The sequence below is a fragment of the Delphinapterus leucas genome, chromosome 11 (genome assembly GCF_059928025.1).
Source record: "Delphinapterus leucas isolate spDelLeu-1000000601 "Yukka" chromosome 11, BTC_Dleu_Yukka2, whole genome shotgun sequence".
NCBI lineage: Eukaryota > Metazoa > Chordata > Mammalia > Artiodactyla > Monodontidae > Delphinapterus > Delphinapterus leucas.
Genome location: NC_143139.1, coordinates 27,053,273 through 27,197,451, shown reverse-complemented (window position 1 = coordinate 27,197,451; position 144,179 = coordinate 27,053,273). Strand labels below are relative to the sequence as shown.

The following is a 144,179-nucleotide window of genomic DNA, read 5'->3' as shown; positions in this document are numbered from 1 at the left end:
AATCACACACAGAAGCATACACATACACACTGACAAAAAGAGAAAAAGGGGGAAATATATATATATATATATATATATATCATTGCTCCCAAAGTCCACCGCCTCAATTTGGGATGATTTGTTGTCTGTTCAGGTATTCCACAGATGCAGTGTACATCTAGTTGATTGTGGAGATTTAATCCGTTGCTCCTGGGGCTGCTGGGAGAGATTTCCCTTTCTCTTCTTTGTTCACACAGCTCCTGCGGTTCAGCTATGGTTTTGGCCCCGCCCCTGCGTTTAGGTCACCTGAGGGCGTCTGTTCCCGCTCAGAAAGGATGGTGTTAAAGTAGCAGCTGATTCAGGGGCTCTGGCTCACTCAGGCCGCCGGTAGGGAGGGGGGTACAGATGCGGAGCGAGCCTGCGGCAGCAGAGGCAAGCAGGATGTTGCAGCAGCCTGAGGCACGCCGTGCGTTCTCCTGGGGAAGTTGTCCCTGGATCATGGGACCCTGGCAGTGGCGGACTGCACAGGCTCCCAGGAGGGGAGGTGTGGAGAGTGACATGTGCTTGCACACAGGCTTCTTGGTGGCGGCAGCAGCAGCCTTAGCATCTCATGCCCTTCCCTGGGGTCCGCGCTGATAGCCGCGGCTCGCGCCCGTCTCTGGAGCTAGTTTAGGCGGTGTTCTGAATCTCCTCTCCCTGCGCACCATGAAACAAAGAGGCAAGAAAAAGTCTCTTGCCTCTTTGGCAGCTCCAGGCCTTTTCCCAGACACACTCCCAGCTAGCCGTGGTGCACTAAACCCCTTCAGGCTGTGTTCACGCCACCAACACCAGTCCTCCTCCTGGGATCCGACCGAAGCCCAAGCCTCAGCTCCGAGCCCCCGCCCGCCCCGGCGCATGAGCAGACAAGCCTCTCAGGCTGGTGAGTGCCGGTCGGCACCAATCCTCTGTGCGGGAATCTGTCCGCTTTTCCCTCCGCACCCCTGTTGCTGCGCTCTCCTACGTGGCTCTGAAGCTTCCCCCTTCCGCCACCCGCAGTCTCTGCCCGCGAAGGGGCTTCCTAGTGTGAGGAAACCTTTCCTCCTTCACAGCTTCCTCCCACTGGTGCAGGTCCCATCCCTATTCTTTTGTCTCTGTTTTCCTTTTTCTTTTTTTTTCTTTCTCCCTTCCCAGGTACGTGGGGAGTTTCTTGCCTTTGGGAGGTCTGAGGTCTTCTGCCTGCGTTCAGTAGGTGTTCTGTAGGAGTTGTTCCACATGTAGATGTCAAGACACCTCTTAAATTTCCATTTTCCACATGAAGTAGTTGAGGCTTCCTGAGGTAAGATGTCCGCAGCAATAAAGCCAGTAAATGACAGAGCCAGAATTCAAAACCCCAGGTTCTCAGACTCCAAATGCCATATTCTTTTCCCTAGACATGTTCTTTAAAAGAAAATCCAAGAGGATGGCTAGAGATTTGCTCCCTGGTGTCTTCAGAGGCTCTCAAGACAGCTCCGCAGGAGACGCTAGGAATCTTCAGTTCTCATCACCTTTGACCGAGGTCTCCCTTCATTGTGAACTAATTAGCTCTTTGGTTCCATTACCTTGCCTATCTCAGTCCCCATAGAGGAAAATGGCATTTTAAAAATGTGATGAAAAGCCATTTCCGCCAGCTGTGGTCACAGGGCTAATTATTATCTCTGTGCTGGATGAGGCAAGTCTTTTGGAATATTTGGTGTATCAGTGATGACAAAAAGTCCAGCAAACACTTGAGGGAGGGTCAGTGTCTTCACTCAAGCAAGGAAAGTGTCTTTTCAATAATACCCCCTAATCATTGTCACCTGTCTCCGCTGAGACCTGGTGCGGCAGGGATGGGTGGAAGAGGCACAGATTCAGAGTTACCCCAATTTTTTGTGTTTGAGAGTCATGCCCAGGAATGAGAAGCCAGAAAAGGAGAAGGCTGTACATCTTCCTTTTTTCTCTTTTTACCCGTATGACATATGGTAAATTACCTATCTTTACAGAGTCTCAGGATCTTGGTAAACTAGAAATTCATAGCATGCAGTAAGCACTGAAACATGCATTTTTTAAAATCGAGGTGAAATTCTGACAACATACAATTAACCTTTTTAAAGTGCACGATTCAGTGGCATCAAATGTATTCACAATGCTGTGTAATCATCACCTCTCTCTAGCTTCAAAACATTTTCATCACCTCAGAAGAACATGGGTACCCATTAGCTCCCCAGTCACCCCTCCTCTACCCCCTGACCAACACTAATCTACTTTCTGTCCCTATGGATTTGCTTATTGTGGGTATTTCATATAAAAAGAATCATACAGGGACTTCCCTGGTGGGCCAGTGGTTAAGACTCTGCACTTGCACTGCAGGGGGGCACGGGTTCAATCCGTGTTTAGGGAACTAAGATCCCACAAGTCACGTAGTGTGGCCCAAAAATAAATAAATAAATGATAAATAAAAAATAAAAAGAATCATGCAATATGTGACATTTCCATATGGTTTCTTTTACCTACAGTAATGATTTTGAGGTTCATCCATCTTGTAGCATGTAACAGTTTTTCAACCCTTTTTACAATTCAATAAAATTCCACTGTATGGATTTACCACACTTTGTTTATCCACTCATCAGTTGATGGACATTTGGGTTGTTTCCACCCTTTGGCTACTGTGAATAGTGCTGCTGTGAGCATTCATGATCAAATATTTACATTTTAATGATGATTATGATGAATACTATTATTAATCATGTATATTAATTATATAATTAAGTAAATACTATTTATTTAATCCTATTAAGTTATATTTTTAAATATAGTTGACCCTTGAACAACACGGGCAAACTGTGAAGGCCCACTTGTACACGGATTATTTTCAATAGTAATACTACAGTGCTACACGATACACATTTGGTTGAAACTGAGAATTCAGATCCTCAGATTAGGAGGAACAACTGATATGGAAGGCAGACTCTAGGTTATATCTGGATTTTCAACTGTGTGGGGGTCAGTGCCCCAACCTCTGCATTGTTCAAGGGTGAACTGTACTGTTATTAACTCTTTATATTAACACTAATTATCATAATATAAATATATGTTAATAGAATAATATTATTTATACTAATAAACATGTGATTTGCCCACAGAGCCAGTCAGACCCAGGCACAAGAAGACTGCTCACTCCTTGATTTCTCTTTATTAAAAAAAGAAAAGAAAAAAGAAAAAAAGATGGGAATTCCCTGGTGGTCTAGTGGTTAGGATTTGGCCTTTCACTTCTGTGGCCCAGGTTCAATCCCTGGTGGGAGAACTGAGATCCTGCGAGCCACGTGGTATGGCCAAAGAAAAGAAAAAAGAAAATTCAAGAGTAGTGCACAAATTTTTCTGTTTATTCATTCTGTTTATTCTATGATATTTTGCATCTGGTTTCTCCAAGTTTCATCTGGTCTTCAAGAAATGACTTACCACTGCTATCTCAGAGTTAAATAATCCATTTAGCTATCTCTTTGTTGAAGAGACTTCCTTAAACTCTGGAAATAATAAGCTTGGTTATACTGTCAGTCATTCTGATATGAAACTTCTCTTAATTTATCTTAATAACCTCTATCATATACAGAAATTTTCTCTCTCACTCTGTTAGACCCAGACTTTCTCAACCTACATTCCAGTCTGGTATTAGCATAAATGGAACTAACTTGTTATTATAACTGTTAACAATTTCATTATGACTAGCTAATACAATAGTAGCCACTACCTTCAGTCCTATAACTACAGCCACATTAACTTCTCCAAACCTTCCATGCATGTCCTTTCATAATTTTGTTTCTTTGCTCATGCAGTGCCACTCACCTGAAATACCTTTTCCTCCATTTCTTCACCTGACAAACTTCCTTTCATCCTTTAGGATGCAACTGAAAGAAATTTTTGTGATGCTATCCCAGATACCTCAAGCTGAGTTGCTTGCTTAAATTGTTGTATTAAGGTTCTATTGTCCTACTGGGGAAGAGATCAAGATGATGGAGTAGGAGGTGGTGGAAATCACCTTACCCCATGAACACATCAAAAGTACATCTAGGGCTTCCCTGGTGGTGCAGTGGTTGAGAGTCCGCCTGCTGTTGCAGGGGACATGGGTTTGTGCCCCGGTCCAGGAGAATCCCACATGCCGCGGAGCGGCTGGGCCCATAAGCCATGGCCATTGAGCCTGCGCGTCTGGAGCCTGTGCTCCGCAACAGGAGAGGCCACAACAGTGAGAGGCCGGCATACCGCAAAAAAAAAAAAAAAAAGTACATCTACATGTGGAACAATTCTCACTGAAAACTAGCTGGAGACTGGCAGAAAGACTCCTGTACAACCAAGGCTGTAAGAAAGTTCCACACAGAATCAGGTAGTAAGGGAAGAGAAATAATCAGGTTTGGACCTGTGCCCCTGGAAGGAGACTCAGAAGAGGAGGGGGATTGCACAGGAAGAGATCCTCCCTGGGCAGTGAGTGGTTCAAGCCACATACTGGGCACCCCAGACCTGGGATCTGACACGAGGAACACAAGTCTCCTTGGCTGGTTGACGGGCCATTGAGACTAACAGGAAGGCTGTGGGAAGCCTGGACTCTGCTCTTGAGGAACACGCACATGCTTGCGTAATCCCAAAACAGGGCATAGAGGGCAGATTGAAAGTGCACAGGGTGCTAACCAGTTTCCTGCAACCATGCCAGCACGTGCCACAGCCCAAGGCAAGTGCCTGCTCCAGCCCCACTTGCTTCATGACACAGCTGCACACTGGGGTAAGGGCTGCTGAGACTGAGAGGAGAGCTCAGCTGTGAGGGACAAAGGTGGCTCAGACCCAGAGCAGCATCTGACCAAGGCAGGGGCAGCCATTACTGGTGATTATGCAGACAGTACCCCAGAAGAAGTCCAGGTTTCTGACTGTTGCTGGGACTGCCACAGCCCACTCCAAGACCTACCTGAGCACATGAACCAGCCACTCTTGCTCCAGCTCTGCTCCCCTCTGGGGCAAGGGTGCTACAGTGGGATGGGGAAAGGAGCACACATTTAAATGGAATAGAGCCAGCTGGGAAATGAGCCTCAGGGCTTCTTCTTCAGAAACTTGGGACATGACCCCACCCCCAATAGAGTAGTGCTGGCCACTGAGAAGAGGAAAAGCCCCAGGTCACACGTGGCTCTGGCCCTGCCCCTCCATCTCCAGCCCCACATCCTACCAAGGTGATAGCTGCCAACACATCCTGAGGAAAGATGTGGCCTGTGCTCATTTCAGATCTAATTCTCCCACCAAAGCCACTGGGAGTGTGCAGACAGCATAGGGGCACTCCCATATAAAGACAGCCCTTCAAAACAGCAACAGGTAACTGTTTCACCTACTTTCATAGAGACAGAGAAAGTTAAGCAAAATGAGCAGACAGAGGAATTTGTTTCAATAAAAATAACAAAAGAAACCCCCCCCAAAAAACAATTAATGAAACAGAAATAAATAATTTACCAGAAAAAGAGTTCAGAACATTAGTAATAAGAATGCTAACTAAATTATGGAGAGGAATAGATGAACACGTGGAGAAATTTAACAAAGAACTAGAAAATATAAAAAAGACCAGTCAGAATGGAAGAATACAATAACTGAAATGAAAAATACACTAGAAGGAAGTAACAGCACACTAGGAGATACAAAAGAACACATAAGTAATCTGAAAGATAGAATAATGGAAATTACCCAATCAGGACAGAAAAAAAAAAAAAAAGAAAATATTTTAAGGGACCTCTGAGACAACATCAAGTGTACCAGCATTCACATTATCAGGGTACCAGAAGAAGAAGAGAGAGAGAAGGGGGTCAAAATGTATTTGATGAAATTATGGCTGGAAACATCCCAAACATGAAGAAGAAAACAGATATTCAAGTACAGAAAACACAGACAGTCCCAAATAAGATGAATCCAAACAGACCCACACCAAGACATATCACACTTAAAACGACAAAAGTTAGTTAAAGAGAGCATTCTAAAGGCAGTAAGAGAAAAACAAAGAGTCATAAATAAGAGAATGCCCATAAGGTTGTAAGCTGATTTTTATGCAGAAAATTTGCAGACCAGAAGAGAGTGACATGATATATTCAAAGTGCTTAAAGCAAAAAACCTACAGCCTAGGAACTCTAAACAGCAAGATTATCATTTAGAATTGAAGGAGAGGTAAAGAACTTCTCAGACAAGCAAAAATTAAAGGGTTCATCAATACTAAACCTACTCTAAAAGAAATGGTAAAGGGTCTTCTCTAAGTAGAAATGAAAATGTTATAATAAGAAGTAAGTATCTATAGGAAAGGAAAAATCTACTGGTAAAAGCGAAAATATATAAAAAGGCTAAGAATCAACCTCTTAAGCTAGTACAAAGATTAAAAGAAAAAAAACTAAAATCAACTATAACTACAATAATTAGTATAGGAATAAACATGAAGATGTAAAATATGACATCAAAAACATAAAATGTGGGGGAGGGAGCTTAAAAGTGGAAATCTTTTAGAATGTGTTTAAACTTAAATTACTATCAGTTTAAAACAAGTAGATATCGTTATTGGTCAAAATATATGAACCCCATGATAACCACACATCAAAAACCTATAATAAGGGCTTCCCTGGTGGTGCAGTGGTTAAGAATCTGCCTCCCAATGCAGGGGACACTGGTTTGAGCCCTGGTCCAGGAAGATCTCACATGCCACAGAGCAACTAAGTCTATATGCTACAACTACTGAGCCTGCGCTCTAGAGCCCACAAGCCACAACTACTGAGCCCATGTGCCACAACTACTGAAGCCCATGTGCCTACAGCCTGTGCTCTGCAACAAGAGAAGCCACCACAATAAGAAGCCTGTGCACCACAATGAAGAGTAGCCCCTACTCACCACAACTAGAGAAAGCCTGCTCACAGCAATGAAGACCCAATGCAGCCAAAAAATAAATAAATAAAATAAATTTATTTTTAAAAAAACTATAATAAATACACAAAAACTAGAGAGAAACAAACACAAGTACACCACTAAAGAAAAACATCAAACCATAAGGGAAGAAACTAAAACAAGAATAGAACAGAGAAGAACTACAAAAACAACCAGAAAACAAGTAACAAAATTGCAATAAGTACACATCTATCAATAATCACTTAGATGTCAATGGACTAACTACTCCAATTGAAACACAGAGTGGCTGATTTGATTTTAAAAAAAAAGAAAACCAAGACTCACCTATATGCTGCTTACAAGAGACACTTCAGAGCTAAAAAGACACAGAGAGTGAAAGTGAAGGTATGGAAAAAGATATTTCATGCAAATGGAAATGACAAGAAAGCAGAGGTAGCAATACTCAGACCACAGACTTTAAAACAAAGTCTATAGCAAAAATAAAAAGAAGGGTATTATATAATGATAATGGGATCAATACAAGAAGAGAATATAACACTCATTAACATCTATGCACCTAATACAGGATCATCTAAATATAGAAAGCAAATATTAACAGACATAAAGGGAAAATTTGACAATAATACAATAATAGTAAGGGACTTGAACATCCCAATTACATCAGTGGACAGAAAATCCAGACAGAAAATCAATAAGGAAAAAGTGGTCTTAAATGACACATTAAACCAGTTGGACTTAATAGATTTTCCATCCAAAAACAGCAAAATACACATTCTTTTCAAGTACACAGGATAAATCTCATGCTAGGCCACAAAACAAATCTCAACAAATTTAAGAGGATAGAAATTATATCAAGCATTTTTTTTTGAACCACAATGGTATAAAACTAGAAATCGATTACAGGAAGAAAAGTGGGAAAAGCACAAACATGAACACTGAAAAATATGCTACTAAGAAACCAACAGGTCAATGAAGAAATCAAAAAGGAAATCAGAAAATACATCCAGACAAACAAACAAAACCCCACAAATTTCCAAAATCTTTGGGATGCAGCAAAAGCATCTGATAAACTTCTAATAAGGAAGTTTATAGCGATACAGGCCTAACTCAAGAAACAAGAAAAATCTCAAATAAACAACCTAACCTACCATCTACAGGAATTAGAAAAAGAAGAGCAAACAAGCTCAAAGTCAACAGAAGGCAGGAAATAATAAAGATTAGAGAGGAAATAAACAGTGATTCAAAATGAATAGGAAAAATACAGTGAAAATAAGAGCTGTTTTTTTTAAGATAAACAAAATTGATAAACATTTAGCCAGGTTCATCAAGAAAAGGAGAGAGGACCCAAATAAACAAAATGAGAAATGAAAGAGGAGAAATAACAACCAGTATCACAGAGATTTTTAAAAATCATAAGAGAATATTATAGTTACGTGCCAACAAATTAGACAACCTAGGAGACATGGACAAATTTCTATAAATGTACAACCTTCCAAGACTGAATCAGGACGGTGAAAATGAACTTCTAATTTAAAAAAACTCCCAGCAAACAAAAGTCCAGGACTGAATGGCTTCACAGAGGAATTCTACAAAACATATAAATAAGAGCTTTCCTTCTCAAACTATTCAAAAAAATTGAAGAAGATGGAAAATTCCCAAATTCATTCTATGAGGCCACCATTACCCAGATAACAAAAAGAAATAAAGATACTACAAAAAAAAGAAAATTACAGGCCAATATCTCTGATGAATACAGATGAAAATTTTTTCTCAATAAAATATTAGCAATCTGAATTGAACAATATATAAAAAGGATAATACAGCATGAACAAGCAGGATTTATCCCAGGGATGTAAAGATGGCTCAATATCCACAAATCCATCGATGTGATATGCCACATTAATAAACTGAAGCGTAAAACCATATGATCCTCTCAATGGATATGGAAAACGCATTTGACAAAATTCAACATCTATTCATGATAAAAACTCTCACCAAAGTTGTTATAGAGGGAACACATATCTCAATATAATAAAGGCCATGTATGAGAAACCCACAGCTAACATCATACTCAATGGTGAAAAGCTGAAAGCCCTTCCTCTAAAATCAGAAACAAGACAAGGATGCCCAATCTTGAAGTTTCTATTTAACACAGTATTGGAAGTCCTAGCCACAGCAATCAGACAAGAAAAAAAAAAAAGTCATCCAAATTGGAATGGAAGAAGTAAAACTGCCACTATTTGTAGATGACATGATAATATATATAGAAAACTCAAAAGTTTCCACCAAAACATTATTAGAACTAATAAATGGATTCAGTTAAGTTGCAGGATTAAAGATTAATATACATAAATCTATTGCTTTTCTATACACTAATAATGAACTATCAGAAAGAGAAAGCAAGAACACTACCCTGTTTAAAATCACATCAAGAAAGGTAAAATATCTAGAAATAAACTTAACCAAGGAAGTGAAAAACCTATACTCTGACGACTATAAAACATTGATAAAGGAAATTGAAGAGGATACAAAGAAATGAAAAGATATCCCATACCCTTGAATTGGAAGAATTAATATTGTTAAAATAGCCATATTACCCAAAGCAACCTACAGATTTAATGCAACCCTTCCCTATCAAAATACTCATGACATTTTTTACAGAACTAGAACAAATAATCCTAAAATTTTTATGGAACCACAAAAGACCCCAAATAGCCAAAGTAATCTTGAGAAAAAAGAATAAAGCTGAGGTATCATGCTCCCTGACTTCAGGCTATACTACAAATCTGCTGTAATCCAAACAACATGGTATTGGCACAAAAACAGACACAAAGATCAATGGAACAGAATAGAGAGAACAGAAATAAATCTCCACACTTTTGGCCAATTAATCTACAACAAAGGAGGTAAGCATATACAATGGAGAAAAGACAGTCTCTTCAATTATTGGTGCTGGGAAAACTGGACAGCAACATGTAAAAGAATGAGAATAGAACATTTTCTCACACCATACACAAAAAAACTCAAAATGGATTAAAGACCTAAATGTGAGCCCTGAAAACATAAAACCCCTAGAAGAGAACACAGGCAGAACACTCTTTGAAAAAATTGTAGCAATATTTTTTGTGTCTGTCCCCTAAGGCAAAAGAAACAAAAGCAAAAATAAACAAATAGCACCTAATTAAACTTAAAAGCTTTTGCACAACAAAAGGAACAATCAACAAGATGAAAGACAACCTACTGAATGGGAGAAAATATTTGCAAATTATATAACTGATAAGGGGTTAATATCCAAAATATATAAATAGCTCATACAACTCAACATCAAAAAAAAACTCAATTAAAAAATGGGGAGAAGACCTGATATTTTTCCAAAGAAAATATACAGATGGTCAATAGGCACATGAAAAAATGCTCAACATCGCTAATCACCAGAGAAATGCAAATCAAAACCAATGAGAGATCACCTCATAACTCTCAGAATGGCTATCATCTAAAATATGAGAAAAAACACGTAGGCCAGGATGTGGAGAAAAGGGAACCCTCATACACTGTTGGTTGGAATGTAAATTTGTGTAGCCACTATGGAAATCAGTATGGAGGTTCCTAAAAATATCAAAACTAGACCTACCATGTGATCCAGTAATTTCACTCCTATGTATTTATCCAAAGAAAATGAAAACAGTAATCCAAAAAGATATATGCTCCTCATGTTCACTGCAACATCATTTACAATAGCCAAGATTTGGAAGCAACTTAAGTGCACATCAGTAGAAGAATGGATAAAGAAGTTGTATATATATAATGAAATATTAGTCATAAAAAATAATAAAATCTTGGATGGATCTGAGGGTATTATGCTTAGTGAAATAAGTCAGACAGAGAAAGAAAAATAGTCTGTCATAACTTATATGTAGAATATTAAAAAATAAAACAAATGTATATAAAAAAAACAGAAACAGACTCAGAGATATAGAGAAAAAAGGCTGGGTGCCAGTGGGGACAGGGAAGGGGTGGAAAGGCAAGACAGGGGTTGATGATTAAGAGGTACAAACTACTATGTATAAAATAAATAAGCAACAGGAAATATAGTACAGCACAGGGAATATAGTGATTATTTTGTAATACCTTTAAAAGGAGTATAATCTATTAAAATATTGAATCAGTATGTTGTATACCTGAAAATAATATACCATGTAAATAAATTTACTTCCATAATTAATTAATTAATTAGTTAGTTAAATATCTGGGAAGTGAGGAAAGGTTTTTAAAATTCTATTGTCCTATTATTTACAAATTATATTGCAAATGTCGGCTTAATTGTCTGTTTCCACTACTGGGCAGTAAGTTGAGGTTAGGATTGATGTATTTGTCATCTATTGATATGTAATATCTTATGCAAGGCTTGGCACAGAATAGGTATTCAGTAAAATTTAAGTTCTGAATAGGTGAAATGGTGTAGATATAATATATATGTATTTTGAAATAAATATATCCTCTGCAATGTGCTTTATGTAGGATCTCCCACTTTCTTTTCTCTTCCTGCCTATTCATTATATAAAGATATATGAAATGTTCAAAATGTCAAGCCAGGCCTTGGCAAAATCAATGAGTCCTTTTTTATTTCATAGTAGGATCATTTTTACTCAGCCACTCATCTGACTTACCTACTTTACCAACATTATTTTCCAATTTTAAAGTATGATTAGCATTATTTTCAGGATATTACTTTGTTAGAAGTATCCTTTGGTCATTTTTCCCCACATCTTTTTCCCAGTTTTTGTGGGACCCTCAGCTTGGCCCTTCTATATCCTTCCCTGACTCCCAGGCCCTTTTTTTCTTTGCCTGTTCTGTCTCCCAGGATGCACTGAATGTTGTAAAATTCTCTAGAGGGGAAAAGCACAAGTTTAATCCTAGTCTTTCAAACTCAAAGGAGTGTCTCTTCCTTACACTAAAACCACCTAACTCTTTTAGAGAATATAAGCAAAACACAGTGGAACAAATGCAGTCATTCATTATGAACAAAAAAACTGAACCAATATAAGAAAGGACCTCATAGGTAGATGTGTATGAGATAGCACAGAGACTAAAACACAGACCCTGAATCCAACCAAATCTAGGTTGAAATTCTAGATCTACCACTTTCCGTCTGAATTACTTCAATTTCATCATTCATAAATTTGATATAAATATTATACCTATATAGGGACTTCCCTGGTGGCCCAGTGGTTAATAATCTGCCTGCCAATGCAGGGGACATGAGTTCAACCCCTGGTCCAGGAAGATCCCACATGCTGTGAAGCAACTAAGCCCAAAAGCCACACTGAGGCTGTGCTCAAGAGTCCATGAGCCACAACTATTGAGCCCACGCTCTGCAACTACTGAAGCCCACTTGCTTAGAGCCCATGTTCCACAACAAGAGAAGCCATCACAATAAGAAGCCCATGCACTGCAATGAAGAGTAACCCCTGCTCATCACAACTAGAGAAAACCAACATGCAGGAACAAAGATCCAATGCAGCCAAAAATAAATTTAAAATTAAAAAAAAATTATAGCTATATCATAAAGTTGTTGTACCTGCCAATTTTCTAGTACCATGGCCTTGGATACCTGTCAAGTAAAACATTTCAGGAAGTTTTTTCCAATTCTAAAATATCCTGTGGTTTTTTTGCCTCACATGTTTCTCTATTTCTTCTCTTGGTTGCTTCCTTAGATTTATAAGAGAGAAGGAGCTAAGTATTGCTGTTTATGACCAGCATTTTAGGTTTGCCATTGATTGACCTTTCTTGCCTCCTAAGTTCCACATCCTCACAGGCACATACACAAAAACTAACTATAGCCCTCCAAAAACTCTCAAAGCAACTAAACTGCTTTCTTTTGGATAGAGATATTCCTAGACAGAAGATTAGATTGAATATTGTCTTCACTATATCAGAAACAGTTGTTTCTTGTCTTCCAGGTGATAAAGCATCAGAGAAGGTAACTGAAATTTTACTCAGCAATGTTTTAAAGCTCACTAGAAAATTGTGATTACTTATATGTTATTCCACTTAAAATATGGAGATTTTTAAAGGAGAATTCAAAGGGAAATCAAACAATATAAACCTAATATCTAAAACCTTTTTAAAAATTAGAATGAATGAAAAACTATACACCAAGAAACTGGACAACCTAGATGAAATGGAAAAATTCTGAGTCACATACAACTTACTGACTGAAGAAATTCAGAAATTTCTTACTGAATCAGGAAGAAATAAAAAATCTGAAGAGACTAATTACTAATAAGGAGATTGAATCAGTAATCAAAAATCTACCAGCAAAGAAAATCCCAGGACCAGGTGGCTTCACTGGTAATTTTATCAAACATTTAAAGAAGAAATAACACGAATTCTTCTCAAACTGTTAAAAAAAATCAAAGAGGAGGAAACACCCCCAACTTCATTTTATGAAGCCAGCGTTTTTCTGATACCATAACCAGAAAAGGATATTACTAGTAAAGGAAACTACTAGCCATTACCCCTGATGAATATAAATGTAAAAAATTCTCAGTAAAATACTAGCAAAACAAATTCAGCAGCACAGTAAAAGGACCATACACCATGATCAACTGTGATTTATCCCTGAGATGTAAGGCTGGTCCAACATACACAAATGAATCAATGTGATACATCACATTAGTGGAATGAAAGAAAAGAACCATATTATCGTCTAAATAGAAGTAGAAAAAGCATCTGACAACATCCATTCATGATAAAAACTGTTAACAAATTAGGCATAGAAATAGCATTCCTCAATATAATAAAGGCCATATATGATAAGCCCATAGCTAACATCATACCCAATGATGAAAGGTTGAAAGCTTTTCCTCTAAGATCAGAAAAAAGACAAATGTGCCCACTCTCACCACTCCTATTGAACATAGTAGTAGAAGTCCTAGGTAGGGCAATCAGGCAATGAAAAGAAATTTAAAGAATCAGAATTGGAAAAGAAGAAGTAAAATTGTCTCTATTTGCTGATAAAGATTTTATATAGAGAAAATACTAAAAACTCAAGCAAAGAACTGTTAGATTTAATCAATGAATTCATTAAAGTTGCAGGATGCAAAATTAACATACAGAAAAACAGTAGCATTTTTATACATAAACAAAGAATTTTCAGAAAAAGACTAAAAGAAATTGATCCCGTATACAATTGCATAAAAAATAATAAAATACTTAGTAATAAATTTAACTAAGGAGTTGAAAGAGGTCTACTCTGAAAACTAAAAAACATTGATGAAAGAAATTGAATAAGACATAAATAAATGGAAAGGATCCTGTGTTCATGAATCAGAAGAATTAATATTGTTAAAACAGTAATACTACCAAAGGCCAACACTAGCCTGGGAACCTGTCCTCATGCACCAGTGGGTGGACAGCAGGCTATGGACCACCTGAGCCCTAAGCTGGCCCACCAGCAGGTGGACAACAGGCTAGAGACACCTTGATACCCACAGCCAGCAGCCCAAAGATCTAACACCAACCACCAGTGGTTCAGCACTAGCCTTTGAAACAGGCCTTGGCAACCAACAGGCAAACACCAGTTCTAGGATTCTAGGACTTCAGCCAGTTCCCCTGGCATGCTGACCCACCTACAAGCAGCCAGCAGCCCCTGAATAAAGCAGGACCTGGCAACCAAATGGGCCAGGAGCCAGTCACACTCATCAGTGTGCCCACAATAATAGTTGGACCCACCAATACAGAGAGCCCATTCAGCCCACATAGGAGACACCACTAGAGCATATAGCTCTGGTGAACAGAGGGGAGTGTGCTGCTGGAACCTACAGAATGTCTCCTACATAAGGTCACTTCTCCAAGATCAGGAAATGTAACTGACCTACCTAATATATAAAATAAAAATAGATAATCAGGCCAAATGGAGTGACAGAGAAAAAATTTTTAATGAAGGAAGAAGATAAAGCACCAGAAGAACTAAGCCAAATGGAGATAAGCAATTTGTCCAAAAATAGTTAAAGCTAATGATCAAAAAGATGCTGAATAAACTCAGGAGAAGATTGAACAAACAGGGTGAGAACATTAACGGAGAGTTAGAAAATATTAAGAAGAATAAAACAGAGATGAAGAAGACAATAACTCAAAAAATACACTAGAAGGAATCAACAATTGATTAGATAATACAAAGAAATGGATAAGTGAACTGGAAGACAGAGTAGTAGAAATCACTCAAGTTGATCAGAAGAAAGAAAAAATTTTAAAAACATGAGGACAGTTTCAAGGACCTCTAGGACAAAATTAAATGTACTAACATTCCCATTATAGGGGTCTCCGAATGAGAAAAGAGAGAAAGGGGTTGATAACATATTTGTAGACTTAATAGTTGAAAATCTCTTTAACCTGAGAAAGGAAGCAGTTATCTAGGTGAAGGGAGCACAGAGAGCCACAAAGAATATCAACCCAAAGAAGACAAATCAAGACGCATTGAATTAAAATGGCAAAAGTTAAGGACAAAGAGAGAATATTAAAAGCAGCAAGGGAAAAAGCAACAAGTTACATACAAGGGAACTCCTGTAAGACAATCAGCTGAATATTCAGCAGAAACTGCAGGCCAAAAGGGAACGGTACAATAATTTTAAAGTAATGAAAGAGAAAAACCTACAACAAATAATATGCTACCTGACAAGGATATCATTCAGATTTGAAGGAAATATAAACAGTTTTACAGACAAGCAAAATCTAAAAGAGTTCACTACCATCTAACCATCTCTACAGGAAATCTTAAAGGTACTCTTTTAAGTGGAAAATATCCCAACTAGAAATATGAAAACTTAAAAAGGAAATATCTCATTGGTGAAGGTAAAGATAGTAGATGAACCACTTACAAAATTAGAAGGAAGATTAAATAACAAAAATAGTAAAATAACCTATATCCACAAAAAGTAGTTAGAAGAAACAAAAAAAACAAATAGATGAAAAACATGATGTCAAAAACATTAAAAGAGGGAAGGGGAGTAAAAAATGCAGTGTTGTTAAAATGTGCTTGAACTTAACAGCATCAATGTAAAATACTCATGGATTTACAAATATTGCTTTACATAAATATCATGATAACCATAAACCAAAAATCTGAAATAGATACACACAAAAAAAGAGAAAGGAATCCAAATGTAAAATCAAACATGGTTATCAAATAACAAGGGAAGAGAGAAGAACAAAGAAGAAGAAAGGAACAAAAAATAATTTTTAAAAACTGAAAAACAATTAACAAAATACCAATAAGTACATACCTATCAATAATTCCTTTAAATGGAAATGGACTAAATGCTCCAATAAAATGATATAGAGTGGCTGAGTGGATAATAAAACCAAGACCCATACATATGCTGCCTACAAGATGCTCACTTCAGATCTAAAGACACACTCAGACTGGAAGTGAGAGGATGGAAAAGGTATTTCATATAAATGGAAACAAATGAAAGCCAGGTTATGTATACTTAGGCAAAATAGACTTTAAAACAAAGACTATAATAATGCACCAAACATAGGAACGCTTATTGTATATATGTATTACAGAAAATTTTATTGACGTAAAGGGAGAAATTGACAGTAACATAATAATAGTAGAGGACTTTAACTTCCAACTTACATCAATGGACAAATCATCCAGAGAGAAAATCAATAAAGAATTACTGGCCTTAAATGACACATTAAACCAGATGTAATTAATTGATATATAGAGAGCATCCATAAGCAACAGAGTACACTTTATTTTCAAGTGCATATGGAACATTCTCCAGGATAGATCACATGCTAGGCAACAAAACAAGCCTTGGTAAATTTAATAAAAGTGAAATCATATCAAGCATCTTTTCCAACCACAACACGATGACAGTAGAAATTAACAATAAGAAAAAAAAACTGAAAAAAAGCTGACAAACATCTGGAGACTAAACAATATGCTACTAAATAACCAATGCATCACTGAAGAAATCAAAGAGGAAACTAAAAATTACCTAGAGTCAAATGAAAATGAAAACATAACAATCCAAAACCTATGGGAAGCAGTAAAAAGCAGTGCTAAGAGGGGAGTTTGTAGAGATATAAGCATACCTCAGGAAACAAGAAAAATCTCAAATAACAACCTAACCTTACACCTAAAGCAACTAGAGAAAGAAGAACAAACAAAACCCAAATTTAGTAGAAGTAAAGAAATCATAAAGATCAGAGCACAAATAAATAAAATAAAGACTAAAAACTCAGTAGAAAAGATCAATGAAACTAAAAGTTAATTCTTTGAAAAGATTTTTTTAATGATACCTTTAGCCAGACTCATCAAGAAAAAGGGAGAGGGCCCAAATCAATAAAATCAGAAGTGACAAAGGGGAAGGTACAACTGACACCACAGAAATAGAAAGGATCATAAGAGACTACTATGAACTACTATACACCAATAATATGGACAACCTAGAAGAAATGGACAAATTCTTAGAAATGTACACTCTCCCAAGACTGAGCCAGGAAGAAATAGAAAATTTGAACTGACCAATTACCAGTAATGAAACTGAATCAGTAATTTTAAAAGTCTGAACAAATAAAAGTCCAGGACCTGATGGCTTCACAGGTGAATTCTATCAAATATTTAGAGAAGAGTTTGCACCTTTCCTGAAATTATTCCAAAAATTGCAGAGGAAGGAATATTTCTGAACTCATTCTATGAGGCCACCATCACCCTGATACCAAAACCAGACAAAGATATCACAGAAAAAGAATATTACAGTCCAATATCACTGATGAATCTAGATGTAAAAATCCTCAACAAAATATTAGCAACCTGAATTCAACAATACAGTAAAAGGATTATACACCACAATCAAGTGGGATTTGTCTCAGAGATGCAAGAATTTTTCAATATCCACAAATTAATGTGATATACCACATTAACAAATTGAAAAAATAAAAACCATATGATCATCTCAATAAATGCAGAAAAAGCTTTTGACAAAATTCAATACAATTTATGATAAAAAATCTCCAGAAAGTGGGCATAAAGGGAACCCATCTCAATATAATAAAGGCCATATACAAAAAACCCACAGCAAACGTCATTCTCAATGGTGAAAAACTGAAAGCATTTCCTCTAAGATCAGGAACAAGACAAGGATGCTCACTCTTGCCAGTTTTATTCAAAATAATATTGGAAGAGCTAGCCACAGCAGTCAGCCAAGAAAAAGAAATTTAAAAAATCCAAGTTGGGAAGGAAGAAGTAAAACTTTCACTGTTTGCAGATGACATGATACCTCACATAGAAAATCCTAAAGACACCATCAGAAAACTACTAGAGCTCAGCAACAAAATCTGTGAAGTTGCAGGATACAAACTTAATATACAAATATCTATTGCATTTCTATACACTAACAATGAACTATCAGAAACAGAAATTAAGGAAACAATCTCATCTGCCATCACATCGAAAGGATAATATACCTAGGAATAAACCTACTTAAGGATGCAAAAACCTATACTCAGAAAACTATAAGACACTGATGAAAGAAATTAAAGACAACACAGATGGAAAGATATATTGTGTTCTTAGATTGGAAGAATTAATATTGCTGAAATGAACGTACTACCCAAGGCAACCTACACATTCAATGTAATCCCTATGAAAATACCAAGAGCATTTTTCACAGAACTAGAACAAATAATTCTAAAATTTGTATGGAAATACAAAGACACCAAGTAGCAAAAACAATCTGGAAAAAGAAGAGCAGAGCAAAAGAAATCATGCTCCCTGACTTCAGGCTACACCCCAAAGCTATGGTTATCAAAGCAGTATGGTACTGGCACAAAAACAGACACATAGATCAATGGAACAGAATAGATTCCAGAAATAAACCCATGCATTTATGGTCAATTAATCTCTGACAAAGGAGGCAAGAATATACAATGGAGAAAAGACAGTCTCTTCAATAAGTGGTGCTGGGAAAACTAGAAAGCTACTTGTAAAAGAATGATATGAGAACATTTTCTCAAAACATACTCAAAAACATTCAAAATGGGTTAAAGACCTAGATGTAAGACTGGAAGCCATAAAACTCCTAGAAGAAAACATAGGCAGAACATTTTTTGATATAAATCATAGCAATATTTTTTGGATATGTCTCCTAAAGCAAAGGAAATAAAAGCAAAAATAAACCAATGGGGGCTTCCCTGGTGGTGCAGTGGTTGAGAGTCCACCTGCCAATGCAGGGGACACAGGTTCATGCCCCAGTCCAGGAAGATCACACATGCCGTGGAGTGGCTGGGCCCGTGAGCCATGGCCGCTGAACCTGTGCGTCTGGAGCCTGTGCTCCGCAACGGGAGAGGCCACAGCAGTGAGAGGCCTGCGTATCACAAAACAAATAAATAAATAAACCAATGGGACCTAATTAAACTTAAAAGCTTTTGCACAACAAAGGAAACCACTGACAAAACAAAAAGACAATCTACTGAATGGGAGAAAATATTTGCAAATGAAAGACCGATAAGGGGTTAATATCCAAAATGTACAAGGAACTCATACAACTCATCACCAAAAAAAAAAAAACCTATTAAAAAATATGCAGGGTGTTGACCTTGTTCTCCGCTTTTCTGTTTTTCTTTTTGCAGATGCTGCCCTGCTCTCATCAGCCTCTGGCCCGCCATCTCCTTGAGTCCTAACACCACGCCTTCAATTAAGTTGCAGAGTTCTGGTGAAGAGATATTTGAAGTTGATGTTGAAATTGCAAAACAATCTGTGACTATTAAGACCATTTTGGAAGACTTGGGAATGGATGATGAAGGAGATGATGATCGAGTCGCTTGACAAATGTTAATGCAGCAATATTAAAAAAAGGTCATTCAGTGGTGCACCAACCACAAGGATGATCCTCCTCCTGAAAGTTGACCAAGGAATATTTTTGAGCTTATACTGGTAGCAAACTACTTAGACATCAAAGGTTTGCTTGATGTTACCTGCAAGACTGTTGCCAATATGATCAAGGGGAAAACTCCTGAGGAGATTCGAAAGACATTCAACATCAAAAATGATTTTACTGAAGAAGAGGAAGCCCAGGTACGCAAAGAGAACTAGTGGTGGGAGGAGAAGTGAAATTTTGTGTTTGATGCTGTAACACTGTAAGGATTGTTCCAAATACTAGTTGAACTGCTTTGTTTATAATTGTTAATATTAGAAAAACAGTCCACAAATGCAGCAGCAAATCAGTTGTATTAGCCGAATGTTGCCCTCATTACATGTGTAGTTTCAGTACAGATTCCAAACTTATGTCTCAGTTTCTTCTAGTATGGCCAAAAGTTCTTTTTTCTTTGCTCTGAATAAAATTGAACTGTAGGTTTTCTATAGAAAGTGGCATTTTGGGCTTTCCATCTTTTTGTAAAGCAATTTCTGCCTAGTTTATTGTCCAGTTACATTTAGTTTAGTGACTTGGCATTGTAAATAAAACAACTTGCAAAAAATTTTTGAAATAGAATTAACATATTATCTTTATTTATGAGTTGGAAACTGGAAAAAGGCTACTTGAGGTAAATGCTATTAGAGTGGGGTTATCAGAATGTCTTCCAGCTTCCTGGAGTCAGAGTATGGCTGGTATTGATTAGCCTGTATGTAGCAGCGCTCCCTTAACTGGATCTGAGGACTTGTTTTTGCATTTTTAATCCTATCAACTTTGAATATGTTGGCTAGAGGCTCAGTTTCTACTCAGTTTATAGTTTGGGAGGAAATAGAATTAGACAGTTTGCTGGCTTTTCAATTAAAGAAGACACTTAACCCAAGCAGTTTGTCATCTTTTTATAATCAGTAATCCTATGTGGGGAAAACCATAAACACTAATTGCATGTAAAAAATAATTTAACCTTTAATGTTAAAATGTGTGGCATAACCCAGAAAGCATCAGTCACAAATGCAAGATACTTTCAATAAAAAGTTACATACTAGGTAAAAAAAAAAAAAAAGGCAGAAGAACTGAATAGACATTTCTCCAATAAGGACATGCAGATAGCCAAGGTGCACATGAAAAGTTCAATCCCTGGTCAGGAAATTCCCACATGCCATGCGGTGCAGCCAAAAAAAACAATCTGATTACAAAATGGGATAAGGACATGAATAGACATTTTTCCAAAGAAGACATACAGATGGCCAGTAAACACATGGAAAGATGCTCAATGTCACTAATCATCAGGGAAATGCAAATCAAAACCACAATGAGATATCACCTCACACCTGTCAGAATGGCTATCATCCTAAAGACAAGAAATAACAAGTGTTGTTGAGGATGTGGAGAAAAGGAGACGCTTATAAACTCTTGGTGGGAACATAAAGGGGCACAGCCACTACAGAGAAGAGTATGGAGGTTCCTCAAAAAATTAAAAATACAGTAAATCCCCTACTTATGAGCAAGTTCCATTCCAAGAGCGTGTTCATAAGTTCAGTTTGTTCCTAAGTCCAAGAAAGTTAGCCTAGGTACCCAAATAACACAATCAGCTAGTTATGTAGTACTGTACTGTGATAGGTTTATAATACTTTTCACACAATTAATACATAAAAACAAACAAACACAAAAAATAAAGACAACATTTTTAATCTTACAGTACAATACCTTGAAAAGTACAGTAGTACAGTGTAACAGCTAGCATACAGGAGCTGGAATCGAGTGAACAGGCAAGAAGAGTTACTGACTGGAGGAGGGAGAGAAGGTGGGAGATGGTAGAGCTAAAGGATGATCAGCAATAGGAGACGGAGGGCAAGCTGCAATTTCACTCACTCTGAAAGCATGTTTGCATCTTTGAAAGTTCACAACTTGAAGGTTCATATGTAGGGGACTTACTGTAGAACTACCATATGATCCAGGAATTCTAATTCTGGGTATTTTTCCAAAGAAAATGAAAACACTAGTTCAAAAAGATATATGCACCCCTATGTTCATTTCAGCATTATTTACAATAGCCAAGCTATGGAAGCAACCTAAGTTCACATCAATAGATAAACGAATAAAGATGTGACACACACACACACACACACACACACACAATGGAATATTACTCAGCCTTAAAAAGGAATGAAATCTTGCCATTTACGACAACATGAATAGAACTAGAAGGTCTTACGCTAAGTGAAATAAGTCAGACACAGAAATGAAAATACTGTATGGGAATTCCCTGACAATCCAGTGAGTAAGGCTCCATGCTTCCACTGCAGGGGGCACAGCTTCAACCCTTGGTTGGGGAACTAGTATCCCACATGCTCTGCAGTGTGGCCCAAAAATAAAAAATAAAAATAAATTTAAAAATAAAAATAAAATATTGTATGATTTCATGTATGTGGAAACTAAAGAGAAAATAACAAATGAATAAACATGACAAAACAGAAACAGAGTTATAGATACAGAGACCAAAGGGGTGGTTGGCAGAGGGGAGGGGGTGGGGGGGAATGAGTGAAATAGCTGAAGGAGATTATGAGGTACAAACTTCCAGTTACAAAATAAATGAGGTATGGTTATGAAATGTACAGTATGGGGAATATAGCCAATAGCAATGTAATATCTTTGTATGGTGACATATGGTAACAAGACAATTGTGATCATTTTGAAATGTATAGAAAGATCAAATCACTATGTTGTGCAACAGAAACTAACATAGTGTTACAGGTCAATTATACTTCAAAAACAAACAAACGAACTCATAGATAAAGAGATCAGGTTTGTTGTTACAGATATGGGGTGTGGAGGTAGGGGTAATTTGATGTAGGTAGCCAAAAGGTACAAACTTCCAGTTGCAACATAAATAAGTACTACGGATGTATGTACAACATGATAAGTAACACTGTTGTATGTTATATATGAAAGTTGTTACGAGAGTAAAGCCTAAGAGTTCTCATCACAAGATAAAAAGCAACTAGCCAGGTGGGGGCACAGCCCAAACCACTAGCAGGCTGTTTCCTTAAGGCTCCCTGAGCCACTGCTGCTCAGGACAATGCCCTGTCTACCAGAGGGCCCAGGACTTGGCCACACACACCCGTGCACCAACACTAGCCCTGGAACACCAGAAACCCTGCACTGAGAGACACTGGGACCCAGCTCTGCTCACCAGTAAGCCAGCACTAGACTGAGACCACCCTGGGGCTATGCAGGCAGCCATTTTGTTACCTGGCCCCACCCACTAGTGGCTGGGAGCCTCCACACAAGGCATAGCTGGCAACCAACCAGACTGGGAGCTAGCCACATCTACCAGGCCACCCACAGTTGTCAGCTCGCCACAACAGAAGTACCAATGCAGCCCATATGGAGGCACCCCTAGAGAATATTGCTCTGGTGACAAGAGTGGGGTGCATTGCTGGGACACAGAGGATATTTTTTAAAAAGGCCATTTATCCAAGTTTGGGAAATGTAGCCAACCTCAAAATACATAGAAATAAAAATAGCAAATCAGGCAAAATGAGGTGACAGAAGAACATGTTCAAACTGAAGGAACAATATAAAACCCCAGAAGAAGAACTAAGTGAAATGGAGTTATCAATCTGCACAATAAACAGTTCAGGGTAATGATTGTAAAGATGATCAAAGAACTTGGGATAAGAGTGGATGAACAGGGTAAGAAGTTAGAAGATTTTAACAAAGTTAGAAAATAAAAAGAAGAACCAAAGAGATGAAGAAAATAATAACTGAAATGTAAAATACACTAGAATGGATCAAGAGGAGGTTAGATGATACAAAGGAATGGATCAGTGAGCTGGAAGACAGAGGAGTGGAAATCACTGCACCTGAACAGAAAAAAAAAAAAAGAATAAAAAGACATGTATGATTTCTTTAAGAGTTTAAGAGACATCTGAGACAACATCAAGAGTAACTAACATTCCCATTATAGGGGTTCCCGAGAAGAATAGAGAGAGAAAGTGTAAGAGAACATATTTGAAGACATAGCTGAAAACTTCCCTAACCTGGGAAAGGATACAGACGTGCAAGTGCACCAAGGAAAGCAAGTCCCAACTAAGTTCAATCCAAAGAGGACCACACCAAGATACATTGTAATTAAAATAAAAATTAAAGGTAAAGAGAAAATATTAAAAGCAGCAAGGGAAAAGCAACACGTTACTTACAAGGGAACTCCACAAAGCTATCAGCTGATGTTTTGGCAGACACTTTGCAGTCCAGAAGAGTGTGGCACAATATATTTAAAGGGATAAAAGGGAAAAACCTACAACAAAGAATACTCTACCTGGCAAGGATTTCATTCAGATTTATGGAAGAGAGAAAGAGTTTTACAGCAAACAAAAGCTAAAAGAGCTCACTACCACCAAACTAGCTTTTAAAAAGTATTAAGGGATTTCTCTAAGTGAAAAAGAAAAGGCCACAACTAGAAACATGAAAATTACAAAAGAAAACATCTTATTGGTAAAGGCAAATACACAGTAAACATATTAAATAAACCACATATAAATCTAATAGGAAGGTTAAAAGACAAATACAGTGGGCTTCCCTGGTGGCACAGTGGTTGAGTGTCTGCCTGCTGATGCAGGGGACATGGGTTCATGCCCCAGTCCAGGAAGATCCCACATGCTGTGGAGTGGCTAGGCCCATGAACCATGGCCACTGAGCCTGCATGTCTGGAGCCTGTGCTCCGCAACGGGAGAGGCCACAACAGTAAGAGGCCTGCGTACCGCAAAAAAAAAAAAAAAAAAAAAAGACAGAGTAAAATCACCTATATCTGCAATAAGTAGTTAAGGGATGCAAAAAACAACTAGATGTAAAATATTATGTTAAGAACAGTAAATGTTGGGAGAGGGGAGTAATACTGTTGTTAAAATGAATTTGAACTTAAGAGATCAGCAGCTTAAAATAATCACATCTGTATAGATTGCTATACATAAACCTCATGATAACTACAAATCAAAAATCTATAATAGGTAGCCATGTAAAAAAGTAAAAGGTATTCAAACATAACACTAAAGATAGTCATTAAATAACAAGAGACGAGAACAAAAGAAGAACGAACAAAAATGAATTAAAAAACAATCCCAAACCAATTAACAAAATAGCAATAAGCACATACCTATCAATAATACTTTAAATGTAAATGGACTAATGCTCCAATCAAAAGATAAAGGGTGGCTGAATGGATACAAAAACAAGATCCATCTTTATGCTGCCTACAAGAGACTCACTTCAGATCTAAAGACACACACAGACTGAAAGTGAGAGGATGGAAAAGGTATTTCATGCTAATGGAAATGGAAAGAGAGCCAGGTTAGCAATACTTATATCAGACAAAATAGACTTTAAAACAAAGACTGTACCAGGGACAGAGACAAAAGTTACACTACGTAATGATTAAAAGATCAATCCAACAAGAAGATACAACAATCATAAATATATATGCACCCAACATAAAGACACCTAAATACATAAAGCAAATATTAACATACATATAGGGAGAAATTGACAACAATACAATAATAGTAAGGGACTTTAACACCCCATAAAATCTATGGAATGCAGCAAAACCAGTTTATAGGAATTTTCTACCTCAGGAAAAGGAGAAAATGCTAAAAACAAAACAAACGAACAAACAAAAAACTTACCTTATACCTAAAGGAAATAGAAGAAGAACAAACAAACCCAAAAATAGTAGAAGGAAAGAAATCATAAATACTAAAGCAGAAATTAATGAAATGGAAATTTAAAAAACAGTAGGAAAGATCAATAAAACTAAAGCTGGATTTTTGAAAAGTTGATAAAATAAAAATGATAAACCTTTAACCAGACTCACTGAGAAAAAAAGAGTCCAAATAAATAAAATCAGGAATGAAAAAGAAGTTACAACTGACACCACAGAAATAAAAAGGCTCATAAGAGTTTACTACAAACAATTATATGCCTATAAAAGTGACATCCTAGAAGAAATGAACAAATTCCTAGAAATGTACAATCTTCCAAGAGTGAGTCAAGAAGAAATAGAACATATGAACGGACAAATTACCAGTAATATAATTGAATCAGCAACTTAAAAAATTCCCAACATACAGAAGTCCAAGACCAGATGGTTTCACAGGTCATTTCTACCAAACAGTTAAACAAGAGTTAACACCTATCCATTTCAAACTATCCCAAAAATTTTCAGAGGAAGGAACACGTCCAAACTCATTCTAAAAGGCCAGCATCACACTGACACCAAAACCAGGCAAAGGTACCAAGAAAAAAAATTACAAGCCAGTGTCACTGAGGAACACAGATGCAAAGATCCTCAATAAAACATTAGAAAACCAAATTCAACAATTCATTGAAAGTATTATACATAATGATCAAGTGGGATTTATCACAGTGATGCAAGAATGGTTCAGTATCAGCAAATCATTCAGTGTGATACACCACAGTCACAGATTGAAGAATAAAAATCATACACTCATCACAATAGACACAGAAAAAGCTTTTGACAAAATTCAACACCATTTATGAGAAAAAGCTCTCAACAAAGTGAATATAGAGGGAACATAACTCAATATAATAAAGACCATATATGGTAAGCCCACAGCTAATGTCATAATGATGAAAATCTTAAAGCATTCATCTAAGATCAGGAACAAGACAAGGATACCCTCACTCACTACTTTCATTCAACATAATGCTGGAAGTCCTAACCAGAGCAATCAGACAAGGAAAAGAAATAAAAGACATCCAAATTGGAAGGGAAGAAGTAAAACTGTCACTATTTTAGATGACATGACACTATATAGAAAATCCTAAAGATGCACTAAAAAACCACTACAGTTCATCAATGAATTTGGTAAAATTGCAGGATACAAAATTAATATAGTAATCTGTTGCATTTCTATACACTAACAACAAACTATCAGAAAGAGAAACTGAGAAATCAATCCCATTTATAAGCTGATAAAAAAGAATAAAATACCTAGGAATAAATCTAAGGCGGTAAAAGTCCTGTACTCAGAAAACTATAAGACGCTGAAGAAAGAAATTGAAAATGACACAAGAAATGGAAATATATACCATGCTCATGGATTGGAATAATTAATATTGTTAAAATGACCATATTACCCAAGGCAATCTACAGACTCAATTCCATTCGAATCAAAATACCAATGGCATTTTTCACAGAACTAGAACAAATAATTCTGAAATTTGTATGGAAACACAAAAGACCCCCAACAGTCAAAACGATCTTGAGAATGAAGAACGAAGCTGGAGGTATCATGCTCCCTGGCTTCAGACTATACTGCAAAGCTACTGTAATCAAAATAGTATGATATTGGCACAAAAACAGACACATTGATCAATGGAACAAAATAGAGAGCTCAGAAAGAACCCACAATTAGATGGGCAATTAACCTACATCAAAGGAGGCAAGAAAATATAATGGAGAAAAGACAGTTTCTTCAATAAATGGGGTTGGGAAAACTGAACAGCTACATGAAAAAGAGTCAAATTGACTACTCTCTCACACCATGCAGAAAAATAAACTCAAAATGGATTAAAGACTTAATGTAAGACCTGAAACCATAATACAATAATCCTAGAAGAAAACATAGGCAGTATATTCTTTGACCTTGACCCTCAGCAATATTTTGGGGATATGTCTCCTCAGGCAAGGGAAACAAAATCAAAAATATACAAATGAGACTACATCAAACTAAAATGTCTTTGTACAGTGAAGGAAACTACCAACAAAATGAAAAGGCCATGTGCTGAATGGAAGAAGATATTTGCAAACAATATATCCAGTAAGGGGTTATATCCAAAATATACATAGACTCAACATTTTATCTTCATGTTGTTTGTGGAGGGGAATATATTTAATGCTGTGGAGTATGTGAGTCGTATGTAGAAGTACAGGTTAAGTAGTGCTGTGGTGGCTATAACGTAGGTAAGATAGTAGCATTGTTTTTTGTTATTTCTTGAATAATCATTCATTTAGGCATGAATCCTGATAGTGCCGGGAGTCCTCCTATTAAGAGTAGGGTGATTATGGTGAGGGTTGTGATGACATGTGTTTTGTTCCATGTGTGTCATAGTGATAGTGTGGTGGTGGCTGAGCTGTGAATAAATAGTATGAATATAGTGAGGTTATTATGATATAAATTACTAGGTTGAAGATGGTTATAGTTGGATTATACAGTAAGATGGTTGTCATTCATCCTATGAGGGCGATTGGTGATTAGACCATGATTTTTTGGAGTTGTGTTTGAGTTAATCCTCCTCAACCACTGACTAGAATAGAAAGTATGGATAGAGATAGTATTAGGCTTAAATTAATTGATGGTGAGATTTGATAGCGGATTGATAGGGGTGCCAAGTTTTCGTCATGTTAATAGGATTAGACCTGCTGTTTTTTTAAATTAGTTATCCATTTCATACATATTAGTATATATATATATATATATATATATATATATATATATATATATATATATATATATATATATATATATCACAATCTCCCAAATCATCACACCACCATGACCCCCTACCACTTTACCCCCTTGGTGTCCCTACGTTTGTTCTCTACATCTGTGTCTCAATTTCTGCCCTGCAAACTGGTTCATCTGTACCATTTTTCTAGGTTCCACATATATGCATTAATATACGATATTTATTTTTCTCTTTCTGACTTACTTCACTCTATATGACAGACTCTAGATCCATCCACATTTCTAAAAATGGCCCAATTTCATTCCTATTTTATGGCTGAGTAATATTGCACTGTATATATGTGCACATCTTCTTTATCCATTCATCTGTCGATGGGCATTTAGGTTGCTTCCATGACCTGGCTATTGTAAATAGTGCTGCAATGAACATTGGGGTGCATGTGTCCTTTTGAATTATGGTTTTCTCTGGGTATATGCCCGGTAGTAGATTGCTGGGTCATATGGTAGTTCTATTTTTAGTTTTTTAAGGAACCTCCATACTGTTCTCCATAGTGGCTGTATCAATTTACATTCCCACCAATGGTGCATGAGGGTTCCCTTTTCTCCACACCCTCTCCAGCATTTGTTGTTTGTAGATTTTCTGATGATGCCCATTCTAACTGGTGTGAGGTGATACCTCATTGTAGTTTTGATTTGCATTTCTCTAATAATTAGTGATGTTGAGCAGCTTTTCATGTGCTTCTGGGCCATCTGTATATCTTCTTTGGAGAAATGTCTATTTAGATCTTCTGCCCATTTTTGGATTGGGTTGTTTGTTTTTTTAATATTGAGCTGCATGAGTTGCTTGTTTATTTTGGAGATTAATCCTTTGTCAGTTGCTTTGTTTGAAAATATTTTCTCCCATTCTGAGAGCTGTCTTTTCGTCTTGTTTATGGTTTCCTTTGTTGTGCAAAACTTTTAAGTTTCATTAGGCCCCATTTGTTTATTTTTGTTTTTAATTCCATCTCTCTAGGAGGTGGGTCAAAACTGATCTTGCTGTGATTTATGTCATAGAGTGTTCTGCTTATGTTTTCCTCTAAGAGTTTTATAGTGTCTGGTCTTAAATTTGGGTCTCTAATCCATTTTGAATTTATTTTTATGTATGGTGTTAGGGAGTGTTCTAATTTCATTCTTTTACATGTAGCTGTCCAGTTTTCCCAGCACCACTTATTTAAGAGGCTGTCTTTTCTCCATTGTATATCCTTGCCTCCTTTGTCATAGATTAGTTGACCATAGGTGCGTGGGTTTATCTCTGGGCTGTCTATCCTTTTCCATTGATCTATATTTCTGTTTTTGTGCCAGTACCATATTGTCCTGATTACAGTAGCTTTGTAGTATAGTCTGAAGTCAGGGAGTCTGATTCCATCAGCTGCATTTTTTTCCCCTCAAGACTGCTTTGGCTCATGGGGGTCTTTTGTGTCTCCATACACATTTTAAGATTTTTTGTTCTAGTTCAGTAAAAAATGCCATTGATAACTTGATAGAGATTGCATTGAATCTGTAGATTGATTTGGGTAATATAGTCATTTTCACAATATTGATTCTCCCAATCCAAGAACATGGCTTATCTCTCCATCTGTTGGTATCATCTTTAATTTCTTTCATCAGTGTCTTATAGTTTTCTGCATACAGCTCTTTTGTCTCCCTAGGTAGGTTTATTCCGAGGTATTTTATTCTTTTTGTTGCATTGGTAAATGGGATTGTTTCCTTAATTTCCCTTTCAGATTTTTCATCATTAGTGTATAGGAATGCAAGGGATTTCTGTGCATTAATTTTGTATCCTGCAAATTTACCAAATTCATTGATTAGCTCTAGTAGTTTTCTGGTGGCATATTTAGGATTCTCTATGTATAGTATCATGTCATCTGCAAACAGTGACAGTTTTACTTCTTCTTTACTGATTTGTATTCCTTTTATTTCTTTTTCCTCTCATTGCCATGGTTAGGACTTGCAAAACTATGTTGAATAATAGTGGTGAGACTGAACATCCTTGTCTTGTTTCTGATCTTAGAGGAAATACTTTCAGCTTTTCACCATTGAGAATGATGTTTGCTGTGGGTTTGTCATATATGGCCTTTATGATGTTGAGGTAAATTCCCTCTATGCCCACTTTCTGGAGAGCTTTTACCATAACTGGATGTTGAATTTTGGTTTTTCTTCTTCAATTTGTTAATATGGTGTATCACATTGATTGATTTGTGTATATTGAAGAATTCTTGCATCCCTGGGGTAAATCCCACTTGATCATGGAGTATGATCCTATTAATGTGTTGTTGGATTCTGTTTGCTAATATTTTATTGAGGATTTTTGCATCTATATTCATCAGTGATACTGGTCTGTAATTTTCTGTTTTTGTAGTATCTTTGTCTGGTTTTGGTATAAGGGTGATGGTGGCCTTGTAGAATGAGTTTGGGAGTATTCCTTCCTCTGCAATTTTTTGGAAGAGTTTGAGAAGGATGAGTGTTAGCTCTTCTCTAAATGTTTGATAGAATTCACCTGTGATGCCATCTGGTCCTGGACTTTTGTTTGTTTGAAGTTTTTTTTTCTTTTTTTGTGGTACGTGGGCCTCTCACAATTGTGGCCCCTCCTGTTGCGGAGCACAGGCTCTGGACGCGCAGGCTCAGTGGCCATGGCTCACAGGCCCAGCTGCTCCGCGGCATGTGGGATATTCCCGGACCGGGTCACGAACCCGTGTCCTCTGCATTGGCAGGCGGACTCTCAACCACTGCACCAACAGGGAAGCCCCTGTTTGAAGATTTTAAATCACAGTTTCAATTTCATTACTTATGATTGGTCTGTTCATATTTTCTATTTCTTCCTGGTTCAGTCTTGGAAGCTTATACCTTTCTAAGAATTTGTCCATTTCTTCCAGGTTGTCCATTTTATTGGCATAGAGTTGCTTGTAGTAGTCTCTTAGGGTGCTTTGTATTTCTGTGGTGTCTGTTGTAACTCTCCTTTTTCATTTCTAATTTTATTGATTTAAGTCCTCTCCCTCTTTTTCTTGATGAGTCTGGCTAATTTTTTATCAATTTTATTTATCTTCTCAAAGAACCAGCTTTTAGTTTTATTGATCTTTACTATTGTTTTCTTTGTTTCTATTTCATTTATTTCTGCTCTGATCTTTATGATTTCTTTCCTTCTGCTAACTTTGGGTTTTGTTTGTTCTCCTTTCTCTAGTTCCTTTAGGTGTAAGCTTAGATTGTTTATTTGAGATTTTTCTTGTTTCTTGAGGTAGGCTTGTATAGCCATAAACTTCCCTCTTAGAACTGCTTTTGCTGCATCCCATAGGTTATGGATCATCATGTTTTGTTGTCATTTGTCTCTAGGTATTTTTTGATTTCCTCTTTGATTTCTTCAGTGATCTCTTGGTTATTTAGTAACGTATTGTTTAGCCTCCATGTGTTTGTGTTTTTTACGTTTTTTTCCCCATAATTCATTTCTAATCTCATAGTGTTTTGGTCAGAAAAGATACTTGATATGATTTCAATTTTCTTAAATTTACTGAGGCTTGATTTGTGACCCAAGATGTGATGTATCCTGGAGAAAGTTCTGTGCACACTTGAGAAGAAAGTGTAATCTGCTGTTTTTGCATGGAATGTCCTACAAATATCAATTAAAACTATCTGCTATATTGTGTCATTTAAAGCTTGTGTTTCCTTATTAACTTTCTGTTTGGATGATCTGTCCATCGGTGTAAGTGAGGTGTTAAAGTCCCCCACTATTATTGTGTTGCTGTCGATTTCCTCTTTATAGCTGTTAGCAGTTGCCTTATGTATTGAGGTGCTTCTATGTTTGGTGCACATATATTTATAATTGTTATATCTTCTTCTTCGATTGATCCCTTGATTATTATTATTATGTAGTGTCCTTCCTTGTCTCTTGTAACATTATGTATTTTAAAGTCTATTTTATCTGATGTGAGTATTGCTACTCCAGCTTTCTTTTGATTTCCATTTGTATGGAATATCTTTTTCTATCCCCTCGCTTTCAGTCTGTATGTGTCCCTAGGTCTGAAGTGGGTCTCTTGTAGACAGCATATATATGGGTCTTGTTTTTGTATCCATTCAGCAAGCCTGTGTCTTTTGCTTGGAGCATTTCATCCATTCATGTTTAAGGTATTATCTATATGTATGTTCCTGTTACCATTTTCTTAATTGTTTTGGTTTGTTTTTGTAGGTCCTTTTCTTCTCTTGTGTTTCCCACTTAAGGAAGTTCCTTTAGCATTTGTTGTAGAGCTGGTTTGGTGGCACTGAATTCTCTTAGCTTTTGCTTGTCTGTAATCTTTTGATTTCTCCATCAAATCTGAATGAGATCCCTGCCGGGTAGAGTAATTCTGGTTGTAGGTTCTTCCCTTTCATCACTTTAAATATGTCATGCCACTCCCTTGTGGCTGCGGAGCTTCTGCTGAGAAATCAGCTGTTAACCTTATGGGAGTTCCCTCATATGTTATTTGTCGTTTTTCCCTTGTTGCTTTCAATAATTTTTGTTTGTCTTTAATTTTTGCCAATTTGATTACTGTGTGTCTTGGCATGTTTCTCCTTGGGTTTATGCTGTATGGGACTCTCTGTGCTTCCTGGACTTGGGTGGCTATTTCTTTTCCCATGTTAGGGTAGTTTTTGACTATAATCTCTTCAAATGTTTTTTCAGGTCCTTTTTCTCTCTCTTCTCCTTCTGGGATCCTTATAATGTGAATGTTGTTGCGTTTAACGTTGTCCCAGAGGTCTCTTAGGCTGTCTTCATTTCTTTGCATTCCTTTTTCTTTATTCTGTTGTGCAACATTGAATTCCACCATTCTGTCTTCCAGGTCACTTGTCTGTTCTTCTATCTCAGTTATTCTACTATTGATTCCTTCTAGTGTAGTTTTCATTTCAGTTATTGTACTGTTAATCTTTGTTTTTTTGTTGTTTAATTTTTCTAGGTCTTTGTTAAACATTTCTTGCATCCTCTTGATCTTTGCCTCCATTCTTTTTCCGAGGTCCTGGATCATCTTCACTATCATTATTCTGAATTATTCTTCTGGGAGGTTGCCTATCTCCACTTCATTTCATTGTTTTTCTGGGGTTTTATCTTGTTCCTTCATCTGGTACATAGCCCTTTGCCTTTTCATCTTGTCTATCTTTCTGTGAATATGTTTTTTGTTCCACAGGCTTCAGGATTGTAGTTCTTGCTTCACTGTCTGCCCTCTGGTGGATGAGGCTATCTAAGAGGCTTGACTGGTGGTGGGTAGAGCTGGCTGTTGCTTTGGTGGGCAGAGCTCAGTAAAACTTTGATCCACTTGTCTGCTGATGGGTGGGGATGTGTTCCCTCCCTGTTGGTTGTTTGGCCTGAGGCAACCCAACACTGGAGCCGACCTGGGCTCTTTGGTGGGGCTAATAGCAGACTCTGGGAAGGCTCACACCAGGGAGTACTTCCCAGAACTTCTGCTGCCAGTGTCCTTGTCCTCATGGTGAGACACAGCCACCACCACTCCTACCTCTGCAGGAGACCCTACAACACTAGCAGGTAGGTCTGGTTCAGTCTCCAATGGGGTCACTGTTCTTTCCCCTGTGTCCTGATGCACACACTACTCTGTGTGTGCCCTCCAAGAGTGGAGTCTCTGTTTCCTCAGTCCTGTCGAAGTCCTGCAATCAAATCCTGCTAGCCTTCAAAGTCTGATTCTCTAGGAATTCCTCTTCCCGTTGCCAGACCCCCAGGTTGGGAGCCTGACATGGGGTTCAGAACCTTCACTCCAGTGGGTGGACTTCTCTTGTATAAGTGTTCTCTAATTTGTGAGTCACCCACCCAGCAGTTATGGGATTTGATTTTACTGTGATTGTGCTCCTCCTACTGTCTAATTGTGGCTTCTCCTTTGTCTTTGGATGGGGGATATCTTTTTTGTTGAGTTCATGTCTTCCTGTTGATGATTGTTCAGCACTTAGTTGTGATTCTAGTGGTCTCACACGAGGGAGTGAGAGCACGTCCTTCTACTCTGCCATCTTGAACCAAAAACAGACCTGCTGTTAATGGTGCCCTGTGTTACTTCGGGCGCTCAAAAGTGAAAAGGGGATAGTCCTAGTTTTATGGCTAGGGCTATCATTATTATGGTTGATGCTGTTGGGTTGAATAGTTTTGTGATAGTCCACTGGCCAGAGTGTAATAGGTAATGATGACTGCTATTATAAGTAGTATTATTGTGGTAGCTTGTGTTAGAAAATATTTAGTGGAGGCTTTTATGGCTCGTGGGTTAAAGTTTTTTATTATAATAGGGATGATGGCTATTATATTTACTTCAAATCCAATTCAGGCTAGTAGTCAGTGAGAGCTGGTTATTACGATTATAGTTCCTAAAATGACAGTTGTTAGGATAATGACAGAGATGCTGGGGTTTATTAGTACAGGAAGGATGTAAACCAACATTTTCGGGCTATGGGCCCAATAGCCTGTTTAGCTGACCCTACTGCAAAATGTAGTGTACTATGGTAGCATGGAGAATATTGAATTCTTAAGGGTACATTCAATTCCTATAGTTCTAGAAACAAGAGGGCTTGAACCTCTATTATTTACTCTATCAAAATAATTATTTTGTCAGACATATTTCTTATGTTTGTGGGGGGATGCTTGCCATTATGATGGGTAGTGATATGTGTCATATGCATAGGGCTAGTGTTAGAGGCAGGAAGCTTTTTCAGAGTAGGTGTATTAATTGCTCATATCAGAATCGAGAGTAGGATGCTCGAATCCATAGGAAAGATATTGTTAGTAATAATGTTTTAATGGTGAAGTTGATTGTGTATAGTTCTGCTGTATAGGGGTTGTGGAATGCTCCTAGAAATAAGATTGTTGTGAACATATTTATTATAATGATGTTGACGTATTCTGCTAGGAAGAACATGGCTAAGGGGCCTGCTGTGTATTCTACATTGAAGCCAGACATGAGTTCAGATTCTCCTTCTGTTAAATCAAAAGGGACTCGGTTGTTTTCTGCTAGGGTGGAAATAAATCATATTATGGCTAGTGGTCATGATGGGAAGATCAGTCATAGTTGTTCTTGTGTTGTGGTTAGTGTTGATAGGGTGAAGGACCCGTTTATTAAGAGCTCTGATAAGAGGATGATTGCTAGCGTTACTTCGTATGAGATTGTTTGTGCTACTGCTCATAGGGCCCCAATTAGTGCGTATTTTGAGTTGGAGGCCCATCTAGATCATAGGATAGAGTATACGGCTAGACTTGTTATTTCTAGTATGAATAACACTCCTAGGTTTATGTTGATGAGGGGGTATGTCATGGGTAGGGGGATTCATATTGTTAGGGCTAGGGTTAGGGCTAAGATGGGTGTAATGATAAATATGGAGGTGGAGGATGTGGCTGGTCGTAGGGGTTCTTTAGTGAATAGTTTGATTGCGTCGGCAATAGGTTGGAGTAGGCCGTGTGGTCCTACAATGTTTGGCCCTTTTTGGAGTTGTATGTAGACTAGGATTTTTCATTCTATTAATGTTAGGAATGCCACGGCTAGGAGAATAGGAATGATGAGCATTAGAATGTTAATTATAAACATTTGTTAGAAAGAGGATTTGAACTTCTGGGCATAAAGGTTCAAGTTTTACACAATTCCAAGCTCTGTCACCCTAACTAAACCCTGGTCTCGGGTGATTGTTTTGTGCTTGTTTATTAAGTTGAGGTTAGATCATTAATTGTTTTGAAGGTGCTTGTTTAAAGTGGGCCTTATTTCTCTTGTTCTTTCGTACTGGGAGAAATGCATAATAGATAGAAACCAACCTGGATTACTCAGGTCTGAGCTCAGATCACGTAGGACTTTAATCATTGAACAAACGAACTCTTAATAGCAGTTACACGATTGGGATGTCCTGATCCAACATGGAGGTCGTAAACCCTATTGTCGATATGGACTCTAGAGTAGGGTTGTGCTGTTATCCCTAGGGTAACTGTTCCATTGATCAATTTTTTGGATCAATAAGTGATGTTATGCTTTGGCTAGTGGGTCTAGGCTTTAATCACTCGGAGGGTTTTTTTGTGCTCTGAGGTCACCCCAACTGAAATTGTCAACTCATGTGAAATTTTGTTATTCCTTGGTGGTTTAAGATTATGATTTTGGGGGGTTAATTAATTGAAGCTCCATAGGGTCTTCTCGTCTAATTTTGTCATCCCCGCATCTTCATGGGGAGGTCAATTTCACTGATTAAAAGTAAGAGACAGAGCTTCCCTGGTGGCGCAGTGGTTGAGAGTCCGTCTGCCGATGCAGGGGACACGGGTTCGTGCCCTGGTCTGGGAAGATCCCACATGCCGCGAAGCGGCTGGGCCCGTGAGCCATGGCTGCTGGGCCTGCGCGTCCGGAGCCTGTGCTCCGCAACGGGAGAGGCCACAACAGTGAGATGCCCACGTACCGCAAAAAAAAAAAAAAAAAAGTAAGAGACAGTAAAACCCACGTGTAGCCACTCATACAAGTCCTTATTTAGAGAACAAATGATTATGCTACCTTTGCAAGGTCAGGATACCACGGCCGTTTAACGGTTGTCACTGGGCAGGCGGTGCCTTTAATACTGGTGATGCTAGAGGTGATGTTTTTGGTAAACAGGCAGGGTTTATATTTGCCAAGTTCCTTTTACTTTTTTTAATCTTTCCTTGGGTGCACACCTGTGTTGGATTAACAGTGTATTTAATTAATAGTTTAGTGTTGGATTGTATTTATTTACTGTTAATTATCAGTATATTATTAGTTGCTGATGTAAACTTGTTCAAGAAGAAATATTTCTTGTTACTCATATTAGCAGTATTGCTTCTATAATTTTATAGATTAGTCCAGTAGTATAACTAGGAGTTGATTTACTTAATATTGGAATTGAGATGTGTTTTGTTGTTGGGCTGGAACACTTTCTTAACTGGTGGCTGCTTTTAGGCCAACTATGGTGTTGTTTTTACTCTCTAGTTAAGGTTGTATCCATTTCTAAAAAGCTGCACCTTTTTAGACTAACATTTAAATATAAGTTGAAGCTTATTATGGGTTTTAGTATTATTTAACGTTGAACTGAATTCTTTTCCTGGTCAACCAACTATCACCAGGGTCGTTAGGCTTGTCACCTCTACTTATAAATCTTCTCACTATTTTGCCACATAGATGAGTTTGTTCTAGTAACTGTTCATAAGTAGCTCATCTGGTTTTGGGTAGTTTAGCTTAAGTTCTCTTTGTTAAGTTGTTGCTAGTTAAGTCATTATGCAAAAGGTACAAGGGATAAGCTTTGCCATTTAATACTTTTAATGTTTCTTTCATCATTCCCTTATGGTACTTTCTCTATAACACCATCAATGTCTAAATTTCTATCTTCTATACTTTAGATGTCCGATGAGTGTTTTATTTGACTAGCTTGTGTTAGTATGATGGGAAGAGTGTGGGCTAGGCTTAGTTCAAGACATACATAGGTTATGAAATCTTCTAGGTGTAAACCAGGTGCTTTATTTAAGCTATGCCTTGGTTTATCCAAGCACACTTTCCTGTATGCTTACCTTGTTATGACTTATCTCCTCTCATATAATTGTTTAGCTTCTGTTAATGAACTGTGGCTTTGTCATAGCACTTGAGGAGGGTGACAGGAAGTCTGTGCATGCTTCATGGCCTTATTCAATTAAGCGCTCTATTCTTAATTTACTACTAAATCCTCCTTTAGTTTTTAGGTTTCATAAAAACTTCCGTATAAAGGGTATTCTTGGTGTAGAAAATGTAGCCCATTTCTTCCCACCGCATAGGTTACACCTTGACCTAACATTTTTATGCGTTATAATTGTGCTTACTTTTGCTTCTTTTTAGGATTTGCTGAAGATGGCAGTATATAGACTGGATTAGCAAGGGTTGGTGAGGTTTATCGGGGTTTATCGATTATAGAACAGGCTCCTCTAAAGGGGTGTGAAGCACCCCCAAGTCCTTTGAGTTTTAAGCTGTTGCTAGTAGTACTCTGGCGAATAGTCTAGTTCTTATGATTATTTGGGTTTAGGGCTAAGCACAGTGGGGTATCTAATCCCATTTTGGGTCTTAGCTATCATGTGATCAGGATATGTTAAAGTCACTTTTGTAGTTTATTTTTACTTTAATTATGGCTTTTTACAGCTTAATTAAGGTTTAACTTTATCTTGTATAATTCTTTAACATGCTTTATGCCATAATTCTATTAATTCGGGTCAATCGTATGGCCACGGTGGCTGGCATAAAATTTACCAACCCTGATTAATATGACTTAGTCAAACTTTCATTTATGGCTTAATTCTTGTCACTGTTGTCTCCCGTGGGGGTGTGATTGAGCAAGATGCTGTGAGCTGCTGGTGCGGCATGCTTGTTACCTGCTCCTTTTAATCTCAGTGATTTAGAGGGCATTCTCACGGGAGTGCGTATACTTGCATGTGTAATTCTATTAAAAACTAATAGAGGGCTTCCCTGGTGGCACAGTGGTTGAGAGTCCACCTGCCGATGCAGGGGACGCGGGTTCGTGCCCCGGTCCGGGAAGATCCCACATGCCGCGGAGCGGCTGGGCCCGTGAGCCATGGCCGCTGAGCCTGCGCGTCCGGAGCCTGTGCTCTGCAACGGGAGAGGCCACAGCAGTGAGAGGCCCACGTACCGCAAAAAAAAAAACAAACAAAAAAAACTAATAGAAATGTTGGGACAAAACCTTTATTTTCATGGGGACAGTGAGCCCATCTAAACATTTTCAGTGTCTTGCTTTAAGAAGTGTTAAACTACATTAACTTGTTATATATAGGTGGTATTTGTATGGTTGTGTTGTGTGGTTTATGTCACATTTAGTATTAAATTTTTGATAAAATGGCTGGCGAATCTATTTGTCTGTCTATATGGGTGGTGAATATCTAAGTAGCTCATTGGTATGATGGGGGGGTTAAAGGTTAATTTATTCTGATAGGTAAATATTTTAAATCAGGGGGAGAATGGAGTGCTATGTCCTGCCACCATTGAATTGCACAATGAAGGTTGTTCATGCTAGTAAATAATTTTAATTAAGTCCAGCTACCGTTTGCTTGACTGTGTTAAGAACTTTTAAGGTCATAGCTGAGCCCAAGCGTCCCCCCTCCCAAATTAAAAAATACCAAATGCATGAAGCCATAGTTATGTGTGAGCATGGGCTGATTAGTCATTAGTCCATTGAGATGTCTTATTTAACGGGAAAGAGTGGGAGATTTTAGGTGAGATGGCCCTGAAGTAAGAACCAGATGTTTGATAAAGTTCACCAATAGAAACCCCCACAAGTTATGGGTCCGGAGCGAGAAGAGGGACATCAACCCACTCGGCAGGGTTGATGGTTTCATGCAGCCTGGTGATCAAGCTCGTGGTCCAATGGACAGGATTATAGGTACATTGGTCGAGACTGATTTAACCTAATGTATTATGTATGACCAATAAATTATATGTATGATGCAATATCAATGATTTAATGTACATGCTTATTAGGCATGTGGTGAATAATGTAATGCACGGTTATACATACAACTTATATATGTATGTATGGAACGCATGTATTTATTGATGTGACAGTGCAGACATGCACAAAATATATGACATGTCTGTGATAAAATGGGTTGTTTTAGTACTGACATTGTACTGTAGTTTTATAAATGTCTTATAATATATTTCAGGGAATAGTTTATATAGAATTTCAGCTTTGGGTGCTGGTGGTGAAGTTTAGGGCTTCTTCCTTGAGTCTTAGGGAGGTGTGTCATTCTCCTTTTCTGGTTTACAAGACCAGGGTATTGTGTTATACTACAACTCTTCATTTTAGAAATTTGTTTTCAATGATAGTAGTTACTGGTATTAACACTAGGATTAAAAAAAACTATAAAATAGATGCAAGTTGTCCGATAATGTATGGATGTTCTACCGGTTGTCCTCCGACTCATGTTAGTGTTAGTAAGTCTGCTACTAACATTCAAAATAAGAGTTGGCTGAAAGGTCGGAATATCATGCTTCACTGTTTGTATGTGTGGAGTACTGGAATAAATGACAGGGTTAGGACTGAGAGTAATAGGGCTAAGACTCCAACTAGTTTGTTGAGGATTGACCATAGGATTATATACGTGAATAGAAAGTACCATTCTGGCTTGATATGAGGTGGTGTATTGAGTGGGTTTCCTGGGGTGTAGTTGACGGGGTCTCCTAACAAATCAGGTGAGAATAGGGCTAGTATTAGTGAGGCTAGAATTAGTAGTAGGGCGCCTAGGATATCTGCTTGTGTAATAGGGGTGGAATGGGATTTTGTCTGTGTTGAATGGGATTCCTGTGGGGTTGTTGGATCCTGTTTCATGAAGAAATAGTAGGTGGACGGCTGCTAGCACTGTGATGATGAAAGGGTGAATGAAGTGGAAGGCAAAGAACCGTGTGAGTGTTGCTTTATCTACAGCAAAGCCACCTCAAATTCATTTGACAAGGGTGGTGCCAATATATGGGATTGCTGAGAGTAGGTTTGTGATAACTGTTGCGTCTCAGAATATTTGTCCTCAAGGTAGTACGTAACTTATGAATGCGGTAGATATGACTCTAAGTAGTAGGATGATTCTAATGTTTCATGTTTCTTGAAAGGTGTAGGACCCATAGTATAGGCCACGTCCTACGTGAGTGTAGAGGCAGGTAGAGAATATGGAAGCTCCGTTTGCATGTATATATCGAATATTTCAATCATAGTTGACGTCTCGGCAGATGTGTGTTACTGATGAGAAGGCAGTTGTTGTGTCTGGTGTATAGTGTATCGCTAGGAATAGGCCTGTTAGGATTTGTAGGATCAGGCAGATGCCTAGTAAAGAGCCAAAGTTTCATCATGACGAGATGTTTGACAGGGTTGGGAGGTCAATGAATGTGCTGTTGACGATCTTCATCAGCGGGTGGTTTTTTCGAATGTTGGTCATTGGTGTTCTTATAGTTGAATGACCATGATTATTTTTCATGTCATTGGTCATGGTTGGAGTCCATGTGAGAATAATAATGACATACATTGTACTTATTTTAAGTATTATTTTTGTGATTAGTTCTGTGGGGGTTTTTTCAAAACCTTTGCCTATTTATGGGGGTTTAGGGTTGATTGTGAGTGGTGGTGTTGGGTGTGAGATTGTGTTGAGTTTTGGTGGCTCACTTTTAGGTCTGATAGTGTTTTTGATTTATATAGGGGGAATGTTAGTCGTGTTTGGTTATACAACAGCTATAGCCACTGAGCAGTATCCTGAGGTTTGAGTTTCTAATAAGGTTGTCTTGGGGGCATTTCTTTTAGGGTTAATAGTAGAGTTTTTGATGGCATTTTATATTTTGAAGGATGAGGAGGTGGGAATTGTGTTTAAGTTCAATGGGTTGGGGGACTGAGTTATTTATGATACTGGTGATTCTGGTTTTCTAAGTGAGAAGGCTATAGGGATTGCAGCCTTATATAGTTATGGTACTTAGTGATTGTTACTGTGGTTGGTCATTGTTTATTGGTGTTGTGGTTATTATGGAGATTACTTGGGGTAATTAAATAAGGGTATGCTAAGGGTGAGGGTGATGAGAAATGATGGGAAGTATAGTTTAATAAGGTCTTTGTGGTTTGAGATTAGCGTGGAGGATTTTAGTTGAATGAGGGATGTGGTTTTTAGTAAGATAGTTTCTAATCCGATTAAATATAGAAGAGAGGATGCTAATTTTTGGCTCATTAATAAGTTTAGATAAGGGGGTAGGTGGTGTATAATGGTGGGGGAATATCCTAGGAGAGTCGAGAATTTAAAGGAATTTGAGGGGTAGGTATATTTTAAGTTTTGTGTGTTGAGGTTAATTTCGAGTGCTAGCACGAAGCCCAGAGTTGTTACTATAAAGGCAGTTAGTTTTAAGTGCAGAGGTATGGTTATTAGGGGGATGGCTGTTGGGAGAATGTTGTTGGAGATGATGAATCCAGCAAAGATACCTCCGATTAGTAGGCGTTTGATAGAGTTAATTAGGAGGGGGTTGTTTTCATTGATAGGAGCTGAGGGGGAAAAGCGGGGTTGTCCCAGTAGTGTGAAGAAGATAATGTGAGTGCTGTAAGATGGCTGTGAGGGAGGTGGCAGTTAGAGTTATTAATAGGGCTCAGGCCTTGGTATAAGACGTGTTGGCGGTTTCAATGATCAGGTCTTTAGAATAAAAACCGGTGAGGAAAAGCATTCCTGTCAGTGCTAGGCATCCAATGATAAGGGCTGTTGCAGTAAAAGGTAAGGTCTTGAACAGACCTCCTATTTTTCGAATATCTTGTTTGTTGTTTAAGCTGTGGATAATAGATCCAGAGCACATGAATAGTGTGGCTTTGAAGAAAGCATGTGTGCAAATATGCAAGAAGGTTAGATAGGGCTGGTTGATGCTGATTGTTACCATCATTAGGCCTAATTGGCTTGAGGCAGAGAAAGCAATAATTTTTTTAATATCATTTTGGGTGAGAGCGCATATAGCTGTGAATAGAGTGGTAAGGGCTCTTAAGCATAACGTTATTGTTTGAATAAGTTTATTGTTTTCTGTTAGGGGGTAAAATCGGATAAGTAGGAAGACCGCTGCTACGACCATTGCGCTTCAGTGGAGTAGGGCTGATACGGTCATGGGACCTTCTATTGCTGAGGGGAGTCAGGGGTGAAGTCCAAATTGAGCTGATTTTCCGGCTGCGGCTAATGCAAGTCCTGTAAGGGGGAGGTTTAAAGAGTAGGTTGAGTATAAAACTTTGTTGTAGGTCTCATGCGTTTGAGTTAGATAGAAATCATGCTATTGATATAGTGAATCCGATAACCCTGATGCAGTTATATAAGATTGCTTGGAGGGCAGCTGCGTTTGCATCTGCTCGTCCATATCATCACCCGATGAGTAGGAAAGATATGATTCTGACTCCCTCTCACCCAGTGAAAAGCTGGAAGAGATTGTTGGCAGTAACAAAGATTAGTATGGTAATGAGGAAGAGGAGTAGGTACTTGAAGAATTGATTAATGTAAGGATCTAAATGTATGTATCATATTGAGAATTCTATGATAGATCATGTAATAAACAATGCTACCAGTACATATATTATTGAGAAGTAATCTATTTTGAAGCTGAGCATTAATTTAAGGGTTTTGATGGTGATCCAATGTCAGTTTGAAATGATTATTTCTTGGTCTGTGTGAAGGAATATTATCATTGGGATTAGGCTTGTAATAAAAGAACATGAAACAGTATTTTTTACATATGATGGGTATTTATCACTTTTGTAGAAACTTGTGTTAGTTATTAGAATCAGGATAATTAGTACTCAACATCAAAAAAACAAACAACCTGATTAAAAATGGGAAAAGGACATGAATAGACATTTGTCCAAAGAAAACATACATGAAAAGATGCTTAACATTGGTAATCATCAGAGCAATGCAAATTAAAACCACAACGAGATATTATTCACACCTGTTAGAATGGCTATCATCAAAAAGAACACAAATAACAAATGTTGTCAAGGATGTGGAGAAAAGGGAACAGCGTACACTTGGTGGGAATGTAACTTGGTTCAGCCACTGTGGAAAACAGTATGGCAATTCCTAAATAAACTAAAACTAGAACTACCATATATACTGAGTATATGTCTGAAAAAAAAAGAAAACACTAATTCCAAAGGGTACTTGCACCCCAGTGTTCATAGCAGCATTATTTACAGTTCCCAAGATACGGAAGCAAACTAAGTGTTCATCAACAGATGAATGGATAAAGAAGATGTGAAATATACATAGAATGGAATACTACTCAGCCACTAAAAAGAATGAAATTTGCAGCAACATGGTTGAACTTGGAGGGTATTATTTCACTGAAATAAGTCAGACAGAGAAAGACAAATACTGTATGTTATCATTTATATTTGGAATCTAAAAAATAAAACTAGTGAATATAACAACAAAGAAACAGATGCACAGATATAGACAACAATTTTGTGGTTATCAGTGGAGAAGGGTGGGGAGGAAGGGCAAAATGGGAGTAGGGGATTAAGAGGTACAAACTACTATGTATAAAATAAATAAACTACAAGGATATATTGTACAGCACAGGGTTTATAGCCAATATTTTATGATAACTGTAAATAGAGTATAATCTTTCAAAATTGTGAATCACTATGTTGTACCCTTGGAATTTATATCATAAGTCAACTATACCTCAATAAAAAATAAGACAATGAACAAACATAACAAAACAGAAATAGAGTCATAGATAACAGAGAAAAAAAGGGTGTTTGCCAGAGGGAATGCGGGTAGGGAGAATGAAAGAAATAAGTGAGTGAGATTAAGAGGTACAAACTTCCAGCTCCACAGGAAATGAGTCATGGGTATGAAATGTACAGTGTGGGGAATATTGGCAATAACTATATAATATCTTTGGTGACATTGTAACCAGACTTATTCTGGTGATCACTTTGAAATGTATAGAAATACCGAATCACTATGTTGTGTATCAGGAACTAACATAATGTTGTAGGTCAATTATGCTTCAAAAACAAACAGACAAACATAGAAAAAGAGATCAGATTTGTAGTTACCAGAGGCGGGGGTGTGGGAGGAGGGGGAATTGGAGGAAGGTGGTCAAAAGGTACAAACTTCCAGATACAAGGTAAATAAGTACTAGGGATATCATTTATAACATGATAAATGTAATTAACATTTCTGTATGTAAAATAAGAAAGTTGTTAAGAGAGTAAATCCTCAGTTCTCATCACAAGAATAAAAAATTTTTTTTCTATTTCTTTAATTTTCTACCTATATGAGATGATGGATGTTCATTAAACTTATGATAATCACTTCATGATATATGTAAATCAAATTATTATTCTGTATACCTTAAACTTATACAGTGCTGTATGTCAATTATACTTCAATAAAACTGGAAGAAAAAGAAATCAGGGGACTTCCCTGGTGGCACAGTTGTTAAGAATCTTCCTGCCAGTGTAGGGAACACAGGTTCGAGCCCTGGTCCAGGAAGATCCCACATGCCGCAGAGTAACTAACCCCGTGTGCCACAACTACTGAACCTGCACTCTAAAGCCCAAGAGCCACAACTACTGAGCCTGCGTGCTATAACTACTGAAACCCTTGCACCCTAGAGCCTGCACACCTCAACTACTGAGCCCATGTGCCACAACCACTGTAATGTCCATGCACTCTAAGGCTAACGTGCCACAACTACTTAGCCCATGTGGTGCAACTACTAAAGCCCACGCACCTAGAGGCCATGCTCCACAACAAGAGAAGCCACTGCAATGAGAAACCTGTGCTCCACAACGAAGAGAAGCCCCCACTCACCACAGCTAGAGAAAGCCCATGCACAGCAACAAAGACCCAAGGCAGCCAAAAAAAAAAAAAGAACTGTCTTGAGGGGAGCTGGTTTTAAAAAAGAAAAAGAAATCAGTATGAGATGTCACCTCATGGCTGTTAGAATGACCATCATCAAAAGACAAGGGATAAGAATTTCTTGTGTGAATGTGGAGAAAAGGGAACATTTGTGCACTGTTGGTGGGAATGTAAATTGGTATAGCTCGTATGGAAAACAGTATGGAGGCTCCTCAAAAAATTAAAAACAAAACTACTGTATGATCCAGCAATTCTACTTCTGGGAATATATCCAAAGAAAATGAAAACATTAGTTCAAAAATATATCTGAACCCCACGTTCATAGCAGCATTATGTACAATAGCCAAGACAGGTAAACCATCTAATGTCTACCAATGGATCAATGGATAAAGAAGTCATGATATATAGATACATACTATATATATATAGATAGATAGATAGATACTATATAGATATATAGTATGAAATATTATTCAGCCATGAAAATGAAGAAGTCCTACCATTTGCAACAACATGGACAGATGGTGAAGGCACTATACTGAGCGAAATAAGTCAGACAGAGAAAGACAAATAGTGTATGATCTCACTTGTATGTGGAATCTTTTTATATTTTATATATTCATTATATATATTTTTTATATATAAAAAAGAACAAACTCATAGAAAAAAGGAATCAGACTTGTGGTTACCATAGGCAGAGGTTCAAGGGAGAGAAACTGTAGGAAGGTGGTAGAAAGGTATAAAATTCCAGTTATAAGATAAATAGGTACTAGGATGTAATGTACAACATGATGCCTATAGTTAACACTGCTGTGTGATGTATAGGAAAGTTGTTAAGAGTATATCCTATGAGTTCTCATTACAAAAAGAAAATATTCCCCTTTCTCTTTTTTTTTCTTTCTTTTCTTTTATTGTATCTTTATGAGAAGATGGATATTCACTAAACCTATTGTAGTAATCATATTACAATATATGTAAATCAAACTATCATGCTCTATGCCTAAAACTTATACAGTGATGTATGTCAATTATTTCTCAATAAAACTGGAAAAAATTACAATCATTTAGCTTTGTAAGAAATGGCAAAAAGTAGCCTTAATAATGGTCTTCAGACTTGAAATGTTTTTGCCAAAACAGTAACAATTTTGAATCTCTCTTGGGTACAGAACAAGAAATGTTTTTGAATGCTCAGTGTTAGCAAATACACCTGCTACTTTTCCTTATGACCCTTTGCACAAAATAGTCTGATGTTCTTATCTGTAGTTTTCTTGGTCTGTATATTAACTGATGCTTATTGGCCTTCTCAATGTAAGGATATTCATGAAGAAAAAGTGATTTCTAATCTGCTTCCCCCTTATACTACTGTATTATGGAATACAAAAGATAATGATAAGGAATGTTGGTGTGTGAGCTCCATGCTGAAAGCCTGCATTTTGACAGCCAGGAAGAACCTTGTTAAAGGCTATTTCTAGCACTAAAAAGAAAACTCAGGCTGAGACCTCCCATAGAAGACCTTCTCTCTTGACTTATGAGAGGATTGACTGGGCCACACCCCAACACGGGGCTTGAGAAAACTTTGGTCTTTTTACTCAGGATCATGAAGAGAAAGAGTCCACACAGCTGCCATATTGGAAGAGAAGAAAAAGGAATGCTTCCGTTGATGACTTGTATGTCTCTTTACAGGCATACATGTCATCAAGACTGCCCACAGCCCTCATAGATTGGAGGGGAAAAGCAGTCTCTGGTCAAATGTGGCTGCATAAGATAATAAAGTGCATAAAATAATAGAGTCCATAAAATGTGCCAGTCTTTCACCAAAAGTGTAATGCACATTATTGCTTCCGGTCCTGTCAATAAAACCTCAGGAAGTAGAACCTACTCCCGCTTTATTACGGGTGAGAAAGCTGAAACTCAAAATGGCTAAGTAACTTAAAGTCACAGCCAGAAAGAATTTAAGCTGAGATTTAAGCACATGATTGTCTTCTTAACCACACTATATGGCTCCCCTGATTCACAGGGACTCTAATCAGAACACTCCGCCAGGAAAGCTGCTAGAGCAGGACACAGGCTACAGGGTCAGCATGCACCAGCTCTCATGGAAAGGAAGCACAAGGTTACCTTGACTTCCAACAGCAAAGCAGAGATTAAAAAGTAAGTATTGAGCTTCCCCTGGCCTGAGGCCCCTGCAAAATTCAAACCCTGTGTAAGCAGGCCAGAGTGAAGAATTAAAGCCCCTAGGACTAAGATCATGGATAAGAAATCAGCATGCAGCAGCCTAAGTTAAGTATTGTGGAGTGAAATGTCCAGGCTGACATAAGGCTTAAGCCAACTCTGAAAAAACAGGAATAGAATTGAGTTTAGACCTGTTTGGATCAGCATCACAGACTCTTTAAAAATAGAGGGTATCCACAGAAGAGTAACATTGGTCAGGACTGACTCACTACCCCAAGAACAGGGCCTCTCTGTCCTATGCTCTCACTTTAAGTTGCTATATGTGGGTGAATACAGCCAAGTCAGTGTGTTTAGCTATCAAATCAAGGCAAGGTTCTGTGTATTTCCTTTAGAGAAGAAGATTTGGTCTTCTAGGTTCTGTGTATTCCCTTTAGAGAAGAAGATTTGGTCTTCTGCAGAGCCTTCTTAGTTCTAATGGAGCTGATGTAAACATAAAAGAGATGACATTTATAATAATCTGCACCATTTGGAGTAAAGGTACAAATATTGCAAATTAACATATATATATGCAAACCCAAATGCAAGAGCACCAGTTTTCTTACCCAATAGTTTTTTTTTAACATCTTTATTTGTTTACAATCTTGTGTTAGTTTCTGCTGTAGAACAAAGTGAATCAGCTATACATATACGTATATCCCCTTATCCCCTCCCTATTGCGTCTCCCTCCCAGCCTCCTTATCCCACCCCTTTAGGTGGTCACAAAGCCCGAGCTGTTCTCCCTGTGCTATGCGGCTTCTTCCCAAGAGCTATCTTTTTTACATTTGGTAGTGTATATATTTCAATGCTACTCTCTCACTTCGTCCCAGCTTACACTTCCCCTTCCCCGTGTCCTTAAGTCCATTCCCTACGTCTGCATCTTTATTCCCATCATGCCCTTAGGTTCGTCAGAACTTTTTTTTTTTTCTGGATTCCATATATATGTATTAGCATACGGTACTTGTTTTTCTCTTTATGACTTACTTCACTCTGTATGACAGACTCTAGGTCCATCCACCTCACTACAAATAACTCAATTTCATTTCTTTTTTATTTTTAACATCTTTATTGGAGTATAATTGCTTTACAATGGTGTGTTATTTTCTGCTGTATAACAAAGTGAATCAATTATACATATACATATGTCCCCATATCTCTTCCTTCTTGCATCTCCCTCCCTCCCACACTCCCTATCCCACCCCTCTAGGTGTCACAAAGCACCGAGCTGATCTCCCTGTGTTATGCGGCTGCTTCCCACTAGCTATCTATTTTACATTTGGTAGTGTATATATGTCCGTGCCACTGTCTCACTTTGTGCCAGCTTACTCTTCCCCCTCCTCGTATCCTCAAGTCCATTCTCTAGTAGGTCTGCATCTTTATTCCCATCTTGCCCCTAGGTTCTTCTGACCACTGTTTTTTCTTTTTCCTTTTTTTAGATTCCATATATATGTGTTAGCATACGGTATTTGTTTTTCTCTTTCGGACTTACTTCACTCTGTATGACAGTCTCTACATCCATCCACCTCACTAAAAATAACTCAGTTTCGTTCCTTTTTATGGCTGAGTAATATTCCATTTTATATATGTGCCACATCTTCTTTCCCCATTCATCTGTCAGTGGACACTTAGGTTGCTTCCATGTCCTGGCTATTGTAAATAGTGCTGCAATGAATATTGTGGTACATGTCTCTTTTTGAATTATGGTTTTCTCAGGGTATATGCCCAGTAGTGGGATTGCTGGGTCATATGGTAGTTCTATTTTTAGTTTTTTAAGGAACCTCTATACTGTTCTCCACAGTGGCTGTATCAATTTACATTCCCACCAACAGTGCAAGGGGGTTCCCTTTTTGCCACACCCTCTCCAACATTTATTGTTGTAGAATTTTTGATGATGGCCATTCTGACCAGTGTGAGGTGACACCTCATTGTACTTTTGATTTTCATTTCTCTAATGATTAATGAGGTTGAGCATCCTTTCACATGTTTGTTAGCAATCTGTATATCTTCTTAGAGAAATGTCTATTTAGGTCTTCTGCCCGTTTTTGGATTGGGGTGTGTGTTTTTTTGATATTGAGCTGCATGAGCTGCTTGTATATTTTGGAGATTAATCCTTTGTCAGTTGCTTTGTTTGCAAATATTTTCTCCCATTCTGAGAGTTGTCTTTTTGTCTTGTTTATGGTTTCCTTTGCTGTGCAAAAGCTTTTAAGTTTCATTAGGTCCCATTTGCTTATTTTTGTTTTTAATTCCATTTCTCTAGGAGGTGGCTCAAAAGGGATCTTGCTGTGATTTATGTCATAGAGTGTTCTGCCTATGTTTTCCTCTAAGAGTTTTATAGTGTTTGGGCTTACATTTACATCTTTTTTTTTTTTTTTTTTTTGGGGTACGCGGGATTCTCACTGCTGTGGCCTCTCCTGCTGCGGAGCACAGGCTCCGGACACGCAGGCTCAGCAGCCATAGCTCACGGGCCCAGCCACTTCACGGCATGTGGGATCTCCCCAGACCGGGGCACAAAACTCTGTCCCCCGCATCGGCAGGCAGACTCTCAACCACTGCGCCACCAGGGATGCCCACATTTAGATCTTTAACCCATTTTGGCTTTATTTTTGTACACAGTGTTAGGGAGTGTTCTAATTTCATTCTTTCACATGTAGCTGTCCAGTTTTCGCAGCACCACTTATTGAAGAGGCTGTCTTTTCTCAATTGTATACTCTTGCTCCCTTTGTCAAAGATAAGGTGACCATATATGCGTGGGTTTATCTCTGGGCTTTCTATCCTGTTCCATTGATCTATATTTCTGTTTTTGTGCCAGTACCATACTGTCTTGATTACTGTAGCTTTGTAGTATAGTCTGAAGTCTGGGAGCCTGATTCCTCTAGCTCTGTTTTTCTTTCTCAAGATTGCTTTGGCTATTCGGGGTCTTTTGTGTTTCCATAGAAATTGTGAAATTTTCATTCTAGTTCTGTGAAAAATGCCATTAGTAGTTTGATAGGGATTGCATTGAACCTACAGATTGCTTTGGGTAGTATAGTCATTTTCACAATGTTGATTCTTCCAATCCAAGAACATGGTATATCCCTCCATATATTTGTGTCATCTTTAATTTCTTTCATCAGTGTGTTACAGTTTTCTGCATACAGGTCTTTTGTCTCCTTATGTAGGATTATTCCTATTTTATTCTTTTAGTTTCAGTGGTAAATGGGAGTGTTTCCTTAATTTCTCTTTCAGAATTTTCATCATTAGTGTATAGGAATGCAAGAGATTTCTGTGCATTAATTTTGTATGCTGCTATTTTACCAAATTCATTGATTAGCTCTAGTAGTTTTCTGGTAGCATCTTTAGGATTCTCTATGTATGGTATCAAGTCATCTGCAAACAATGGCAGTTTTACTTCTTCTTTTCTGATTTGTTCTCCTTTTATTTCTTTTACTTGCTTGATTGCTGTGGCTAAAACTTCCAAAACTATGTTGAATAATAGCGGTGAGAGTGGGCAACCCTGTCTTGTTCCTGATCTTAGAGGAAATAGTTTAAATTTTTCACCATTGAGAATGACGTTGGCTGTGGGTTTCTCATATATGGCTTTTAATATGTTGATGTATGTTCCTTCTATGCCTACTTTCTGGAGAGTTTTTATCATAAATGGGTGTTGAATTTTGTCAAAAGCTTTTTCTCATCTATTGAGATGATCATATGGTTTTTGTCCTTCAAGTTGTTAATATGATGTATCACATTGACTAATTTGCATATACTGACGAATCTTTGCATCCCTGGAATAAACCCAACTTGATCATGGTGTATGATACTTTTAATGTGCTATTGAATTCTGTTTGCTAGTATTTTGTTGAGGATTTTTGCATCTATGTTCTTCAGTGTTATTGGCCTGTAGTTTTCTTTTCTTGTGACACCTTTGTCTGGTTTTGGTATCAGGGTGATGGTGGCCTCGTAGAATGAGTTTGGGAGTGTTCCTCCCTCTGCTATATTTTGGAAGAGCTTGAGAAGGATAGGTGTTAGCTCTTCTCTAAATGTTTGATACAATTCGTCTGTGAAGCCATCTGGTCCTGGACTATTGTTTGTTGGAATGTGATTTTTAATCACAGTTTCAATTTCATTGCTTGTGATTGGTCTGTTTATATTTTCTATTTCTTCCTGGTTCAGTCTCAGAAGGTTGTGCTTTTCTAAGAATTTATCCATTTCTTCCAGGTTGTCTATTTTATTGGCATATAGTTGCTTGTAGTAATCTCTCATGATCCTTTGTATTTCTTCATTGTCAGTTGTTACTTCTCCTTTTTCATTTCTAATTCTGTTGCTTTGAGTCTTTTCCCATTTTTTCTTGATGAGTCTGGCTAATGGTTTATCAATTTTGTTTATCTTCTCAAAGAACCAGCTTTCAGTTTTATTGATCTTTGCTATTGTTTCCTTCATTTCTTTTTCATTTATTTCTGATCTGATCTTTATGATTTCTTTCCTTCTGCTAACTTTGGGGGGGTTTTTGTTGTTTTTTTTCTAATTGCTTTAGGTGTAAGGTTAGGTTGTTTATTTGAGATTCTTCTTGTTTCTTGAGGTAGGCTTGTATTCCTATAAACTTCCCTCTTAGAACTCCTTTTACTGCATCCCATAGGTTTTAAATCGTCGTGTTTTCATTGTCATTTGTCTCTAGGTATTTTTTGATTTCCTCTTTGAATTCTTCAGTGATCTCTTGGTTATTTAGTAGTGTATTGCTTAGCCTACATGTGTTTCTATTTTTTACAGTTTTTTTCCTGTAATTGATATCTAGTCTCATAGAATTGTGGTCAGAAAAGATATTTGATAATGGTTTCAATTATCTTAAATTAACCAACAGTTGATTTGTGACCCAAGATATGATCTATCTTGGAGAATGTTCCATGAGCATTTGATAAGAAAGTGTATTCTGTTGTTTTTTGATGGAATATTCTATAAATATCAATTAAGTTCATCTTGTCTAATGTGTCATTTAAAGCTTGTGTTTCCTTATTTATTTTCATTTTGGATGATCTGTCCATTGGTGAAAGGGGTGTGTTAAAGTTCCCTAGTGTTACTGTGTTACTGTTGATTTCCCCTTTTATGGCTGTTAGCATTTGCCTTATGTATTGAGGTGCTCTTATGTTGGGTGCATAAATATTTACAATTGTCATATCTTTTTCTTGGATTGATCATTATGTAGTGTCCTTCTTTGTCTCTTGTAATAGCCTTTATTTTAAAGTCTATTTTGTCTGATATAAGAATTGCTACTCCAGCTTTCTTTTGATTTCCATTTGCATGGAATATCTTTTTCCATCCCCTCACTTTCAGTCTGTATGTGTCCTTAGGTGTGAAGTGGGTCTCTTGAAGATAGCATATATATGGGTCTTGTTTTTGTATCCATTCAGCCAGTCTATGTCTTTGGGTTGGAGCATTTAATCCATTTATATTTAATGAAATTATCGATATGTATGTTCCTATTACCATTTTCTTAATTGTTTTGGGTTTGTTATTGTAGGTCTTTTCCTTCTCTTTGTTTCCTGCCTAGAGAAGTTCCTTTAGCATTTGTTTTAAAGCTGGTTTGGTGGTGCTGAATTCTCTTAACTTTTGCTTGTCTGTAAAAGTTTTATTTTCTCCTTCAAATCTGAATGAGATCCTTGCTGGGTGGAGTAATCTTGGTTGTAGGTTTTTCCCTTTCATCACTTTAAATATGTCCTGCCACTCCCTTCTGGCTTGCAGAGTTTCTGCTGAAAGATCTGCTGTTAACCTAATGGGGATTCCCTTGTATGTTATTTTTTGCTTTTCCCTTGCTGCTTTTAGTATTTTTTCTTCATTTTTAATTTTTGATAGTTTGATTAATATGTGTCCAGGTGTGTTTCTCCTTGGCTTTATCTTGTATGGGACTCTGTGCTTCCTGGACTTGACTATTTCCTTTCCTATGTTAGGGATGTTTTCAACTATACTCTCTTCAAATATTTTCTCAGTCCCTTTCTTTTTCTCTTCTTCTTCTGGGATACCTATAATTTGAATGTTGGTGTGTTTAATGTTGTCCCAGAGGTCTCTGAGACTGTCCTCAATTCTTTTTATTCTTTTTACTTTATTCTGCTCTGAGGTAGTTATTTCCACTATTTTATCTTCCAGGTCACTTATTCATTCTTCTGCCTCAGTTATTCTGCTATTGATTCCTTCTAGAGAATTTTCTGTTTCATTTATTTTGTTGTTCATCATTGTTTGCTCTTTAGTTCTTCAAGGTCCTTGTTAAACATTTCTTGTATTTTCTCCATTCTATTTCCAAGATTTTGGATCATCTTTATTATCATTACTCTGAATTCTTTCTCAGGTAGACTGCCTATTTCCTCTTCATTTGTTTGGTCTGGTGCGTTTTTACCTTGTTCCTTCAACTACTGCATATTTCTCTGTCTTCTCTTTTTGTTTAACTTACTGTGTTTGTGGTCTCCTTTTTGCAGGCTGTAGGTTTGTAGTTCCCATTGTTTTTGGTGTCTGTCCCCAGTGGGTGAGGTTGGTTCAGTGGCTTGTGTATGTTTCCTAGTGGAGGGGACTGTGCCTGTGTTCTGGTGGGTGGGGCTGTATCTTGTCTTTCTGGTGGGCAGGGCCGTGTCCAGTGGTGTGTTTTGGAGTATCTGTGAACTTAGTATGATTTTATGCAGCCTCTCTGCTAATGGAGGGGGGTTGTGTTCCTGTCTTGCTAGTCGTTTGGCATAGGGTGTCCAGCACTGGAGCTTGCTGACCACAGGTTGGAGCTGGGTGTTAGCATTGAGGTGGAGATATCTGGGAGAACTCTCATCATTTGATATTATGTGGGGCTGGGAGGTCTTTGGTGGTCCAATGTCCTGAACTTGGCTGTCCTACCTCAGAGGCTCAGGCTTGACACCAGGCCAGAGCACCAAGACCCTGTCAGCCACACAGCAACAACAACTTTGTCAATATGTCTTCATCCACCAAATGAGCAATGCCAATGTGGGACCCAGGACCACTCACTCAGTGCAAGAATCCCAGGTTCAGGCAGGGGACAGGCAGAGTGCAGGTAATATCTGGATATTGCTTGATATCACTCCTTCATTCATTCAGTCAGTATTTGTTGAGAACAAAGCGTTGGATGCTTTTCTAGGATGTTTACAGACTGTTCTCAGTGGATTTACCTTCTTTGCTGAGCTTCAAAGCTTCCACGATCTTAGCAGCTGGGAAGTGAAAGGCAGAGGGAGGGAATGCAGGGCAGGAGCAACTCCTGGCCCTGTGCCCACAGGGGTGGCTGCCTGAGGGATCCTCTTGCCCAATAGTTGCAACCACCGTCCACTCTTTAGCCTTTGTATATTTTCAGTTCAGAGCTCTGGACATACTGTTGCCATCTTCCCTGCCAATAGGACTTCATTTACACCCTAAATGTTTTCAACTGGAGAGAACACTGAACTACATCTTTGCTCAGTAGGTTGACTTCATTTGAGGCATTAACAGGAATATCTTTTTATCCAAAGAAGCACACCTGGAAGCTTTGCTCTTCATCTGAACAAACAAGTCCTATGAAAATGACTTATTCTTGCTTTTTGGTTTATAAAACCTAACATTACTCTTCTATCTTAAAGTGACTGTATTTTGAAGCCAAAGCCATTGCAGTTAGTATGATGCAAGTTTATAGGCTTAGGGTGAAGTTTAGATGGAAGGCTCATTTCTGTCATCTCACTGTGCCCAGGCCAGGACAAGGAAGCAATAAACCCATAACCTCATTTGTCTAATAGGAGCTGATTTTGAATTTATTATTGAGAATAAACATAATGCTTTAGTCTTAAAAATTATATATTTCACATTTCCACCACATATACTGCATTATGTGATTTTACAAAGGTTAATTGGAGGTTAATTATATCAACAAATGAATATGTGAGTTCCTCCTAACTATAAAGCACAATACCCAGTATTATTAAGGACACATTATTCACTCTCATATTCCTGGCAAAAATTGCCAATACCTATAAAACTTAAAATTACATATCTTTTGATCAGCAATTGAATTCCTAGGAATACATACTACAGATGCATTAGTACATATATCAAATGGCATGTGTAAGATGATTCATGCAGCAGGATTTGTACTAGCTAAAGATTAGTGCTATTGATCATCAGTAAGTATTGGTTAAACAAATTAAACAAAAGACAAGACATGGAAGCAACCTAAGTGTCCATCAATAGATGAATGGATAAAGAAAATGTGGTATATATACACAATAGGATATTATTCAGCCATAAGAAAAAGAATGAGGGACTTCCCTGGTGGTCCAGTGGTTAAAACTCCATGCTTCCACTGCAGGGAGCACAGATTCGATCCCTGGTCAGGTAACTAAGATCCCACATGCCACACGGTGTAGCCAAATAAAATAATAATAATAAAATAAAATAAATAAGTCATGGGAATGTAATGTTCAGCAAGTGACTATAGTTAATAATACCGTATTGTGGGGACTTCCCTGGTGGTCCAGTGGTAAAGAATCCGCCTTCCAATGCAGGGGATGCAGGTTCAATCCCTGGCCAGGGAACTAGATCCCACATGCCACGGGGCAACTAAGCCTGAGCACCACAACTACTGAGCTTGTGCACCTCAACAAGAAAACTCACGTGCCACTAACGGCAGAGCCCATGTGCCCTGGAGCCCATGCACCACAACTAGAGAGAAGCCCACGCACTGAAACAAAAAAGATCCCGCATGCCTCAACGAAGATCCCACGTGCCTCAACTAAGACCTGGTGCAGCCAAAAAAAAAGAAAAGAAATAAATAACATTTAAAAAAGAAAAAAGAAAAACTATCACAAACAATTTTTTTAATAAAAAACAATACTGTATTGCATATTTGAAATTTGCTAAGTAAGTAGATCTTTAGTTCTCATCACAAGAAAAAAACTTGTGGTAATCATTTCACAATATACAAATATCAAAACATTATGTGTACACCTGAAACTAATATAAAGTTATATGTCACTTATATTTCAACTAAAACAGAAAATAAATAAAGTTACAGCTTTTCATGAGATTATAAAAAAGAATGAGGGTGCTCTTCCTGTACTGACTAGTAACTTTGCCAAGATATAATGTTGAATAAGAAAGAAAGATGCAGAACAGTCTGTATAGCATGTCATTATTAGTGTTATATATGATGTATTTGAAAAGATACAAAAGAAACTTATAGCAATGGTTGTCTTCTGGAAGAAAACTGGACCTATCTAAATGCCTCAAATTTGATCCATAGGCTTTTGATGTTGATCCTAGGATATGACGGCCAAATGGCTGAGGTCATAGGTCTCATTATGTATTAAAGAGTTACCTTTCTCCTTCTCAGAGTTCCTGGTATGTGCCTCTTCCCTTGGGTGGATTCTTGGCTTTTCTCTCAGTATGGTCCCCAAACACCAGTCTTCACTTCCACCCCAAGCAAAGAAACCGAGACTGACTCCTGCCTCCAGGCCAGAGGAAACGTCTGCTTCTCTGAACTTGCTGAAGGAAGCAAAAGAACTGCAAGAAGCAGTTGAACGTATTGATGAAGTACAAAATGAAACAGACAGACTTAACGAACAAGCTAGTGAGGAGATTTTGAAAGTAGAACAGTAATATAACACACTGTACCAACCATTTTTTCAGAAGAGGCCAAAATTGATCGGTAAAATCCCAAATTTGGGGGTAATGACATTTGTTAACCATCCACAAGTGTCTGCACTGCTTGGGAAGGAGGATGAAGTTTAAAATGACACTTTTAAAATAAAATTCTCTCCTAGTGAAAAAATTAAAAATAATAGTTATGTTTCTAGTGAAAAGTAATAGATGTCTTATTTCTATTCATTCCTCTTTAATATTTTTTACATGTGGGAAATCCCAATTTACTTTCCAATGTTCCAGCCAATTGGCAATTTATCCAGTCTGTGAATGGCTTCCAGGTCCTTTCCATCTTGTGCTGAATCCCGGTGGTGTCTAAAAGAAATCATTCCCTTCTTGCTTGCATGTGCATCCTGTCAATTTTTCTGGGAACAATATTTTGTAAAACCAATGTAAGTGCAGGAATTCCTTGGCTGTCCAGTGGTTAGGACTCCATGCTTTCACTGCCACAGGCCCGGGTTCAATCCCTGGTTGGGGAACTAAGATTCTGCAAGCGATGGGGCGTGGCCAAAAAAAAATCAATGTAAATACATGTCTTTAAATGTTAAAATGTGATGGAAAATAGACTGCCTGAGAGAAAATAAGACTGCAAATAAGAAGACATACAGATGGCCAACAAACACATGAAAGGATGCTCAACGTCACTAATCATTAGAGAAATGAAAATCAAAACTACAATGAGGTATCACCTCACACCAGTCAGAATGGCCATCGTCAAAAAATCTACAAACAATAAATGCTGGAGAGGGTGTGGAGAAAAGTGAACCCTCTTGCACTGTTGGTGGGAATGTAAATTGATACAGCCACTATGGAGAACAGTATGGAAGTTCCTTAAAAAACTAAAAATAGAACTACCATACGACCCAGCAATCCCACTACTGGGCATATACCCTGAAAAAACCATAATTCAAAAAGAGTCACGTACCACAATGTTCACTGCAGCTCTATTCACAATAGCCAGGACATGGAAGCAACCTAAGTGTCCATTGACAGAGGAATGGATAAAGATGTGGCACATATATACAATGGAATATTACTCAGCCATAAAAGGAAATGAAATTGAGTTATTTGTAGTGAGGTGGATGGACCTAGAGTCAGTCATACAGAGTGAAGTAAGTCAAAAAGAGAAAAACAAATAACGTATGCTAATACATATATATGGAATCTAAAAATATATATAAATAAAAAAGGTTATGAAGAACCTAGGAGCAGGACAGGAGTAAAGATGCAGGCATAAAGAATGGACTTGAGGACACGGGGAGGGGAAAGGGTAAACTGGGACGAAGTGAAAGAGTGGCATGGACTTATATATACTACCAAATGTAAAATAGATAGCTAGTGGGACGCAGCCACATAGCACAGGGAGATCAGCTCAGTGCTTTGTGACCACCTAGAGGGGTGGGATAGGGAGGGTGGGAGGGAAATGCAAGAGGGAGGAGATATGGGGTTATATGTATATGTATAGCTGATTCACTTTGTTATAAAGCAGACACTAACACACCATTGTAAAGCAATTATACTCCAATAAAGATGTTAAAAAAAAAAGTAGACTGCTAGTAAGAAGAGTGAGCAAAAGAAAAGAAGTCAAAAAAGAATGAGAAAAATCAAGGATTAAGTTAGTTAAGGCTTGAAGTAAGAAGGATTACATGTATGCCTTAAGAAACTAAAATGCCATTAAAAACTACTATGTGTGGTAAATTTTAAATTGCTTTTTATCCTAAGAAACTTAGTGTCATCCTGGTGGTGATTTGGGATCCAAGACCTGCGGGAAAAGATCAAAGGGACAAGAATTATAATCTTGACATTTTAGACTGAAAGGAAGAGCCATCTTCAGTGCCTGAGGAGCCACAAAAGAAATTTGGTAGAAGAACAGAGATTATGTTCTAATAATTCCTCTCACATTTTATGATTCAATCAAAAATATTTATAGAGGCACTTCTACTTCCACCAAGATGAAGTAACTGGTAGCAGACTTGTCTTTCCACTGTAAACAACTAGAAAACTAAACAAAAATATGTGAAACAACTGGCTTTAGACCTGAGACAACAGACACTCCAGGACTTTGATCACTGAGAGAAGAGAATAAAATGAAGCGAGCCCTACAATCACCTCAGCTTTCTGCCTGGATACATTTTCCAGTCCACAGCATAGTGAGGGGTGTCCAACCAGAGAACAGCAGTTGTCACCAGGTAAAGAGAGAAAATTATTCAGGAAAGTTGAGAAAATATCATCATCAGTTGAGCAGTGAGAAAATGGAAATGTATAAAAGTTTGTGAATCATTTTGCTTTTATTTAACAAATTATAGCAGAAATTACAAATACATACATACATAGATGTATTGCAATAACAATGTCATTTTTGCTCATGTGAATTCTAACATGCTTTCTGGAATGAGAGGTAAAAGCAAAGGTTATGTGGTTTTCATGCATGTGAATGTCACCCATTATGTATGTTGTGGAAAATTGTTCTAAAAATTATTTTAACGGCTACAAAATATATCATCTTACAGATATATAGTAACAGTGATGTCTAAGAACAGGGCTTTGATTAGGTCATGAGGGCCTGTCCTCTGCTTTGAGAGTCCAAAGAAAGTGTGTGAAAGTCAGACACATATTAGTAATATCAATAACAATAACAATAGGAATAACACAACTGTCATTTATCAATTTTATTATGTACAAAGCACTTATACAAGGTGGCATTTAATCTCCGTGACAACCCTGTGAGGTACATTAGCATCACTATTAATATTTTACAGTAAGGAAACTGAGACTCCTAAAGGTTAAGTGACTTGCCTATGATCATTGTAGAAGATCTGATCCCAAATCTGATTCCAGAGATTATACTTAGCCATTACACAGACTGCTTATCAAATCATGATAGGATGGCTGCTTAGGGAGCATGAAACTACAACCAGGAGAGTGAAGTGAGTCAAATGAGAATTGAGATGTCAGTCAATATTCAGTGCAGGAAACAAACAACTCCAGGTATTTAAGACAAGGGATTTAATAAGGAATCATGACTGTTGGAAGGAACAAAGTGGTAGGAGTAAAGGGGCTGCCACTGGAGCTTCTGTGGTTCAGTAATAGGGGGATCAGAAAGCTGGAACCAGCAAACCATAGCTGCTTCTACTACTTCCATAACTGCCTCTCAGCACTAGACACCAGAACACTGAGTCTGGCCCCTACAGTCACCCTTTTCACCTCTTGACACATTTCCATGGCTTGTTTGCCAGCAGAAACAGCATCAGAAAGATGGCTTCAAAGACCAGACAATGCGGAAAGGATAATCTCTTTAATAAATGGTATTGGGAAAACTGGACAGCCACATGCACAAGAACTAAACTGGACCACTATCTTATACCATACACAAAAATCAACTTAAAATGGATTAAAGACTTTTTATGAATTAAAGCTCTATAAGGACAAGAGTCGTCTGTCTTCCCCTCTGTTAAGTTCTCATGAACCTAATACAGGTCTAATACATATCTCTTGAGTGAAAAACTACTTAAAAATCTCATATGTTCTTTGTTGTCAGAAAGATCTGGATTCAAGTACTGATGTCTCTTCATCTGTGAACTAAATACAAATAATGAAATTTCTCTCAAGAGTTTTTGATGAGAATTAAAAAATGCATGTAAAGCACTTACCACAAGGCCTAGTACATAGCATTCAATGTTTGTTGTTATTATTGGTATATCATTATTATTATTCCTGCCCCTTTTATCTAACTCTACATTATGGATCAACTTGCCAGTCATCACCATGGATATATTCCAAGTCAGAAGGCTATATCTCCCTGTCTTCCCTGGACAGTGGCTTAGTGAGCATTACCAAGGCTCTCCTTGTGGATCTTTTACTCTGTGCTTGCAAGGCTGCCCAATCTCTCATCTGAGTAGTACTGTAGACTTATTTATATAGAGATATGCTTTAAATCTTCTATATCTTTAGTTTTATAAGATCAACTCCTGCTGCCTTATAAGTCAGTCAGTCACTTCAAACACCAAAACATTTTATATGAGGAAAATATGGCTTTAAACTACAGTTCTTTAATAACTGGTGAGCCTGAGCATTTTCTAAAATTATTTTATTGGCCACTGGGCTTTGTGTGTATGTGATTTCCTTATTCATTTACCTATTAGAGTATCAGCCTTCTTCTCATTAATTACTAAGCACTCTTTACATATCTGAGATATGTTTAATAAGTTAGATGTTTCTTGTATGCATTATATTTTTATTTTTATCATTGTATTTTTTTATAAACATAAATTCTTAATCTCTTCATGTATGTTCCCACCATTATTTTTAACCTTAGAGAATTCTTTCCCACCTTAATATGAAATATGTATACTTTTTTTTTGTTCGCACCACGCATGGCGTGCAGGATCTTAGTTCCCCGACAAAGGATCAAACCCATGCCCCCTGCAGAGGAAGCGCAAAGTCTTAACCACTGGACCTCCAGGGAAGTCCCAAAATAGGTATACTTTTGTTTCTGATTTTACTTAATATTTTATAACCATAATTTTAGTGGCTACAAAACATGCCAGTAGGGTTTATGCTGTAATATAATATAATTAATCAGTCCTCTATCTTTAGATATTTCATTTTCTCCCAACAGTTCACTATTAAAATAATAACCTGATTCAATCCTTGTGCCCATCCTCCTGTATTCCATATGATCAAGACCAAAATATATAAACATTCCATTATTCTTTAATATTTATTTATTTATTTAATTTATTTATTTGGCCGTGCCGGATCTTAGTTGTGGCACACAGGATCTTCATGGCCATGTGCGGGATCTTCTTTGCAGCATGTGGGACCTTTTTTTAGTTGTGGCATGCAAACTCTTAATTGCAGCCTGTGGGATCTAGTTCCCTGACCAGGGATTGAACCCTGGCCCCCTGTTGGGAGCGCAGAGTCTTAGTCACTGGACTGCCAGGGAAGTCCCTCATTATTCTTTATACATGTTGCCATTTCAGTATTGTACGACTAACCTACTAACCAGCTCTGTATGCCCATTCACCCTACCATTTTTTTGTGTGTGTGGTATGCAGGCCTCTCACTGTTGTGGCCTCTCCCATTGCAGAGCACAGGCTCCGGATGCGCAGGCTCAATGGCCATGGCTCACGGGCCCAGCAGCTCCGCGGCATGTGGGATCTTCCCGGACCGGGGCACGAACCCGTGTCCCCTGCATTGGCAGGCGGATTCTCAACCACTGCGCCACCAGGGAAGCCCCACCCTACTATTTTGACTATTAAAAACTCATATTAATATGGAGAATAAATGCATATCCAAGAATCCTCCAAAAAATATATTAAAAACTCCTAACTAATAAAAAAAATTTGGATTAACTGTTTTCCAGGGTAGAAACCTTAGATAGAAATACCATATAATTTATTGTCTAAACAGCACACTTTTGAGAGTAAAAGGGACATATTAAGAATTAGTCTGAGGTGGCCAAGATGGCAGAGTAGGAAGACCTCCTCCCATGGGCACCCCAAAATTACAACTATTTACAGAGCAAGTATCAATGAGAACAACCTAAAGACTAGCAGGAACAAAATTTCCACACCTAAACACATAAAGAAGGAACCACAACAAGACAGGTAGGAAGCGCAGAGACATGTTATAGTTAAGACCCACACCCCCAGGGTAAGTGACTTACAAACGAGAGGATAATCACAAGTGCATACGTTCTCCCTAAGGTGCGAGGGGTTCAGACTCCATATCAGGCTCCCCAACCTGGGGGTTTTGCACCAGGAGGATGAGCCCTCGGGAAAGCTGGCTTTGAAGGCCGGAAGGTGGGGTGGAGGGGCGCTACATACAGGAGAGCTGGAGGGCTATAGAAAACAGAGACTCCATTTTTTTTTTAAATTTTTATATGTTGTGTTTCAGGTGTACAGCAAAGTGAACCAGTTGCACATACACATATATCCACTCTCTCTCTTTTTCCTTTTTTTTTAGATTCTTTTCCCACATAGGCCATTACAGAGTATTGAGTAGAGTTCCCTGTGCTATCAGAGACTCCACTCTTAAAGGCACATGCAAAACCTCACATGAAATTCTCACACACTCCAGACCCAGCACAGAGGGAACAATTTGAAAAAAGATTAGATGATAGTTGATTAGATGATACAAAGGAACAGATCAGCAAACTGGGAGACAGAGTTGTGGAACTCATCCAAGCTGATGAGAAAAACTAAAAAAGATTTTTAAAAAAATAAGGACATGGGGCTTCCCTGGTGGCGCAGTGGTTGGGAGTCGCCTGCCGATGCAGGGGACACGGGTTCGTGCCCTGGTCCGGGAAGATCCCACATGCCGCAGAGCGGCTGGGCCCGTGAGCCATGGCCACTAAGCCTGTGCGTCTGGAGCCTGTGCTCCGCAACGGGAGAGGCCACAGCAGTGAGAGGCCCGTGTAACACACACACACAAAAAAATAAGGACAGTTTAAGAGACCTCTGGGACAACATCAAGCATACAAATATTCACATTGTAAGGGTCAGAAGGAGAAGAGAAAAAGGGGCAGATAACTTACTTTAAGAAATATTAGCTGAAAACTTACTTAACCTGGGAAAGGAAACAGACATCCAGGTCTAGGAAGTACAGAAAGACTCATTTGCAAAACAATCCCAGTTATAATTGCATTGAAAAGAATAAAATACTTAGGAATAAATCATATAAGACATTGAGAAAAGAAATTGAAGATGACACAAAGAAATGGAAAGATAGACTGTGCTCATGGATTTGGAATAATTAATACAGTTAAAATGACCCTACTACTCAAGGCAATCTACAGATTCAATGACATCCCTATCAAAATACCAATGGCATTTTTCACAGAACTAGAACAAATAATCCTGAAATTTGTTTGGAAACACAAAAGACCCCCAATAGTCAAAACAATATAGAGAAAGAAGAACAAAGCTGGAGGTATCATGCTCCTTGACTTCAAACTATTCTACAAAGCTACAGTAATCAAAACAGTATGATCCTGGCAAAAAAACAGACACACAAATCAATGGAAAAGAATAGACAGCCCAGAAATGAACCCACACTTAGACTGGCAATTAACCTACATCAAAGGAGGCAAGAAAATACAATGCAGAAAAGACAGCTTCTTCAATAAATGGGGTTGGGAAAACTGGACATCTACATGCAAAAGAATCAAATTGACTACTCTCTCCCACCATGCAGAAAAACACACTTAAAGTGGATTAAAAACTTAATGTAAAACCTGAAACCATAAAACTCCTGGAAGAAAACATAGGCTATAAGCTCCCTGACATTGATCTTGGTGATGATTTTTTGGAAATGTCTCCTCAGGCAAGGGAAACAAAAGCACAAATAAACAAATGGGACTAAATCAAACTAAAAAGCTTTTGCACAGTAAAGGAAACTACCAACAAAATTAAAAGGCTGCCTACTAAATGGGAGAAGATATTTGCAAACCATATATCTGATAAGAGGTTAATATCCAAAATTATACAACTCAACATTAAAAAAAAACTTGATTAAAAAATGGGAAAAGGACATGAATAGACATTTTTTCAAAGAAAACATACAGATGGCCAGTAAACACATGAAAAGATGCTCAACATCACTAATCATCAGGGAAATGCAAAACAAAACCACAGTGAGGTATCACCTCGCATCTGTCAGAATGGCTATTATCCAAAAGACAAGAAGTAACAAGTGTTGGTGAGGATGTGGAGAAAAAGGAACACTTGTACACTGTTGGTGGGAATGTAAGTTGGTGCAACCACTATGGAAAACAGCATGGAAGTTTCTGAAAAAATTAAAAATTGTACTATCATATTATCCAAGAATTCCACTCCTGGGTATTTTTCCGAATAAAAGGAAAACAGTAATTCAAAAAGATATACCCACCCCTATGTTCATTGCAGCACTATTTACAATAGCCAACATTTGGAAGCAACCTAAGTACACATTGATAGATGAATGGATAAAGAAACTGTGGAATGTGTGTGTGTTTGTGTGTGTGATGGAATCTTAAAAAAGAATAAAATCTTGCCATTTGCAACAACATGGATGGACCTAGAAGGTATTATGCTAAGTGAAATAAATCAGACAAAGACAAATACCATATGATTTCACTTTTATGTGGAATCTAAAAAAACAAGGGAACAAACAAACAGAAACAGTATAACAAATAACAAACAGAAACAGACTCACATAGAAAACAAACAAGTAGTTGGCAGAGGAGAGGGGAGTGGGGGATGAGTGAAATAGGTGAGGGAAATTAAAAGGTGCAAAATTCCATTTACAAAGTAAATGAGTCACAGGGATGAAATGTACAGTGTGAGGAATATAGTCAATAATGTTGTAATAACTTTGTATGGTAACAGATGGTAACTAGACTTATTGTGGTGATAATTTTGAAATGTATAGACATATCAAATCACTATGTTGTGCACCAGGAACTAACACAGTGTTGTAGGTCAATTGTACTTCAATAAGAAAGAGAGAGAAAGAGAAAGAATTAGGCTGAGACGAGAGGCCTCTAAACCAGGGCTTATGGTCACCTACTTACAGGATGCATTCTCAAGTGTGTAGTATAAAGTAATAATTAGGAGTTCATAGGGAAGGTGTCTCAATTAGTGTATGTATTTGGTCACAATCTGACACCAACAAAAGTGTCCCTGATTCCCGCTACCTTAAATCTTCCTTAAACTCCATGCTTGGAGAAAAGTTTCATAAAATGCATAATGAAGAGGGGCATGGGTACCTAAGATTTCCTCTGGTTTCAGAAAAAATAGCTCTGAGCATATAGAGGAGTCATTCTCATTTGCCTTCTCTGTTAGTGAGACCCTTCCAGTTTGATTTCTCATCCATGGACAGCTCTGAATGAGATCACTGTGTACTAAAACTAAACATTTCTGCAAATATGATCCATGTTTCATTGGTTAATTGTCACTTTCTAAATCTTCATTTTTCAAATGTTATCATAAAACAATTTGACTCTAATTACAGCCATGTAGACATTGACTTAAACTTGCTTCTACTACTTCAGTAAATCAATAGGGGAGGAGATAGATGAACACACTTTTGACGTCCTCTCTTGTGTGGCAGCTTAAATAATGAAGATAAAGTTAAGAAACAATAAACTAGAACTTTGACTAATCTAATAGCAAACAGGCATCTCAGAATTTTAGAGCTGGATGGGATTTTAGAGATAACCTACTCTACCCCTTTTATCTGTAAAATGAGGACACTAAGGCCTATAGTGTTAAGTGGCTTATCTAAGGAGTACAACTAGTGGAGGCTGAGCTGAGACAACTACCCAGTTCTATGACTCCTAGTCCTTTGTACCACAAATCAGAACCACGTTTTCTTGTTGTTCTGAGGATAAAGGAAGTGATGTTTGACTTTTCTGTTTGAGACAAGTAAATGTAAGGTATTTGTTCTCATTATAGAATAGTTAGAAGATGTTTCCTGACTTGCTTCTTATTCGATAATTGGCCATAGTGCTTACACAGAAGCACATAAAGCCTATACGGAAGACACTAAAAAGAAAAATACAAAAATAGATTGAATCAAAATGGAAATGCTCTACAAAACATAGACTGATTGCTTATTGTATTACTTCTTCTCTCATGGAGACATAAATTCAGTTGGCCATGATGGAAAGACAATGATGAGTTGATTGTCTCATTTGTACACTATGTCAAAGAGACCAGAAAATTACTAAGGTAAATTGAGAAATAGGAAAATTCAAAAATTATCTTGCCTGAAGACATTTTTTTTTGCACTAATCTTTTCAAAATACAATCAAAACTGGTGTCTCCAAGATTCCATCACATTGTCAAACAAATAAGTAGCTCCCGTGGCTTGCCAATAACCCCTGGAGCATGATCCTGTGAAACAAAATGTTGGTGTGGACTGCACCAGCTATCACCAAACTCAGAGCAGAAAAGAAGGTGTTGGGGAAAGAGTTATTTTAGGAAAAAAATTCAATGCTGCAATATTGAAGGAAGACATAACTGCAGATCGAAAGGGGAAGAACAGTTTGAATTCTTTGGCCCAGGATCCCTTTAACTCTACATCACTCTGCCACAAGGGGTGTCCTTCTCTTGTCATATTCTCCACAATGCTTCTCTCCCATAGCCCCATCCTAACTTGCATGTTCCTGGAACAATAACCTTGGAGTCATTCCCTCTCTCTGTTCCAAGGCCTAGGGGTGGAAAAGGACCCTGGGTCAGAAAAAGGAAGTTGGTGAAGAATAGGACCACTCAGCGAAACATAACTTCATAAGCAATTTCATCTCCACTAGGGCTGGGATCTTTCTTTGGTTGAATGTGTCTGAGACATTAGAACAGTGCCTGATTCATTGAATACTTTTAATAAAAATTTGTTAAGTGAATGAACAAACTTCTGAGTCCTTAACAACTAGAATGGTGGAAAATTGTTTCTCCATCATCATTGGGCTTCTTTCTCTCCCCTTCCAGGTTTTCATCAAAATTTGATCATCCTTCATGAGTCCCAGGAAATAATAATCTCCAACCTATTCTGATCACTCTAGCCATCTTTGTTGGTCAAGCCCACGGCAGTTCTCTGAGGCCTCCAGTTAGTGCTGAGGCACTACCCTGTCTCAAATGGAGCAGAGGCATCTTTGGTGAGGCCAGGAACCCCAGGCCTGAGGTACATCAGGACCATCTCCTTGAGGCCAGGCAGCACTGCATAGCTCCTCTTGCAAACAGGGCCAACAACCCAGGCTCTCCTGCCCAGGATGAGGGCCCTCCTTAACAAGGAGAATCCTGTCACTTTCTCCAAGCTTATTTCCTCAAACTTTAGCCTGTCTCTAGATTTTTGACTTTTGGAAATAAAAGCCACAAAAATTCCAGACTTATTCTGCATTCCTCCCTGACTTCCCCCAGGCACTGACACACCGAACTCTCTGTCAGCTTAAATGGATAGAATAGAAAGGGGAAAATGAAGGATTAAAAAAAAAACATAAATATCTCAAAATATTATCCAGCCACATCGGTATGGGATCAGGTACATATACTTAAAGCAACTGTGAACCCTATAGGCTATTCCACTGACTACAAAAGTAGCATAACAAAGAATGAACACCTGTTTGTGTCCTTTAAACTCCAGTACAGAAAGAAAATTCAGGTTTTTGGGGGGTTTGTTTTTTGGTCTAATATGCTCCTGCAACCAACAGCTTCAAAGAACTAATCTCTTCTGAAAAATGTTTGGATGTTAAGATGACCACCAACTCAAAAAGCATCAGAGCCACTTCAATAAAAGGATGTAGACTAGGTTTCAAGGCACTTGATCTGCATAAATTTATACTTTTAATCAAATTTAATGGACTTTCTTGTGAGAAGGGTGAGCATTATTGATTTCACATTTTAATATATTTTAGGGACATGAAAACTTGGATAGTGAAAACATTCCATCTAATGCAAAGGAAACTTCCTAGAAGGAATTTGTTTGGAATGAAATGGGAAGGGTCGGCTTACAGGTAAGGGTGGACAGGGTGGGAGGATTCTTTAGGATTTATGGTGTTTCAAGAATATTTGCAACAGTGAAGCCATGAGAGAAGATGAAATTATGAGGCAGACTGACATTAATTATTATACAAAGGCTCAAAACCAGCCTTTAGAAATTATTTTTTTCTTTTCTCAAGTAGTAGGAAATAGAAATATCATGGAAATACTTTATCTGGAAGGAAGGCCATCACTAAATACAATTTCTATTCCTTATTCCTAGCCACTTCTTTCTGCATCCTATGTCACCACTTATGTTCCAGAACAAACGTATACTTGCAGTCTCCAGGAGAAAAAAGGAAACACAAGTAAGAACAATATTTTATAGTAATTATAATGATCAGAATTCCTCATCCTCCTTTCTGCTGTCATTTTGCTGTGACCTTTAGATAAGCTCATATTTCAGCCCCAGGCAGGTCTCTGCTATAGTCTGAATATGTACCATGTTACAGATAAACACTTCGGAATTAAGTAGGAGTGCCTAACTTTAAACTGTAGGGCATAACTTGTGAGAGGCCAGCTAAAACACTATTAATCTTTACTCTTTTCATGCTTTTTAAATGCTATTATATTCATAATTGTTTACATTTTGAAATTCAAACCATATAAAATATAGATCCCTTCAAAATGAATATTTATATGGCATTTTGTTTCAGGAAAGAGTAATTATGAAATACATGTCCCCCTAATTCAAGGTTAGCTAACCTCAAGTTATCACAGTTGAGATAAACCATATTTTCTAAAATACTTTTTAACATTGTTCATTCACTTTTGAAGCCAGAAAACCCAGCAAGAATCAACTTGTGCCCCTTTACTTACCCCAGGCTCAAATCAAGTTCCAGCGTCATAAAATTTCAGCCATGTATATAATTCCAAAGATTTTAAAGTCCCACCTTCTTCAGCTGCTTCCATTTTTTAGACAAAGCTGCACTCTTCCTATTACACCACGACAAATTATTAAAAGGAAATAACTTGCTGTTATTGAGCCACTGTCAAGTCTCACACAGCACCTGTTCTGATACTACCTTCTGTACCAGAGTTCACTACCGGTTCATGAAATACAACTAAATTTAAGAAGACACCAAGCAGAACTCAAATCTATAAAGACCTTATAATAAATTCTAATGTCAGATAAAATTTTTCTATTTTTCATTGTACACAAAAGTTCTTCTCCATTAAGCACAGGCAATCAAGGAATGGTGAAACAGGTATAGTTCTATAAGAAGTATGATCCCTGAAGTGACTAAGTAACTAAACCACAATATGAAGTCATAGTTTCTGGTATAAAATTACTAACATACCTGTAAAAGTCACAGATAGTTACTTGTCATATTAACCAGAAACCTCAAGAATGAAAGATACTCCTTTGAAAATGTTCAAATCTTCCTGTGTGTTAGGTACTAAATAGGAAGCACCATCTGCTGTGTGCTCAGGAGAATTTCCTGCTACACATACTGAAATATGTCCCTGATCAAAGTGGTGTGAAACAAGACTGCAGCTAAACTGGTTATGATGGCAAATTTTAAGATATTTTGAATAGCAACATGAGAGTTAGAACATGCCCTGCTTAGTTCCTTCAGGACCAGAAGGAACTGTAAATAGTTTTTAATCTAGCATCTTTTAAACTGAGGCAGGAAGATAATGATAGACATTCAATGAATTACATTCAATGCAGTTTAAAATATCACTTTAATTGACAGAATGAAAATATAAATACAAAACCTTGTTGCAAGAGGCTGTCTTTTACAAATAAACTTTTTTTAAAGAAATGTTTCTTCCTTCAAATGTTCATTTTCTGGAGGAAAATATTGCTGTGTCTTCATTTTCATTATCAAGATTCAGTTTGGCTCTTGCTGATATTAAATTAAATCATTCAGTTTATGTGCTTTGGGGAAAAAAAATTATGGGATTTGGGATACAAATACATAGCCTGATGAATAAGTATCTAAAATTCCTACTGAAGTTACTGTTTGGCAATGAGAAACTCACTTCACTGATAATCACATATACAAAGAAACTAATTTTTAAAAATAGCATTTCATTCTGTTAAGTCACTTTATAATGTTAAGAAATGGAAAAGATCCTTTAGGGAACAGTTTGGAGCATGGCCCAGATGCCTGCTTCAGGACCAATGCACTTAATCTCCCAGCCGCTGAGAGTGCTGGTTGCCGATGACTCACAGCGGGGCATTCCACATTTAAGGACAGGTAAATAACAGGGTACAAAGGCATGCCCCCTTGCCTCTAATCAGGATGACTCTGAAAGGAAATCCCAGCTCCAGAGCCCCCTATGGGGTTGCCTGAAGCCTCTATTGCAAAAGTGTTCATAGAGCAACCCCTCCCTCTGCCCAACCCTGCTTCCATCACTTCAGTACAGATGTCGTTTCCAAGGACACATCCCAATAATTCTGCACACAAATCTCCCACTCGAGTCTCTTTCCCAGGAAACTCTATCTAAGACAGTTGGCATTGCAAGTGAATCCAGAAATGAGACTTTAAAATGGAGTTTTGGAGTTGGATCCCTGCCAGCCAGCTGCCAGACAGACTCCCATCCCTAGTGCTTGGAGAACTGTTAGCACCTGGCTATTGCTGTGCCAATGTGATTACTAATTTGAATCCACTTATGCCAAAGCTGTGTCCCACTTGGTTACCTGTAATTGAAATAAATTAATAAAACGGGGCTTTCTGCATTTATTGAATTTTATCTCGTTATAGCTTGGACAAGACTGCCACCTCCTGGAGAGGCTAATGAATACTGGGGGGCTGAGGTGTTCTCATCCATTTGGAAATCAGTATTACGAAATTGCATCTCGACGCCAACCCCGTATCTCTCCATGAGGTTAAACCAATTCCTGACCCCTCACAACTTCTGTGAACAATTTTTTGCATAGGACCGAGATTTCAAACAACTTGCGCAACACAACTTATTTTTACGTGAAAGTTTAAACAAAAGCTAATATTTTAGAATGCTCAATATGTGCCAGGTGCCTTCTAATTCTCACAACAGCCATCTGAGATAGGAACTATTATCATAAACATAGCCAAGTTACGGATGAGGAAATTAAGTTTTAGTGTACTTAAGGTGACCAGACTTTAAGCGGTAACTACACCAGGTAGTCAGAACTCCAAGGCTGCGGAGCTCCGTACCTAACCGCCCCGCCCGACGTGGGCATGCGCAGAAAAAAAACCCAAGTAAATTCTGTAGAAATTGTAGGAGGCGGGCACTGAGGGGTGTGGTGGGCCTCTAAGATCCCAGCATTCCCTTCGTGCCGCCGCTAACATGGCGGCGCCCATCTTGCGGTGCATTTCCCGTGGCCAGGGGCTTGGTACCCCAGGCCTGTCAGGAGTCTCACCCCTGGGGCTGCGTGAGGCCCACTCGGGCGCTCAGGGGTTGCTGGCGATGCAGAAGGCTCGGGGTCTGTTCAAGGAGTTCTTCCCTGAGAGGGGTACGAAGACAGAGCTCCCAGAGCTCTTCGACCGTGGCACGGCGGGCAGTTTTCCCCAGACCATCTACTGCGGCTTCGACCCCACGGCCGACTCGCTTCACGTGGGGCATCTGCTGGCGCTGTTGGGCCTGTTTCACTTCCAGCGAGCGGGCCACAACGTGATCGCCCTGGTGGGCGGCGCCACGGCGCGCCTGGGAGACCCAAGCGGCCGTACCAAGGAGCGCGAGGCGCTGGAAGCAGAGCGCGTGCAAAGCAACGCGCGCGCCCTGCGCCAAGGGCTCAAAACCTTGGCGGCTAATCACCAGCAGCTCTTCGCTAATGGGCGGACCTGGGGCAGCTTCACCGTGCTGGACAACTCGGCGTGGTACCAGAAGCAGGACCTGGTGGACTTCCTAGCGGCAGTGGGCGGCCATTTCCGCATGGGCACGCTACTAAGCCGGCTGAGCGTGCAGACTCGGCTCAAGAGCTCCGAAGGCATGAGTTTGGCCGAGTTTCTATACCAGGTGCTCCAGGCCTATGATTTCTACTACCTGTTCCAGCATTATAGATGCCGGGTCCAGCTGGGTGGATCTGATCAGCTGGGCAATATCATGTCCGGATACGAGTTCATCCATAAGTAAGCGCGTTTAGACCTGGAGAAATCCTAGACCAAATAATTTACACACGAATAGCCTGTGTTGCATTGTTAGCATTGTGGAATGACGCCCTTCGTTCCTGCCCTTGTTGGTTCTATCTCCATTAAGGGTCCGTAATGGGATTAATTTAATATCACTGGCTAATGAGAACTAAAGGGCTGAAGTAATGGTATTAGGTATGGGACATATTATAGAGCTCTGCAGGAAATAGACCCTCCTAGTCAGGATTCGGATTATGTGTTTGCTGCTTTTAAGAAGCTTCTTCTGTGTTTCTGATTTGAAAGACTGCTTGTCTTCACTTATAACCTGAACGTGACTGGGCCTCTTTGAGTAGTCTCTGCTTTGCTCCGCACCTTCCGTGAAGCTAAGTGTTAGTCATTGGTTAGCATCTCAAAAAAATTTTTTTCAGCACCAAATATTTGGCGAATAATGTAGATTTCAGTGGCACTTTCTTGAGGGAGATGAACTACAGGACTAGCTCATGTGCTACTGATTTTTAAAATCCCTTTAAGACACCTCTTTTAGTGTCTCTACCTGACTCCTCTTTACCCAGTTTTCTCTCCCCTTCCTACCCAACCTTTAAAAATGTCTAGGCCCCAGTTATGCAGCACTTCCCCTTGGCTTGCCCAGAGTCACTGGTTCAATTGCAGCTCAGAATGACAAATGTCACAATAGAGTGCTGTGAAAGCAGTTAGATGGACAGGAATCCAGGTTTAGGAGGTCAAGGAGGTTTTCTTAGAGCAAGAAACCAGACTGAAATCTGAGAATGATTAGCAGAACCTACCACCACTTGAGCTTAAAGCACATAATAAAGTTCTTCTTTATGCATAGGTTGACTGGAGAAGATGTATTTGGAATCTCTGTTCCTCTAATTACAAGTACAACTGGAGCGAAACTGGGAAAGTCTGCTGGCAATGCTGTGTGGCTAAACAGAGATAAGACATCTCCTTTTGAATTGTATCAATTTTTTGTCAGGCAGCAAGATGATTTGGTAGAAAGGTGAGTTCTTAATTGTGTGCTGAGAAAAATTAAGTTCATTAAAGCTCATGATAAATTTTAGCCATTGAATCTCTCTGTACCCTTCATAGTTTTTTTGTTTTGTTTTAACGTAGATTCTATTTAAGGCTAGTACATCACAGAACATTGTAGTTAAACACTTTTTGTTGGTTAAAGCAGAAAACCACTGTGGGTGCTAGAAAACTTAGAGCCAAGTTTGTGATCTACATCTAGCAGGTTCTTAGGACATTATTGCTTGCATATTCTAGTTTTTTACTCCTTTCACCTTAAATTTGACTTTTATTTCACCTTTGTCTCTAAAGTTCCTTTTCTTTAACATAAAAGAAGATCCTTTTGAAGGTCCTTTTTTAAAGTGATTTTCTTATTAATTCACAATATCTTAAACTCTTAGAAGAATATAAATTAATGAGAAATACACCACAACAAAGGAGTGAATTTTTCAAAAAAATATCATTTGACATAACTATCATCAAAATAACTTAGGAATAATTCTTAAAATTTTTTAAATGTATAATACTTGCCTGCAGAACATTGAAAACCACTATTGAGCAAAAATAAAGAACGCTACATGAATGGAGAGTTCTCTTGGAGGGTAAACGCTTGAGGATTGCCAGAGGTGACCAAAAGTGGGATTTGGATGTGTGCATAACAGTTGGTATATAGGGTAGGAAGGCCCAGGAGGCAAGAATTAAACAAGATGAGGGCCTGGAGCGAGAGTTCAGTCCATTTGGGGGACCACTTGCCTGAAACTAATTTCAGGAGTGTCTCTTTAAGGAGGCCAGTGATGCTCAGTGAGGCCAGCTGCCTGGGGCTATAGCCTAGATAGAAATTCCAAAGAATATTATGTTGGAGAGCCCTTTGTTTAATCTCTGGAGAGGTAAAGTGGGTCAGAGTCAGTAATGTCTGGCGATCCAAAGGGAACGAGAATAAATTCAGTGAGGAAAGAGATTTGGGAGTTGCCCAAAGGAGTCCCGTGTAAGTATTAATGACTGTGAAGGCGTATCTGGAGGCCCCAGGAGAAGGGGGCAGTGGCCAGTGAAATCAGCCTGCCAGTGGGAGCATGGTTGGTCTCCCCAGCGAATATGTCCCCATCTGGATATCCTCCATTGTTTGGTTTGGGAGCAGAGAATAGTCGTCTATCACAACTTTGGCTGCTGCTGAGGAGATGGGAAGTCCCCTCAATTAAGCCCAAACTGTTAAGGCATTAATTCCTTGGTGACCCAAGGTTGTGTAGGCCCATTTTTCAAGCTGATAGGAAGGGTCTGTGCTGGGCAGTGTGGTGGCTTAGTGAGGGAATCTGCAGTACTGTTGAAAATGGCTTCCAGCACAGAGCAGGTAGTCTGAGCAGAAACATAAGACTTAACAATGATAGGAATTGGGGACTCCTTCCATGTCTGGGCCAAATGGGCTTGTCTTATATGAGAAAATTGTCCCTTAGCCATTGGCCAGACGAAACCGCGAGGCCATTAGCAATAACCCAGGAGTCTGTGAAAATATGGATCTGCCAGAGGCCTCTTTATGGCTCCCTAAGGGCTAAGTGAACAGCTACAAGTTCTGCCAATGGGGCTGAGCCGGGACTGCCTTCTTCAATTAGAGAGGTGCCTGAGACCGGGGGAATGTTACAGCCCTCCAGCAAGCTGCAGTGCATACGTGGTGGTGCTGCCATTGGTGAAGAATATGGATTCCCTGTCCGTCTCAGACAGTTGGTCCCAACGGGCTCCCCAAGCAGCCAGAGGAAGAGGAAGGAGCTGATCATGAGGGAAGCTACACCCTCCTATAATTTTTTTTTTGATTTTTCAGATATATAATTATAACTCTGAATCATAATATAGTTTTCCCTACTTTTTATTTATTTATTTATTTTTGGCTGTGTTGGGTCTTTGTTGCTGTGCATGGGCTTTCTGTAGTTGTGGCGAGCGGGGGATACTCTTCGTTGTGGTGCATGGGCTTCTCATTGTGGTGGCTTCTCTTGTTGTGGAGCACGGGCTCTAGGCGCATGGGCTTCAGTAGTTGTGGCACGTGGGCTCAGTAGTTGTGGCTCCCGGGCTCTAGAGCGCAGTCTCAGTAGTTGTGGTGCACAGGCTTAGCTGCTCCCTGGCATGTGGGATCTTCCCGGACCAGGGCTCAAACCCGTGTCCCCTGCATTGGCAGGTGGATTCTTAACCACTGCGCCACCAGGGAAGCCCCCTCCTGTGATTTTTAAAGGCTTTCACATCAAGGTTAGCCCTCTCCTGAAGGTACCATTTTCATTTTACCAAGGAGGCATCAGTTGTGGTGTTAAGCTTCTGCCAGAGGCATCTCTAACCCAGGGTGTTAGGGAGTAGTATTGATTGGGGGCCAGTTAGGGCCTCAGTTTCTAAAAGAACCCTGTAGAATCCTTTGGGGTTAGGCACTTAATCCAAAACCCCATAGGAAATCAGGTAGACTTATGTTTGGTCCAGAGACTCCAAGGGGGCATAGTCAGATATGGTCAAGCACTGACTTGGAATGTGGAGCCAGGTGGGACTAAAGGTAGGGCTCGTTGGACTGCCTGCTGGGCAGCTTCCAAAACACATTGTTGTGCCTCGCCCCAGTGGAAGGTGGCAGACTTGCATGTGATTGTGATTGTGGCAAAGAATTAGTGAGCGGTGAGGGCGTTGCCTCCAGAACATGAAAAGGCCTGGTACCTGTTATATCTGAGTACAGTGGTGGTTTAATGAGTAATTTCCTCCATGCACAGGAACACTGTCAGTGCTCTCCAGTGCCTTTTGAATGGTTTTGACAGTCCCAGTAAGATGTAGGAGCACTACCCCGTGATTAGAGGGAGCATTTTGTAAAAAGAATTCTCTGGACTCAGGGTCAAATGGGACTTCTTCAGGGTTAGAATGAAGAGGGGGTCACTTGAGTGAGTCTGGTCATAGAAGTGATAAACCCACTGGACCATGCCACTTTTGCACAGCAGGAGACAGGCCTAATCTCATGTTTTCCATTCATGGTGAGCCTTGGAATGTTGGTACTCAGCGACACTAAGCAACATCCAGGAAGCATCCATAGGAGTTCTGTGTTATCAAGTAGCTGGTGTACCTCCTCAGGGGTCTTACGAGGCATTGGCACAAGATGTTCAGGACATTTATATTTGTCCATTGTTTAGCAACATCATACCAGGTACTGGACCCACGATATCCCATCGAATTTGGGGGACAGAGAGTGACAGCAAGCCTCGACTGTATTTCCCCTTTTGCTCTGCCAATAGTTTCCTGTTACAAGGCTGTTCCATTCATCCAGGTTAGGAAGTGTAATCCCATTATGACCCACCAGTCCCAGGGGAAGGTCTCCCTCCTTCTTACCTGTGAGAATTATTCTTTCCTCTTGCCTTTAGCTCAGAGCCTCAGCTTGGGCAGTGATAATAGCCTTGGGGTCCATTCCACCCTCATTAGCTTTCCTTGGCCTTGAGATGTGGAGGACCTTCATGTACATTAGTACTCAATCAACGTCTGTATAATTTGTGGTCTGATCATCTCATTATATGGCCTTGATCACTGATCACACTGCTCTGTGGAGATCATTGAATTATGGCAGCAGTGACCTTTGGGGATGGATACCGCTGGCAGCACAGCAGAGGCAATATGCAAAAGGCATAGAATGATAGACCTCCAGCATGCATTGCTGTCCTCCCAAATGGTGTTGCCCACCTGGGTTAGCCAGTTAGTAAACTAGTCAAAGCTAAAGGGAAATCATGCAGTCCTGCCAACTATGCCATTGCCAGTTGTTGTGTGGGCCTCAGCCTGTTGGTAGTGATACCATGAGCTAGAAATGCCTGGGGGTGCTCACCTCGGTCCATACTATGTAGGAGCCCTCACACACATTTCCTGGGCCAGAGCCAACCTTGCGGCTGGACCAGTGCTGTGGTCCTTATGATTGTAAGAGACAGCTCAGCAATAATCATCAGGGAACTTTAAAAAAAGATTTGTTACTTACAGTTTCTGAAGGGCACATGGCACTACAGGGGCCACACAGTGAGTCAAGGATGGGGAAGGAGGGAGCATGGGCCCGGAGCTCTGTCCTTATTGGGGTGCCTAGGATTTCGCAGGTTCACTCTTCACTGGCTAATTTAAAACGTAGAGTGAGAATTAGGGAGTGGGAAAGGTGAAGAGGGGTCACTCAAGCAGTCAGTTATCTCGGCTACCCAGGGCTTTCTGAAAGGGGACTTTCATGAGTGGAGGCAGCCTGGTTCCTTATCTGGTTGGTTTGGTACTAGCTGTGTCATACATTTGGCAGTATGCTTATTCGAGATCGATGTCTTTGAAATGGATACCTTGGCATTAAGCAATCAAAAGCTTAATGTCAAGCACTTACATTACAGGTATAGAACCACTTGGAAAAATATGTGGCTCTGCTTACTCAGGTCAAATACTTATGACTTGTGATCAGCAGTCCCTCCCCCTGGGCACATCCCTAACGGATGAGTGCACATGTGCACACCATCAACCACTGCCCAAGAGTAGGAACAACACGAATATCCACACTAGAATAAATACATTACAAAGCATTCATAACATGGGATGTGTACTCAGCAGCTGTACACACAGCAACATGGGTGAATCACCAACATAATGATGTGCCAGAGTAACCAAAAGATGTATATTCTGTATGATTCTGTTTATATAAAGTCTAAAAAGAGGCAAAACTAAGTGATGCTGTTTAGGGAGGCATATTGAGATGGTAAAAATATAAAAACAAGGAAGTAATTACCATGAGAAGTCCAAAGAGTGGTTACCTTGGAGGGGTGAGGGGATTTGGGTAGGAGCAGTGTTGTACACCTAGACGGGTGATAGTTACACAGCTTTTTGCTTTATGATTCATTAAACTATGTCTGTTGTTTGTGTATTTCTCTGTGCTTTTCACCAAAGATAAGATTTTAAAAGATGATACATATAAAATATTTGTCAGTTTTTAAATTACACAGTTTTTATTTATGAGTACATACACAGAAAACAAAAATATAAAAACATGCTTGGGAAGGATGCCTACAAATTTAGATTAGTGGTTGTCTCTGGGGCAAGAAGGAGAATATATCTGAGGTGGATGGGGCCCTCATCTATATCTATACTATTTTATGACTTTTTTAAAAAGGAAGGATTTGAAACAAAGATGGCAAAATAGTAACATCTTCAGTCAGGGTGGTGTGTGTATTATTGTCATTTTCAGTACATTTCTGTATGTTATATTTCATAATTAAAAATAAGTTCTAAAGTAAGCAGGATGTCCTTTAAAGGGTAAGGGAGCTGGAGATAAAAATTAGGTATGTTATATAAATCTAACGGGATTTTTTTTTTTGTCCCAAAGGTACCTGAAGCTCTTCACTTTTCTGCCCCTTCCAGAGATTGACCACATAATGCAGCTGCATGTCAAAGAGCCAGAAAAGCGGGGTCCTCAGAAACGACTTGCTACAGAAGTAACAAAGCTTGTTCATGGACAAGAAGGGCTGGACTCTGCTAAAAGGTGGCCTCTTAGAATAATGAACACTTGATTAATTAGTTAAGAGACTGGAGGACATCTGGAGCCAATGTTTTAGTCATCTTTTACCACTAACAAGGACTGTCAGCGTTAGCTGCTTTAAAGTACTAGCCTACATTTACTAGAAAGAAAGATTATCCTGAATTAAGCTTATAAATTATACAAGATCAATGTTGCTGTTTGAAAAACTTTCCATCTGGAACATAATGGGTACTTCATAACTGGTTTTTGGGTGTTAGAACACATGTCTAAGTAAGCACTTAACATGATGTGGCTCTCAAAATGTGTTTTTCAGGTGTACACAAGCCCTTTATCATAGCAGCATAGAGGCACTGGAGGTCATGTCTGATCAAGAGTTAAAAGAACTGTTTAAAGAAGCTTCATTTTCTGAATTAGTTCTTGACCCTGGAACAAGTGTCCTAGATACGTGCCGCAAAGCAAATGCCATTCCAGGTGGTCCCCGAGGGTAAGATTGTTTAACTTTTAGGTTCACAGTTATAATTCACAACCTGTGTTTCTAGAGGTGGTGTTTTTCCTGATAATGGCATCTCATTCCTTGTAGAAGTTAAGTCTGAGAATCAAGTGAAAACTGAGTACTTACTGCTGAAAATACCTTAAATTTTCTTTAAAATCTAGTATTACTATAGTCTCTCTAATTAGTCTAACCTGGTCAGTTTTTTCTCCAGCATTGGAAAAGGCTTACGTTTAAGTGACCACTATTGTATAAATACACTGGGATCAGTCAGCTTAGGGATGGTCACAATTTGAGAAGATCACAGGAACAGAGGCCCTAAGTAAACAGATTCACACACCCCTCTCACATTCAGTCTGTATCCTCTTTATTCTGGGGAGTAGTGGGGTTGCCCAACCTATTTAAAATATTAGTTGAATTTCTCCTTTAGAACGTTAAAGGGGAGGCAGAATCTAATAAACATGAAGATAACAATTCAGTGCTAAATGGTTTCAATAGGAGAGCCTTTGAAATTTAAATGAAATAATGAGGTATCTGTATTATTGGGAGCGGTCAACAGTGATTAGATTTATCTAGTTACTGAACATTTTTATTTTTCAGGTATCGGATGATAACAGAAGGTGGAGTCAGTATAAATCACAGACAAGTAACAAATCCTGAGAGTGTTTTAGTTGTTGGACAACATATTCTTAAGAATGGGCTTTCGTTACTTAAAATAGGAAAAAGGAACTTCTACATTATAAAATGGCTTCAGCTATGATGAAAACTCCTTCCAGTGGTTCAAACTTATCCATCATTCATTCTCAAGATGTACGAATTTATACCTTCACTTATGCAACTCAAAGACAAAGAATGGAGTGTACTCTAGGCCTCACAGTGTGAGTAATTTCATTATTTATATAGGTTGGTTAAGTTTGTGTAATAGTGGGATATTTTATTTCCTGATCCTTAAACATTAAGGACTACCACAGAAAAGCATGATTTCTAGAGTTAATCTCTATTTTAATAATTATGCTTTATGAAAAACTAAATGCTGTCTTTCCTATCCTGTCCTTGCTGTTTTGGAGATGAGGAGGAACAATGAAAAAGAGGTAGTATAAGTAATTGTGGATACTTTTATATCAGGGGTATATCTCATTAGAGGTTTTTTGTTGTTTAGGAAGCAAATACAGCTCTCCGTAAAAAGAGAGAAAAGTTAGAGGAAGCCATAGCTGGCATTAGAAATTACAGTAGAAATAGTTTCTTTTCAAGGAAAAGAAAAGTCAGTACTTGATTTTTAAGAAAGTTTCTAATTCAGTTTTCCAGTCCCTTGACTGTGTTTCCAAATTAAATTTACTCATAGCCTTGTTTTCTAAAATTCAGTAAAAAAAAGGTAGCAATGTCTTATAAATTTATCAACTTTTAAATTAGTTTTAAGTTTCAACTTATGTCCCCAAGCAGATTGCAGCTTGAGATGAACTGAAAAGTTAAGTAACCAACAAGATAAAATAGAGGCAAAATATATACACTAAATATCTAATCATTTGAGAATATCAAAAGACATTCCAGTAAGGGAAGTTTTCAGGTCAAATTTAAAGGATTTGGAATCAAGACTTAGTTAAATTAAGCTCTACATTCTTTAGGCAAGTTGATTCTCCAGAACTATTTCCAACATCTGAAATATCAAAGGTAATAGCACCCCTATTTCCCCTGAGCATCAAGTGAAGCACAAAATAAACACAAAATGGTTTGCAATCAGATGTGTTCTAGAAAAATCTTACAGGCAGCAAAGCATGGCTTTAGAGTTCAAATTCTAGCTATTTACTACCTGGATTACTTGGAGCAAGTCATTATCTTCATATGCAAAAAATGGAGATGTAATAATACCTCAGTCAATTATGAAAATCTAAAAAGAAGAAAGTCATAAAACTTTCATACAGTATAAGCTGTATTGCTATGTTCCAAAGTAGATTTATATGTTAAAAAAGCTATAGTTTATCTAAACCTTCTTCTGGGAGTAAAGTTAGGAAGAATTCATTTATTGACAAACTTTAATGTCACTTCATACCAGCAAGTTTATTTACATAGTAAGAACATACAGGTATCCATTATAAATGTCAGAGATCATCTCTGCATTTCAGAACTTTACTCAGTTTAAGTGTCAACAAAAGGAGGTTTTCTCTTTGCATACCTCTTGTCTCTGTTTTTCTTTGTACACGGTGTATAGTACTAGCAAGTGCATTATCATAGCAGGTAATGTTTTCAATTTGAAATTTGCTGGAGCAAGGTGCATTGTAAGTTTTCTTCCCCCCTTACAAATTAAAAAAGCTAGACTAGAATGGAAGTCATCTGATCTATCTGAAACAAGTAAATCATGGATGGCTATAATTTCAAAACTGAGGTTTAATAATGGCAGAGTGATTTTAAAGTATGCTAATAAACATTCTGGAAGCATGTATTCTATGAAGATGGTACTGCTAAGTATAAGTAGTACCATATCATATCAGACTGAATCTGTTTTTTTATGCTTGAGATCAGTTGCTGAGTCTCTTGTCTCTTAGTACAGTAAATGGGTGCCATTAGCCAAGAGTAACAGACATATTCATATGTTCCTGCCAATAGTCCTTCATAAATGTCGTAACTTAAAAATAGACTTTAATATCTGTAATATGTAATTTATCATTTTAAAACTTATAATGTAATTCATATCAAGAATCACCTGGGGAATTTTGGTAAAATGTGTATATGTTCTAAACCTTACTCCCAACCCCTGAAAGCCTTTAGGAGTATGTGTGTGTGTCAGGATGTTTTTCCTTAAATAATAAAGCCCCACCATTACTTCCTATTCTAATGTACTTTGTTGGTGTGAAGCAAAAGTAACTATTAACAACTAATAGGAAGAAGATACACTTAAAATCGCCACAGTATTTGGTTTTAAGTCCCACCTCCAAGTGAATCTTCGAAGCATGGTCTGAGGGCTCCAATTTAAAAATGTATCTGAATTATTACTATTATATTTGAAAACCAAGGGGAATTTATTAGGACTTCTGAAAACTAAAAGGAAAGATGGTCATTACCAAGTCTTACTAGATAATCAAGGCTAGATGTTCTTAATGCAGGAAAACATAACTCATGCTTCCAGGTTTAAGTAAGATCAAAGATAGTGTAATTTTTAACGCACCAGGGGAATGTGGATCCAGAAGTGGAAGGACTGTAGCTACACATTATGCACATCACATCATTGTCAATGTTACAGATCCTCTCGTGTGTTCAGCTTTCTTACAAACACATCAAAGGTTTCAGAGAAGCTCAATAAAACTAAATCAAAGAACAGGTGGAATAGTGACTGACTACTGAGTAACTTGTCAACCCACCTCTTTCAAAGCCAGTTCGGTTTAAATAATAGTGCATGCATTATAGTCGTATGACATGGTGTCTTGGTGCATTCTTCTTGAAGGGCTATGGCAGCAGCTTTAAGACTACTAGCAGATTACACAGGTCATCTTATCCACAGACAAACTGCTTGTACAACTAGAACTATTAACAGTTCTTTTTAAGTTCAGATGAAACTGTCACAAGATAGACGATGTATTTTATATATACTAGGAAATTTTAGAAACAGCCATTTATTATTTGGATTAAATGTGTGATTCGTTCTGCAATACAGAGTATAATTTTCAGTTTATAGCCAGTCTTCACATGAGCAGATTCATACCATTGCAATACACAGGAGTTCATAAATAAAATTCTACTCAAGTAGGCAGTAACTAGCAAGTCAGTGAAGTCTCAGTATTACATAGTTCTCTTCACCAAAGATGAGTCTCTCGGATTTCAGCAATAATTTGACTGGCTCCTTGTAATGCCTGCATTAAAGAAAATTGTAAAAATTATAAATGCTTAAGTTATAATAACAAGGAATATCAAAGAAAGAATCTGAATTAATGTGGGATAACCTCTCCACTTTATATGTGGTTGATTTATACTAACCAGTGTCTTCTCTGAAATTTGAATCTAATCAAGTGCCAACAGAAAAAAAGATTAGCCATCATACAAAGACTATATATATGTATCTCCAAGGATCAGGATGCATTTTAAACAATAAATGTTTATACCTACAACCCAAGTAAGAAAATTCAAAAAAATTCACAGTAATTACCTTCAGCATATCAGCTGCTTCTTTCCTGCGCTGTGCCATGTCCTCGGATTCAGTCAGAAGATCATCCAATAAGGATGATTTATACAGCTGTCCTACTAACTCACTCTGAAGAGTATCTTTTACATGATTAACCAAAAAATGCATTACTGCCTTTGGCACACTGCAAAACAATCAGATAATCCATTTGATTTAGAATAAAAACGTAAATTTTTAAAAATATTTGTATTTTCAAAACAGATTATGAAATCATCTCGCAGTATTCTAGTCTGATTTATATAACAGTACTAACCTGTCTTGAATATTCTTTCTGACAATAAGAAAATAAGATTTGATGAGTCGTTCAATAACTTCACAGTCTCGCTGTTCACGGGCAGATAGTTTTCGTGCAACAGGTACTGGCTAAGTGGGGTGAGGGGGAGAAAAAAGTTACTTTTGTGCCATTTTGAAATGACAACATTTAACATTCAATAAGTTTTTGAGACTTCAGTTCCTTTTGTCTTTTAAAGTGTTTTCCTGGTAATTTGGTTATTTGTCCTCAAGCAAATTCTGCAGCTTACCACATCCAGCAAATTCACAGCATGGCCTTTTTGTGGACTGGCTGGCATAATTGGAATTGGTTTTGATTTTTCCTCAGCTAGTAACTCCTCAGCTTTTGAAGTTTTCAGCATTCCTCTCCAGTTGCCTGTTGTTGGTTCTTGAACACTATCTCCAACCCCACCACCTCCAGATGCAACCTGAAAAAACATATTCCAAAACCTATACCAACCATATCAAACTGATACTAACTAAACAAAGTTAATTTAATTTCCTTTGACAGCAGTCAAGGAGAATACACATCCAGTAACCACCTGGAGTTTAATCTATTCAGAGAGATGACAGGGTCAGAAAGAGATGATGGGTGGCACGTATAACTGGAACCCTGAGCTGTCTAAATAAGAGGTTCGGACTTCCCTGGTGGTGCAATGGTTAAGAATCCACCTGCCAATGCAGGGGACATGGGTTCGAGCCCTGGTCCAGGAAGATCCCACATGCCGCGAAGCAACTAAGCCTGTGCGCCACAACTACTGAGCCTGAGCTCTAGAGCCCGCAAGCCACAACTACTGAGACCTCGTGCCACAACTACTGAAGCCCATGATGCCTAGAGCCTGTGCTCCACAACAAAGAGAAGCCACCGCAGTGAGAAGGCCGTGCACTGCAACGAAGAGTAGCCCCCACTCGCTGCAACTAGAGAAAGCCCACAGGCAGCAATGAAGACACAACACAGCCCCAAAAAAGTGTATTTGTAAAGAAAATAAAGAATGGCAGAAGTAACACTGTGGTTTATAAATAAATAAATAAGAGGTTCTGTTGTAAACTGTTTGCAAGGCCTCAGCCAGTATATTTTAAATTCCTTTTTTATTATTTGCTAACTTCTCAAAATTTTTCCTCTTCTCCAACTCCTCTAACACTAGAGATTGTGTAAAATGTAGAAGCTACCCTTTAAAATAGGACTGCTCATTAAAAGCACAAGAAAAACCAGAACTGCTATTCACATTATTTCTTCAAAGTAACTTTAAACACTGTTGAACTATGATCTCTCTGAAAGGTCAATGAACTCATTCTCCAAAACTTAAGACTTTATATATTTCTCAAATCAGTTTATGTTCCTAATAGTCAATACCATAGGATAAAAGTAGAAATCCTTTACTTGAGAAAGGATCTACTGAAAAAAATCTAGTGCTACCATTAATCACAAGTGCTCCTGCACCTTCTTTTTTAGGATATCTGTTAGTCTTGATTTCTAAAAGAAAAATAACTGTTTAGGATAATGGGGAAAACAGTAATTCATCAACATTTAAGAGATGTTTTTAGATGTTCTTTAAGATTTTACAATCTAAAATGGAGATAAAATGGCATCCAGAATTATAGATAGAAATAAAAATGGCTTATATAAATTTAACAGAGGAGTATTACAGCAATTGTTAAAAAATGTTTTGGGTATCATTCTGAATCAAAACACTGGACAAAATTTGTCTCTAAAATGTAGTTAAGATAATGTATATCAATATACAAGTAGTATATTTATACATTACTTTTAAAATGAGTGTATTTTTAAATGCGTGTTAACTATACGTGAATGATAGATCATATGAAATCTTAAGGAAAGTGAGCAAATTCAGAGTGATACCAGGAGTTAAATAAAAAGCAATGATTTAGATGGTTCTCTTAAGACCTTAGCACAGTGGGCTGAGAGAAGATAAGACATTTATAAGGTTTTATTTGAGGTTCAGAATCTTAAACCTGGACAATAAGTAAGGAAAGGAGCTAAATGGCAAAAAAAAAAGCTAAAAATATCGGATCTGAATAACTTACAGATTAATTTTTTTAAAGGTTATCAAGAATTGGCAACAGTCTCAAACTCTCACAGTCCCCCTGTTTGTTCTGAATTTGCTTAAGCTGTTGAGGCACATGTTAAACTACTAAATATATTTAGGGTGAAAAGAGCAAACTGAATGAAAGCATAAGAAAGAAGCCCTAGAGGATTCTCCATTAGCACTGCACAGATCTCAGAACCTTTAAAGAGGAAAAGTCCAAAAGTACAGTTTCCATCTCCAGAATTTTAATTCTGTACCAAAATATTAAATTCAACACTATTCTTGAAGGTAATAGAAAACAGTGGGAAAGGCTGTTGTTACTATTTAAAACAATGTTGAAACTAGAATTAATACCATCTTAGAAGTTAGTTAGATAAGAGAAACATTAAAAACATAACACAGACAACAAGAGATAGATGCCACTGTTACAAACAAGTTCTTCAGTGGTTTTGAAGACAGTGTTTTGGTGAGAACCAAAGGTACCAACGTTTTCATTCTGAAGCAAGACTCACATTTTTAGTTTCTCTTCTGCTGTCCTGAATTAACTGTTAAAAGATACGTTAAAACATGCAGTTTAACAAGCAAAATTTAAATACTCATGGCTTGAAAATTTCCTCTTTAAATTCTTTTTCTGTGTGCATAGTCTATATTGCAAGCAAAAGCATGTCAACAATAATTTATTTTATGAAGTATACACTGTTAAATGATTTTAAATTTCTATTAGACTAAAATTTGACCTTAGCACAATATCCCATATTAATATTCTGCTGTTCCGTGTACTGTTTCCAGATGATTATGTTGCACCAAACTAGGCATGCAGGCTTAGATTAAGAATCAGAACAGACCTTGCCATCAGCCTCAGCAGAAGCAGCAGGGGAGGGCTCCTGGGAGGCAGGTGCCAAAGCACTTGGAACTTTAGAAGACTAAAGGCAAAAAATGCAGGGAAAAAAATCAAGGATGCCAAAAATGCATTCAGAAACATTCTATAAATATGAATTTTCCCCTCTGTATAATAACATGAAAAACAAAAGTAATGGGACATAAAATTAATGTTTATTTTGCCTTATTTCCTGTACTATTGTCACCTTTGTTTAAGGCTTTCTTCAGATGAATTCCTAAGAAAAATCCAAATCCAAAAACTTCATTTTGATTTTTGGAAGTTGATAAGATCTTTTCTGGTAAAGAATTCAAGGTAACAGATTTTTACACAAAAATTTTAATATCTGCAACTATTACAGGTAACTAAAACCTGGTATGTACATAATGTCATCTTCCCTCTCCAAAAAAACCTTCTTGTTATAATAAAGTCATTAGTCATTTCAACTAATTTTACAAAGTTGATAAAGTCATTGAATTTCTGTTAAAGCCTTGATACTTAAAATCCACCTTTAAGCATTTATTCCTATGTATTCAAAATATTTTATCTTTAAATTACTCAAAGCCTATTTTTAAACTTGCATACCTTTACTCAAACAATGAAATAGTGCCAATGGAATATTAAAGTGAGAAGAAAAAATTACTCCTAGAACTGAGTAATATTATGAGGCTTACCAGTCCATCTTTGCATACTGGGAATATGCTTTAAAAACATTTTTTACCTTGTCTCGTGATACAGCTGAAGGTAATTCTCTTGCTAGCCTGTTTCTCCTTTGTTCCTATAAAACACAACCAAGCAGAAGATTCATGATTATCAGAACACAGAGATGTAAGCCTACTTTAAAAAAATGTTCAGCTTAATTGAAAAGTGTGAATAACTTACAGTATATCCTCTCACTGTTGGGACTCATGCCATAATTATATTTTAAAACAAACATTTAACCCAATGCTTCTCAATCTTTTTTTCTGCCCCAACACACCTGAGGGATATAATACAACGTCAGTAACATTGGCTTCCTGTACCAGGGGTTCTCAAGCGGACCAACATCATCTCTGCCTTTCCCACCAAGTTAAGAATCACTGATTTACTGTTCCCACATCAAAGTGTACATAAGCCTTCAGCATACCATATAGAATTTGAAGTACACAGATCACAGAAAAATTAAGTAAGCAAAACCTTTAAAAATCATTCTAACCTGCACACATTTGTGTTAAATTCACACACAAAACCATAAGAAATATCTATAAGAGTGTTCTGTTTTCTTTATCCTTAACTATCTCCAGGAAATAAATGTAATGTTGAAAACTGACAGTCCTTTCTCTAACCTGGCTAATTTTACAGACTGATCACCTGCCCACTCTTCTAATCTGCTAATATTAGCAATGTAATTCTGATACTGAGCTAAAGCAACTGTAAATTCAAATTAATAGGTACTGAACACCTACTGTATGTCAAGCACCATGATAGGTGCAAGACTATGAAAATATAGAAAGATGTAGGTATTAATAGTGGCTCTCTCAAGAGCCAATAGTGGCTCTTCAGGCAGCATCAAATACAGTAGGAAAGTTATTTACATTAAATGAAGTCAAAATGCTCCTGAGCAGAAAGCATTTCATGAACACTCAAACTTGCAAAAAGGTGTAAAATTAACAAAGCTTCACAATGATGTTTCTGGGTAAGAAAATTTTTTAACAGAAATTTTACCCACTTTTCATTTATCCAGTGATAAAAAAATATAGCAGATAATAAAAATATATGGATTTTAACAATCTTCAGAATAAAAAGTTAGCATTTAAATATACATTTTGAAGAAGGACACAAAGCAAAAGGCAGAGGAATCTAGAGACTAGAAATTCTCACCCTAGTCTGTTACCAACCATTTATGACCTTAGCTGGCCCTGGAGACCTGGCTTACTTGCTTTGTTAACTGTATGGGTTACCAACTCTTAACCCCCGGTTTCCTAGTCTATTAACATTACCCTCATAGGGTTGCTATAAAGATTAAATGAGAATATCCGCATAAAGTTCTTTGACACATAGTCTTAAAACCAGAGACATTCATTTGTAAGAAAAATACTGATCTGAAATCATATCATAAATGACCTTGTCAGTATTAGAAAAACTGTTCCACACACAAATTTTCCATGAAGGCTTCAATGTTACAAGAACTAACTCCTATCTTAAGATAGTGTCTGCATGCTAATTTTTAACATAGTAACTATTATCTAGTCCACTTTCTGAGTGTTTTAAAGTGCCTTACTTATATGCATTTTGGAATTTTTTCTTTCTTCTTTTTTCTGGCCACACAGCTTGCAAGATCTTAGTTCCCCAGCCAGAGACTGAACCTGGGCCATGGCAATTCCCTGGAGTTTTTTCTGACAATAGGAGTCACCTCAACTATGTAGCTAAAAAACAGTTCCCTGTACCTGTTACAGAGAAGATGCCCAGCAAAATAAGCACTAAAGTAACAGCTGTTATCATCTGTGGATCTCAGGTTCCTCATCTGTTTAACCAAAGGGTCCCTTCCAGTTTAAACCCAGGGTCCCTTCCAGTTCCCAAATTCCACGTTTACAATATTCTCCCCACCCATATGCATAAGAGGAAATTTGATACAGAAGGGACTCAGGTCTTACTGGACTATGGAATTGCAGAAAATTTTACATTTTGGATCAAAGTGGCAGAGAAAAAACTGCATCCAGATAAATCACTCTATCCACCAGCCTTCGCTTATTATGCAACCTACAACGTTAGCCTCAAATGGAAAAAAAAAAAAAAGGATCCATGAAATGCAGGAACCACGGTAATGGTGAAACAGTACTGTCTTTCCAAATTTACTATAATTTAGGTAATTCTTGGAATGTTTCCTTCACAGCTTTCAGAGTCAAATGAAAACAATTTTAAATATCCACTTTGGGCTTCCCTGGTGGCGCAGTGGTTGAGAGTCCGCCTGCCGATGCAGGGGACACAGGTTCATGCCCCGGTCCGGGAAGATCCCACATGCCGCGGAGCGGCTGGGCCCGTGAGCCATGGCCGCTGAGCCTGCGCATCCGGAGCCTGTGCTCCGCAACGGGAGAGGCCACAGCGGTGAGAGGCCCATGTACCGCAGAAAAACAACAGCAACAACAAAAAAAACATCCACTTTGTTTTACATACTTCAGTCTAATAAACTGCAACAATAGTTACTGAAATGGAGCCAGGCAGTCCTTCAACACTAAAACAACGAGTCCCAGATCATTTCCGAGTTACAGTTTCACAAGCAGAAAATGAGAACAATGCCGCCAGGTGGTTTTGAGAATTAAATTTAAGAAAACAATGTAATGCCCTCAGCATACTTCTTAGCATATAACAGACAATAATATGGTGTATATATGTCTTATACTTATTCCTTGCCCAGTAAACTTGATATAACTGAGCTAAAACGATTTTCTCTCAAAAAAAAGACAAATTCGAATTGTATTTACCTCTATATTATTGTTCATTAACCCACAAGCATCAGCAAAGTCCGGATGTTTTGTGTTGATATAAGCCAATTCAATTGCCACTAAGTTATGGACCTAGAAAAAAATAAAATTAGGCTATATACAAAATATGCCAACCTAATTTTGCTTAAGGAAACATATAAACTTATTAAACAGATAATTCTAAAAGACAGTACAGGAAACTGATGCCTAAATAAATACTTGATAATTATACTCCAACTGACAGAGTTTATACCAAATAACAATTTGCTCTATCTTCTGAATTATCTATATTTTAGCATTTAAGATTGCATTTCTGACACTGAAGTAGTTAGAAGTATTTGTTAGGGAAAAAAAAAGTTATCTACCTGATGCATATCTAACTTCCAAGCAACTTTGCTATTAAAACCTTAGATCATCCACTATTCCATGTCAAAAGTTCAGATTCAACAATAAGAAAACATTTCACAATCAGATGTAAGTTAAAGATTTTAACTTTATTTGGGTAAAGGATACATTTAACGACCTGAGATAATGACTGATTAGCCTTAATTATGAAGCACCTAGTTTAAATATATGTGGTTCAATTGGGACAATTGGGACAATAATCAAAAAGGAAAGTTGAAATTAATTTCTCTAGCGTTGTAGAGAGATTAAATTAACTCCTTCATTTGCACTGTCCTTACAAATCTTAGGTATCAGAACAGCATTAAAAGATCAAGAACCAGTGAAAATTATTTATTTAAATGAAATTCCAATGATTCTGATATCAGTAGGTAGAGTCTGAGATCAGGCTAACCATGTTCTTACTCATTTCAATCTGGTGGTTATGCTTGCTAGGGAAACAACTAAGCAGCAGCACTTACATTCTATACTTCCAAGGATGGTTTTGTACTCTTTAAGTAAATGTCCATTGGGGCTCACCATCCGGAGCCAAAGACCCAAATGCACTTTTAGAGACCAGAAAGGAAAAAAAGAAACCAGCCAACAATTAGAGGCATACGGACAATTTCAAATGCTTATTCCATATTTCTGCCAATTTCAGGATTTTTATTTTTAAGGATAGCAACCATGATATTATGGTATTAGGTCATCAAACAAGGAAACTGTACAAATGGCCAAATTACCCTGATGTACATCAGAGTTAAAAAAAAAAAAAAGAGCTTACTATATGAAGGCTCAGTTTACTGAGGCTAAAGATAAAACTAACTTTCCATTAAATCAGTGCTGCTATATAATAAAGCAAAACTACTCAGGCTAACAATGATTAAAATATGAAGAAAAATGCATTTTATACCAGAATTACTGAAGTTTCCTTTGAAATAAGACAAACTTGCTGCTTTTTCTTTTCAATACACTGGGAATCATTATGCCTAAATTCATAAAGCTGTACAAAATAACTTATTAACAGTGATTACAATGATTTATGAAATAATAGCTCACCATTTCATTTGTAACAGGCAACCGTTTACGAAGAAGACAAGTCACTACTTCAACTATGGCATCATGAAGTTTAGGGAACCGCAACAACTCCTATATGTGGTGGAAGAAACAGTCTGTTTTGTTTAAAGGAAAATTAAATAATCTCTGAAGTACTGAATCAGATTTGGACTGAATCAGATTTGGAAGCTACATTTAACTATACTATTTCAAATCACTTTTAGATAAGGGAACTACATTTTAACTTTTAGCCCATCTTCTATATTTCCTCCTTCCCCTTGAAACCACCACCTCATGTCTTTTACTACTTAATCTGAAACCTGTTACATTTCTCAATTACCTGTGTACTGTAATTGCTACAGTGCTGAATGATCCTTTGCATTTCTTCATGAACCAGTTCCACACAACGGAGGCTGGGCTCTTCCAGACGTTTGATTTGCCGTTTGACCAGTAACTCAAATGAAACTTCAGGCACAAACAAAGCAGGACGAGGACCCTAAAAAAATAAAACTATGAGCTCTTATTATAGCCACATATAATTTTGGTTCTTCCCTAAGTTTAAAATAAATCACGTTTTTGGTATTTTTCATAAAAAAGCACTTCGTAATTTCAAGAATGAGAGCAAAATAACAAAGTGTACAATTCATTAAAAAAAGATAAGAGTTATACGGATTAAAAAATAATCTTTAACCTCATTTCAAAAAATTCTAAAAGTTAAGCATACTCACAGTTGCATTTCTAATAGCAGTCAAAATGTCAATAGTGTTAAGGCCACCTAGTGGGTCAACAGATTCTAAGGTTCGCCCAAAAGTCTCATGGAAAATATAACATATTCTAGCACCACCGCATCTGAAAGGCAATGAAGTATATGACTTCTAGTATTACTAAAAGGGAGGAAGCTACAAGTTAGAAGTCTCTCTGTAAGCTTTAAGACTGTCTCAGATGAACAATCACACTTAGACCATTTCCATGTGTTCTCAACTCCATTATGAACCAGTTTCTCTAATTTTTTTAATGGGGAAAGGAGTCATTTCACAAAAGACATTCACATATGCACATGCACACTGAGTAACTGTTCTTTCAGAAAAACATCAGTTATCTAAGAACTACTAAACATTTTTCTCTGCCCTAGTTTTCTTCAACTAGACTATGAGCTCCTTAAAGATAAGAAACAATGTCTTATTTCTATTTATTCTCAATCTGGAGATCAGCAAACTTTTTCTGTAAAAGGCCAGATAATAAATACTTTAGACTTTTCACAACTCTGTCACAACTCGCCAATTCTGCCATTGAGCACAAAAGCAACTACAGACAGTATGTAAACAAATAAGCACAGCTATGTTCCAATAAAACTTATGCCCACTAAAATTTGAATTTTATATAATTTTCGCATTACAAAATATTCTTCTTTGAATTTTTTTCAACCATTTAAAAGTGCAAAAGTCATTCTTAGTCAATGGGCTATATATAGTTTGCCTATCCCTGCTTTAAACAAATTAAATCTCTGGGCCTACATACTGGACACCTTGTGTTTCCTATCTTAATGACTAGAAACCCTGGTTATTATCTTTTATTTTTTTCATTCAAGTCTAGTTGAAAATTTACAAATACATTTATATCTCCCCAAATCATCCCAACTTCTCTGTTTTCACCATCACTATTCACTACTTTCTTACAGTGGTCTAGGCAGAAGATACCAGCCTAACATTATGCTAAGTGAAATAAGCCAGACACAAACGGACAAATATTGTATGATTCTCCTTATATGAAATATCTAGAACAAGGAAATTCATAGACAGAAAGTAAGTCAGAGGTTACCATGGGCTGGGGGAAGAGGGGAGCACAGAGATATTGCTTATTTGGATACAAAGTTTCTGTTGGGATAATAAAAAATTTTGTAAATAGATACTATTTGATGGTTGTACAATACTGTGAATATACTTAGTTCTATGTATTATACTTTAAAATAGTTAAAATTACCAATAACTGGTCTCTCTGCCTCCAACTTTTCCCTTCTCCAAATAGTTTCCATAATGACCAGAATATCTTTCTAAAATGGGTTACTCCTGTGACCAAAAGTGTTTTATTTTTTTATAGTAGGAAGTTCTTCAAATTCTGAAGATACTAGACTTTCCAGTCTTGTTCTTAGACACCTTTCCTGCCTTACCTCCTGTTACAACCCGTCATTGTATATGCCATTCTCCAAATTCGCCCTGCGTTAATCTTTGCTGTTCCAAAGCCTAAAATACCCTTCTACTTACTGCCTTCCCATATTCTATTCAGAACCCAACCCAAATGCATTCCTAACTATGGAGCTCTCCCAATCTTTGAAAGAAATGAAAGTGGTCTCTCTTCAATGTTCTAATAAGGCTTGATTAGGTAATTACAAAGATATTGCTTAATTAACTACTTATAAAACTGTCCATATATGTTATATGCACTTTTCTGGTTATGTATTATATTTAATAAGAAGTATTTAATTAAAAATTATACTCCTTTTGCCACCTAATCAACCCTTGTGTTACCCTGACCTACCTTACCCACTGAACTCTTTAAAGGTTTATCTTAGTAATCTTTATTTCCCTTAATATGCATACATTTAAAACCATTCAGTAATTAGTTTGTTAAATATTCTACAGCATTAACTCACATAGAAGGCTACCTGGGTCACATGAAAGTACATAGAACTTTATATACATACATACAAACACACAGACATGAAGTATGTGTATAATTGGAGAAATCTGAATAAGCTGTGTGGATTGCACCAATGTCCATTTTCTTGCTTTTTATTGTACTACAGATATGCAAGATGTCAATGCTGGGGGAGATGGGGTAAAAGGTGAATGGGACCTCCCTGTACATTTAGTTGCAACTTCCTGTAAGTCTATAATTATTTTTCAAAATTAAAAGATTTTTTTAAAGGTGAGAGTTTAGAGAAATGGATATTCTTTTATACTGCTAGTAGTAAAACAATACAATCGGGGCTTCCCTGGTGGTGCAGTGGTTGAGAGTCCGCCTGCCGATGCAGGGGACACGGGTTCGTGCTCCGGTCTGGGAAGATCCCACATGCCGCGGAGCGGCTAGGCCCATGAGCCATGGCCGCTGGGCCTGCGCGTCTGGAGCCTGTGCTCCGCAACGGGAGAGGCCACAACAGAGAGAGGCCCGCGTACCGCAAAAAAACACAAAAACAAAACAAAACAACAAAAAACAACACAAAAAATACAATCGGGCTTCCCCGGTAGTGCAGTCGTTAAGAATCCGCCTGCCAATGCAGGGGACACGGGTTCGAGCCCCGGTCCGGGAAGATCCCACATGCTGCGGAGCAACTAAGCCCATGCACGCACCACAACTACTGAGCCTGCACTTTAGAGCTCGTGAGCCACAACTGCTGAAGCCCACGCACCTAGAGCCTGTACTCTGCAACAAGAGAAGCCACGGCAATGAGAAGCCCACACACTGCAATGAAGAGAAGCCCCTGCTCGCCATAACTAGAGAAAGCCTGCACACAGCAATGAAGACCCAACATAGCCAAAAATAAACAAATAAAATCAATATATTTATTTTTAAAAATACAATCTACTAATAGTATAGCAATAATAAGAGACTTTGAGGATGTTATATACCCTTTCATCTAGTAATTCCACTTCTAGAAATTTAACCTAAGGGTTTACTTGGATACATGGCCCAAAGATAGTCCATCACAACATTGTTTATATTTGTGTATAACTGAAAGCAAACTGTCAATAGTAGGGGACTGGTTGAACAAATAAGAGTGTATGTCTAAAAAGTAAAATACTATGTAAATCTTAAGACTGAGAGTACAAATATACAATTACTACTAGTTGTTTGTGACATGTTGATTTAAAGAAATGATTCCATAGCATCTGATTTCTAAAGATGTGTATTACAGGCAGTTATATGTTTTATAGAAGCATAGAAAAATGTCTAGATTAATGCCAAAGTAACAGGGATTATTTCTTAATGATGGAATTAAAAGCAATTTTGTCCTTATGTTTTACTCTTTTTACTTATATGCATTTTTGTATTTTTTCATGAACAATTATATTGTGTGTATTAAAGAAACAACAAACATTTTTTTAATTATGAAAATTTTATAAATGCTTATCAATTAAAGTCTTGTTTTAAAGAAAGCCCTGAAACTTTTACCGTGCTTTACATAATTTATAAAGCATTTTACATACATATGAGACATTATCATTTCTACAAAATGATATTCCTGTTTTACAGATAATAAATTACAATCAGATAATCTCAGAGTTAAGTTACTGTAACAAAAGATCTTTATCTTTTATCTTTATCTAACCTATCAATCCAGGTAACCAAATCCATAGAGAAATTTCTTACTTACAGCTCTGAAGTTTCAATATATTTCGCAGTTCCTTCAATAGTATTACAATATTCTGTGGCAAATTTGGTAATAAGCTGGAGTAAAGTAGCACTTTTATCATCCACAGGTTCACCATAGCTATTTAGAAGAGACTGATATTGAGCAGCTAGAACATTTATTCTTGTTTTCAACTCTGGCAAGCAATCTCTGATGTGATGCATCAGTAGCCTAACAAAGGTGAGAAAGGAAGAATTTTAAAGTAATTGTGTATTTTGAAGACCCAGGCAGGTCAAATTTTAAAATGCAAATAATAGGGAAACCTGTCAATTTGCCCTGGTAGGAAATAATGCAATCTTAGACTAGAAGGTAAATATGTAGCCTGAAAAAAATGACATGAAGGAAACCATCTTAGTAAATGCTTTTTAAATGTGCCTTCAACCCATCAAATTGTAGCAACTGCTAGAGAATCAAATATAAATTTTAAAAAATTTTTTATATTATTGCAGTTACCTCAAAGAATGTAAGCTACTCAATCCAATTCTACCTGCATTATTTTGGTTTCCGACTTATCTTTTACAATGGATACTCAGCATAGTGAAAATCAATCTTGTTAAGATACATATCCATCAGCCTTTAATTTATTTAGGGAATAAGCCAAAAGTAAAAGAAAATAGCTTTTACTTCAGTCATTTATAAATTATTTAGAAAGGCCTTCTAATCCCTCTACCATCAGTGCATACTCAGAATTCAAGGTGTATAGTTTACATTCTTTTTATGAATAGGAATAGAAGACATCCTAAATTAAGAATAGGTTATGTGAAAATTATAAATCTTAACTCAGTTCCTGAAATACAAAATGGAAATGAAGTCATCTGCCATCTAGTTCTATCATCAAAAGTAAAATGACTGTCAAGAATTTCATGATTAAGGTATTTTAAAGTTCACTTGAGCATTCCTAGACTACACGATGATTTAATGCCAACCACCTCAATAAAAATAAATATCTACATTATAAGAACCTACAAGAAACAAAAAGTGAAATTTTACAGACAAGGACACTATAAAAATGTAAGGAACTGATAATCAAAGGTCTCAGACACCTATTGGCAACCCAGAAACATCTCATTTTCCAAAAGGTAAAAAATGTTACCTGTTTAAAGTCCTGGCAAGATACTTTGTTCCATTTCTATTGGCCAGAGATGGGTATTTCTTTTGAAGGAAAGCATATTCATCACGGATTGAATCAGTTACACTCTTCTTATTATTAATATCTAGCTGGCTCCTAAGGTTGAAAAATAACAAAACTGTTCAACTAAAGTCAACTGTGGTACTAAGTACTCTGGATAATGAGGATGATGATAATAATGATAACGATGATGGCACCAGGCACTGTCTATAATGCCTGACATGAACTGTTAATTCTCACAATCAGTCTATGCAATAGGTATTATCCCATTTTATAGCAAAGTAACTAAGGCCCAGGGAGATTAACTAACTTACCCAAAGTCACATATTAAGTAGTTCAGCCAAGATTCAAACTGTGTGACTTTTAAGTAACCAATGCCTGAATAATTTAGGCCTCATTATTACCATTAACTACAGTCAAAAGCAGTACTCTTAAGTAACAGGGATAAACAGGTGAAAATATATGTGTGTCTTAATCAACTGTATATTTTATCCATGGACAGGCAACTAAATTGAAGAGTAGCCATCTACAAATACAACAAACAGTTTTATACCACCTGCTTGCATGAAAAGAGATAACAGGAATTTTTTTAAAAAAGAGTAGGGGTGAGGGAGAAGGACATGTGATTAGAAGCAGACAACTGTAAAGACATCACTTAGTAACATTTTCATTTTAAAAGGTCTGAGACCAAAGATGTTAGGAGCCATTTAAACCCACATTATATCTAGTTTGTAGATGAACTAGGAGTAGAACCCAGATCTCATGACAATTTCAGTGCTTCCTATATTATAAAGGCTTTGGACTAAGATCTCCATTTGAATCTGGCTCTGCTTTCACCAGCCATGTGACTTTGGTAAATGTATAACAAGTTTTCTGATTATAAAACAGACCAATATACATATCTCACAGGGATGTTGTAAGGGTTCAAAGAGATACCCTTAAAAATTTCTCACAGTAGAGCGTCTAAAACTTAAGTAGACACTCAACTGTAGTTAGTTTCCTTTCCACAATTTTTAATTTCACCTACTTATAATTAGGATACGTTTAATAAAATTTCTCCAAGTCACTTCCTGGCAATTACATAGAATCACTAATGCTAGGGGTTAAATCGATCTATTAAAATACTACCACCTTAAGAACACTTGACTGGTGTAAACTAAATAATATGTTTTTTTATCCAGTGCCCTCCTCATACATAATGTAATAGACAGGGACTTTTTAAGCCTAGCCATTAAATTTTCTTCCATTTTGTGGCACTGCTTACTTTAGAAACACTTTCTATTTAAAAATATCTACAGGAGGCTTTAGTGAATCTCTTCCTTTAGAGCAATGAATTCTTTAGCAATACCAAGATTATAGTAAAAGGGGAAAAAGTAGGGACACTATCACATTTCAGACTGATTCAAAAAATTCAGATTTGCATTGAAATGAGAATGCTGCAATTCTTATCCCATTCTTGATTGCTAACCTGTTAACTATTCCAATTATTCCCAGTTTGACTGGTATAACCCTTCCCATCAATACATCCATGGCATCAGTACCCGCATCCATGAGATCAAGTTTAGTGATTACAGCTAGGGTTCTGCGACCTGGTAAATGCAAAAAAGAAAAGAAATGACCCATTAAATTAAGCTATTAAGTATTAATAAAGGAAAATCCTAATCTATAATCCCACCTAACATTACCGTTGCCATCATTTTGGTAATGTTTTTCTAACCTTTGCTTACAAATACTTTTTAAAAACTACTTTTAATCATCATGTTTAATTTAAAAAATTTTTCACATATAATTTTTTATTAGCTCTTCGGGCTAACTTTTTTATTAGCATTTTAAAAATTTGTTTAAAATTCACTCATGCCTAGTGAGTGAATTTTTGCAGAGCACAAATTCACGAATTTTTTTTTTTTTTTTTGCTCATTACAATTTATTTTTTCTTTCTGCCCACCCCTCGGCATCTCTTGCCACATAACCAGCCCACCCAACACTGTCTTGGGTTCAGGGCTGCTTCACAGAGGTACACAGTTCCACTGGTTCCAATCACAGGGCATGGGATATGATGCAGACTGTGACTAATTTTCTGTATGACTTTGTTGGCTCTGTATGGTTATATACGGGGAAGCCGAGTTTGTCCAGAGCCTGGGTGTGGACAAACAACATATGGGAGACGAGACCCTGGCCCCGGTACTCAGGCAGGGTGACCCCCAACTGCACTTCCCCTGTCTAGTCCATCAGGGACCAGGACACAGGGGAACCCTCTGGCCCCAGCAGGCAGAAGGTGGGGAAGGCCCGGATACAGCGCTCAATGAATCGCTGGCTCCTCTCATTGCCACCAAAATGCCAGAATTTATTCACCATGCCAGCGTGGACAGGATCCAGGGATGAGAGTTTAAACATCTCTTGGTTAATGGCTTTTTTTCAGTTCTATGAGTTTTGACAAATGCAATGTCACCACTACCTCAAAACAAAACAGTTCCATTGCCCCCCAACCCCCACCAAAATTTCCTTGTACTACCCCATTCCTAGTTTTGTCTTTTCCAGAATGCTATATAAATGGAATCATATATATAGCCTTTTGAGTCTGGCTTCTTTCACTTGGCATAATGCTGTGAGAGTCATCTATTTTGTTGAACGTATCAATAGTTCATTCCTTGTTATTGCTGAGTAGTATTCCACAGCATGGACACACTATAGTCTAGTTATTCATTCCCCATTTGAGAAACATCTGTGTTGTTCTCAGTTTTAGGAGATTAAGAATAAAGCTACTATAGATATTTGCATACAGGTTCTTTATATGAACATAGGTTTTCATTTAACATCGGTAAATAACCTAGGAGTGGAATTACAGATTTAACTGTTTAAGAAACTGAGAAACTTTTTCCCAAAGTGGCTATACCATTCCCACCAGCAATGTATGAGAGTTCCAGCTGCTCTGCATAATTTCCAATTTTACATATGGCATTTTTCAATTAGAAGCATTTTTGTATTTTGGTCCAAATCTATAAAATCATCCTTTTTAATGATTCCGTATTCTATTATTATCTTATCATTCCTACTGTGGGCCATATATTGATTCTAATTTTTTATAAATAATACTGGATTGGATTATTTCCTTATACTATATTACTAGATTAAAATCACTAGATCAAAAGTACGATTATATTTATGGCTCAAGGGTCAGTTTAAAATAGAATTAATGTATATAAAATGCCTAACAGTTTACTTTATATAATAAAAATAAAATTTAGATAAACATTTTGATATAGTTTATCTTTTAATCTAAAATGAACATTAATTACTCATATAATAAGTTTCTTAAAAACTTGAAATAAAAAATTTTAAGAAATGACGCCGTTTATAGGAATTTTAATTAGCAGTCTTAGCATTAACATTTCCTACCAAATTTTTATTTTAAATTTTTATTCAAAGTAGGAAATAAGAAACATGACACTGCCCACAGACCCTCAATACTCAGATGAAAAAAAAAATGGCTCCTGTATACAGCAAAGCATACATTTATTAGCAGCAATAATAACTTACAGTCTGGCATCTTATATAAGATGCACACTGCAGCATTAGTCAGGTATCATATACTGACTCACAGCATGAACTATATTTCGAAGAATCCCCTCTGCCTTGAATCTCTGCAGAATGTAGATACCATAATTACCTACTATACTATAATAGTCTACAATGATTATCTACCATGACAGTCATTCTTAGAAATCAGCCATTCAAAAACCTAAATCATTTTATTTATACAAAACAAACTTTTTGCGAAGCCATCTTCTTATTTTAAAATCATTAGGTAATCATTACAAATATGGACATCATGTGAAGTATTTTTGCCTAGCCTGTACAGCAATTTATCCATTTCCACCAAAATTTCTAGTTGATAATATAAGTAAAATAGAAAAGCATTATTTTAAAAATGTGTATTAACAGCTAGAGATATTCTTTTTAAAAATAAAAACTCCTCTCGAGGGTAGATTTACCATGTTAACCAAGTATCTCATTAAAAATTAACATCTGTCCTTACCATCTGGATCTACCTCTCTTGAAATTTTAAGTGCCTCTGATGTTGCCATATCTGTATTAGCAGCAGTGACAGCGAGGATAATGGAATTTGGATTACTGATGAACCGAAGAATGAGCTCTCTGATTTGAAGCTCAATATCCTTAGGTTGATCACCTACAGGCACCTGGACCAAAAAGAGATGATCAAGGAACTAGTAATAAAAATCAACTCAGCTTTTTTTTTTCCTCCGTTTAATCCAAAGAATATAGGTATTACTCTATTTACAGATAATTAAAATGAAATTATATACTACAGTATATATGAATTTGGTAATATGTAAAAGTCTCAAAATGTAATCTTGCAAATATCAAAAGTCTACCATGTTAAGGATTGGTCAATATTAATTGCCTAGAGACAAATTCATTCATTCACTCAATTAGCAAGTATTTATTGGCAACCTTTATTTCAGGCACTGTTCTACATACCAGATTATATCACAGTAGTGAATAAGAGAAAGACCAAAATTCCTGCCTTCACTGAGCCTTAGTGATGAGAAGCAGATAATAAACGCATATATACATAGTATCTAGGTGGTGGTAGGGCTATGGAAAAAATAAAGGCAAACAGGAAGCTAAGGAATACTTAGTTATAGCTTATACTTTTAGGGACTTCCCTGGTGGTCCAGTGGCTAAGACTCTGCGCTCCCAATTCAGGAGAGCCAGATTTGATCCCTGGTCAGGGAACTAGATCCCACAGGCCGCAACTAGAAGATCCTGCATGCCACAACTAAGACCCAACTAAGCAGCCAAATAAATAAAGAAAAAAGAGCTTATACTTTTAAATCATTATTTTAAACGGGATTATGCTTTTAAATTGAGTAATCAGGGGAGACCTCACCCAGATAATGACATTTGAGAGAATGACCACAAACTGAAAGAGATAAGGGAGAGGTACAAGAAGATACCTGGGGGAAGAACATTCCAGTAAAGTGAACAAAATAGCAGAAGGCTGGAGCAGAAGGAGCTAGAAGAGTAATAGAGACAGATCAAGTAGATACTTTAGATCTCTTTAAGAACTTAAGCTTTTACTCTGAGTGAAGTGGGAAGCCACTACAAAGATTCTGAGCCAAGGAATGACACAATCTAATTTTCACTTTAATAATATCACTCTGGCTGCTTAGTTAATAAATTATGAGGAAGACCTCTTAGGAGACTATGGTGGTAATCCAGCTGAGATGATAGTGGCTAGCTCAGGACGGTAGCTATGCGTTTGTAAGACGTGACAGAGTTCCAGATATACAGGCACACCTTGTTTTATTGCACTTTGCAGATATTGCATTTTTTACAAATTGAAGGTTCGTGCCAACCCTGTGAGAAGGAAGTCTATTGGCACTAATTTTTCCAAGAGCATTTGCTCGCTCTGTGTCTCTATATCACATTTTAATAATTCTTGAAATATTTCAAACCCTCCACCAGCAGAAAGATGGCATACGACTCACTGAACATTCAGATGATGGTTAGCATTTTTCAGCAATAAAGTATTTTTAATTAAGGTATGTACATCGCTTTTTTACATAGTGCTATTACACACCTAACAGACCAAAGTACAGTTGACCCTTGAAAAACAGTGTTGGGGCACTGACCCCCTCAGGTAGTCGAAAATATGCTTTTGACTTCCCCAAAATTTAACTACGAATAGCCTCCTGTTGAGTGGAAGCCTTACCAACAACAGGCAATTAACACATATTTTATATGTTATATGTATTATATACTGTATTCTTACAATAAGTAAGCTAAAGAAAATGTTAATAAGAAAATCGTAAGGAAGAGAAAATACATTTACAATACTGTACTCTATCGATATTTTATGTCATCCGTTTACAAGATAAATCTTCTGTCAGTACCAACATCAATAGTCTTATATGATAACAAAACACTGTAGATGTTATATGTTATTACTGACACTAGATATCAAAAATGAAAAGATAACGTAAAAAAGAAATTCATATTTATTTACATATATAACAATTCACGCATTGATAACAAAGAAGCAGCAATACGATTGCTTTATGGTAGCCTAGTGTAATCGATATGATTGCTTCACAGCAGCCTAGCCTATACACTAATGAGTGAATCGTTATAAAATTTTTATAGCATACAGTGTTAAAGTCATATTCATAATACAGTATGGAAACCACTTACCTGTGATGACAGGCTGATACACAGTTTCTCCAATTACAAAAGAAAGGCATACTGCATGGTAATATAATTCTTTGAAAGCAAAGTTATAAAACAGTAAGAAAACACATTATTAATTTTACATTAAATATCATTCACCTTATACCTATATAAAGACAGGCTATCCATTTCAATACAAGTCTTGTACATGATGTTCTACATAATGAGTACTTAGGCAATGATGACAAAAGACACAAAAACATCTCACACAGTTCTTTTTTTATTTTTTTTAAAGAACTAATTTTTTTTAAAAATTTATTTATTTTTGGCTGCATTGGGTCTTTGTTGCTGCACACGGGCTTTCTCTAGTTGTGGCGAGCAGGGACTACTCTGCGTTGCCGTGCGCAGGCTTCTCATTGCGGTTGCTTCTCTTGTTGTGGAGCATGGGCTCTAGGCACACAGGCTTCAGTAGTTGTGGCATGCGGGCTCAGTAGTTGTGGCTTGCAGGCTCTAGAGTGCAGTCTCAGTAGTTGTGGCGCATGGGCTTAGTTGCTCCACGGCATGTGGGATTTTCCCGGACCAGGGCTCGAACCCATGTCCCCTGCATTGGCAGGTGGATTCTTAACTACTGTGCCACCAGGGAAGACCTCTCATACAGTTCTTGCCATACAGTTACTAGATTTCACAAGAAGACACACACATATACAACAGAACTCTATGGCATGATGATTATTTGCTATTCAATAAGTGGAAGTGGATCATCCTCATTGTTGTTCACGTGAAGTAGATGGAAGAAGAGGCGGATCTGGTCTTGCTGTGTCAGGAGTGGTAGAGGCAGAAAAAGTGGAGGAGGCAGAAGGGAAGGCAGGAGAGGCAGGCACACTCAGTGTAGCTTGACAGAAATACATCATAATTTCTGTCTGACTCTTGTTTTTTCACTCTAAAAATGTTTCTATATGGTGCCAATCCTTCTTCCACCAAGTCAAAATCAGTCTTGAATAATTGGAACTCTTTGACAGATCGTGTAATGTCAATTTGTTTTCGGGCACTGCTTCTTTTACATCTTCTTCCTCATCATCTGGCACTGTTTCACAAGTACTCATTTCCATCAAGTCATCTTCTGTTAATTCCTCCCATGCACTGTCTACTTTAGCTCTTGAATTTCTACAAGATTCATATCTTGAAACCCTTCACCCACCCACCCACTTTTTTTTTGGACATGTCCACAGTCTCTTTCATGATTTCCTTGATTGGCTCTGTCGTAAATCCTGAAGTCTTACACAACATCTGGACACAGCTTTCTCCAGCAGGAATTTATTATTTCAGACTTAATGCCTTTCATGGCTTTTTCAATAACAACATCTTCAATAGTGTAATCCTCCCAGACTTTCATGATGTTCTCTCTAACAGGGTTCTCCTCCATAGTATTGACAATCCTTTCCATAGAGTTCCATGTGTAATGAGCGTTAAAGGTCCATATGACTCCCTGATTTAGAGGGTGAATAAGGGACATTGGGTTTGGAGACAAGTAGACCACTTCAGCACCTGTGGCCAGGGGCACTGTCTAATACCAAAAGAACTTTAAAAGGCAGTCCCTTACTGGAAAGGTACTTCCTGCTTCAGGGACAAAGCATTGATGGAACCAGTCCAGGAAAAGGGTTCTCTTTGTCCAGGCCTTCTTTTGGGGCAACCAAAAGACTGACAGCTGGTGTTTCTCTTTTGCCTTCAAGGCTTGGGGGTTAGCAGCTTAATAGATAAGGGAAGTCCTGATCATGAACCCAACTGCATTTGCACAAAACGGTAGAGCTGGCCTATCCCTTCCTTCCTTACATCCTGGTGCCTGCTTCTCTTCCTTACTAATAAATATCCTTTGTGGCATTTTTTTCCAGAATAGGGCACTTTCATCTGCATTAAAAACCTGTTCAGGCAGATATCCTTTCTCCTTAATGATTTTCTTAATAGCATCTGAGAACTTGTCTGCTGCCTCCTGTTACCTTGACATTTTTTAAGCCAAACCTCTTTCTGAAATTATCAAACTATCCTTTGTTGGCAATAAATTATACAGCTTTAGATCCTTCACCTTCCTTTTGCTTTAAGTTGTCATATGTTGACTTTGCTTTTTCTCAAATAATGTTATAGTCTATAGGTATGCCTTTCCTACAGCAATCCAGCACACACATAAAAGTTGAAATTTCAATACAAGATATAAAGGCATTGCACATAAAGTGCAAGGTTTTCATGCCTTCTGGCATAGCTGCAGCACTGCCTTCATGAATTTCCTTTTCTTTTTTTTTTACAATGGTTCTTAAGCTGGATTCATTTATCTTGAAACGGTGGGCAACTGCAGACCTCAATCTACAGTGCATATCAAGCAATTCAACTTTTTCTTGTAACATCATGACTTTTCACTGCTTCTTGGGAGCACTTCCAGCATCACTAGTGGCACTTCATATGGGTCTCATGGTGTTAATTCAAGGTTTACGGTATTACACTAAACATGATGAAAAATATGCAAGAACCACAGAGATCACCTTTTACCATGATTTACTGGAGAGATGAACTGCTCAAGCAGAGATGATTAGCATCACACGGCATTTTAACAGGCTATTCACAATACTTGAGCTCAGCACAACAGCAACAGAAGGTGGCTATGAAATTATTACAGTAGTACAGTATGTACTACAGTTCATCTTACGCAGTTATGATTAAATACTGCATCTTTACATTTGTTTACATTTCTTTCTGCTTCAAACGGCACCATGTACAGTCTGTGTGTGCATAGGTTTTGATAAATTTTAACTTTTTATAATAGATTTGTATGTTAATTTTTATTAATTTTTTCAGTATTTCTAGGCTATGCAGTTGTCTGCAAGTTTTTTCAAATTGTCACAAATCTCCAGAAAATTTTTCCAATATATTTATCGAAAAAAATCCACATATAAGTGGACCCATGCAGTTCAAACCCTTGTTCAAGGGTTGACTGTATGGTGTAAACATAACTTTTACATGCACTGGATAAACAAAAAATTTGTGTGATTTGCTTTATTGCGATATTCACTTTATTGCAATATTCACTTTATTGTTGTGGTCTGGAACCAAACCTGCAATATCTCCAAGGTATGCCTGTATTTTAAAGGTAAGGAGAGCTAGAGGATTTGCTGACAGAGAAAGTAGGGTGTAGGATAAGAAGTATCAAGGATGACTACAAACTTTTTGGCTAAGCAACTGGCAGAACAGAGTTGCCATTTACTAAGATGGAGGAGACTGTAGAAAGATCAAGTCAGGTTGAGGGACAGATCAGGCATTTGGTATTAGACACATCAAGTTTGAAATGCCTATTAGACATCTGAAGTGTGTATGTCAAGTAGACAGTGGATATACAAGATGAATATACAAGTCTGGAGATATTTGAGTGTTGTCAGCATACAGACACTCATATTTAAAGTCATAAGACTGAAAAAAAAAAAAAAAGTCATAAGACTGGATGAAATCCTCAAGAGGTTAGGTGTACCCCTTTGACAAGAGGTCCAAAAACTTAGCTTTGGGGCACTCACTGTTTAGACATTGAGAAGACAAGAAACCAGCAAAAGAGACTGAGAAGGAATGACCAGTAAGATCAGAAATAATCCTCTAGAGTGTGGTATCCTGGAAGCAGAGTAAAGAAAGTGTTTCAAGGAGAAAGAAGGGCTCAACTATGTCAAATGCTGCTAATAGATCAAGGTAGTTGCAAAAAAAAAGCTGATTAATCTATATGAGGTTAAGGAAAAACTACATTTGTTCAAGTGAAAACAAACATGACCATACCCACAATGAGTAACAACTATTCTTTACCTTAGTCATTCCTGGCAAATCCACAAGTGTCAGATTGACAACATTGGGTGAAAAAATCTTAAGATGAATTGGTTCAGGGCTTACTCCCTAAAAATAAGTTTTAAAATATCATATTAAAATCACATTAAAATTTCAACGAATAAAAATGCTAAAGTAAACCTCATTTTAAGTATTATACATTAGATGCTTTTAAATATTAAATAAACCATGATTTCTAAAACATTTCAACAATCAAAACCTGATGAAACATATAGGAAATAAGGCAGCTAGCCATAGGTTATAATCCCATCCAACCTTATACTATTAATATACACAATTTATTTCCCCTATATTATTTCACATTCTTTTCTCTGGATTCTCAGCAGATAACATTTCTTAAATATGTTTAATAGACTTAGTGCTAAACAAAAGAATAATGTATCACTATCCAAATTTATGAAGTTCTTGAGTTCAGGGAGTGAGACATAGGTAACAAGTTATCCAAATCAGGGAAGTATGGCGGCAGCAGCAGTAACTAAAAGGTAACCTGCCCAGAGACCAATAATAAATAAAGCTTGGTCAATCACTAAAACAGAGACAAATATCCTGAATAGGCATAAAGAAATTAACATGGCTCCAAAAATGCCTTTTTGTCAGGAAAAACCTCTCCAGCACAGCATCCGGCAGATAAAAGGACTCAATAAGTATTTTTTAATATTAGTACTTAGCTAAGGCCCACTTGTGGGATTAAATGTACTCATACAAGAATGGAGGTAACAACAAAAGAGAAGGGAACAGAAAAGTAATAAGAATAAAGAAAGAAGAGAGAGAAAACAGAAGCATTTAAGGGAGTCAGTGATAGTGCCTCGTGTCAAAATTAATCGTATCTTAGACACCTAATTTACTTTAAATTCTCAGAATCTGAGAAGACAATTCAGCTGTTAACATTACTTTTCATTTTCATTGAAAAAAAAACCCTTAATTTCCCTCTGTTTGCTTTCATAAGTAAATCTAGCCTTACTCAGGTAAGAAAAAGAGCTCTTCAAAATACATGGATCTTGTAAGTTATATATTGCTTCTTAAATTAGAATACAGTCAATCCAGCAGAAAAAGATAACACTGTAGGAAGTATTAAATTAAAAAAGTTACATAATAAAGTGATATATACATCTCAAAATCAAGAATAAACACCTAAATGAAATATCTGATAGCATATAAAAACTCTAAGAAACAAAAGGTATTAAATAAAGTTTTTATATATTTGGGAAAATACTCCATTAGTTTCAAAGACCAGAATACTCTCGATGATATATTTACCAATGGGTATAATTTCCAGCTCTAAAGAGATGCCTACCTTATTATTTCCTGAAATCCTTTCTGTTTCATTTTCAATTTCTTGTCGAATTTCATCAAAATCTGTGTAAAGCTAAAAATTATTGAAACAAAAAACACGGTATTCAAAATAAGATTAAAAGTTCTTAAGCAGGGTTTGATAAATTTCAAGGATGTCTACGGATCTGCTTCAGAGAATTAGTAAACAAACTCTAATATACACATATATTTTTTCTGAGCCAAAGAGTCATAGTTTATATCAGTTTTTCAACGCTGCCTGAGCCCACAACAGTTAAGAGTCTCAGAGAGAACAGGGCTCAACTTAAATGTTTTCCAAATAAACTACTATGGTTAGAAATGTTAAGATAAGATTTATTTTATAAGGAACAGCTGCTTCAAGATAACAATGCTACATTGCCAATCATAAGAAACTAAATTATCAACTACTTGTACCCCCAAAAAATGTTTTCAACATGTTACTTCTTCACCATATTCTTCTACAATTACCTTATTTTTGGTGTGAAGAAATTTACCCCATTCTTCTGCTTCAACCCCTGGAAAAAGAAAAACTCCATTTATTGGAAACTATGGAAATTACTTTTTATCTTTATTTAGGAATTCAAAAAGGCAGTACAATATTATTTTTTCCTATTTTGCCATTAACTACAAGTTAACTTATATTTTAAGATCTGCTAAATTATACTCTCACATTTTAAGAATTGTACCAGGTATTTCAGAAACGACTAATTTCAGAGTTGCTCACAGGTCTTCCCACTATTTGAAATCTAGATTTTAACAAATAAAACTGTTTACCTCTTCTCATATTATAGTAAAATATGTATACTTTATTTTTAAATATCTTACACATAAAAAGCAGTTTATCTGATGAAAATACTCAAGCTAATGGCTAAAAGAAGAAAACTTATGAGTCATACTGAATAATAATGCAAAAAGCATATATAACAGATTTACATGTAACGCTTAAAAATTTGCAATATGTGAATGAAACAGCTAACTTTTCATTCTGTTTTGTCGTTTTTATTTTAATTTGGTTTCTTGTTGGTAACCCATAAAGTCACAATTTGTCGTTAAAGAGCTCTCTCAGTAGTGTGAAGCTACTCCATAATTTATATGCATTTTCAACGTGATTTTTCCCCCCCAGGACCAAGATTATGTTCTCCCTTGGAATTAAAGGTAGGTAAGAAATGAAATGGCATGGGGTGTGGGGAACCTGGCATATGCCCTGTATGGAGTTGCTACTCGCCAGTAGTTTCCAATAATAGGTCTGTTCCTCTTGCACTTGCTGAAAAAAGGAAAAATTATTCACTGCAGGTACTGTTTTGAGTGGTCTGAGACTTGGAGACCAAATTTTGTTCTGATTTTCCCAGAGAAGCTAGAAATGCTTAACTGTAGAAAGGTAAACTAACTTTGCCTCCCCGAAGCACAGCTATTCTGTTTTTGCCAAATTCAGAGTTTCAAACGTCTTAATGATTAAGTTTATGAGTAACACATACCAGCCACCTGAGATCAAAATAAAAATGACTGTAAGATATTCAAATAAATATTTACTGAGGAAAAGGTGGATCAATTTCTTTGGTGGGATAAAGGTAAAGAAACTGGATCCTTTTTGCAAGTAAAATGCTCACCTACTTGAAGCTTAGTACCTTCTTCCAAGAAGTCTCATTGGAGGACTGGAGTAATCTAGATGAATAGAACTCAGAGGCAGGTACTATATACCAAAGGGGTGTTCTTAATTTACCTTATCATATAGAAGAGGCCTGGCTTCACAAGCATGTTTTTAAAAATAAAAATAAAATAAATTACATTCACCACCAAAAAAAGCCTGCATTCTGATGCAATGCCAAAAGGTAACAAGAACCACTAACACCTGCAATCAATCAATGTGGATAGGCAAATAAAAATGGAAGAAAAAAAATGCACACAGCCTGTAAGAGTACAAAAGCACACATGCAGGCACAATAGGAAAAGAAGGGCCAAAAACAAATGGATAAAGGAAACCTTTAGAAAGGTGTCTTGAGTTTTTCCATGTAGCAGGGTCTGTAGTTAAAGAGAAACAGCACAGAATGATAAGTTTAGTGCTTATCCCTAATATTTCAAACCTTTCTAAAAAATCAAGTGTGCAAAAAACCTGAACACATTTCAAATGCCATTTCAAATGCATTCAATTATTCCAAATTTACAACTATAAAACTTCCATTACAATTAGTTATAATTAGAGGGATTATATAATATTTTAAATGACACAAATGAAGTATATAGTGTGCCATAATTTATTTTTTATTTTCCATTACACCTAATTATATCACCTCTGGTTTCTAATTCTAACAAAATGGATTAAAATTAATTTACTATTCAAAAATTTGTCTTAGACATCTGATAACTATGGGTAAAGATAAATTACCTAGTGGAAAAAAATCTACAAAACATATCAAACACATCTTTCAAAACCTTTAAAGTAAATATGAAAGTATTTACCAATTGAGCTTTCTAAGGGATTATTTTCTTTGAAATATATATTGAATTTAACAGAACACCACAGAAACAGTTTTGGTCTTTAGTCAGCATGCTACTTTTGGATTTAGTCTACAAGGAGATCTGAGGAAAACCTGATTTATTTCTTATGAATATATGAAAGGTAATCATAGAGTTCAAAGTTCAAACTAAATCACCATCTCATTTGAAAACAGTTTTTGTTTTTAATAAGATTTTATCAGAAAATTCTTTTACATTGGCAGAAGTGGGGGGCAAGATGAGAAATACTATAAATCTATATATTGACACCTCAATTATCCTATGTAGTTGGCAGAATGAGGGATCTCATGTTATATAAATTTTCCTGATAATTGAATTATACATAGTAATACTTAAGTAGTTTAGCCAGTTTTGATAGACCTATATTTAAAATGGATTATACTGCTCCATGTCGTGTTAGAATCCACTGCTCTTAAACTTACCTATTAATGGTAACTTATGCCTTTGTTACATAATAGCGCCCTTTGAGGCTACAAATCTCTATACAAAATGGTTAGAGACTGATTTTTTCTTTTTTTGAAGTTCTCCTGTCTTTATGTTTTCCTCCCCTTTCTCCTGTATGGTTGCCAGGCTGTCAGGTAGTTCATACTCTTCTGGCTGTCTCCTGCTTCACTGTTCCTAATTTCCTCTAGGGTAGAATGATTTGTGGTAAGGTAGAACTGTTTATCCTAAGGATAAATGGGCTCTGATGAGAAGTTAAAGAACTATTCTAGTTATTAATAAGATATATGACATTTAGTACTCAAAATTTACAAAATCTATTTTGTGTTCTGGGTGGCTGAGTTGTCATTTGAAGTGAGGTTTTATGTTTTTTAATATAAAAAATAAGCACTAAGCTTGAGGAAAAAAAATATATATATATAGGTAAAGATATGCAGATTTACTGACCAACCACCAAGAACAGACATCAACAAAACGAGTGGACATACAAACAAAGAGATACCAAGGAACTGACACTTCTATAGCTGAAATGTACACCCCTTCCAGAAACACTGCCCACATCTGCAAATAGTTTCTGAGAGACAGGATATCATCTGCCCTTTTCAAGGTGACTGAAGAAAATGAAGAGTTAAAAGCAACAGACTTAACACCATACAGTTTCTTGAAGTCTTAGTTTAAGGTATTTGGTAAAATTGATGATGTTAGTTAGTGAGAATGAAATTTTTAAAGAGTTATTCTATACATTTGAAGCTGGACCATAAATTAGTCCAAAATGATTAAATTCAAGGTTCAGAATTTCAATAATAAAGAAATATTACAGAAAAGCAAAGCGATGAATAATATACCAAGAAGCTACCTAATATAATTAAAAGACTCCTACATATCCTCTGGCAGTCTATCCAAAAATATTTATCATTATATCATTATATGTTAACATCTACAACTTTATTAACTTGCTTTAGCGATTAACTTTCTGTAGTCATTGTAGATGCTCATGACAGGTCTTTTTTTTTCCCCTTTAAAAAAAAAAATCAAACTATCACAACAATGCTCCTATAATAAGTAAAGGAAAAGATCAGATACAGAAATTAAAGTAACTCCAATTGCATCAAATTATCATCCCATCTTAGATTAGAATATAAGAAACAATGAAACTTCACTGAAAACAGATCTCTGCAGAATGAGAAACAAATATGGTACTCTGCTGCAAATGCAATTTAATACTTAGAACATTTTATAGACTTTTATAAATAAGACAAAATGTGAACCAAACACTGAAGATTAAACATATTACTCTCATCAAATATTCCAAACCTCACTAATGTAAAAGTATGATTAATAGAGGATACATATTTAATAGGCAATTTAAAACATGTTAATAAAGACAGTGTGTCTTAGGGCTTCCCTGGTGGCACAGTGGTTGAGAGTCCGCCTGCTGATGAAGGGGACGCGGGTTCGTGCCCCGGTCCAGGAAGATCCCACATGCCGCGGAGCGGCTGGGCCCGTGAGCCGTGGCCATTGAGCCTGCGCGTCCGGAGCCTGTGCTCCGCAACGGGAGAGGCCACAACAGTGAGAGGCTCACATATCGCAAAAAAAAAAAGATAGTGTGTCTTAAAATATTTTCAGTTTAACCAAAGAAGAACTGCTATAAAGGATGGTGCATATTTTCTTATCATGATACTCCACGTTTACTATTTGGGTGAGGGAGGAATCTAAAAAGTATGTGCTATATAGGTAAGCCTTAGCAAGAGGATAGTAAAAAAAATAATAATAATTAGGGACCTCCCTGGCAGTCTGGTGGTTAAGACACCATGCTTCCACTGCAGGGAATGTAGGTTCAATCCCCGGTCGGGGAACTAAGATACTTCATGCTACGTGGAGTGGCAAAAATAATAATAATTTTTTTAAAAAAAACTCTTTCTAAAAATAATATTCATCTTAGGGCTTCCCTGGTGGCGCAGTGGTTTAGAGTCCGCTTGCCAATGCAGGGGACACGGGTTTGTGCCCCGGTCCGGGAAGATCCCACATGCCATGGAGCGGCCAGGCCCGTGAGCCATGGCCGCTGAGCCTGCGCGTCCAGAGCCTGTGCTCCGCAACAGGATAGACCACAACAGTGAGAGGCCCGCATACTGCAAAATAAATAAATAAATAAATAAATAAATAATAATATTCATCTTAGATTGAAGGGCCAAAGATTCAAAATTAGCAGACACATGGCAAGACCAGAAAAGGGAAGGTAAGATAACATTGTCATGCTGAAAAGCTAAATCATTTTAATTTTATTTAAAAGTAAATATTTAAACTAGAATCTAAAATATTTAAATTCTAGGGACTTTCCTGGTGGTCCAGTGGTTAAGACTCTGCGCTTCCACTACAGGGGGCACAGGTTCGATCCCTGGTCGGGGAACTAAGATCCCACGTGCCGCGTGGCGTGGCAAAAAAAAGAAAATATTTAAATTCTAAAACAAAGTGAAAAAGCAAAAACATTGTTTTAAACACAAGGAAAAAAAGTTTAAAACACTCCGAAAGACACAAAATCTTTTAAAAATAACTGATTCTCGTTTACCAAGTAGCTCACTAGATCCTCCACTAAATAGCATTAACAACAGTTTACTAAACTGAATTACCAAAAAGGTTCTCTTTCAAACAAGTTGACTCACGGTCCTCAAAAACAACAAAAATTACTCTTTTTTAACATGAGAAAAGACGCATACCACTTTTCTTCACAAAACTGATTTTGCTACAGCCACTAATTTCTAATTAGCTCATATATTTTGAAGATTGGACCAAAAATGAAGAATTTTTAAATAATTTATATTCCAATTCTAAAATTTACCATTTTCTTCTCCTGTTGTTTTTCGTTTATCTTCAGGTGAAACATGGACTAGCTGCAGAATGAGAGGTCTCCGGGTGACAATACCAGTGCCTCTGGGAAGCAGGTCCCTCCCCACTAGGCTTTCTAGCACTGAGCTCTTTCCACTGCTCTGAAAATGGAATACACAAGAGCAAAATGAGTTTCTTAACAGATTTTTTTGTAACTCAGTAAGACTATGCTATATAATTACTTTAAAAAAATTATTGCCAAGTCTTTTAAAATGAAAGTTTAAAATGAAGTTTATTTTCTATTATATGATCTTTATTTCTTTAAAATAAAAAAGTACAAAAAGAGAAAATATATACCCTAGTGCAAAATCAATTAGTTATGTGGTAACAATATCTATGATTATTTCATGGGATATATAAAAATTTATAACTCAAAAGAGAGAGACAATATGAAAGCCCCAATTCCCCATAATTTTCCTACCTTTTCTGATACTCTCAACCATATAATATTAGGTATTTTCAAAACCTATATAATATTGGTATACATAAAATTATGCCCAGAATATGTAGATATTTTACTTTAAATGGGATAGTAGTACTATGTGTATTTTTCTCTAACCCACTTTTATTTTTAATATAACAATCAGGGATATCATTCCATATCAATATATTTACTTCTGTGCTTAATAGTTAAATAGTATTCTGTATGTAAAACCAAACCCCAACTGATGGACATTTAAATGGTCCTTGCCACTATTAACAATGCTGCAATAAACATACTTTGTACATATAACCTTACTCACTTATCCTATTACCTCATTAGATTTACTTAGTTCATTAAATGAAATTGCTGTGATTAAAGAGCATACAGATTTTATGCATTCAGATACTAGCAGACTGCACACTACAAGATGGGGGGCACCAAGCTATGCTTTATGTTCAATCTGCTGCATCCCCATCAGCATTGGGCATTACCACTTTTTTGAGTCTTTGCTACTTTTTTTTGATAGATAAACACTGACAGTTCATTTAAATTTGCATTTCTTTATTATTCAGCCTAGTATCACTTTGTTTAAGGGCCTTTTGTATTTCTCCTTCAGTGATTTGCTTGTTCAAATGCTGGTATATTATGTGTCTTATTAGTTTATAAAGATCTTTATCCATGTAAGTATTTATTTTTTGTTGTTTTGAATATTTTCCCCCAACTTTTTATTTTGAAAATTTCAAAGCCACAAGAGTTGCAAGAATATTAACAGTGAATACCCATATACTGTAACAAAAGTACCATATACCTTAACTAATTATTAGTATTTTGACACATTTGCTTTATGTCTCTTCTTACACACACACATCTTTTCTTTTGCTGTCCCTTTTGAGAGCAGGTTAATATGTCATGACATTTCATCCCTAAATATAGTGGCATATCTCTAAGAATAGGGGCATTCTACTATACAACCACACTACAATGATCACAGTGAGGAAATTTAACATAGACACAATACTAATAAACAGTATATAATCAAATAATATATAAACTTGTCTCTATTATGCATTTTTATATTATACATAAATGTTTACAAATTTTCTATTTTTTCAACTTTGTAATTCATATTTTTCTGTAACAGAATGTTTTCCTTACTGTATTTTTTCTTAGTCAAAACTAGTACATCTTCTAATTTCATACTTCTACAAAAGCAAACACCCTAAACTCATCTACTGTATCAGAAAGGGTCTACAAGAAACAGATGGCCCATTCAAGTTAGAATAATTTAAGGAAAGTTTATTTACAAGTGGACTATTTACAAAGTTTTGGAAGAGGGGGATCACAAGGGATAGTGCAATAATGTGGGCTGGTAATGACAGAGCAGCTCTTATCACTCACAAGCTCCAAAAGATGGATGAGAACTTTTAGAGAGCCAGCCAAAGGCACCTACACATAGGAAGTAAGCCAGGGGAATAAATACCCAGACTTTAGTCTCCTCCCTTCTCTAAGTCCTGCCAAGGCTCCCCATTTCCAAACCCAATAGGCAGAGGGCATTCCTATTGTCCAGAAAGGTCCCTTATGATGGAGAAAAGTAATGTTGAGTGGATAAGGAGTGTCAAATTTAAGATTATGTGGCACATCCGGTTTTGCTAGGTTTTGGAGTCCAGGTTTGCCACTCTCATAAGTAAAATGGGTGCTTCCCCCATTTCTTTTCTGTACTCTAAAATAATTTAAACAACACGCAAGGGGGACCTTCAAGATGGCAGAGGAGTAAGACATGGAGATCAGCTTCCTCCCCACAGATACATCAAAAACACATCTACAGGGGCTTCCCGGGTGGCGCAGTGGTTGAGGGTCTGCCTGCCGATGCAGGGGACACGGGTTCGTGCCCCAGTCTGGGAGGATCCCACATGCCGCGGAGCGGCTGGGCCCATGAGCCGTGGCCGCTGGGCCTGTGCATCCAGAACCTGTGCTCCGCAACAGGAGAGGCCACAGCAGTGAGAGGCCCGTGTACCGCATTAAAAAAAAAAAAAAAATACATCTACATGTGGAACAGCTCCTATAGAACACCTACTGAACACTGGCAGAGGACCTCAGACTTCCCAAAAAGCAAGAAAATCTCCACGTACCTGGCCATATGGCTGACAGGGTCTTGGTGCTCCAGCCTGGAATCAGGCCTGAGCCTCTGAAGTGGGAGACCAAGTTCAGGACATTGGACCAACAGAGACCACCCAGCCCTGTGCAATATCAATCTGTGAGAGCTCTCACAGAGATCTCTGTCTCAACGCAAAGACCCAGCTCCACCCAAAGGCCAGCAAGCTCCAATGCTGGACGCCCCATGATAAACAACTACCAAGACAAGAACACAACCCCACCCATTAGCACAGAGGCTGCCTAATATCATACTAAGTTCACAGACACCCCAAAACACACCACCAGACATGGCCCTGCCACCAGAAAGACAAGATCCAGCCCCACCCACCAGAACACAGGCACCAGTCCCCTCCACCAGGAAGCCTAAACAAGCCACTAAACCAACCTCACCCAAAGAAGGCAGACACCAAAAACAATGGGAACTATGAACCTGCAGCCTGCGATAAGGAGACCACAAACACAGTAAGCTAAGCAAAATGAGAAGACAAAGAAACACAGAGCGGATTAAGGAGCAAGGTAGAAACCCAGCAGACCAAACAAAGGAAGAGGAAATAGGCACTATATCTAAAAAAGAATTCAGAGAATAATGGTAAAGATATCCAAAATCTTGGAAATAGAATGGAAAAAATAAAAGAAACTTTTAACAAGGACCTAGAAGAACTAAAGAGCAAACAAACAATGATGAACAACACAATAAATGGAATTGAAAATTCTCTAGAAGGAATCAATAGCAGAATAACTGAGGCAGAAGAACAGATAAGTGACCAGGAAAATAAAATAGTGGAAATAACTACCGCAGAGCAGAATAAAGAAAAAAGAATGAAAAGAATCGAGGACAGTCTCAGCGACCTCTGGGACAACATTAAATGCACCAACATTCAAATTATAGGGGTCCCAGAAGAAGAAGAGAAAAAGAAAGGGTCTGAGAAAATATTTGAAGAGATTTTAATTGAAAACTTCCCTAACATGGGAAAGGAAATAGTCAATCAAGTTTAGGAGGCACAGAGAGTCCCATACAGGATAAATCCCAGGAGAAACACACCAAGACACATATTAATCAAACTATCAAAAATTAGGTACAAAGAAAAAATATTAAAAGCAGCAAGGGAAAAGCAAAAATAACATACAAGGGAATCCCCATAAGGTCAACAGCTGATCTTTCAGCAGATACTCTGCAAGCCAGAAGGGAGTGGCAGGACATATTTAAAGTGATGAAAGGGAAAAACCTACAACCAAGATTACTCTACACAGCAAGGATCTCATTCAGATTCCACGGAGAAATTAAAAACCTTACAGACAAGCAAAATTTAAGAGAATTCAGCACCACCAAACCAGCTTTACAACAAATGCTAAAGGAACTTCTCTAGGCAGGAAACACAAGAAAAGGAAAAGACCTACAATTACAAACCCAAAACAATTAAGAAAATGGTAATAGGAACATACATATCGATACTTACCTTTAATGTAAATGGATTAAATGCTCCAACCCAAAGACATAGACTGGCTGAATAGATACAAACACAAGACCTGTATATATGCTGTCTACAAGAGACCCACTTCAGACCTAGGGACATATACAGACTGAAAGTGAGGGAATGGAAAAAGATATTTCATGCAAATGGAAATCAGAAGAAAGGTGGAGTTGCAATTCTCATATCAGACAAAATGCACTTTAAAATAAAGACTATTACAAGACACAAAGAAGGACACTACATAATGATCAAGGGATCAATCCAAGAAGAAGATATAACAATTGTAAATATTTATGCACCCAACATAGGAGCACCTCGATACATAAGGCAAATGCTAACAGCCACAAAACGGGAAATAGACAGTAACACAATCATAGTAGGGGACTTTAACACCCCACTTTCACCAATGGACAGATCAACCAAAATGAAAACAAATAAGGAAACACAAGCTTTAAATTACACATTAAACAAGATGGACTTAATTGATATTTATAGGACATTCCATCCAAAAACAACAGAATACACTTTGTTCTCAAGTGCTCATCGAACATTCTCCAGACTAGATCATATGTTGGGTCACAAATCAAGCCTTGGTAAATTTAAGAAAAATGAAATCGTATCAAGTGTCTTTTCCAACAATAACGCTATGAGACTAGATATCAATTACAGGAGAAAAACTTAAAAAAAAACCAAACACATGGAGGCTAAACAATACACTACTTAATAACCAAGAGAGCACTGAGGAAATAAAAGAGGAAATCAAAAAATACCTAGAAACAAATGACAACGAAAACATGATGACCCAAAACCTATGGGATGCAGCAAAAGCAGTTCTAAGAGGGAAATTTATAGCAATACAATCCTTCCTCAAGAAACAAGAAAAATCTCAAATAAACCACCTAATCTTACACCTAAAGCAATTAGAGAAAGAACAAAAAAAACCCAAAGTTAGCAGAAGGAAAGAAACCATAAAGATTAGATCAGAAATAAATGAAAAAGAGATGAAGGAAATAATAGCAAAGATCAATAAAACTAAAAGCTGGTACTTTGAGAAGATAAACTAAATTGATCAACCATTAGCCAGACTCATCAAGAAGAAAAGGGAGAAGACTCAAATCAACAGAATTAGAAATGAAAATGGAGAAGCAACAACAGACACTACAGAAATACAAAGGATCATGAGAGATTACTACAAGCAACTATATGCCAATAAAATGGACAACCTGGAAGAAATGGACAAATTCTTAGAAAAGCACAACCTTCTGAGACTGAACCAGGAAGAAATAGAAAATATAAACAGACCAATCACAAGCACTGAAATCGAAACTGTGATTCAAAATCTTCCAACAAACAAAAGCCCAGGACCTGATGGCTTCACAGGTGAATTCTATCAAACATTTCGAGAAGAACTAACATCTATCCTTCTCAAACTCTTCCAAAAAATTGCAGAGGAAGGAACACTCCCAAACTCATTCTACGAGGCCACCATCACCCTGATACCAAAACCAGACAAAGATGTCACAATAAAAGAACAGTACAGGCCAATATCACTGATGAACATGGAGGCAAACATCCTCAACAAAACACTAGCAAACAGAATCCAACAGCACATTTAAAGAATCACACACCATGATCAAATGGGGTTTACCCCAGGAATGCAAGGATTCTTCAATATATGCAAATCAATCAATGCAATACACCATATTAACAAATTGAAGGATAAAAACCATATGATAACCTCAATAGATGCAGAAAAAGCTTTCAAAAAAATTCAACACTCATTTATGATAAAAACTCTCCAGAAAGTAGTCATAGAGGGAACCTACCTCAATATAATAAAGGCCATATATGACAAACCCACAGCCAACATCATCCTCAATGGTGAAAAACTGAAACTATTTCCTATAAGATCAGGAACAAGACACAGTTGCCCACTCTCACCACTATTATTCAACATACTTTTGGAAGTTTTAGCCACAGCAATCAGAGAAGAAAAAGAAATAAAAGGAATCCAAAATTGAGTTATTTGTAGTGAGGTAGATGGACTCAGAGTGAAGTAAGTCAGAAGGAGAAAAACAAGTACCATATGCTAACACATATATATATGGAGTCTAGAAAAAAAAAGTGGTTCTGAAGAACCTAGGGTCAGGGCAGGAATAAAGACACAGACATAGAGAATGGACTTGAGGGCACAGGGAGGGGGAAGGGTAAGCTGGATCGAAGTGAGAGAGTGGCACTGACGTAGCTAGTGGGAAGCAGCCGCATAGCACAGGGAGATCAGCTCCGTGCTTTGTGACCTCCTAGAGGGGTGGGATAGGGAGGGTGGGAGGCAGACACAAGAGGGAGGAGATATGGGGTATATGTATATGTATAGCTGATTCACTTAGTTATAAAGCAGAAACTAACACACCATTGTAAAGCAATTATACTCCAATAAAGATGTTAAAAAATAAAAATAAAAAAGAGACCTGTACCACAATGTTCATTACAACACTATTTACAATAGCCAGGACATGGAAGCAACCTAAGTGTCCATTGACAGATGAAGGGATAAAGAAGATGTGGCCCATATATACAATGGAATATTACTCAGCCATAAAAAGAAACGAAATTGAGTTATTTGTAGTGAGGTGGATGGACCTAGAGTCTGTCATACAGAGTGAAGTAAGTCAGAAAGAGAAAAATACTGTATGCTAACACACATATATGGAATCTAAAAAAAAAAGGGTTCTAATGAACCTGGGGCAAGACAGGAATAAAGATGCAGACGTAGAGAATGGACTTGAGGACACAGGGATGGGGAGGGGTAAGCTAGGTGCTTTGTGACCACCTAGAGGGGTGGGATAGGGAGAGTGGGAGGGAGACGCAAGAGGGCAGAAATATGGGGATATATGTATACATATAGCTGGTTCACTGTTATACAGCAGAAACTAACACACCATTGTAAAGCAATTATACTCCAATATAGATGTTAAAAAAAAACACGGAAATTTCCTGTTCTTTATGTGTTTGATTAAAAATCTATCCAGAAAAGTCAAGTAATTCTCATGGATTTTCAAATTTATAAGCATAACTACTTATAATATTCTTAGAAATTGTTCACTTTTCTTATTTCTAGTATTTTATCTTTTTTCCCCCATTTAAAAAAAAAATTTTTTTTAATTGGGGTATAGTTGCTTTACAATGTTGTGCTAGCTCCTGCTGCACAGCAAAGTGAACCAGCCATATGTATACACTTTTGGATTTCCTTCCCATTTAGGTCACCACAGAGCACTGAGTAGAGTTCCCCATGCTGTACAGCAGGTCCTCATTAGTTATTTTATACCTAGGCATATATATATGTCAATCCCAATCTCCTAAGTCATCCCACCCACCCACCCCTTTTCCCCCTGGTGTCCACACGTTTGTTCTCTACATCTATGTCTCTATTTTGGCTTTGCAAATAGGTTCATCTTCACCATTTTTATAGATTCCACATATATGCATTAATATATATTTGTTTTTCTCTCTCTGGCTTACTTCAATCTATATGACAGTCTCTAAGTCCTCTAATATTTTATCTTTATGTTCTTTTTTCTGACCAGATTTCCCAATTGACTATTATATTGATTTTATTGGTCAAATCTGTATTTTATTGATTTCATTTTGTAATTATTTATTTTTAGTACTGTTAATTTCTTCTTGCTGGATTTGTTTTCTGGGGAAGAGGGTTGGTTATTTGGCCCATCCACCCTACACACACACATACATCTCTCAGTATGAGCCATCTCTATCTTCTTTCTTCTATACTGAGAATCTTGGTTCTCAAGGACACAGTTTGTGGCCAAATTAAAAGAAAACACTCATTTGCTTTTTATTTCACATTATACACAGTATCCAAATCATAATACCAATACTACCACCACCAATGATTACTGAAAATAGTTTTTTAAATATTTTGCACATGATTCCTCTATTCTCCTTCTCATCTGTTTACAGACTGTACTTCCTCCTTTTTTTAACCCCACTAAGTCTTGGTTCTACAAGTATATGTATAGTACTGTCAGTCCTTATATTAATGTCTCTCTAGTCATTTTGATTCTCTTCCTGAAGATTCCTCAGGAAAAGCCAATGGGAACAATATTCTTCAGTTCTAGCACACTGATAACAGTTTGTGACTTTTGTACTTGAAAAACAGTTTGGTTATATGTAAAATATTGGGCTCATGCTTTCTTGAGTATCTTAAATATGGAATTCCATAATAAATTGTGTCTTTTCTCATAAATTCTCTCATAATAAGAACAGATCTTCTCTCATAAATTTTTACTGTTGAAAAATATAATAATCTGATTTTCCTTCCCTGATTTTGCTTAGAAGTCTGAAGAATTTTTATTTTTCCTTTAAAGTTCAATAATTTTACTAGACTGTGTCTTAGTGTTAGTCTTGCTGTGTCAATGTTCTCAGGCATGTGCTGAGCTCTTTCAAAATGGAGTTCCAAGTCTGTTTTTAATTCAGTTAAATTGTAAGTTTTCGTATCTGTTCTGCTCCCTTGCCATCATTTTTTTCTTCTTTGGGGATTCCTATTATACATATGTTGGATCTTCCTTGCCTGTTTTCAATATGTCAATTTCTATCAAATTCTTTTTACAGCTCCTTTTTATCCCATCTTTAAAAATGTCTTCCTCCTTTTCAACATCTTTCTCTTTCAAAGGTATTATCTGTTATGTTTATATGCCCTGATGTTTTCCTTCTAATTTGTCATTTCTAAAATAAATTTTCTTTCAATTCTAATATTTCACAAAGTTCTACCACCTAGCATTTAAAAAAATTTTTTCTTATGCAAACTTTTTTTTTTGAAATGCCTAATTCTGATTATAATGTCTTTTGTCTTGCCTTTTGTCTTAATATCTAATGGTTTTCATCTGCTTTGTGGACGTCTTTCTGGTGTGCTTTCATTGTCTATAGGAATGCTATTTAGAGTCCCATTTTTCTTCAGATACTTTGTAAACTTTGACAACAATCATTTCATATTGTTGATATTTAAATGAAGTTCATTTTCCTGAAGTTTCAGAAGGAGTTTTGGCCTAGAATAGCTATTCTAACTTCACTCTAAAACTCCCTCTTGTTTTTGTACAGTGTTTGGAAATAAAGTTCTTTGTTTTCTGAGATATCTTGATTCTGTTCCTCTCCACCACTTTTATCTGGACCTTCTCTTTTCTTTGTATTCTTCAGGGGATGTTTAATTGTAATGTCAGTTCCTTCTCATGTGCAGATTGGTCCTGGAAGGTAGCTTTGGTTGGTTTTAGAAGTTTCAAGGTCCTCCAGTCCCTTAAGGGTTTACAAAAGACCTCTTTCACTCACCCATTATCAGTGTGTGCAAAACCCCTCCCAGTTTCAGCTGGTATTTGTAAACTGGCCCTCCAGGCTTTCCAGTGATTGCCTTTTGGCTATTTTTCAATTCTCACATTCATTTGAAGTTCCATTGCTTCCTTCTTCTTCCTTCATAGACAATAATACACAAGTCTTGGAGCTGTTAGTGGTCTATCCCCAAACTACTGGTGTTTGAGTGTTTGTAGAGAGAAATATGCTCAGCTAATTTTCTTCTAAATGTTGTTCATGGATTTTGAGTTTTCCTATTTTATTTGTTCTGTTTTTATGGGAAAGTCATACAAGGATTAGGAAACTATTCTACCACTGCTGTCATCTTCCCAGAATCCCCAACAAAGAAATTTAACCCACTTTGAAATACTCAGACTAATGTTTAGTTTTATGTAAGTTTTTAAATATTATTCAGTCATAAAAAGGAATAAAGTACTGATACATGCTATAATATGGATGAACCGCAGAAACATTATACTATGTGAAAGAAGTCAGTCACAAAACACCACATATTATTTGATCCTGTTTACATGAAATGTCCAGAAGAAGCAAGAAAGTAGATTAAGTGGCTGCCTAATATTGGGGGCAGAGGAGAGTAGGGAGTGACTGCTAATGGATACAAGCTTTCCTTTTGGGATGATACAATATATAATTAGATTATGGTGATGGTTGCACAACTCTATGGACATGCTAAAAACCAGTTAACTATACATTTCACAAATTCCAGAACAATTATAAACAACTGTTAAAAATCATGACTTTATACATTAGAGAACATAAGAATATTTTCATGACTTTGAGATAGAAAGTACAAACTAGAGAAGAAAAGATTGTTAATTCAACTACTGCAAAATTAAAATTTATTTTACTCATATAAAGTAATTGGGGGAAAATTTTTTTTTTAATTAATTTATTTTTTTTTTGGCTGCGTTGGGTCTTCCTTGCTGTGCACAGGCTTTCTCTCTAGTTGCGGTGAGCAGGGGCTACTCTTTGTTGTGGTGCACGGGCTTCTCATTGCAGTGGCTTCTCTAGAGCATGGGCTCTAGAGTGTGCAGGCTTCAGTAGATGTGGCACGTGGGCTCAATAGTTGTGGCTCGTGGGCTCTAGAGCGCAGGCTCAGTAGTTGTGGTGCACGGGCTTAGTTGCTCTGAGGCATGTGGGATCTTCCCAGGCCAGGGTTCGAACCCGTGTCACCTGCATTGGCAGGTGGATTCCCAACCACTGCACCACCAGGGAAGCCCCAATAATTGGGGGAAAATATTTCTGACTCATGTAACTGACAAAGAATTAGCAACCAAAATGTAAAAGTGACTCCTACAAACCATTAAGAAAAAGATGAATACTATAATAGAAAATCATGTGCAGAGATATGAACAGAAACTCACAACAGAACCTCAAAGAGCCAAGAAATAACTTGCTCCAACTTATTAGTAATCGGGGAACTGCAATAAAAAGGACAATGAAATACCATAAACTTAAAATGTGACAATACAAAGTATAGGTATAAACAAATAAACAAACTCCACTCTGTACATGGGAATGTAAATGGTTACAAACACTCTGAGGAGCAAGTAGGAATATCAAGTAAAAATGAAAATACATATACCCTACAGTCTAGTAATTCCACTACTTGATACTTTAGAGAAATTCTCAAACGTGTACAATGAAGCATTCTTAGGAATGTTTCCAGCACTATTGTTTACTAAAACTGCTATAGCAAACAAGGGCAAACACTCAAATATTCAAGGAGAGGAGAAATTCTGATATATTCATATACTCGATTACAGCAGTATAAGTGAGCAAACTAGGAATATATATGTGTATGTATGGGTAAATCTCACATGTATGATTGTGTAAAAATAACACTGAAGAGGAATATATACTATTTGACATCACTTACTTCAGGTAAGTGTAAAACATGTAAAAAAATATATATTACTTACGTTATCTACATATGTACTATATGTAAAATGAAATGCATAGGCGTGATAAACACTAAATTCAGGAAATTGGTTATGTCTCTGTGGGAAGAAGGAAAATTCATCTAGATAGTTAATATTTTTTTTCTTAAACTGGGAAGTAGATACAATGGTGTCCTAATATTATCCTTTGTACCTTTTCGATGTTTTCAATATTTCAAAATAATTTTTAATGCCTCAAATGTGGTACGGGATTTCATATTGATGAGGTAATTAAAGAAGCTCCATTTCCACCACCCTCCCATACCCTAAGCAGACACCTGGTATAGCCACACACAGCTTGGATATAGGTTACGGACTAGTCCCTTTGTCCACCCTGGCCTTCTGTACAAGTGATTTATACTAGCTTAGGTGTCCACCTCTGCTAGAAAGTTCCAAGTACTATATTCAAGCTACAACAGAGATCTGGAAGCAATTCAGGTAATATTTCAATTTTATTTCACAATATCTTGGATGGGAAATGAAGGAATTTTTTTAAAAAAATTTTTCTGTTCTCTCTTGTTCAGTATGTTTCACTGCATTCAAATAATGGTTATAGTATAGATGAATACAGAATTCTATAATCACAATGAATCCCTCTGAGAACTCTAAATTTTAAATATTTCTCCATGGCATCTAACATTTACTGTTGCAGATTGAAAGTCTGATGCCAGTCTGATTCTCTTTCCCTTTTAGGAAATCTTTTTTTCCTCCTTCCTTCTATTTTGACACTTGGAGAATTCTGGGGTTTTATAAAAGTTTGGATTTCAGAAATTTACCCAGGGTATGTCAATCCTTTCAATATTTGTGCCCAGCAATTGAAATCTGAACATGTGGGGGACTTTGGCTCACTGTTTGATTACTCTTTGTCCATCCAAGTGTTCTTTCTCAATCAACTATGAAAAGGATTTTGGCTCTCTTAGCTCTCACCATCAAGTCTCTCATCTCTAATAAATTTCATAACATATGGTTTTGATTTGTCTTTTAATAGAATTCCTCAAGTTGTTTTTCTATTTCATAAATTAGGTTTTCAACAATGTTAGTGTGACTGTTGTTCTCCATCACCCCCACCCACTATGCTGTTTTGTTCTTTCTTCTTAAATATGACAATACAAAGTATAGGTATAAACAAAAAATACTTTTTAAATTTCTCTCCTAAATCCTGTATTAACCTCATTTTGTTACTGTGATTATCTACCTTAGTCTCCTTTATGGCTACTAATTTTCAGTTAGTTGTACATTTTTATGTATCTACATATAGGTTTTTTTGAAGACGGGTTATTGTGGACTGAACTGCATCTCCCCAAAACTCATATGTTGAAGCTCTAACCCCCTTAGAAGGTGTACCTCATACCCCAATATGTGACCATATTTGGAGACAACCTTCAAATAGGTGATTAAGTTAAAACAAGGTGATTAGGGTGGGCCCTAATCCAATCTGACTGGTATCCTTACTAAAAAAGAAAATTTGGGGACAACAGAGAGACATTAGGGATGTGACACACAGATGAAAGAGCATGTGAGGACACAGAGAGAAGGCAGCCATCTGCAAGCCAAGGAGAGAGGCCTCAAAAGAAACCAAACCTTCCTACATCTTGATATTGGACTTCTAGTCTCCAGAACTGTAAGAAAATAAATTTCTGTTGCTTCTGTTTACATGTTGTTTATGTGCCACCCAGTCTTGTGTGGTATTTTGTTATGGCAGCCCTAGCAAACTAACGAACATGGGTTACAAACTCAACTGCCCCCACAAACAAAGCAGATAACCTGAATGGGTAAATCAACTCAGACTTCAGTCAAAATGACATCAGATTGTATTCTTCTGACATTCTGTTTGCGTATTAAAAATATAAGATCTCACATCTCACAAAATAAAAGACTGTCTCTCAGGAATAGTAAAAATATAAGAATATTTCCCAGGTAGTCTTTAACTTTCCCCTTTTTATAGAAACATGAAAACATGTTAACATTTCATTGCCGTCTTCAAACTATAAAAAAGAGCAATACATACATTATGATAAGGAAGGAAGGCTAACTAAATACAGCCTAACCCATCTAAAGCAGGCATTTTTCAAATCCATTGTAAATGTGGGTGTAGTGTTATCAGATTTTCTGATTTTTTTAAAGGAAAAACCAGAAACCTGGCCCTTTCCATTAAATCCACCAATTTTTAAACACTGGCAACTCTTTCTTTTTTTATTTTAAACATATTGTGTGTATCAGTTCCAGTTCAAGATGGCAACATAGGAGGATCCTGAACTCACCTCCTACCATGGACACACAGAATTTACAGCTAGAAATGGAACAATTCCCTCTGAAAGAAACTAAAAAATTAGCTGAGCAACTCCTACATATCAGGCAAATGACAAAAACCCATATCAAAACAGGCTGGAGAGGCTAAGACACAATCTCACCATAAACCTCACCCCACATGTAGTGACCCACAATTACGAGGGAACTCACAACACCTGCAAGACTTGGAGAGGTGGCTGTTTATGCTAATGCATACAAACCAACACAGAGAGTCAAGGAAAATAAAGAAACAGAGGAATCTATTCCAAACAAAAGAACAAGGTAAAACTTCAGGAAAAAACCTTAATGAAATGGAGATAATATATCTGATAAAGTTCAAATTAACAGTCATAAAAATGCTAAACAAGCTCAAAAAAATGAGTGAACAAAGAGAGACTTTCAACAGAAAGAAAATACAAGAAAGTACCAAACAGAGGTTCAACAGCAGACTACATGAAGCAAAGGATCAATGAACTTGAAGAGAGGGCACTGGAACTCATCTACTCAGCAGTGAAAAGACAGTTCAAGGGACTTATAGGACAACATCAAGTGGACCAACATTCACATTATAGGAGTTTCAGAAGAAGAAAAAGAGAAAGGGGCAGAAAACTTATTTGAAGAAATAACAGCTAAAAATGTCCCTAACCCAGGGGAAATAACATTCAGATACAGGAAGTTCAGAGAGTTCCAAAAAAGATGAACCCAAAGAGACCCACACCATTTATAATTAAAATGTCAAAAGTTAAAGACAAGGAGAGAACTTTAAAAGCAACAGCAGAAAAACAACTTGTTATGTATAAGGAAAATCCCCCCTAAAATCATCAGCAGATTTTTGGACAGAAACATTGCAGTCCAGAAGGGAATGAGTGGCATGACATATTCAAAGTGCTGAAAGAAAAAAAACTGCCAACCAAGAAATCTCTACCCAGAAAAGTTGTCCTTCACTATGGAAGGAGACATAAGAGTTTTCCAGACAAGCAAAAGCTGAAGGAGTTCATCACCACTAGACTGGCCTTACAGGAAATGTTAAAGGGATTCCTTTAAGCTGAAACAAAAGAGAGCTAATTAGTAACAGGGAAACATTAAACTATAAATTTCACTAGTAAAGATAAATATGTAGGGCTTCCCTGGTGGCACAGTGGTTAAAAATCTGCCTGCCAATGCAAGGGACACAGGTTTGAGCCCTGGTCTGGGAAGATCCCACATGCCATGGAGAAACTGGGCCCGTGAGCCACAATTACTGAGCCTGCACATCTGGAGCCTGTGCTCCTCAACAAGAGAGGCTGCAACAGTGAGAGGCCTGCGCACCGCGATGAAGAGTGGCCCCTGCTTGCCGCAACTAGAGAAAGCCCTCGCATAAAAACAAAGCCAAAAGTAAATAAATAAATAAATACATAAATAAGATAAATATGTAGTAAAATTCGAATAATATAACATAAAGATGGTAGGTTAATCACTTATAAATCTAGTATGAAGAGTAAAAGACAAAAGTAGTCAAAATAATTATAACTGCAGTACTTGTTAATAGATACATAAGATTAGAAAGATGTAAAAAAAAAAAAGATTAGAAAGATGTAAGTTATAACATCAAAAACATAAAATGTGCAAGGTAGGGGAGTAAAATGTAGAGCTTTAGAATGCACTGTACTGATGTTATCAACTTAAAATAGACTGTTATAAATAAAGGCTGGTTTAAGTAAGCCTCATGGTAACCACAAACCAAAAACCTATAGTAGAAATGTAAAAGATAAAGAAAAGGAATCTAAAAATACCACTACAGAAAATCATCAAATCACAAAGAAAAAGAATGAGAAGAAAAAAACAAAGGAATTACAAAACAGCCAGAAAAAAATTAACAAAGTGGCAATAAGCATTTACATACCTATCAAAAATTACTTCAACTGTAAATGGGCTAAATTCTCCAAATAAAAGATACAGAGTACCCTGAAAGGATTAAAAAAAAAAATACAAGAGCCATCTCTACACAGCCTACAAGAGACTCACTTCAGATGTAAGGAAACACACACACTGAAAGTGAAAGGATGGAAAAAGATATTCCCATTCAAATGGAAACCAAAGAAACCTGGGGTGGCCATACTTACATCAGACAAAATAGACTTTAAAACAAAGACTCCATTAAGAGAAAAAAAGAAATTATATAATGATAAAGGGGTCAATCTAACAAGAGGATATAACATTTGCAAATATTTGTGCACGCAATATAGAAGCACAAAATATATAAAGCAAATATTAATAGGCATGTAAGGAGAAGTACACAGCAATACAATAAGAGTAGGGGACCTTCATAGATCATACAGATAGAAAATCAATCAACATTGGCCTTAAATGACATGTTAGACCAGATGGACTATACATATACAGAACATTCCACCCAAAAGCAACAGAGTACTCATTCTTCTCAAGCACAAATGGAACATTCTTCAGGATACATCACATGTTAGGCCACAGGACAAGGCTTAATAAATTTAAGAAGACTGAAATCGTATAAAGCACCTTTTCCAACCATCATGGTATGAAATTAGAAATCAATCATAAGAAGAAAACTGGAAAATTCACGGGACTAAACAATATGCTACTGAACAACCAATGGATGAAAGAAGAAGTCAAAACAGAAATCAAAAAATATCTTGAGACAAATAAAAATAGAAAAACCACATACCAGAACTTATGGAATGCAGCAAAAGTAGTTTTTAGAGGGAAGTTCACAGCAATAAACGTCTACATGTAGAAACAAGAAAGATCTCAAATAAAGAAACTAACTTTAGGTCTTCCCTGGTGGCACAGTGGTTGGGAGTCTGCCTGCCGATGCAGGGGACACAGGTTCGTGCCCCAGTCCAGGAGGATCCCACGTGCCGCGGAGTGGCTGGGCCCATGAGTCATGGCCGCTGAGCCTGTGCGTCTGAAGCCTGTGCTCTGCAGCGGGAGAGGCCACAGCAGTGAGAGGCCCGCATACCGCAAAAAAAAAAAAAAAAAGAAAAAGAAACTAACTTTACACCTCCAGGAACTATTAAAAAACAAACAAAGCAAAAAAAAAACAAAAACAAACAAACAAACAAACAAAGCAAGCCCAAAGTTAGTAGTAAAGTAAGGATATATCAAAGATCAGATCAGATAATAATGAGATAGAGACTTAAAAAAAAAACCAATTAGAAAAGATCACTGAAACTAAGAGCTGGTTCTTTTTTTTTTTCCGGTATACGGGCCTCTCACTGTTGTGGCCTCTCCCATGGCTCCGGACACACAGGCTCAGCGGCCATGGCTCACGGGCCCAGCCCCTCTGCGGCACGTGGGATCCTCCCAGACCAGGGCACAAACTCATGTCCCCTGCATCGGCAGGCGGACTCTCAACCACTGCACCACCAGGGAAGCCCAAGAGCTGGTTCTTTAAAATGATAAAATGGACATACATTTAGCTAGACTCACCAAGGAAAACAGAGGACTCAAATAAATAAAATGAGAAATGAAAGAGAGGTCACAACGGATACCACAAAAATACAAAAGATCATGAGAAACTAGCATGAAAAATTATACACCAAAAAGTTGGACAAAATAGACAAATTCCTACCATACAACCTACCAAGGCTGATTCATGAAGAAAAAGAAAATCTAAACATACCAATTACTAGCAAGGAGACTCAATCAGTAATTAAAACCACCCAACAAACAGAAGTCTAGGAGCAGACAACTTCACGAGTGAATCCAAACACTCAAAGAAGAATTAACACCACTCCTTCCCAAGCTCTTCCAAAAAAGAAAAGGAGGGAACAATTCCAAACTCATTTTACAAGGCCAGCATTACCCTGATACCAAAACCAGACAAGGACACTACAAGAAAAGAAAATTACAGGCCGATATCCCTCACGAACATAGATGTAAAAATTCTCAACACAATTATAGCAAACTGAAGTCAACAATACATTAAAAGGATCACACACCATGATGGAGTGGGATTTATTCCAGGGATGCAAGGATAACTCAACATCTGCAAATGAATGTCATACACCACATTAACAAAATGAAGGGGACTTCCCTGGCGGCGCAGTGGTTAAGAATCCACCTGCCAATGCAGGGGATACGGGTTCGATCCCTTGTCCGGGAAGATACCACATGCCGCGGAGCAACTAAGCCTGTGCACCACAACTACTGAGCCTGTGCTCTAGAGGCCGTGAGCCACAACTACTGAGCCCACATGCCACAACAACTGAAGCCTGTGTGCCTAGAGACTGTGCTCATCAACAAGAAAAGCCACTGCAATGAGAAGCCCATGTACCTCAATGAGCCTGCGCGTCCGGAGCCTATGCTCCACAATGGGAGATGCCACAACAGTGAGAGGCCCGCGTACCACAAAAAAAAAAAAAAAAGATTGTTAAAATGTCCATATTAACCAAAGCAATCTACAAATTCAGTACAATGCCTATCAAAATTCCAATGGCATTTTTTCAAAGAAACAGAGCAAATAATCCTAAAATTTGTATGGAACCACATAAATATATAAATAAATAGCCAAAGCAATCGTGAGAACGAAGAACAAAGCTAGAGGCATCATGCTTCCTGATTTCAAACTGTTAAAAAGCTATAATAATCTGGGAGTTCCCTGGTGGCCTAGTGGTTAGGATTCTAGGCTTTCACTGCCATGGCCCAGGTTCAATCCCTGGTCAGGGAATTGAGATCCCACAAGCCACGTGGCGCGGCCAAGAAAAAAAAGCTAATAGTATGGCAATGGCATAAAAACAGACACATAAACCAATGGAATAGAGAGCTCAGAAATAAACCTACGCATATATGGACAATTAATTTACAACAAAGGGGTCAAGAATATAAAATGGAGAAAGGACAGTCTCCTCAATAAATGGTGTTGGGAAACTGGACAGCCCACATGCAAAAGCATGACCTAGACCACTATCTTACACTATACCCAAAAAAAAAAAAAAAGTCAGCTGAAAATGCGTTAAAAACTTGAATATAAGCCCCGAAAATATAAAACTCCTAGAAGAAAAAAACATACGTTGTAAGCTCCTTGACATTGGTTTGGGTGATGATTTTTTGCATTTGACACCAAATCAAAGCCAACTAAAGTAAAAATAAACAAGGGGGAGTACATCAAACTAAAAAGCTTCTGCACTGCAAAGAAAACCATCAACAAAGTGAAAAAGCAACCCATGGAGTGGGAAAAAATATTTTCAAACCACTTATCCAATAAGGGGCTAACATACAAAATATACAAAGAACTCAGACAACTCAAGAGCAAAAAACAAAAAACAACACACATACAAATAACCTGATTTAAAAATGAACTTAAGGGAATTCCCTGGTAGTCCAGTGGTTAGAACCCCCGGCTTTCACTGCCGAGGGCCCAGGTTTGATCCCTGGTCGGGGAATTTAAGATCCCACAAGCTACACAGCCTAAATAAATAAATAAATAAAAATTAAAATAAAAATGAACTTAGGACCCAAGTAGCCATTTTTCCAAAGAAGACATACAAATGGCCAACAGGTGCATGAAAAGATGCTCAACATCACTAATCACCCGGGAAATGCAAATCAAGGCCACAATGAGATATCACCTCACACCTGTTATAATGGCTATTACTAAAAAGACAAGAAATAAGTGTTGAGGATGTGGAGGAAAGGAAACCCTCATACACTTTTGGTGGGAATGTATATTGGTGCAGCCACTATAAAAAACAGTATGGAGGTTCCTCTAAAAATTAAAAATAGAGCTACCATATAATCCAGCAATTCCACCTCTGGGTATTTATTTGAAGGATACAAAAACACTAAATTGAAAAGATATATGCATCCCTATGTTCGTTCCAGCATTATCTCAAAAAGCCAAGAAATGGAAATAACCTAAAAGTCCACCAGTGGATGAATAAAGTAAATGTGGTGTGTACATCACACATACACACACACGCGCACACACACACACACACACACAGGAATATCATTCAGTCATAAAAAAAGAAGGAAATCCTGCTATTTACAACAACATAAATGGACCTTGCTAAGTAAAATAAGTCAGACAGAGAAAAGCAAATACCACATGATCTCATTTATATGTGGAATCTAAAACAAAAACAAAACAAACAGCAAAAAAGCCAAACTCATAAATACAGAGAACAGACTGGTGGTTGCCAGAGGTGGGGGGTGGGTGAAATGGGTAAAAGTGGCCAAAAGGTACAATCTTCCAGTTATAAAGTAAGTCCTGGGGATGTAATGTATAGCGTAGTGACTGTAGATAATAATACTGTGGTGTATATTTTAAAGTTACTAAGAGAGTAAATCTTAATAGTTCTCATCATAAGAAAAAGAACTTTGGGACTTCCCTGGTGGTCCAGTGGTAAAGAATCCACCTTCCAACGCAGGGGATGCGGGTTTGATCCCTGGTCAGGGAACTAAGATCCCACATTCCACAGGTCAACTAAGCCCACACGCCACAACTACCAAGCTCACATGTCTCAACTAGAGAGCCTGTGTGCCACAAACTACAGAGCTCACACACTGTGGAACCCACGCACCACAACTATACAGCCCTCGTGCCCTGGAGCCTGTGCACCACAACTAGAGAGAGAAAACCTGCACGCCACAACTAGAGAGAAGCCCACGCACTACAACCAAAAAAATATTAAAATAAAAGAATTTTAACTATGTGTGGTGATGGACTACTAGACTTATTGGTACTCTAGACTTATTGGCATTCTAGACTTATTGTGGTGATTGTTTCCCAATGTTTAGACTTGTCAAATCATTATGTTATACAACTGAAACTAATATAATGTCAATTATATCACAAGTTTTAAAAAATTTTATGTGTCAACACACATAGACCAAACAAAACATGTCTGTGCACTCCCAATTTTCACCTCAGTATTCTAAATGGCCATAGGTTTCTTCAACAATTGTTTAGATCAGTGCTTGTTTCTCCCTGGTGATTTAAATACTCCATGTCTGCACTCTTTCCAGGAAGGTGAGTGGCTACAGCAGTTCCAAAGTGGCAAAAGTCACAGCTGGCATGCTCTGAAAATAGGGCTCTCTTGGCACTGCAATGTCTTCTGTTTTTTTCATCTCTACATACTCCCCAAATCAATTCAATATCCTGTATATTTAGGGGCTAAAAATTTGTGTGTATGCTTTCAGTGTCATCTTTTAGTTTCTTCCAAATTGCACTGTACTGAGATTTATAGTGTTTTGAATTTATATTTTGAGATGGAGCCTTAATGTTTTGTCATATTTTTAGCTCTTTGTGATACCTAACATCAACTGGGAGCAGGGAGTTGTATTCTTTCGATGCAACTGAAAATGGGATCATTGTAAATATTCATGGATGCCACATTAACCAAGGCTGATTCAGTTTTTCACTTCTAAATTTTTACTTTTCATTGTATAAAGCAGACCTCTCAATTATTTATTTGATATTAATATAACAGATAAATATGTACATTTCCTAATTTTTTAACTTTTTATTTTGAAGTAGTTTTAGATTTACGGTTTCTTTAATATTTGTCTTTTTTTTAATTTATTTAATTTATTTATTTTTGGCTGCTTTGGGTCTTTGCTGCTGCACATGGGTTTTCTCTAGTTGCAGCGAGCAGGGGCTACTCTTCGTCGTGGTGTGTGGGCTTCTCACTGTGGTGGCTTCTCTTGTTGTGGAGCACAGGCTCTAGGCACATGGGCTCAGTAGTTGTGGCATGCGGGCTCTAGAGCGCAGGCTCAGTAGTTGTGGTGCACAGGCTTAGCTGCTCCACGGCATGTGGGATCTTCCCAGACCAGGGATCGAGCCCATGTCTCCTGTATATTAAGGGGCTAAAAATTTGTGTGTATTGGCAGGCAGATTCTTAACCACTGTGCCACCAGGAAGTCCCTGTCTTATTTATTTTAAATAAAATATTTGAGTATCCTTAGAAATATTAACTTAATGGTATTTTAAATAAATAAACTAACAAGTTTTTACTGCAGAGCTCAAACACTCCACCTATTGGCAAAATATAAATCTAAAATTTAAACCACTTCAATTATCCAGGATCGAAACTTGCTAAAATGCTAGAGACCTAACAGTCCTTAGGGAGGAATTTTTTTCTTGGTTATAAAATACAGGCCCAGTTCTATCTGGAACATAAATTAAAAGAGTGAGATCTGGATAACTGAAAAGCAAACGTAATATCCATAAAAATTCCCACTTTTTCCATAAAAGCAGGAAAACATGGGGAAAGTGACATGAATCTACATATTAAAGAACTCAACTCCACAATGCAGGATAAACACAAAGAGATCCACATGGAGACAAATAATAATCAAACTGTTAAAAGACAAACACAAACACTGAAAGCAGCAAGGGAGAAGCAGAGAATCAATTCAAATACAACAGATCCTCAATAAGACCAATAATAACACAATAGATTTCTCACCAGAAATCTTGGAAGCCAGAGGCAATAGCATGACTTATTTAAAGATCGGAAAGAAAAAAACCTATCAACCAAGAATTCTAGATCTGATTTAATATTTAGATGGCAATACTCCCCAAAGCAATGTACAGATTCAATACAATCCCTACCAAAATCCCAACAACCTCATTTGCAGAAATGGAAATACCAATTCTAAAACTGCTATGGAATGAATGGCAGGGGACTCCTAACTGCAAAAACAATCTTGAAAAAAAAGAACAAAGTTGGGAGACTCATACTTTCTGGTTTCAAAATATACTACAAAGCTACAATAATCAAAACTATGTGTGGTACTGGCATAATAACAGACCTATAGACCAATGGAAAATAACTGAGAGTCCAGAAATAAACCTATACATCTATAGTCAATTGATTTTCAACAATAGAGCCAAGACCATTCAATGGGGGAACGAATAGTCTCCAAAAAATAGTCCTGGATCAACTGCACAGGCACATGGAAAAGAATGAAGGTGAACCCCTACTTCACACCAAAGACAAAAATTTACTCAAAATGGATCAAAACCCTAAATGTAAGAGCTGAAACTAGAAGAAAATACAAAATAATAATAAATTTTCATGACCTTGGATTTGATAATGTGTTAGATATGATACTAAAATCACAAGCAACAAAAGAAAAGAATAGATAAATTGGACTTTATCAAAATTTAAAACTTTTGTGCATCAAAGGACATGATCATGAAAGTAAAAAGACAACCTACAGAATGGGAGAAAATATGTGCAAATCATATACTGATAATGGTTTGGTATCCAAAATATATAAAAAACTCTTACAACTCAACAATTAGAAGACAAATAACCCCAACAAGCACCTAAAAAGTTATTCACATCATTAGTCATTAGGGAAATACAAATCAAAATCATAATGAGATACCACTTCACACTCTCATCAGGATAGCTATAATAAAAGACACAATGACAAGTTTTGACAAGGATATAAAGAACCGGAGCCCTAGTATGTTGCTGGGGGAATGTAAAATGGTACAGCCACTGTGAAAAAGTTTGGTGGTTCCTCAAAAAGTTAAACATAGAATTACCATATGACCCAGCATTTTACTTGTAGGTATATACCCGAAAGAACTGAAAAGAGGTATTCAAATACTTGTACACAAATATTCACAGCAGCACTACTCACAACAACCAAAATATAGAAACAATCCAAATATCCATCAATAGATGAATGATAAAACATGGTATGTATATACAATAGAATATTAGTCAGCAATTAAAAGGAAGTACTGATACATGCTACAATATGAATGAACCATGTTATACTAAGTGAAAGAAGTCAAACATAAATGGCCACATACTGTGTGATTCTGTTTCTGTAAAATATCCAGAATAGGTAAATCTATAAAGAAGGAAAGAAGATTGGTGGTTGCCAGGGACTGGGGGGGGAAAGGAGAATTACAAAATGACTGCTTAATGGATACAGAGTTTTCTTTTGGGGTGATGAAAATGTTTTGGACCTAGAAAGAGGTGGTGGTTGCACAACATTATGAATGTACTAAATGCCACGGGATTGTACCCTTTAAAATGACTAATTTTTATGTTATATAAGTTTCACTTCAATGCTTTAAAAAAATTTTTTTTTAAGTAAGAAGCACATGATCTACACAGAGAAAACTAGTAAAAAAGAAAAGGAAAGGGAAAAACATAAGTTTACTTAAGAGCACTCACAAGAAAACACTGAAGGAATGAAACTAAGATCAATATTTGGCACCAAATTGCTAAACTTAATGAAGCCATCACCTCTACAAACACAAGACAAATGTAGGCATATCAGGCAGGAGAGAGCAAGATTTCAGAAGGAGCTAATAAAATGTAGATAACAGTGCTGCAGAATGCAGGAGGAGGGGATGTGGGGGGGGGGCTTTTTTTAAAATAAAGAATTCCAGAATGATTTAGCACTTTCTAAAAAAGACAATAACAAGAGTTGGTGAGGGTGTATAGAAACTGAAACCCTCATATACCAGATAAAGGTTTGTAAAATGGTGCAGCCACTGTGGAAAAGTGTGCAGTTCTTTAAAAAGTTAAATAAGAGTTACCAAATGAACCAGCAATTCTACTCCTAGGTACAGATGACCCCTGAACAGCATAGGTGGTTAGAGGCACTGACTCCAGGGTGGTCAAAAATCTGCATATAATTATACAGTTGGCCCTCTGGAGCCACAGTTCCACATCCACAGATTCAACCAACCACAGATCATGTAGTAGTGCAGTATTCATTGAAAACAATCTTCATATAAGTGGGTAGTACTGTAGTATCTGCATATAAAAAAAAATCTGCATGTAAGTGGACCTGCGCAGTTCAAACCTATGTTGCTCAAGTGTCAACTATACGTATCCAAGAGAATTGAAAACATATGTTCACACAAAAACTTGTTAACGAATGTTCATGACAGCATCATTCAATATAGCTAAAAAGTGGAAATAACCCAAATGTCCATCAACTAATGAATGGATAAACAAACTGTGGCATATCTATACAAGGGAATATTATTCATCCATAAAAAGTAATGAAGTATTAATACATGCTACAACATGGATGATCCTAAAAAACAGAGCAAAAGTAGCCAGACACAAAAGGCCACATATTGTATGATTCCATTTATATGAAATGTCCAGAATAGGCAAATCCATAGAGACAGAAATCAGTGGTTGCCAGGCGAGAGGAGCGGTGGCGGGGGGGCGTAAAATGGGGAGTGACTTCTAATGGATACAGAGTTTCTTTCTGGGGTAATGAAAACGCTCTGGAATTAGATAGTGGCAATGGTTGCATAACCTTGTGAATATGCTAAAAACCACTGAATTGAACACTTTATAATGTTAGGGTTTATGTTATATTAATTATAATTTTTTAAATGTTAAATTTGAACAGTTGGTTTGCAGATTGGTCATTTAAAATCCAAGATTCCTTTTCCTTCTGTATTTGTCTGAATTACTGAAAGTAGAGTGCTGAAATTACCAAAATAAAAGGCAAAGTGAAAAGCACAGGGCTTCCCTGGTGGCACAGTGGTTAAGAATCCGCCTGCCAATGCAGGGGACACAGGTTCAAGCCCTAGTCTGGGAAGATCCCACATGCCATGAAGCAACTAAGCCCGTGCGCCACAACTACTGAGGCTGAGCTCTAGAGCCCACAAGCCACAACTACTGAGCCCGCACGCCTAGAGCCTGTGCTCTGCAACAAGAGAAGCCACCGCAATGAGAAGCCCAAGCACCACAACGAAGAGTAGCCCCCACTTACCTCAAATAGAGAAAAGCCCGCGCACAGCAACAAAGACCCAGTGCAGCCAAAAATAAAATAAATAAAATAAACAAATTAAAAAAAAAAAAAGCACAATACTAGCAGCACTGAGCCAGAGTCTCAGGTTAATGTCATCTGTATTGAGATTCCTATGTTAGGTTGTGGTTTGGATTACATACCTGGAGGGCTCCCCCTTCCAATTCTCAACTTAAGAAACAGTGATTAAATTTCCCAAGTTGAGTCACAAATGTCATTGAAATCTTATCTCCTTCTCCACCTGCAAAGTACACCAAGGTCTAAAAGTATCAACCTTCTCTCTCCCCATTTCTGTTCTTTCCACACAGAGGATCTCGGCTAGAGAAAAAGGAAAGCAATTTATTCAGCTAAATCATAAAAACTGTGAATGATCGACAGCTGTAAACATCTCTCTCCTCAACTACTCCAACTCTCTGGGCCCCAAAACAGTATTATTTAGGCAATTTAAGAAATCAAAGTTTAAAATATTTAGGGGTCAGCAAAGGTTGCCTGGAAGTTGATACTTTGGAGCAAGAATGCCACCAAAACCAACCTACTACTTAACAGCAGTATGCCCTTAGACTAGGCTTCCCTGCTTTTTCCAGTTTCATGCGCTATAAAATCAAAGACTCACTAATATACTATATACATCTATGAACCATCTGCATCAGAATCGGCTATGGTGCCTGGAGCACCCCAGACTTATAAAATCAAAATCTTTGCGGATGGGGTCCAGGAAACTTATTTTCAAAGTAATTCTTATATACACCCAAGTTTGAGAATCACTGTTATAAAAAGTTCCCCAAAATGCGACCTGTAGCCATGTAAAGTACAGGTAAAGCGTAAGACAGAGACATGATCACTGCCACTGAGAAATTTACCAGTTGAACTACGTACAGAACATTTACTACATCTGGAACTCACTCACTGTACACTACTCCATTAAATATGAATGTGAGGTGCTGTATATATACATGTTACACAACATTAACTAGCCTAGATGACAAAGTAGTGGTGTACTTGTATTCAAATCAAGAAGAGGTTTTTTTCCAACATATTGAGGAAACTATGGGAGAAAAGACATTGCTTCTATTCTTATTTATTTCTTCTGTACCTGAATAATAAAGGACTGAATTTCAGCTAATAAGGACACGAATGGAGATAACCCTCATTAAATCAAGTCTAAAAACTGAATATTTCCCTTCAGAGTAATTCCAAACATCAACATGCAAAAGTGGCATATAATTATCACTACTAGGATGGTTTTTGCTGGCATATGTTAATGGCTTTCACAATGGTGAAATCTTTACTTTTCTACCCTGTCCCCTCCCCAATTTTGCGAACAGGTGTACTCACTGAAATAAATTCTATTTCATGTAAGAAAAAAACCTTCTTGATTTTAAACTATTTATACTGACACACTATAGCTCTGATTCTTTTACTGCTTCATGCTTAAAAAGCATTGAGACTCTCTTAAAAGTATATGGAAAGTTTCTGGTCTGCAGCTAGGAAACACTTCCAAATTACTACCCAAGAAGATTTAATTTATATCATCTCCTCTAATTTTATTTACAAAAACAGATCGGTTTTGATGATAAAAGCCCCAGTGTTTTAAAAATACTATCTAGTAACTCATTCAAAGTATTTATGGAGCATCTCCTACATACCCCAGACTGTTCCAAGAGCTAGGAATAGGAACACAGCAGTAAACAAAATATACTCAAAAAATATATTTCTCATAATTTATTATGTTGATGATCCAGAGTCTCTAGTCATTACAAATATTAAGGGAGGATTGGGCAGAATCTATACCAATCCCATGGCCAACAAAGGAAATGTGTTTCTGAAATAATTTCTATTGCTTTAACTATTGAAAAGTCCCTCCCGCCCACCTTAGGATATCTATGGTTTCCAAGGTTTCCAGTGTCTGGACATACTCTATTATATTTTTAACATTAAGTTCCCTCTCAAAATAGTTACACCCTACACATCAATTTTGTAGCAAGATGTAGCGATGAACCTCGTGGAAAGTGAGGAAACCGTCCCCTTTCCAACAGAAAACATCATTAAAAAAGGAAAGCACCTAAAATCAATATACTAAGTAATCTCTAAAATGCGTTTCTCTGAACTCTAATAAAAAAAAGGCCTATGGTTGATTACTCTTCAACCAAGAAAAGCAGCAGGCAGAAAAAATGAAACTTATACTTCTCTGTCACTTCTAGAAATAACATTTATTTCTTCAATATTTCCGCATATAAAAATGTGTTATCTATAAGAAATGCCAACATGAAAGGATCAGAGACCCTTGATGCCCAATTTAGATGGACGACAAAAACCACAGCCTACGCAGAAAAATTGGATACCCCTCCTAACACCCACAAACTCCAAGTACAAGTTGGTTTGTTTTGTTTTTTGTTTTTAACTGCTTCGGCGTTCTCGAAACCTGGATTACGCTGCAGGAAAACACTCAGGTGCACATAGTAGCGGCCTTCTCGGCCCCGACTCCGCAGTTCCAAAACTGACTCCGCAGCCCCTGAGCAAGGCAACGAGGGAAATAAAACACCCCGCCGCCCTGAAACCAATCAAGAAGGGGCTACCCGCCCCGCGCGCCCAGTGCGGCCCCTAGTGCCCCGCGCGTCCCCCAGGCGCCCTTGGAAGCAGCGGCCCGCGGTCGAAGCCGCGCCCGGTCCCGACGGACTCCAGTTAGGCCCGCCCGCCCGTCCGTCCCGCCCCCGGGACCCGCCGGACCGCCGCGCCGGCTCCGCCCCTCGCCTCCGGGCCGGGCCCTGGACTCCCAGCCCCAGTGGAACGCAGCCCCGGGCGCCCAGGCGCAACAGCGCCCTCCTTCCACAGGCCGCGACGGCCAGTCTGGGAGCAAGCGCTGCCGCAGTCCCGTCCAGGCCCGCGCCCCGGGCTCTGGCCTGGACGGAAGCCACCCTCGTCTCTCACCTGCGTTCCCACCACCACAATCTGAGGCAACTGGATGATGTCGGCGCCCACCGTGTTGAATACGTCCTGGAGCTTGTTGATTACAGGAATTAGCGCCTCCATAACTCGGAAAATACCGAATCCCCGCCCGGCCGGCCGCGGCAATGAATGGGGCCGCGGCCCAGAGCCCGCCTCCTTCCTCCTCTCCTCCGCCCTCTCCTCGGGAGCCAGCACCCATTGGACTCCGCCCCCCCCGCTACCTGCCCCCTCCCGACAGGCCATGCGCCAAGAGGGGGGTGTGGGGAAACAAAGTCTGCCGGGAGTTGTAGTTCTGACGCGGAGGATCTCTGGGACCTACAGCTTCCAGAAGGCTGCGCGGCGCGGGCGAGTGGCCTATGAGAAGAGAGGGGGTCTTGGGGCGAGGATGCTTCCTTGGCTCCTGTCAAAAGATTAGGGAGCGAAGCCCAGAGAGTCGGAAGGAAGAGATAGATTTATGCCTATCCTCGAGGCAAAACCAGTGTGAAAATTCCGGATAGGAATATGTGTTAAGTATAACGGAGTCTCTTGGTGTCCAGGACGTCATTTCCTGATAAGGACACTTTCTCAAGTAGGGTGGGTTAGAAAGGCTTAAAGAAGAGCTCCATAGCCTCAGACACCCTAGGCACGTACGAAAGGTCTGTAGGCTGATACTAAAAGATGTGAGGTGCTGTTTTGCAACAATGCAAAACCAGCTCAGGTTATAACACGAGGGTTCT

At 37.6% G+C, this 144,179-nt stretch overlaps 2 protein-coding genes and 1 pseudogene across 18 annotated transcripts; 2 read left to right on the top strand and 1 right to left on the bottom strand.

The window, feature by feature from the left end:
• Nucleotides 1–19,498: 19,498 nt before the first annotated feature.
• On the top strand, nt 19,499–21,464 carry LOC149747977 (S-phase kinase-associated protein 1 pseudogene; annotated as a pseudogene).
• A 50,761-nt stretch (nt 21,465–72,225) lies between these two features.
• Nucleotides 72,226–88,076, top strand: YARS2 (tyrosyl-tRNA synthetase 2). 4 transcript variants are annotated; one of them, XR_002645188.2, is made up of 6 exons: nt 72,233–73,080; nt 73,931–74,098; nt 79,442–79,597; nt 79,908–80,078; nt 80,685–80,962; nt 85,040–88,076. XR_002645188.2 is itself a non-coding variant. In XM_022577939.3 (5 exons), exons 1-5 carry the CDS (start codon nt 72,299–72,301, stop codon nt 80,842–80,844), a joined length of 1,437 nt encoding a protein of 478 aa, XP_022433647.1. In that variant the 5' UTR covers nt 72,233–72,298; the 3' UTR covers nt 80,845–88,076. The 4 variants fall into 4 exon arrangements, 3 of the variants coding, with proteins under 3 accessions (XP_089776615.1, XP_089776616.1, XP_022433647.1); XM_022577939.3 differs by having other exon boundaries at nt 80,685–88,076; XM_089920489.1 differs by lacking the exon at nt 73,931–74,098 and having other exon boundaries at nt 72,226–73,080; nt 80,685–88,076.
• On the bottom strand, nt 83,674–143,664 carry DNM1L (dynamin 1L). 14 transcript variants are annotated; one of them, XM_022577932.3, is made up of 21 exons: nt 143,446–143,628; nt 115,050–115,197; nt 111,239–111,277; nt 109,727–109,773; nt 109,242–109,313; nt 107,909–107,995; nt 101,922–102,084; nt 99,354–99,474; nt 97,850–97,981; nt 96,721–96,927; nt 93,077–93,197; nt 92,689–92,844; nt 92,352–92,441; nt 90,912–91,004; nt 88,172–88,228; nt 87,419–87,496; nt 87,086–87,118; nt 84,777–84,953; nt 84,509–84,618; nt 84,220–84,379; nt 83,674–83,926 (listed from the first exon to the last, which is right to left on the bottom strand). In XM_022577932.3, exons 1-21 carry the CDS (start codon nt 143,545–143,547, stop codon nt 83,870–83,872), a joined length of 2,250 nt encoding a protein of 749 aa, XP_022433640.1. In that variant the 5' UTR covers nt 143,548–143,628; the 3' UTR covers nt 83,674–83,869. The 14 variants fall into 14 exon arrangements, with proteins under 14 accessions (XP_022433640.1, XP_089776606.1, XP_022433645.1 ...); XM_089920480.1 differs by lacking the exon at nt 143,446–143,628 and adding an exon at nt 131,536–140,593; XM_022577937.3 differs by lacking the exon at nt 87,086–87,118.
• Nucleotides 143,665–144,179: the final 515 nt, after the last annotated feature.

What these genes read in the sequence shown, in the direction of transcription:
- DNM1L (XM_089920480.1), bottom strand. Translation starts at nt 131,655, where the DNA reads ATGACTCATGGGCCCAGCCACTCCGCGGCACGTGGGATCCTCCTGGAC. An exon ending in AACAACAGGAGAAGAAAATG is followed by an intron (nt 111,278 to 115,049) that starts GTAAATTTTAGA and finishes CTTTAACTACAG; the next exon opens with ACCCTGCTACATGGAAAAAC. An exon ending in TATATTGAAACTTCAGAGCT is followed by an intron (nt 93,198 to 96,720) that starts GTAAGTAAGAAA and finishes ATTGCCTTTCAG; the next exon opens with ATGCGGTGGTGCTAGAATAT.
- YARS2 (XM_022577939.3), top strand. Translation starts at nt 72,299, where the DNA reads ATGGCGGCGCCCATCTTGCGGTGCATTTCCCGTGGCCAGGGGCTTGGT. An exon ending in GGATACGAGTTCATCCATAA is followed by an intron (nt 73,081 to 73,930) that starts GTAAGCGCGTTT and finishes CTTTATGCATAG; the next exon opens with GTTGACTGGAGAAGATGTAT. An exon ending in ATTCCAGGTGGTCCCCGAGG is followed by an intron (nt 80,079 to 80,684) that starts GTAAGATTGTTT and finishes TTTATTTTTCAG; the next exon opens with GTATCGGATGATAACAGAAG.